The sequence below is a fragment of the Hibiscus syriacus genome, unplaced genomic scaffold (assembly GCF_006381635.1).
Source record: "Hibiscus syriacus cultivar Baekdansim isolate YM2019G1 unplaced genomic scaffold, ASM638163v2 tig00117032_pilon, whole genome shotgun sequence".
Classification (NCBI taxonomy): domain Eukaryota; kingdom Viridiplantae; phylum Streptophyta; class Magnoliopsida; order Malvales; family Malvaceae; genus Hibiscus; species Hibiscus syriacus.
This window is the reverse complement of record NW_024063532.1, coordinates 58827-203005: the sequence shown is the minus strand read 5'-3', so window position 1 is coordinate 203005 and position 144179 is coordinate 58827. Positions and strand designations below refer to the sequence as shown.

The window sequence follows — 144179 nt, the reverse complement described above, 5'->3', positions numbered from 1 at the left end:
ATACCTTGGGCTTTAACCATGTAATTTATTAACATTTCATTATTCCAAGTGTGTTTCATCCACATAAACCACATTCACATAGGTATTTTCACGTAGAACATTTTCACTTAGCACATTTTCACATAGAATATTTTCATATAAAACATATTCACATACAAATAAAATCAAAAACAGTACTTTGAAAATACACTTTATATAAAGCATAATAAAATATTGCGTAAAATAAATAAACCGTTTTCGATCGAAAACCTTCGAGGTTGGCTTATCGCAAGTCGTCCTCATATCTAATATAAAATATAAATTGCACTAACCTTTTCCTCACGTAAGTCCTAAACGAAATCATTTTAACTTTCGTTCAATCTCTTTGTTATATCACTTCGATCATTATGATTTCGATCCAAATCTACACATCAATATGTCCAAGATCAATACTAACTTTTCATTAACGAATAACCAATTAACACTTACATAAACGAAATGAAACACCTAATTTAACATTTCAGGCTAAATATTATTGATACCCCTCATACAATACTGATACTTCTCTTCTATGGTACCGATACCCACTTAAGTATTGATACGATTTTGACATTCTAGAATTTCATTTCAATTACGGTATCGATATCTTCCTCTTGGTATCGATACCTCCACATCAGTATTGATACCTCCACATCAGTATTGATACTTATTCAATCAATATCGATATTGTTCATCCGATTCATACATTTTTCCTTCAATTTACCCTTATAGTATCGGTATTGTTCTTCCAGTACCGATACTCTTACCCAGATTTCACATATTCCATTTCAAATTTTACTCAAAACTCATTTAAATCTCTTACCCTTAACTCTATTCAAGTCCTTAAACTCAATAACATTTAGCCCACACAACTTATATCCATTAATCCTCTTTTAACAACCCAAAATTCTTCTTAGAATACTTTAAACTAAAAATCATACCCATCAATCAAACATGTTCTTAATCCTTTCCAACACTTCAAACACCTTAATTAGGCCCTTAACAAGTCAAATATATCCTTAAAAATTCAAATACTAATCAATCTCATTAAATCCCTTAAAAACCCATTTTACTAATTCATCCTTAATTCACCAATCTCTTAGTTTCTATTCATCTTAAAGCATCCATAAGTTTCTCTACCACCTATGAACCAAAAACCAAATTCAAAAATGAAAGAATTAATCAACTTCACAATCCCTTACCTTAGCATGAGAGTTACGGTAGAAGGAGGAAGAATAGAAGATAAAGTGATTTTAGATTTTTCTTTTCCTTTATCTCATGTCCCACATGCTTAAATTAACTTTGAAATGAATTTTAATTCATTTTCTGCTAAAAGACCATAATGCCTTTCCATTCTTTCATCTTCGATAATAAGTCCTAGACATAAATTCTAAAATCAGTCCTTGAACTTTTCAATTTATTCAAATTAAGCCACCAAGTTTTAAATCCTTACATTTTAGTCATTGACCCGATGTTTGGGGTATAACAATTCTCCCCCTTAAGAAAATTCATCCTCGAATTTTCACTGTATAAAGAGATGAGGAAAATATCTTCTCATGTCCTCTTCACATTTCCATGTCACCTCTTGTACTTTGTGATTTCTCTATAGAACTTTAACTAATGGAATTGTCTTGTTCCTTAGTTGTTTTACCTCATATGCTAAGATCTGCACTGGTTTTTCCTCATATGTCAAGTCAGATTAAACTTCTATTTCTTTCAGTGTTATGATGTGTGAAGGATATGATCGATATCTCCTGAACATCGACACATGAAAGACATTGTGGATCTTTTTCATTTCTGGTGGCAATGCTAACTGATTTGCCACTGGTCCAACTTTCTTTAAGATCTCATAGGGTCTAATGAATATATGAATGAGTTTTCCTTTGCGTCCAAAACAGAGAATCTTCTTCCAAGGCGATACTTTGAGAAATATTTTGTCACCTACGTGGAATTCAATTTCCTTACTCTTCAAATCCGCGTAGGACTTCAGTCGATCGATAGTTATCTTAAGATTATCTTGAATAATCTTTACTTTTTCTTCGACTTCTTTGATCAGATATGGCTTCACTAAGTCTCGATCTTTTAATTCAAACTAATTCAATGGTGTTTTTAAAATTTAAACTTCAAAGCAATAATCCATAAATATATTAAAATAATAATTAGGGTTTGACTTTGGGTATAGTAAAATAATAATTTTTAACTAATAATTTAATAATTTTTATTGTTTATTAGAAAATTAACATATTAGTAATTTATCATCTTTTTTATTATTTATTAGTAAATTAGTATTTTTTTAAATGAAATATTTTTAAAGATAATTACTAAAAAATATAAAAAAAATTAACGAGTTGCTCGCGAACTTATCGAGTCGAATTGGACTTTGCTCGACTCAACTCGTTAAGATCTCGAGTCGAATTATACACTATCCGTATGCCAGAATCTACTTCAGTGACGGAGCACTTAAATACACTGAACACTTTATTTTCTCAGCTTACATCCTTAAGCTGTAAAATAAGAGAATAATAACGTGTTGAACTTCTACTTCAAAGTCTACCGGATTTGTATGATCAACTCATCATCAACTTGAAAAACAATAATGTTACTAGTCTAGTCTTCGATGACGTTGCATCTGTTGTTCTACAAGAAGAAAATCGACGCAAGAACAAGGAAGACAGACAAGTAAATCTGCAACAAGTAGAAGTATTAACAACGATGACAATGATGAGAGGGAGATCAACAGAATGTGGCCAAAGCATCAGTCACAAACATGGTAGATCGAAGTCGAGGAGCAAGAAGAATTTAAAGTGCTATAACTGTGGAAAGAAGGTCACTTGAAGAAGGATTGTTGGAGTCTAAATAAAAACTCCAATCCACAAGGCGATACCGCAAACACTTCAGATGATGAAGATGCTTTATGTTGTGAAGTGTCAACCACAGTGGAAGGCAGAAAAAGATTTGTAGATATATGGCTCATTGATTCCGGAGCAACATATCACATGACCTCAAGAAGAGAATGGTTCCATCATTATGAACCTCTCTCAGGAGGATCTATGTATAGTTACAATGATCATGCCTTAGAGATCATTGGCATGAGAACCATCAAATTGAAGATGTACAATGGAACAATTAAAGTTGTTCGAGATGTACGTCACGTGAAAGGCCTAAAGAAAAATTTATTATTCTACGGATTGTTGGATAATAATGCAAGCAATATTGAAACACGGAAAGGAATCATGAAGGTGTTCCGTGGAGCGCTTGTGGTGTTGAAAGGCGAAAAGATAGCTGCAAACTTGAACATGCTAAAGGGAGAGACTTTGCTAGAAGCAGAAGCCTCTGTTGCCTCATGTAGTTCAGATTCTGCAATGCTATGGCATCAGAAACTTGGACACATGTCAGAAACAAGGAATGAAAGTTCTTGTGGAGCAAAAACTACTTCCAGACTTAACAAATGTAACACTTCCTTTGTGTGAGCATTGCATAACAAGTAAGCAGCACCAGTTGAAATTCAACACGTCAAATTCTAGAGGCAAAAGTGTTCTAGAATTAGTTCATTCTGACGTATGACAAGCACCCGTTACATCCCTAGGTGGAGCAAAATATTTTGTCTCATTTATTGATGATTACTCCAGAAGATATTGGGTGTACCATATTAAGAAGAAATCAGATGTGTTTTCAACTTTCAAAAACTTCAAAGTGCGGGTGGAACTTGATTCTGGAAATAATATCAAGTGTTTCAGAACAGATAATGGAGGAGAATACACAAGCGAAGAATTTGATGACTTTTGCATGAAAGAAGACATCAAAAGACAGTTCACAGTGGCGAACACTCCTCAACAAAATGGAGTGGCAGAGCGGATGAACATAACCTTGTTAGAAAGAACAAAAGTAATATTGAGGGATGCATGCCTAGAAAATCATTCTGGGCAGAAGCAGTTAATACCGCCTGTTATTTGGTGAATCGAGCTCCATCAACTGCAATAGAGCTGAAGACACCAATGGATATGTGGACTGGTAAACCAGCTGATTATTCAAACCTCCATGTATTTGGAAGTATTGTGTACGTGATGTACAACTCCCAAGAAATTTCAAAGCTAGATCCAAAATCCAGGAAATGTAAATTCTTGGGGTATGCTGATGGTGTAAAGGGGTATCGTTTGTGGGATCCCACTACCTGCAAAGTGATTATTAGCAGGGATGTTATCTTTGTAGAAGATAAGCTACAAAGAAAAGAAGAAGATGGTAGCGCTGAAAAGTCAGAGACTACACAGATACATGTGGAAAAGGAGTTTGAACAAGAAGATTCTTCTGAAGTAGAACCAGCACATGATGAACAAGAACCAGAGAGTTCTGAAGCTCCAACAACTTGCCAATCATATCGTGTGAGAAGACTTCCCAATTGGCACTCAGATTATGTTATAGAAGGTAATATTACATACTACCTTTTAACAGAGGACAGTGAGCCATCAATATACCAGGAGGCAATAAACAGCTCAGATACTTCACTGTGGATGATGGCGATGCAAGAAGAAATCGAAGCCCTTCATAAAAATAATACATGGGACCTTGTGCCACTACCACAAGGAAGGAACCCAATTGGTAACAATGGGGGTCTTCAAAATTAAGCGAAATGGTAATGATCAAGTTGAGAGGTATCGTGTAATACTGGTTGTCAAAGGATATGCTCAAAAAGAAGGTATTGATTTCAATGAAATATTTTCTCCTGTGGTTCGACTAACAACAGTTCGAGTAGTTTAGCAATGTGTGCTACATTGAACTTACATCTAGAGCAACTAGATGTTAAAACAACTTTTCTTTATGGAAACCTTGAAGAAGAGATTCATATGCTCCAACCTGAAGGTTTTGAAGAAAAAGAAAAGAAGAACTTGGTTTGCAGGTTGAACAAATCTCTGTACGGTCTAAAGCAGGCGCCGAGGTGTTGGTATAAGAGATTTGATTCCTTCATTATGTGCATTGGATACAACAGACTTAATGTAGACCCTTTTGCTTATTTCAAGAGGTCTGATGATAACGATTTATTTATATTGTTGTTGTATGTGGATGACATGACCCAACAAAGATCATATTGAAGAATTGAAGGCACAACTGGCTAGGGAATTTGAAATGAAGGACTTGGGATCAACAAACAAGATTCTAGGGATGCAAATTCACCGAGACAGAAGTAATAGGAAGATTTGGCTTTCACAAAAGAATTACTTAAAGAAGATATTGTAACAATTCAGCATGCAAGATTGTAAGCCAATTTATATCCCTCTTCCTATTAACTTTAAATTATCATCCAGTATGAGTCCTAGCAGTGAAAAAGAGAGGATGGAGATGTCTCGAGTACCGTATGCATCAGCAGTGGGAAGTTTAATGTTCGCTATGATATGCACAAGACCAGACATTACACAAGCAGTGGGAGTGGTTAGTCGGTACATGGCGAATCCAGGCTAAGAGCATTGGAATACAGTAAAGAGGATCCTGAGATACATCAAAGGGACCTCAAATGTTGTGTTATGTTACGGAGGATCAAATTTACTAATCAATGGGTATGTAGATTCTGACAATGTAGGGGATTTGGATAAAAGCAAATCTACTACAAGATATGTGTTCAAAGTTGCTAGTGGAGCTGTAAGTTGGGTTTCAAAATTATAGTTAGTTGTGGCTACATCCACAATAGAGGCAGAATATGTAGCAGCTACACAAGCCAGTAAAGAAGCAATTTGGTTGAAGATGCTATTGGAGGAGCTTGGGAACAATCAAGAGTATGTCTCTTTGTTTTATGATAGTCAAAGCGCCTTGCATCTAGCAAGGAATCTAACATTTCATTCAAGGACAAAGCACATACGAGTTCAATACCATTTCATTCATGAAAAGGTGGAAGAAGGGATGGTAGATATGTAGAAGATCCATACCAAAGACAATATAGCAGATTTCATGACGAAGGCAATCAACGCTGATAAATTTAGCTGGTGTCAATCCTCTTGTGGCCTGACAAAAACATAAGCAACATGATGGTACAAGGTAGAAAGAATGGTGTGAAGATATGATTGTTCCAATCAAATCTTCAAGTGGGAGATTGTTAAAAGTTGGTAGCATTAGTCAACATAATGGGGTGGCAATTTGGCATCATTAATGGGCGGCTAAATTGGTCAAATATTGGCCACCAAATTGTTGAAAAAGTTAAATGGAATAATCATAATTTAATCATTGAACTTATGGGTATTTGTAAGATTAGTCCTTAAGATTCAACTATAAATACCCTACCTCATTTAGCTTCAAAACCATCCCAAAGCATTCTAGCTTTCTTCCAATACTAGAGAGAATTTAGAGAGTTTATTGAGAGTTGTTTTCTCATTTTTATCAAGAGATAATTATCATTGTTTTCTCCTTGGTAGATCGAGAGAAGTTGTAATTCCTATTTTCTCATAGTGAAATTCTTCTACCATTGTCTATGGTTTTTACCCTATATTATTTAGGGGTTTTCCACGTAAATTTTGTATCTCTTTTATCTTCATTTTTATTTTCTCAAATTATCAGTTGCGATTTTGCTCTATCTGATAACCGTCTTCCGTAACAGTTTATTGATTGGAGGTGGTTAAAAGGGTGGCAGTGGGATTCTGCTATGGATCTGATGTTCAGTACAAATATCTATATAAGAAATATAGTTAATGTGGCGGGGAAGCTAATATATCACCATAACTTATTAAAACCAAGCTCTCTTCTCATTCCTTTCATCACCTTTCTCACTACGCAAGGGAATACTTTGAAAATTAAGTTTGAGATCATGCACCTCTTTCATTTTCGGGTAAATTATCTACTTCGGTACCTCTTTTATTTTTATTATTTAAATAACATTCAAAGTTTAAATCTTAATGTTATCAATAGAACAAACTAGATTAAAATGATTCTTCTCATAATAATTTTTTATAATATTTATTATAAATTAATTATTTAATGAATCAAACATCAATACTTGTACTAAAATATATACTATATTTCTCATTCTTTGTTGCTTATTCGTTGCCAGTTGCGTGGAGTCATACTCTACATATATGTACACACATTTTTTTAAAATTGCCCTAATGTACATCATAAACAAGCAATGTAAATGCTAAAATGGATAATCATTAATCTACTTAATAAGTGATTTAATTAAACTAAAAAGCCTTAATTAATTTACACAAGGTATAAATCAAACGTAAGATCTGAGTGTCGAGTTTTCGAAAATTCATGATTTTCAAATTGTGAGAGTCCGAGAAATAAATTATCTCTAATTTTGACACAAAAAGGAAAATAAGTATCTTGATGGTATTAGTTTCTTAAAAGTTAACTCACGCTAATTACTGCTCTTATTTATATACTCTATGGTCAGAATGTTGGGCAATCAAGAAGGGTCACGTAAGGAGGATGGAGGCAGCAAAAATGAGAATGCTTCGATGGGCATATGGTAGGACTCTGTGGGACATGACACCAAACTATGCTATTAGGACGTCCTTAGGGGTGGTGCCTGTGTCCGAAAAATTGAGGGAGGGAAGACTACGGTGGTTTGGGCATGTTCTTAGGTGACAATCGTCGAATACGGTCAGGAGGGTAGAGTTGATTACAGTCGACGCTGCCAGAAGGAGATGACGACCAAGACGGATGTGGGAAGACTGCTTGAGATCTGACTTGAAGGATTTAGCCCTTACCGAGGACATGACCTCTGATAGTAAAGTATGGAGACTTAAGACCAGGGTAGCCGAGTAGTACGGGTCACAGTCATAAGTTATAACATCTATGTCTTCTTTTTAATACATTTGTAGTAATTTCACTGACTTCTACTTTCTTCACGTTTATGTCAGTGGAATTTATGAAGGCTTAGATTTAGGGTAGCGGAATAATGTTGCCTTAGTTTAGGTTTTAACACATTTGACTTTACTCCTTCTCGTAGCTTGCTATCGTTGACTTCTGTGTATCATTCTCTTCATGTTTCCTCTTTTTAAATTTAGTCGGTTCTTACGTTTCTGTCTATATTACAGAAATTTTTATGCAGGGATTTATTTGCAGGGATTACTTCTCATTACAGACGCGCATAAGAAGAATGTTTATTAAAAAAAGGGTCAACTATGTATTTATTTATACATGCATTGCATTTTATTTTTATTTGTAATTTTTATGACTGCCGGAGGTCTTCCACGAAAGCTGCTCTCAACCTGGCGTTAGGGGCAGCCTACTACCCTATCTCCCTCATACCCCATTGTATATGGGAATAGGGTTTCATTGTTATTGATAGTCAAACACTATATTATTTAAAGAAATTTTACCTATTTCGTCATTTTGCCCACATAATGATTTGAGCAAAAAAATTCTTCATTTATTGCATTTGATCAATTATTTGCTGAAATAGCGTGATTTCTATAGTAATAGAGTTGGTCGCCAGGTACTCCGGGCGACCTATGCAGGTCGTCATGTCGTCTATGCGCATCTAAGAAAGGTCGCTAAGCAATCCAAGGTTCATTTCCTCTCTCTTCTTCTTAACTTTCTTCCCTTATGGAAGTTGAAGCTTACTGGTTCTTTAGTTTTCCAATCCTAATCTCTCTTTTTTATTTGTTGTTTCGTTCACTAGTCAAGCCGAAGCTATGGTGCAAAACAATTTCATAATCTTTGCGATTGGTACATAACATCTATGTCTTCTTTTTAATGCATTTGTAGTAATTTCACTGACTTCTATTTTCTTCACGTTTATGTCAGTGGAATTTATGAAGGCTTAGATCTAGGGTAGCAGAATAGTGTTGCCTTAGTTTAGGTTTTAACACATTTGACTTTACTCCTTCTCGTAGCTTGCTATCGTTGACTTCTGTGTATCATTCTCTTCATGTTTCCTCTTTTTAAATTTAGTCGGATCTTACGTTTCTGTCTATATTACAGAGATTTTTATGCATGGATTACTTCTCATTACAGACGCGCATAAGAAGACTGCTTATTAAAAAAAAGGTCAACTATGTATTTATTTATACATACATTGCATTTTATTTTTATTTGTAATTTTTATGACTGTCGGAGGTCTTCCACGGAAGCTGCTTTCAACCTGGCGTTGGGGGCAGCCTACTACCCTATCTCCCCCTTACCCCATTGTATATGAGAATAGTGTTTCATTGTTGTTGATAGTCAAACACTATATTATTTAAAGAAATTTGGCCTATTTCGGCCATTTTGCCCACATAATGATTTGAGGGAAAATAATTCTTCATTTATTGCATTTGATCAATTATTTGCTGAAATAACGTGATTTCTACAGTAATAGAGTTGGTCGCCAGGTACTCCAGGCAACCTATGTAGGTCGTCATGTCGTCTATGCGCATCTAAGAAAGGTCGCCAAGCAATCCAAGGTTTATTTCCTCTCTCTTCTTCTTAACTTTCTTCCCGTATGGAAGTTGAAGCTTACTGGTTCTTCAGTTTTCTAATCCTAATCTCTCTTTTTTATCTGTTGTTTCGTTCACTAGTCAAGCCGAAGCTATGGAGCAAAATAATTTCATAATCTTTGCGATTGGTACATAACATCTATGTCTTCTTTTTAATGCATTTGTAGTAATTTCACTGACTTCTACTTTCTTCACGTTTATGTCAGTGGAATTTATGAAGGCTTAGATCTAGGGTAGCGGAATAGTGTTGTCTTAGTTTAGGTTTTAACACATTTTACTTTACTCCTTTTCGTAGCTTGCTATCGTTGACTTCTGTGTATCATTCTCTTCATGTTTCCTCTTTTTAAATTTAGTCGGATCTTACGTTTCTGTCAATATTGCAGAAATTTTTATGCAAGGATTTATTTACAGGGATTACTTCTCATTACAGACGCGCATAAGAAGACTACTTATTAAAAAAAGGGTCAACTATATATTTATTTATACATGCATTGCATTTTATTTTTATTTGTAATTTTTATGACTGCCGGAGTTCTTCCACGAAAGCTTCTCTCAACCTGGCGTTGGAGGCAACCTACTACCTTATCTCCCCCTTACCCCATTGTATATGGGAATAGTGTTTTATTGTTATTGATAGTTAAACACTATATTATTTAAAGAAATTTTGCCTATTTCGGCCATTTTGCCCACATAATGATTTGAGAAAAAAAATTCTTCATTTATTGCATTTGATCAATTATTTGCTGAAATTGCGTGATTTCTACAGTAATAGAGTTGGTCGCCAGGTACTCCGGGCAACCTATGCAGGTCGTCATGTCGTCTATGCGCAACTAAGAAAGGTCGCCAAGCAATCCAAGGTTCATTTCCTCTCTCTTCTTCTTAACTTTTTTCCCTTATGGAAGTTGAAGCTTACTGGTTCTTCAGTTTTTCAATCCTAATCTCTTTTTTACCTCTGCTCCCTTGCTGCATGGTAAACCAGAATGGCAACAGCAACTAAACCAGAATGGCAGCAATAAGCACAAACCCATTTTAGCAAATAAGCATGACGCTCGTACGGCATGGCGACCAGTCCTTTTACTTTAGAAATCACGCTATTTCAGCAAATAAATTATCAAATGTAATATTTGAAGAATTTTTTTTCTTCAAAGCATCACGAGAAGAATTTTGCCTATTTCCGATTCTTTTTAATAATATAATCTATTAAAATTGAATTTATATTATTTTTATAGAAATGTAAAATAAATTATTATTGCATCAAATGCTTATGAATATATTAGCATTATTATTCGTTGAAAGCTTTATTGTCGTATATCATCATTATTATGTGTAGATTTATTACTCAACCAACGCTTACACCTCAAGTATTCCGACTCTGATGTGGGGTTTGTATTCTACTGACGTTGACCCAATATATATATATTTCCAACTATATTAAATCCCGTCTTTGTATATCGGTTAAAATGATATTCTATATAATTGTGAATGGGAAGAAACTTGTTCAGATTTTGATATGCAAGATCGAAACCAGCTTTTACTTGATTAATTAATCAACGTATTCTTTATGATTATATATGTTGTAATGATGAAAGAATAGTGAGACCATGGTCTTACATCCAAACTTAATTAACATAAATAATAATTAAGGTGAATTTACAGCGTGCTATGTAACCATTAAACTTGAGAAGCTATCTCAATCCAAATCTTTGTGCATTTTGAAGCTGTCTCATCAATCCTAGGTAGCCAAACCTCAATTTAAAGGTCGGACGATCCATCCAAGTAAAATATATCCTTAACCTGTAAAATAAAATAATATAGAGACGCACCTAATGTATACAGTTCACAAAGCAAAACACTGTAATTGGTACCTTCTCCGATGGCACCGTCTACAAGGGAACTTTATCAAGTGGGGTTGAAATAGCCGTAACATCAACTGCAGTTGCATCTCGTCAAGGAATTTAGAAACAAGGTAAGTATTATTAATCGCTTGTCTTGCCTCTCGACATCTTCTACACCATTTCTGAATGTCAAACATTTTTCATCTTTTCAGATAGACGTTTTGTCTAAAGTGAAGCACAAGAATTTTGAATGATGGTATAAACAGCTTCTTGTCTGCTAGATTCATTCTAGATTTGTTTGTATGATAAAAACAGTTTGTTGTAGTAAGGTCTGTAACAACAAACAAAGAACTAAAGTAAAAATAAAATGGATAGACTACAACAGAACATATCAGAAGCTGATTAGAACACGTAAATAAGTAGTCAGTCTCGTTAGTTACATTTATAATATATACACACAATATTTAAATGACCCAAAGAACAAAATGCTCATCGTGTATTTCTAGTGTTCAATGCTGGCCTGCATATCTTACATAAGGCGGTCTAAAACTATCTAAAACCCAGGTTCACACAACTCCTATGCTTTTCCAATAAATACTTGACCTAGAATGTGTACTGAAAATTCCATTATTAAACCTTTAAAGCATTCTTATAACCTAAAGCTTATACTTCTTTGTATACAGATATAAAAGGCAAGGTCCAATCAAGCTCGCATTGTATAGTCGTTTGCAGAGATCAATATAAGTTCCAATGTTACCTGGCAGGTGGATCCTTTTCCTCAGTTCCTGCAGAACAGCTACCCTGTCTAAACATTCTGGATATAAACCCAAGTCGAGCATTTTGACCTTCGTTTCAGCAGCATCGCCGATATGCCCTCCTTTAATATAGCCTCTCAATAACCAGGACAAAGTTTTCCTCCTACGTAGGGAGCTTGAAACCTCAAACCTAGCAACCAACCGTGATGTTGCACTACTCTCCTTCTGGGAAGCACAAATAGCTAAAACAATGTCATCGATTGAAAGCAACCTAATGAATGGATGGGAATGCCATTTGTCAAAATTAGGACTACAATTGATAATATTCTTTTTTCGACTGATGGGGATGAGAGCAAACCAAACATGAGAATAAGATTCCAGAAAAGATTATTACTCCTGTTAATAATCTTTTCCACGAACCAAACAACCCCTAAGAAATTGCTTTCAATGCAGGGTAAAAACAAGAAACCACAACATTCAATTGTATGACTTGTGCACATAAAAATAATGTCCTGGCCAAGTATAACATAGTGATCACAGTATGGTTGAACTTCTCAACCCTATAGATGATCAAGAAAGTAATGATCCATACAGGCAACAAACAAGTACAAGAAATACTAACAAATAATTAAGCATAAACAGCAGGGACCATTATTTTCAGTATCAATCAAATTTGATTCAATAGCCTATTACATGAAAAGAACAGCAAATTCAATTTCTAACACAATCTAATATAGACGCATACAAATAATCAAAGCTTAAGATAGCATATCATCATCTTCCAAGCAAGATAGCCAGCCGGTCCACCCTTCTGTCCTTCACTATCATCCTCTTCATATGAAATTCCCCTTCTCAAAATTTCTTTCACAAATATTACAGCTCCCATCCTTTTATCCATCTCCCAATACATCGAAATCACTTTCTCAATCATTCTAAAATCAGGTTTAAACCCCACGCAATCCATGTCCACAAGTAGATCTACCACATCATCGGCATCACCCTCTCCTTCAATCAGCTTCGTGGCCCAACTACACATAATTGAAACCATGAGTTCCATTGTCTCATCATCAACCTTGTTCTCCTTTCTTAGCCATTCAAATACTTCAAGGACGCACCAAGAATCTCTGCCTTCTTAAGAAAAGTAAACTAGAACTAACTAACTCTCTTGATGACAACTTATCATTCATTTCTTCAAGAACATCAGAGGGTTCCCTCGTCATTCTCTCTAATTCTTCAATTGCCTCGAAGAAGCCTTCGCTTATTTCATCTTCATCATCACTCGTTACATACTGGTTTAATTCCACCGACGTGAAGATACTAAATTTTGGTTGCCTTTTTCTACGAACAAAGTTCGGATATCGGTGGCTGCAGACGTTAGTCGGAGTTGTTCCAAGACTGTGTTTTGAAAAGAAAGATTGATAAAATTGAGGAGCCAGAAAGCGGTGCCGATGAAAAGGCAAAGATAATTCAGTCAACGAGGTGAACCCACGAGAGATGGCCATCAGCGGGGTAGATGGGCGAATATTTTCACTATGCGAGCTTCAGTTCGCGCAAACTAAACAAAAACACAAGTCTAATATGAGTCGAACGAAGATTTACAGGTCCTAGCTGGAGTCAAAAGATTCCTCGTTTTCTTTGAATTTCCTACGATTTCTCGGCATCCAAGCAGAAACCCAAGGTAGTCCCAGTTGGAGAAACTGAAGGTAAAACGAGCCATAAAAGGGGAAACAAAGGGGTACAGAAAATAAGTCGTATTCGCTTATTTTATCTCCTGCTCGGATCACTTGTTAGGCTGATTTTGACGACCGAGAGATAAACAAACATGGGCTTATGACCATTGGACAAGATTTAGAAAACAAGTAACTTGGGCCAGTTGATATATAAAGTTTGTTGGACCCATGTTTTGTTCATTATTCATGGTCATCATGGATGCATATATGGCCATGATGTTACAATGACATGCATGGGAATGTGATGGGTAAAGAAAAGTCAAACATACTCATTCCATCATATTGGTTTGATCCGCATAAAAAGGGTTGGTGTATTCTCAAGCACCATATAATATTATGTTTAGCTGACATCCTGCCTTTCCCCCATATGATTGAAATAATGATACGAGTTGACCCTTGCTACAGTTCCACTCCTCTAAGCTTCTCAACACTTGATATGCACAGCAAACTATGATTTTTTTCCTGTCCTGATTTGATCTTCACATGCAGTTCTGGAGACCTCCGTTTGTCCCTCACCCCTAAAAACACAGCCTCTCTCCACTTTGAAGATTTTCTACAGTTTTTTCTCTTTTTTTTTTTATCAAAAACAATTTGTAATACTTTTCATTTGATCTTATCTATTGACATGCACGATCTGCAATACTGTTTTATGTATATATACATTATAGTTACTCATCATCTGCTTCCAGTTGGTTATGTTGTCTCTTCCAGTGCATGTTGGCCAATATTCCATGTGAAAGAAGAATCTCCTCCAAAATCAGCATTTTTCATGGGGTCACAGAAAAATCATAAAAAAGAAACCGTGCACAGAGAAACAATGATGGGAGCTGTGATGTCCAATTGATAAGAATGAGCATTGAATCCAATGTAGTGAGAGGACCATCATATATCATATACTACAAATTAATATCTTCTATGAGAGACTGGGAACCTTGGAAGAAGCCAAAAAAGAAATTAAAAATAAAAACTTAAATTTGTTGTTATTAGGAGCGGTCGTTGGTAAGGGACAAAACAAATCCGTGACCACCGACAGCAAGAATCAACAGCACAGTCTTCCTTAACACCCTTAACATTTATTGTTTTAGAGGGTTAATTAATTTTATCTCTCATGGCCTGGTTTTAAGTATTCCCAGTCAGGACTTCATCCATGGATGTGCATTACATGTATACACGGGTTATAATCATCCAGAGAATAAAATATGAGTCCACTATGTATATAGAACAATACATTTCCATCAAGGTTGAGTGTTAGGGTTTGTACTTTCTATTTGGATTAGTTTGGAAAACCAGTTCTACACTCTTCAACGCTATGGAACCTTCTTTATCAGACGATTGTTTGTTTTGGAGAAAGCAAGTGGAGGGATTTCTAAAACCTGTTTGACCACTTCTATTTGAATTGTATCTTTGAATTCTCTTTCAAGGCATCCATCATGCACAAGATTAATACACTAAACATGGAGGAAGAAGATGAAGCTGATATTGCAAGTAAAAAGACTAGAAACAGTTCAAGCCCAAGCAACAGCATAGTTGAAGGAGGTGAGAAGAAGGAAATTAGTTCAAGTGGGGTGCGACCCTATGTAAGATCAAGGATGCCTAGGTTGCGATGGACCCCTGAACTTCATTTTAGCTTTGTTCGAGCCGTGGACATACTTGGTGGTAAAGAGAGTAAGATCTTTGAAAATTTCTTTAATCTACTTTGTATGGGGGATTGATTTTCATACTTTTAATTAAGATATAATGAAACCCATTATCCAGTTATTTTGATATGATCCTTAGTGTAGGAGCAACTCCAAAATTGGTCTTGCAACTAATGAATATCAAGGGTCTTAGTATTGCTCATGTCAAGAGTCATTTGCAGGTATGTGTTAAAACATTAAAATTCTTTTAAAGAAGACAGTACAGAAATGTAATTATTCTAATTTCAATTTTTTTGGTTATTCAGCTTATAGATGTATCGGAGCAAGAAGCTTGATGATAAGGGTCAAGGTACAACTCTTGATCATATTAAAATAAAACCTACAATTTATATTTAGGGCTAATTAATTTCTTTAATTTATAATACTTAACGATATTATGTTTCATGGTATATATATATTGTTGAAAAGTCTTAATGCACTTTCGGTGCATGTTGAAAAAAATGAATTAAAAATGGGACATTGAAAATTAGTTGGGTTTTAGTTGAATTTGGACAATGGTAAAATCACAATTTAGTCATTATACTTTAGGATATTTACAAGATTAATCCTTAAACTTCAACTATAAATACCCTAACCTATTTAGCTTCAAAATTATCCCAAATCATTATAGCTTTCTCCCAATACTAGAGAATTTAGAGAGTTTCTTGAGAGTTGTTTTCTCATTTTTATCAAGAGAGAATTATTATTGTTTTCTCCTTGGTAGATAGAGAGAAGTTGTAATTCCTATTTTCTCATAGTGAAATTCTTCTACCGTTGCCCATGGTTTTTACCTTATATTATTTAGGGGTTTTTCACATAAAATTTGTGTCTTCTTTATCTTCATTTTTATTTTATCAAATTATCAGTTGCGATTTTGCTCTATCCGATACCCGTCTTCCGCAACAATTGGCATCAGAGCCAGATTTGAGTGTGTAATATCTACTTATTGTCTTTGTGGTTGCCAAAAAGGTGGATCCTCCAACAAAAAAAAGTAAGAAGGTATTATACATTCTTTGAAGGTTCTAGAGAACTATTCACGATAGTGAAATATTAGGAGCTATCCGTAATAGAAGCTATGACAACGAAATTTGATATTAAAAAGTTCAATGAGAGAAATTTCTCATTGTGGAAATTGAAGATGAAGGTCATCCTGATGAAAGGCAGGTAAATTTAACAGATGACAGCAAATGGAACGAGATAGAAGGGAATGCTATGACAAACCTTCATCTAGCATTAACAGATGAAGTATTGTCAAGCATTGAGGAGAAGAAGACAGCTAAGGAGATATGAGATCAAAAATTCAGGAAATTCAAATTCTTAGGGTATGCTGATGGAGTAAAGGAGTATCGCTTCTGGGATCATACTGCCTATAAAGTGATCATCAGCAGGGATGTTAAAACAACTTTTCTTCATGGAAATCTTGAAAAAGAGATTTACATGCTCCAGCTTGACGGTTTTGAAGAAGACGAAAAGAAGAACTTGGTTTGCAGGTTGAACAAATCTTTGTACGGTCTAAAGCAGGCGGCGATGTGATGGTATAAGAGATTTGATTCCTTCATTATGTGCCTTGGATACAACAGACTTAATGCAGACCCTTGTACTTATTTCAAGAGGTTTGGTGATAACGATTTTATTATATTGCTATTGTATGTGGATGACATGTTGGTTGCAGGACCCAACAAATATCATATTGAAGAATTGAAGGCACAACTGGCTAGGGAATTTGAAATGAAGGACTTGAGATCAGCAAACAAGATTCTAGGGATGCAAATTCACCGAGACATAAGTAATAAGAAGATTTGGCTTTCACAAAAGAATTACTTGAAGAAGATCTTGTCAAGATTCAACATGCAAGATTGTAAGCCAATTTCTACCCCTCTTCATATTAATTTCAAATTATCCTCCAATATGAGTACTAGCAGTGAAGAAGAGAGGATGTAGATATCTCGAGTACCGTATGCATCAGCATTGGGAAGTTTAATGTTCGTTATGATATGCACAAGACCAGACATTGCACAAGCAGTGGGAGTGGTTAGTCGGTACATGGCGAATCCAGGCAAAGAGCATTGAATACAGTAAAGAGGATCCTGAGATACATCAAAGGGACCTCAAATGTTGCATTATGTTACGGAGGATCAAATTTACTTATCAATGGGTATGTCGATTCTGACTATGCAGAGGATTTGGATAAAAACAAATCTACTACAGGATATGTGTTCAAATTTGCTGGTGGAGTTGTAAGCTGGGTTTTAAAATTGCAATCAGTTGTGGCTACATACACAATAGAGGTAGAATATGTAGCAACTACACAAGCCAGTAAAGAAGCAATTTGGTTGAAGATGGTATTGGAGGAGCTTGGGCACAATCAAGAGTATGTCTCTCTGTTTTGTGGCAGTCAAAGTGCCTTGCATTTAGCAAGGAATCCATCATTTCATTCAAGGACAAAGCATATACGAGTTCAATACCATTTCATTCGTGAAAAGGTGGAAGAAGGGACAGTAGATATGCAGAATATTCATACCAAAGACAACATAACAGATTTCATGACGAAGGCGATCAATGTTGATAAATTTACTTGGTGTCGATCCTCTTGTGGCCTGCCAGAAACGTAAGCAACATGATGGTAGAAGGTAGAAAGAATGGTGTGAAGATGTGATTATTCCAATTAAATATTCAAGTGGAAGATTGTTGAAAAGTCTTAATGCACTTTCGGTGCATGTTAAAAAAATGAATTAAAAATGGGGCACTGAAAATTAGTTGGGTTTTAGTTGAATTTGGACAATGGTAAAATCATAATTTAGTCATTGTAATTTAGGGTATTTACAAGATTAGTCCTTAAGCTTCAACTATAAATACCCTAACCTATTTAGCTTAAAAAATATCCCAAATCATTCTAGCTTTCTCCCAATACTAGAGAATTTAGAGAGTTTCTTGAGAGTTGTTTTCTCCTTTTTATCAAGAGATAATTATTATTGTTTTCTCCTTGGTAGATAGAGAGAAGTTGTAATTCCTATTTTCTCATAGTGAAATTCTTCTACCGTTGCCCGTGATTTTTACCCTATATTATTTAGGGGTTTTCCACATAAAATTTGTGTATTCTTTATCTTCATTTTTATTTTCTCAAATTATCAGTTACGATTTTATTCTATCCGATAACCGTCTTCCGCAACATATATACATGACAGTTGTAAACAACAAGCATCTTCTGGGAAGTATAAATTACCGTTCTCAAAATCCTTGGTATCAGTCCATGCTTCATGATCAAAGAGTGATTAGGTAAAGCCTATAGAGCGTAGATTGATAAAATTGCCTGACTAGTTTTACTTCGACAGAATGAGCTTTCCGTACTTTTGCAAGCTTAAAGGATAACATCATTGTCATTAACATGTAAATAGTGATATTTCATGGAGTGCATTTCCTGGAAACCGAGTGGCCGAGCCTCACTCGATTACTGGTAGCATAAACAGTATAAACGAAGCCGGTTTACTCCGTTCTGACATGAGTAAAGAACTTGGTTCAAGAGCAAGGAATGAAGTTTTCTACATGAACAACGACTCCATCTTCAATCAACAAACTGTTAGGGGAACGGAGGATTCTCAACCTGATAAATTACCTTTGCATGATAACATTGGTGATTGTGAAAGCACCCGAGCAGAAATACAACCGATGTTCATGCATCCCTCTTTTGCAAATAAATGGCTGGGAAGAGGAGCAGAAAGGCAAATTAGAACAGCCACAAGAAAAGTTGTTGATGATGAGGACCTTGATTTAAGCTTTTCAATGAGCACAAAGCTGAGACAAGAAGTTAGGAGATCAAAGACCTCCAATGAGGAAGAAGCTGCTAATAGCAATTTGTCACCTTCTTTATATTCTCCTTCAAAGATTGAAACGTATTCTTGGAATGTAAACATGGTCTCAAAGAGTAGGAACTTGAAGGAAGATGATTCTACAACGTATCTTAAACTGGTGAGAACCCTGGATCTGACTATATGAACTTGATAGAATAATAGTCAGATCATGTTGGTACTTGTACAAGAAAAAAAAATTCATAGATTGTTGTCTAGCTATTTTACATGTTAATTAAAATGCACGCGTTTCAATGGAATTTCAATTGCCTTTATCTGGAGGCCATGATTTATCTCCGGTTTTTCACTCCATTAGCAGTTACCCAGTTACTGATAACATATACCGATAACATAATAGTTTTATTTTTTATTTTTGAAAAAAGGTTATTTCATAAAATTTAGCAAGGAATTAAAAACTATATACAATACTGAAATATAAAGAAAAACAGCAATGATATAGTTATAAAAATTTATTCAAATCATAAAATAGTCCATGAGGTTTTTCATCATATAAAAGAAAACAGACATACATGCATGCAAACAGAAAACTGAGGGATTGCAGAGAAAAACGGAGGGCAATTATATGAAGCATTAGTTGATATGAAAGTTATTGCCGGGATTTAAGTTGAGGATCTCCTCAAGCTCTCTAAAGTCCGAGTTAAAGCTTTCAATCTGCAGCTGTTCCGGTCCAGATTGGTCCAGGCCCACATTTGTGACCTCTCCTCCACCGGCTTCCCAGCCAGCCACCGTCATATGCCCAGGATCTTCCTGCTGCAAGTTAAGCTCGTTCATTTTGTTGATCTCTTCCTCTATGTAATCTTTTCCATCATCAACTGCAGAACAAATATATATGACCAGGGTTTCAAAAAACGGTCGGCGACCGCGATTTCGCCTGTGATATAGTGGTTTTGTCGCTGTTCGAGTTACTCGCGACAGCTGCAATAGCGTCCGCGACGACCGCAATAGCGCCCGCGACAACCGGAATCACGGTAAATCCGAAATAACTAAAAACGCGACCGCGAATTGAAACCATGTATATAACCAATAAATTTAGTGTTCAAGATAAAATAAAAGCATCTAACACTTTTAAATTTAATGAAGTAAGACAGGAATTGAGGTAATGTGATCTTAAAATTAAAAGAAAAAAAGGCCCACAATAATCCAAAACAAGCAGGAATATAGTTATACCGCCAGACGGAGTTAATATTTCAAAATTGGAGTCAAATTAAGTTGAACGCAAACAAACAAAATCGTAGTAACCGAATTGGTCATACTTATTGGCCAGCGATGCTTTTAAGGTTTTCGTTTCGATTTTGGTCATACTTTTTGTGTTTTTTCAGTTAACCATTTTAATAATTTTATTTCAATATATTGTTTGCTAATCAGCTTTATGCATTTTTTACCGTTCAGAGAAGGATTGATCAGCATCTCCTTCGTGGGCAGTCCATGTTGCATCAAATGCAATTCCCTCAGCCTATTTAGTTCTGCTTTCCTCTCTTCGATTTCACCTGCATCCACAAAAATATAAACCAAACTCGTATTATATGCATGTAAGATTGATTCCTATACGTGCTTTAATCATTGTATTCCTTTTATCTGGAAAAAAAAATTGTTAACGAGAGTTCAAGCGCTTTACCATCTACCATAACTCTGCGGTTAGCACAAGCTGAAATACGATTCTGCAATTGCTTTTGCTCATTTATCTGCAAGAGTTGCTTTTCCTTTCGCTGTTGGATTTGAGCCGAGAGCACAATAACTTGGGTCGTTTTTTTTATCAGAAAAAATTTCATACATAGATGAAATTAATTAAGGTGGTGTTTGTTTTTGCAGAGGTAAAAAGTTTACAGTTTGCGGACCACATCTGCAGTAGAAGAGGTGAACCAAAAGTCTGCAGTCTGCAAGAAGCAGACTGTTTGTTTTTTAACGTTTGCAGACTGCTAAAATGAACTGAAATATAAATAAACTGATTTTTTAAACTTAAAAGAGTTTTGCAATACTGAGATTTAAATAATTTTAGTTTTACAATACTGAAATTTAAATAATCCATACAACTACAATAATAAATTATTTAAAATAAATCAATTCATACTAATAAATTATTTAAAATAAATCAATCCATACAACTACAATAATAAATCAATCTATATTTTAAAATAAATCAATCCATACTAATAAATTATTTAAAATAAATCAATCCATATTTTAAAATAAATCAATCCATACTAATAAATTATTTAAAATAAATCAATCCATATTTTAAAATAAATCAATCCATACTAATAAATTATTTAAAATAAATCAATCCATACAACTACAATAATAAATCAATCCATACTAATAAATTATTTAAAATAAATCAATCCATACAACTACAATAATAAATCATACATAGATGAAATTAATTAAGTGTGGAGGAAATTTAAAGAAAGATGAAGTTGTGTTTACCTGTAAAGATTCCACCGTCTTTTCCATATCATAAATATGTTGAAGCTTCCTCATTCTTGATCTTTGAGCGGAGAGTCGATTTGAAATGACCCTATACAACAAAACAGAAGAGGAAGAACAGTAAATGTTTGAACAAGCAAAAACGAAAGTTAGATATACATAGGCTAAAGCAAAGAAGAAACAAATGAAGTTACCGATTAAGCTTTCTTTGTTCCATGATTTGTTCCTTCTGGATACTCTCACTGCCCTGAACACCATTGTTCATTGCAGTGTGGCAAAGGAAATGGGGTTTGATATGTCTTATTCATTTCATCACTCATGAGAAAATTATCTAACCCCGAGAAGAAAGAGGACTTAGTTTCACAGTTGCTTGCCCCAACATTAGGATCAACACCAGCCTGATTCGATCATAAACTTGATACATTATGGGAGCCTAAACCCAAACACAAACTAAATTGATGTCATTGCTTACATCATTTAAGTAATGATGTCATTGCTTACATCAATTTAGTTAGGTGAGAGTTAGGTATTTGTTGAATTTGTAATGGTTTAAATTAATTTATTTGTGTGGTGTAGGATTGTTCTTGAGTAGTATAAATACCCCTCTCCATTTTAGTTTTAAGCATCAAGAAAAATTAAGAGCTTCTAAGTGAGTGAAGAAGCAAAGTCTTATAAGAGTGAGTTGTAGTTCTTGGTTTTGAGTTAGAGTGCTCTTGTAATATTTCTTTGAGTTTCAATAAAAGTTGTTTGTGTGAGTGTTTTATTTCCAACAAAGTGGTATCAGAGAGAGTTGGAAAGATCGAAGGTCTCGACGAGAGGAATCCGACGCCACCAGAATTTTCTCAATCTGAGTTCTAACGCACCGCCGGAAGACTGCTGCTAGAAAATCGAGTTGACTCACCGAGTTGAGCCGAGTCAGCCGAGTTGGAGCCCCTTCACCAAGTTGTCCAAGTCCCTCCCAAGGTTTTCGGATTCATTCGTGCAATCGGATTTTACAAAATCTCATTATATTGAGAGATATGGCAAATGGTATGGCACAATTCCAAGTTCCGACACTCAACAACAACAACTACGACAATTGGAGTATCAAAATGAAGACACTTCTTGGATCACAAGATGTATGGGATATCATAGAGAAATGCTATAATGAGATTGTAGATAATGTTGTTTTTGATACTCTTACACCAGATCAAAAGATAACTTTGAAGGATTCAAGAAAGAGAGACAAGAAAGCTCTCTACCTCATCTATCAAGCATTAGATGATGATGGTTTTGAAAATATTTCAAGTGCAAGCTCTAGCAAGGAAGCACGGGAGAAGCTGCAAACCTCTTACAAAGGATCTGAGCAAGTGAAGAAGGTTCGTCTCCAAACATTAAGAGATGAATTCAAATCCTTACACATGAAATCATCTGAGTCTATTTCAGATTATTTCTCAAGAGTAGTAGCTGTTTCTAATCAATTAAAAAGAAATTGTGAAAAGTTAGAAGATGTGAGGATAATAGAGAAGATACTCTGTTCGTTGGATCCCAAATTTGAGCACATCGTTGTGACGATTGAAGAAACTAAAGACTTGGAAGAAATGACGATCGAGCAACTCCAAGGATCATTGCAAGCATACGAAGAGAAGCATAAGAAGAAGCATGAGTTTACTGAGCAACTCCTCAAGCTGCAACTCAAGAATATGCATAAAAACCAACGCAATGATAGAAACCAACGTGGCCAAGGCAGAGGTAGAGGTCATGGACGAGGTGGAAGTCGAGGTCGTGGACGAGGCTAGAATTACAACAACTCCAACAACAACTATGAGAAAGGAGAAAGCTCAACACGAGGCCGTGGAAGAATCAATCCGAACTCAAGGCATGACAAATCTCAAGTTCGATGTTATAATTATCAGAAGTTTGGGCATTATGCTTCAGAATGTAGAGCTCCCAACAAAAAAATTGAGGAGAAGGCCAATTACGTGGAGGAAAAGACAGATGGCAAAGAAACTCTTCTTCTAGCATGAAAGGAAACTGATAGTGGCCAAGAAAATTCCTCGTATCTTGACAGTGGTGCAAGCAATCACATGTGTGGAAGGAAAGACATGTTCGTGGAGTTAGACGAGTCAGTAAGCGGAAATGTTTCGTTTGGAGATGATTCCACAATAGCAGTGAAAGGGAGAGGTAACATTCTTATCCGTTTGAAAGATGGGAGACATCAATTTATTTTAAATGTCTACTATGTGCCCAATATAAAAAGTAACATCTTAAGTTTAGGGCAACTGATAGAGAAAGGTTATGATATTCATATGAATAATTATAATCTTCCTATAAAAGATGATAAGAATAACTTCATTGCTAAAGTATTGATGTCAAAGAATAGAATGTTCTTGATCAACATACAAAATGATGTTGCAAAGTGCCTGAAAGCTTGCTACAAAGATGCATCATGACTTTGACATCTTCGATTTGGGCATCTCAATTTTGGAGGTATAGAGCTATTATCTAAGAAGGAGATGGTGAGGGGACTACCTCGCATCAACCATCCTGACCAGCTTTGTGAAGGGTGTCTAGTCGGGAAACAATTCAGGAAAAGCTTTCCAAAGGAGTCAGAGCCAAGAGCCAAGAAGCCACTTGAGCTCATCCATACCGATGTGTGTGGACCGATCAAGCCAAGCTCTCTCGGTAACAGTAACTATTTCCTTATCTTCATTGATGATTTTTCAAGAAAAACCTGGGTATATTTCTTGAAACAGAAGTCAGAAGTTTTGAATTCTTCAAGAAGTTCAAAGCAACAGTGGAGAGAGAAAGCGGTAGAAAGATCAAAGCCATGAGATCTGATCGAGGTGGAGAATTTACTTCCAGGGAGTTTCAAGAGTTCTGTGAAGCAAATGGAATTCATCGACCAATAACAGTTCCTAGATCCCCCCAGCAAAATGGTGTAGCAGAAAGAAAGAACAGAAAAATCCTCGACATGGCACAAAGCATGCTCAAAAGCAAGAAACTACCCAAAGAATTTTGGGCGGAAGCAGTAGCGTGTGCAATCTACTTGACAAACCGATCTCCAACAAGAAGTGTATGGGGAAAGACACCGCAAGAAGCATGAAGTGGAAGAAAGCCTGGCATTTCCCACTTGAGAACCTTTGGAAGTATAGCCCATGTTCACGTACCATATGAGAGAAGAACGAAGCTTGATGATAAAAGCGAGAGTTTTATCTTCATCGACTATGATGCTAATTCGAAGGGCTACAAGTTGTACAATCCAAACAATAAGAAGTTTGTGATTAGTCGAGATGTGGTCTTCAACGAAGAATGAGAATGGGATTTTAACTCTTATACAGATGACTTCAATTTCTTTCCTCAGTTTGAAGAATATGAGCATACAATTAGGGAACAACTAGATGAATCTCAACAAGAGCTTGCAACTCCACCCACTTCACCAACATCAACCACTCAAGGAGACTCATCACCTTCATCATTGTCAAGTGGGAGTCAAAGTGAAAGAGTTGTGCAACGCACAAGAAGCCTTAGAGATCTATATGAGGTAACTGAACGACAAGATAATATTATATTATTTTGTCTGTTTGCCGATTGTGAACCAGTGAGCTTTCAAGAAGCGGCACAAGAAAAGAAATGGAGAGATGGGATGGATGAAGAAATCAAGGCCATTGAGAAGAATGACACATGGGAACTTACCTCACTTCCCAAGGGACATAAGGCGATAGGTGTCAAATGGGTGTACAAAACAAAGCAAAACGGCAAAGGAGAGATTGAAAGGCACAAGGCAAGGCTAGTTGCTAAAGGCTATAGTCAAAAGGCTGGAATTGACTATGATGAGGTATTTGCTCCTGTTGCTCGATTGGAGACTATCAGACTAATCATTTCTTTGGCAGCTCAAAACAAGTGGAAGATACAACAGATGGATGTAAAGTTCACATTCCTAAATGGAGTTCTTGAAGAGGAAGTTTACATTCATCAACCATCAGGCTATGAAGTCAAAGGGCACGAAGACAATGTGTTGAAGTTGAAGAAGGCTCTTTACGGGCTAAAAAAGCACCAAGGGCATGAAATAGCTGAATCAATAAGTACTTCCAAGAGAATGGCTTCAACAAATGTCCCTACGAGCATGCTCTATATATCAAGATCAAAGATGAAGATATTTTGATAGTGTGCCTCTACGTGGACGATTTGATCTTCACCAGAAGCAACCCAAGCATGTTTAATGAATTCAAGGATGTGATGATGAAAGAATTCGAGATGACAAACATGGGGCTCATGGCGTACTACCTTGACATTGAAGTTAAGAAATAAAAGGATGGAATTTTCATTTCACAGGAAAGCTATGCAAAGAAGATACTGAAGAAGTTCAAGATGGAGAACTGTAAGCCAATAAGCACACCGGTAGAATACGGGATCAAGATGACCAAACATGAAGAAGGCGAAAGTGTAGATCCAACATTCTTCAAAAGTTTGATAGGAAGTCTACGCTATCTAACTTGCACGAGACCCGATATTCTTCACATAGTTGGATTGGTTAGTCGCTACATAGAATCTCCAACAACCACCCATTTTAAAGCCGCAAAGAGAATTCTTCGCTATCTGAAAGGTACAATTGACTTTGGCTTGTTCTATTCAGTTTCTAATGATTACAAGCTTATTGGATATAGCGACAGTGATTGGGGTGGAGACATAGATAATCAAAGGAGCACTACTGGATTCGTATTTTTCATGGGAGATATTACGTTCATATGGATGTCAAAGAAACAACCGATTGTCACATTGTCCACTTGTGAAGCGGAATATGTTGCTGCTACCTCATGTGTTTGTCATGCAATTTGGCTTAGAAATCTATTGAAGGAGATAGGTTTGATACAAAAAGAGCCTACCAAGGTTTGTGTCGACAACAAATCAGCCATTGCCTTATCAAAGAATCCAGTATTCCATGATCAAAGCAAGCACATCGACATTCTCTACCACTATATAAGGGAGTGTGTTGCAAGAAACGATGTGGAAGTTGAATACGTGAAGTCACAAGCCGATATTTTTACCAAGCCACTGAAAAGTGAAGACTTCATAAGATTAAGGAACTTACTAGGGGTCATAAGATCAAGTTTAAAGGGGGTGTTGGATCATAAACTTGATCCATTATGGGAGCCTAAACCCAAACCCAAACTAAATTGATGTCATTGCTTACATCATTTAAGTAATGATGTCATTGCTTACATCAATTTAGTTAGGTGAGAGTTAGGTATTTGTTGAATTTGTAATGGTTTAAATTAGTTTATTTGTGTGGTGTAGGATTGTTCGAGTAGTATAAATACCCTCCCCATTTTAGTTTTAAGCATCAAGAAAAATTAAGAGCTTCTAAGTGAGTGAAGAAACAAAGTCTTATAAGAGTGAGTTGTAGTTCTTGATTTTGAGTGAGAGTGCTCTTGTAATATTTCTTTGAGTTTCAATAAAAGTTGTTTGTGTGAGTGTTTTATTTCCAACATTGTCCCACATAATTAGATGTTGTAGGGGATATAGGAAGATTTGATGGAGACATGAGGGTGAAAGGGTTGGCATGGCACCAACACTGGTGGCAGCAACGGGATATTCAGGCCAAGTTGAGGTAGCAGATGGTATTTCCTGCATAATATTTTTGTTCTCCCCGTCCATGCTTTCAAGTGCTAATGTTGCTATCAACCTACAAACATCATGCAAAACAAACAAGCATTATTAGCAAGAAATCGAAATCTTACAAAAGATTTACTTTCAACTCAACTAACCTTATAAAGATTTGAGTTACTGTGAATAAAAGGCTTCCATGGCCTATGTATTATACACAAAAACACTGCACATTACCATATATGAAGCAATGCTGCTCCTACCGTTATTTGCCATTTGGTGGACAGATTTAGAAGAAACTGAAGCTAAAAACGCCTAATCTTATTCAAAAATACAAAATTACCCACACAAAACATAGTGCAAGATTACCGTATAAGTTGGATAATCTAGTAAATTCAGGTAGCTTGCAGAAGCTAGCCATTGATACTCATGAACTTCACATTTTCCATCTCACATCACAGTCATCCTTATCACTAAGAAGGGTAAATAGTACCGTTTTAATTTAATGATGATTAAAGCATACTCCTATTAGGGTAAAAACATATATCTGTCCCTATAATTTCAATGCATAGAAAGACACAAAACTGTTGTAACTGAATTCAGACCAAGTTTGGAACCCTAATAATTCAAGCAATTATTTATCTAAATCATGCCACCTGTACTGCCTTATTAGCTCTACTTCTTGATGTATATATATCTATCTATATATATATATATATATATATATCAAGGCATATACTGCTAATGAGTATGCTTGAATTAATACTTGAAGTTATATCCTCAATGTTAATGAGATTTTTATTTAATGATATGGGATAGTATTTAAAAGTTTAAGGTTTTAAATTAAAGTTTAATTAATGACACGAAATATATTTGAATTTATCATGGATAGTTTCAAGTTATAAGTTGAAAAAAATATGAATAGAGTTTAAATCTTTATCATTGAGATACCAATAAGGGACCTTAACTACTGGTCCCTTGTACCATTGGTTTTAAGCGACTTTCTAACTATAATTCGATCAAATATTATTTCTTTAAATACTAAAAATAATTGAAAATGCGGTTTTTAATGATCGATTAAAATAATAATTTTTAACGACCCTGACTAAAGGATATATACCTTAGTGATTAAGGAAAATAACAGTTTAAACCGGCAATTAAAATATCATTATAAATTTTATTAAATAATCGATCCCACCGATGAGGGCCCTTAACTATCGGTCCCTTGTGCCGTTAGCTTTCAACGACTTTCTAACTGTAACTCAATCAAAATAGTATTTTGTTAAATATTAAAAATAATTGAAAATATGATTCTAAATGACCGAAAATAATAGTAACTTTTAACGACCATGATTAAAAGACATGTAATTTAGTGAAAAGAAAATTATATTTTTAACGGTCAATTAAAATATTATTATAATTCTTTTTAAATAGTTGATCCCACCATTAAGGGTTAACTATTAGTTCCTTGTACCGTTAGGCTTAAGTGATTTTCTAACTGTAACTCGGTCAAAATATTATCTCTTTAAATATTAAAAATAAGGGTAAAATAGAGTAATGGTCATTGAACTTTTCTAAAATTTTCATTTAAGTCCCCTAACTTTTAAAACTTATAATACAGTCTCCCAACATTTAGTATGTTTGCAATATGGTCCCCAACAATCGTCAGGGACCATATTGCAAACGGATTAAATGTTGGGGGATCATATTGCAAACGGACTAAATATTGAGGGATTGTATTGCAAGTTTTAAAAGTTAGGAGATCTAAATGAAAGCTTTAGAAAAGTTCAGTGACCATTACTATGCTTTACCCTTTATTTTATGTAGAAATATAAATAAAGTATGTCATACAATAGAGTAACATTCACTAAATTTTTTTATTTTCATCTATTAATATTGTAAATCCTTGAATAAAAGTATCAGTGTGAAACAAAATAATTTAAGTAGAAAAAAACAATTTAAATGGAAAAATACATATCATAACTTCTGAATTCTCTCCTTACATTATCATTTTCTTTCCAAATTCAGAAAGAAAAAGAAAGAGAAAACATTTCCACATATAACTAGCTCAAAAGTGCAGGAGCATGTGTTTTAATGTCACATTCTATCTTGCAGTTTAGCTTAAGCTACCCAATCCTCGAGTAAAATTTACATACTAGAATATATATAGGCCTATATTACAAATAAGTATATAAAGTATACTTTTTTATCTAAGTATTTAAAATATTTTTGGTCAAAATAAGTACCTTAAGTATTTAATTTTTTTTCATCTAAATTATAAAAAAATTAATTAAAGATCTTTAGGAATAAGATGAAAAAAATTAAATACTTTAGGTACCTATTTTGATAATAAAAGATAAGTTAAAATATTTATTTTGATCAAGAAATATTTTTAAGTACTCAAATGAAAAAGATGATATACTTTATTTACTTATTTTTTATGTAAGTCATATACCATGACAGAGCACCCAAAGGAAATACAAAGATGGCAGGAGGAGCTACACACACTTGAAGAAACCTTGGTAAGCGAAACTTTGTATACGAATAGGCCTTATTTTTCAGAGTGGAAGGCCAAAATATTGGTGTTCTATTTTGGGATTCTGAACACTATACTATGCTATCAATCTGTTAAGAGTACCAAAACCTCATTTTCATTGATACCTTATGCCAAAGCAAGCTGAAGAGGAGTTTTACCTTCTCCATCTACAACATGTGGGTCTGCTTCCTGCAATTTTAGGACCACTCAGTTTCATTCATAGCACCGAGGAAGATAACAAGTAGGGTTGTTAAAAAAACTGTAATTTTAATCGGTATAACCTATATATTTAACAGGTTAATTAACTGAACCGTTAATGTTAAACGGTTTCGATTATCCGAACTGCTAAAAAATGATGGTTAACAATTAAGGTTACAGTTATGAATTTTGATAAATGGTTAACCATTAATAAATTAAATTTATAATTATATTGAGAGATGTAAATAATGATACTGGTGTAAGTATGTGTTAATTGCTATAATTTTTTGGAGATGTATTTAAATATGTGTTTAGTGTTACACTTTTTGTGGTATGAATTATGAAACTTTAAAACATTCATGTTGTGTTATTTTTTATAGGGTTGTTCACTTTTTGATAGGCACCCCGGACTTGACACTTGGAGGATTGACACATTTCGTATAGTATATTTTGTTGTAATATTTTCATTTTCAGACTTGCCTTTATTTTGGGTGACATGTGCCTATATTTTGAAATACTTGTTTTATTACGTATTTTATTTTATTTTATTAATGTTCGATAAATTTAATATTGGTCATTTGGTATTTTGCATATATTTGCGAAATTATATTTTTAATACTGTTTTTGGTTATTATATGGTTTTAAAATATTTAAAAATATTTTGAAATTTTTTATTGTAATCCGTTAGATTTAATCATATCGTATAGGTTAAGTCTAGGGTTTACATTGATAATGACATCCATTTTTCTCATTTATATATATATATATATATAATTGCTTATATATTTTGCATATCATCGTGGAATCAAAGAAAATGGTGGACCGTGCATTAGAGCCGAATTTAAATTAGGGTAAAGTGTAGTAACGGTCATTGAACTTTTCTAAAGCTTTCATTTAGGTCTACCAACTTTTAAAACTTGTAATACAATCCCCCAAAATTTAGTCCGTTTACAATATGGTCCCCAAACAGTTACGTCGAGGACCATATTACAAACGGACTAAATGTTGGGGGACCATATTATAAACAGACTAAATGTTGAGGGACTGTATTATAAGTTTTAAAAGTTAGGAGACCTAAATGAAAGTTTTAGAAAAGTTCAGTGACCATTACTATACTTTACCCTAAAATAATTGAAGATGTTATTCTAAATGATTTATAAAATATTAAAAAACATACACTTTAGTGATTAAGAAAAATGACAATTTTAATCTCCAACTAAAATATCATTATAAATTTATTTAAATAATTGACCTCGATCAAATGAAACATTCATTAATTAGAGGATTACATATATTGCATCAAGCAATAATTGTGGATCATTACAATTAGTCGTACATGAGTAATGACGTTGAGATCTATAAGAAGACTTGTCTTGTATGTCAACAAGACAATATGAAGATAAAGCATCCGTCGAGTTCCTTTATCAATAATGTTATGATCATAAGAGAGTGTATCTATGAATTTTAGTGTTGGTTTGTCAAAAAGATTGAAAGTTATCAATTAACAGATACTACCTTATACTTACTCTAAATTAATAAAAAAATAGTGTTGGTTTATCAAAAGTTGACGGATTTACTAGTATTATGGTGGTGATTGACATGTTTTTTAGTTCGAGACCTTCATTCCAACAACTAAGGTGACATTTGGTTCGCTGAAATCCCTTGGAATTAGGGGGAATTGGAATCCAATTCCACCACTTTCCCATGTTTGGTTCAAGTTTTCAAAGAGGGAATTGGAATCCAATTTCATCAAGGGAGAGAAAGTAAATTTCATCCATAACATGATGAAATTGAAATACTTTAGAGGAGGGAATGTGAAATTTGACCATACTACACTCATCAATCTTTTGGTATTCTGGTCGGATTTTTTTTTAAAAAATCGGGTTCGGGTCAGGTTTAGGGTGAAAAATACCCGACCCGACCCAAAAATATATATAATTTTACCTTATATATTTAGGAATAATTACAATAATACCCCTCTATATATAATTTTTTTAAAATAAGTCACTGTTTTATTGAATAAAAATAATTTTTTTATTATTTCGGGTTGGGTCGGGTTTCTAATTCATATATTCGTGTCGGGTCGGGTGAAACTTTATTTTGGTCGGGTCGAGTCGCGGACGGAGGTTCCCTTGTTCTAGGGTCGGGTCAGGTGGACCAAAAACCCGACCCGACCATCCCTAATTGGGATGATTTTAACTTATGATGTTTATTAGTATGATTTTTATAATATATTGAAATGAATAATCAATCTGTTGAGTTGATCGATTGACGGAATCGGCCAAGAGGGGGGTGAATTGGCAATTAAAAATTTGGTGGAAGCTTTTGCAGAAAATTGAAAGTAATTGCACAACGATTTAGAGTGGTTCGACTTTCTCAACCAAAGTCTATGTCCACTACCTTAGCTATCCACACTAAGGATTTTCCACAAATTCACTAATTTGTCTTTCTTTTGAGGAAAAAGAGTAACGTTACAAACCCTCAAGAATTATACCCCAAATTCTTGAGAACACTCTATCCCAAAGAGAACAATATAAATTTGCAAACTTACAAGGAAATCCTCACAAGGTAGATTGTTTGTACAATTCTAGAACAAAGAAAAGAACACTCAAGAATGAATACAATTGAGTACAAGTAGTGTTCTTGAAAGCAAAATGAATATTGAATGAAAAATAGGCTTGAAATGCTCAAACTTGAGGTTTGATGCTTTCTCTTTGATTCTCTCTTGATTCTAGTTTCTTGTTGTTGATCAATGGCTTCTAAGCTTGTTTAAATACACCTTCAAATGATTCTAAACGTTGGGGATGATTAGTGGAGTCAATAGAGTCGTTTAAGTGTGAAAACAATTAATGAAAGTTGATGGGAACGTCTGTGCATCGATGCATGCCCTAGGTGCATCAGTGTAAAATTCAAATATTTTGACCGTTGGACTCTCAGTGCATCGGTGCACTAAGAGTGTATCGATGCATAAAATGCATTCGATGTTTTGAAAAAGCCTGAGTGCATCGATGCATGGTCTTGTGCATCGATGCATCATATGCACTGAGTGCATTGATGCATAAAATGCATTCGATGTTCAAGAAATTAATTGATGCATCGATGCATGGATTGGTGCATCGGTGCATGCCCTTGAAAAATTGATTTTAGGCTTGTTTTTGGTTCAAAATACTTTGTGAAAATTTGTTTAAAAATAGTTTAAGTATAAAACACAAATTTACACATTTAGTAAGGTTTAAAATTGATCTTGAAAGACTTGGAGTAATAGCTTGATATTCGAGTAATTAAATCGAATATACTTTTAGAAAATCATTTGCAAAATCTTAAAATTCATTTAACTTAATTTGTTATATCTAAACATCAAAATGTATTTAACAATCTCCCCCTTTTTGATATAACAAAACACTTGAGTAATTTTAAGATTTTCTTTGAAAAACTATTTTGAAAATCAAGTTTGAAATTACTCCCCCTTACTATAACATTTCTCCCCCTTTAAAACATTTTACACTTCTCCCCCTTTTTGTTAAATCAAAAAGACTCTAAAATAACTTTACACAAGGTTTTGAAAAACTTAGTCAATTTATATTTAGAAACTTAAAGATTAAGCTGCTAAGATCAAAGATCAAAAGAGAGATTAGCCATTAGTTTCATAATCAATATTCATAATAAAATGTGAAATGGCATAATTGGTCATAATGCAACTAATATGTAAATGATGCAAGAATTAAACCAAACCAAATATTTATAATAAGTTCAAACAACCAATCATTCAACTCCAAAAATAGCAAAATATTGAAACTCCATCTGACGAGCTTCCAAAGTGTCTAAGCGTTGATTTACTGCTTCGTGAATAGCAGTCAAGTGGGATTCGATGGAAGCATACCGTAATCAAATGTCTCCAAAAACGAACAAAAATATGGAGGCATTTGATATTCTTGTGGAGCTGGTTCTGGTGTAGGCTCGTCATCGGGTACGTGATCATCGATGTCTTGCATAAGCTGTTGAAATTCAGGATCATCGTCAGAAACTGGAGCCGGAGGAGGAGGAGGAGGAGCACAAGAGGAGCTAGGAGCAGCTCGTGAGGAACTAGCTCCCGGAGTTTGCTTACCGGGTCTAAAAATCCATTGACCGGTTACCTCGTCTTGTTTCCAATCCTCTTTCTTCAAGGATGTGAGATTGATTGGGGTTTGGAGAGGAATAGGATTGTCAAGAGAGACATCCAAAACGAGTTTAATAAAGAGATTGCTAAGAAGAAAACCATAAACTAATGTTTCAACATGTTTGGATGGGATAATGTTTACGGTATCGACTAGCACACTAAAGATAATATGTGGAAGATTTATTTTGATCTTATTCTTAATACAATACATCCACCATAAATCCCTAGCATGAAGAGTGGAATACCTACCCACTGATGGTCGAAACCACCATGAGATCATTAAATGAAGAAAACGATCGTGATGAGATCAAAGGGTACTAACACTAGCGTTTGGGAGATATGGATAATCCACAGTTTCTTTTTCGTCATAGACATCATCGTCATCTAACCCAAATTTTGAAGCTATAGTTGCGGAATCAATAAGAATATATTGTCCTAAAAGGTAGGATCTAATTCCTATAGTTCCACATTGAGTTTCGTTTTGAATATTGACCGCATTAGAATAGAAAATGCAGACTAATTGATGAAAGACGACAGGTCTAAGAGAGAACAGTTTATCAAACTTCCATGTTCTAAGAATCGGGAGGTATTCAAATTTAAAGTCTATCATGGCTTGTAGAGATGGAATATGTTCTTCCCTAATTCTATAAGATTGGAAAGAATCCATGTACATATGGTACAATTCTTCTCTCCGACGTTCAGGCATATTAAAGCAAGATCCTAATAGGCTATTAGGAGGTTGAGGAATGGGATTAGGAGGTTGGTTTGAACGAGAACGACTTGACGAAGTTCTAGGGCGTTTAGGATTATACATGGTTTAGGAATTGGAATAAGAAATATAACATGCAAATTGAAACATATGTATGCAATTTAATCAATCCCAAAACTCAATTGAGTCTGCAATAATCAAGGTTCTCTAAAACAATCCTAATGGGCAAAGTTTTGAAAACTATTTGAAAATATCATTAGAAATATTGCAATACATATAGTTTTCATAAAAACAATATAATGAAGTCAAAAACATCAATGATTTTCGAAAATAATTTTTTTAATTTCGAATTTCAAAGAAAATTTTGAAAAATTATGTGTTTTTGATGAAATTTGTTATAAAATCTAGTTTAGAATCATCACATAACCAATGCCCGATATAATGTTCATCCAAGAACTAATCAAAACTATCCCTAAGATCAAAAATTAATAAAATAGAGTTTTTAGAAAAGTTTACCTTGAAATTTCGGATTGAGAGGGATGTAATGATGTTTTGCACGAATTAATGATTGAAGCAGGATTATAAGTTAAAAGCTTGAAGATTCTGACCAAAAACGATGATTTTGGAGCAAGAAATGAGATTTTTAAAGAGAGAGATATGAACGGTGGGTGTATGTTTAGTTTTAGGGTTTTGAAAATAAAGGGAAAAAAAGGCATATAAACCCACAAACCCGACGGATACATCGATGCATGACCCTGTGCATCGATGCACATTCAAGGCATGCATCAGTGCATCAACATGATGAATCGATGCACATTCAAAGGGATGCATCGATGCACTGTTAAGTGCATCGATGCATGAATCACAGAAATGTCAAAAATTCGTTTTAAACGCTTAAAATGCTAAATTAATTAGATTTAGTGGTATTGGCAACTCATATATTGAAGATTAATCATGTTCAATCAATCAAATTAATCCTTTAAATTTCATTTGAACATAAAATTAACTTTCATCAAGCAACATAAACTCCCCCTAACTAATAGCAATGAATGTAATCAAAAATTACTATTATATGCATTTTTCATTTATTCTTAAAAGTGCTAAAATTATTTTAAACACTAAGTGAAGATAGGTCAGTTAAACCTAATTCTCTCCTAAGTGTCCAAAATCTTTCTTTGTCTAAAGGTTTTGTAAAGATATTCTCTAATTGGTGCAAAGTATCAAAAAATTCTAGAACTACATCTTCCTTAGCTACATGGTCTCTAATGAAGTGATGTCTAATTTCAATATGCTTAGTTCTAGAGTGTTGGATGGGATTTTTAGTGAGACAAATAGCACTAGTATTGTCACACTTGATAGGAATGGTGCCTACTTCAATTCTATAATCAAAAAGTTGTTGCTTCATCCATAAAACTTGTGCACAACAACTACCGGCTGAAATATATTCCGCTTCAGTGGTAGATAACGCGACACAATTTTGTTTCTTTGAAAACCAAAAAATTAGCATATTTCCAAGGAAATGGCAAGTACCGGATGTGCTTTTCCTATCTAATTTGCATCCTCCATAGTCCGCATCAGAAAAGGCATGCAAGCTAAAGCTAGAGTCTCTAGGATACCAAAGTCCTAAACTAGGAGTGTCCTTAAGGTATCTAAAGATTCTCTTTACAGCTAGTAAATGTGATTCCTTAGGGCATGATTGAAATCTAGCACATAAGCAAACACTAAACATAATGTCCGGTCTACTTGCAGTTAGATAAAGTAAAAATCCAATCATTGACCTATATAATTTAACATCTACACATTTACGTCCTTCATCTAAGTCTAGCTTTGTTGAAGAGCTCATTGGAGTGTCATGAGGTTTGCCATTTTCTAGTCCAAACTTCTTGAGCATATCTTTGACGTACTTAGTTTGATTGATGAAGATGCCATCTTTTCTTTGCTTGATTTGGAGTCCCAAGAAAAATGAGTGTTCCCCTATCATGCTCATCTCAAACTCACTTTGCATTAGCTTAGAAAATTCTTGGCAAAGAACATCATTAGTAGAATCAAATATTATATCATCAACATAAATTTAAAATACTAATAAATCTTTACCTTTATGCTTTAAAAACAATGTAGTGTCAACCTTCCATTTTTAAAAACCTTTTTCAATTAAAAAGTTTGACAATCTTTCATACCAAGTTCTAGGAGCTTGTTTTAAACCATAAAGCGCTTTTGTCAATTTAAGAACATGATCCAAAAATTTTGAATCTTCAAAACCTGGAGGTTGTTCCACATACACTTCTTCTTTTATAAAACCATTTAAAAATGCACTTTTAACATCCATTTGTTATAATTTAAATTCATGAAAACATGCAAATGCTAATAACATTCTAATTGCTTCCATCCTAGCTACGGGAGCGTATGTTTCATCAAAGTCTATGCCCTCTTCTTGAGTATACCCTTGAGAAACAAGTCTAGCCTTGTTTCTCACTATATTACCACTCTCATCAAGCTTATTCCTAAATACCCATCTAGTACCTACAGTAGATTTATTACTCGGCCTTTCAACTAATGTCCATACTTTACTTCTCTCAAGTTGATTTAACTCTTCTTGCATAACCATAATCCAATGTTCATCAGTTAATGCTTCTTTAATATTCTTAGGCTCTATGCATGAGATAAATGCAACATAATTACAAATATTTCTAAGAGAAGATCGAGTTGTTACCCCTTTGGATGGATCACCTATAATCTCACCATCCTTGACATAGTTGTATTCCCTTGGGTAAGAGACTTCCCTTTCTTCAATGGTTGGATTCTCGAGAGGATCATGAGTTTCCTCATTTTTTGTTTCTTCCTTTGATGATGGTTCTCCAACGTCATGTCTAACGTCATTTGTATTTATAACACCTACATCATCATTCACACAAGAATTCTTCCTTGGAAGGAGGTTATCATCGAAAACAACATGTATAAACTCTTCTACAACCAAAATTCTTTTATTAAATACTCGATAAGCTTTAGAATTTAAGGAATAACCCAGAAAAATTCATTTATCACTTTTCGCATCAAATTTGTCAAGATTGTCTTTACCGTTGTTTAAAACAAAACACTTACATCCAAAAGGATGAAAATAACTAATATTAGGCTTTTTATTTTTGAAAAGTTCATATGGAGTTTTCTTTAAAATATGTCTAATCATTACTCGATTAATAACATAACAAGCGGTATTTGTGGCTTCCGCCCAAAAATATTTTGGCAAATTGTTTTCACAAAGCATAGTTCTAGCCATTTCTTCTAAAGTTCGATTTTTCCTCTCAACAACTTCATTTTGTTGAGGGGTTCTAGGTGCTGAAAAATTATGGCTAATACCATTAGAATTACAAAAATCAGTAAATCCAAGATTTTCAAATTCAGTTCCATGATCACTCCTCACACTAGTTATAGAGTAACCTTTTTTTTTGGATTACTTTTGAAAATGTGATGAATTTTTCTAATGCTTCATCTTTAGTAATTAAGAATAGAACCCAAGTGTATCTAGAATAGTCATCTACCAAGACAAATGCATATTGTTTTCCACCTAAGCTAGTAGTCCTAGTTGGCCCAAAAAGATCTATATGGATCAATTGTAATACTCTACTAGTTGATACATCATTAATGGATTTAAAAGAAACTCGCTTTTGTTTTCCTTTAGCACAAGCATCACAAATTTTATCATTATCAAATTTTAGTTTAGGCAACCCTCGAACTAAATCACATTGAATTAGTCATTGCAAAACACTCATACTAGCATGTCCTAGTCTCCTATGCCATAACCAACTATCATGCTCATCCTTAGCAACTAGGTATAAATTAGTCACATTAATAGAATCTAAATGCACCATGTAAATGTTTTCTATTCTATGACCAACAAGCATAATCCGATTAGATGCAATGTCAATAACTTTACAACCATTAGTTTCAAACATGACATTGAATCCTTTATCACAAAATTGACTAATACTCAAAAGATTATGCTTTAATCCATTCACATATAAAACATTTTTAATTTGTATGGAAGAGGTATTACCTATTGTACATATACCTTCAATGTGACCTTTTGAATTATCACCAAAAGTCACTTCTCCTCCATTTTTAGCGTTAAGCTCTATGAACCAGTTTTTGTCCCTGGTCATATGTCTCGAGCATCCACTATCAAGGTACCATGAATTTGAATTTGTTTCCCGTGCCTTGTAGCAATGCTCATTTCCCTACAAACATAGATTGATTTTTGATTTTTGGTACCCAAATTCTTTTGGGTCCATATTCATTAGTTTCCAAAATCCTAGTCCCCTTAGGTATCCATTTGTGTAGGATATCTTTATCTTTAGCAGTAATGAGTTCTTTAGGAACCCACATACTTCTAACAATTTTCCATTAGAGGTTCTTTGGGGACCTCTATGATTGTAGTTTTTAAAACCTTTTCTAACAAAGTTAGATTTTGAATTTTCTTCTTTTTCAAAACGTTTTGTTCCAACTTTATCAAAAGAAGTTTTAAGATCATCAATTTTCTTTTGATGATCATCATTGACCTTTGAAAGTAAATTTTGCAAATCCAAAATTTTCTTTTCAATCTCTTCTAGTTTGATTTGCAAATCTTTGATTTTACTTTCAAGATCGTTGTTGGTTTTGGATATGAGTTTATTTTCATTTTTCAATTTTGAAACATCATTTTTATATTTTAAAAACAATTTCTCATAATCCTAAGCCAACCCATTATATTCCTCTAATAGCTCATCATAGGATAAATCATCAAAATCAGATGAGTTAGAGGTTACCTTAGAATCTTCCCCAAATGCCATCAAGCACAAGTTTGCTACTTCTTATTCCTCTTCATCGGAACCTTCTTCATCGCTCCATATAGCCACATGAGCCTTGTGCTTATTCTTTGATTGACCCTTTCTCTTCAATTATGGGCAATCATATTTAACATACCCCGGCTTTTTGCATTCATAGCAAATGATCGGGGTCTTTCTCTTTTGGTTCATTTTTGAGGCCTTCATTTCGTTTGAATTTTCTTCCTCAGTAAGGTCTCATCATTTTTCTGAACCGTTTGGCAAACAATGACATTTCCTCGTCATCATCATCTTCATTCGAATCACTCTCATCTTTTGTGGATTTGAGAGCAACTCCAATATTTTTCTTCTTCTCATTCTCCTTTGGTGTCTCGTCAATCTTATCGAGGTCCACCTCATCTTCAAGCATCATTTCATGAATGAGGAGGGAACCAATTAGTTCTTCAAGAGTTAAGGACGTTAGGTCCTTAGACTCAATGATTGTTGTCTTCTTTGATTGCCATGATTTTGGAAAGGAGTAAACTAACTTCCTCACAAGCTTTTCATTTGAAATGATCTCTTCATATGATTTGAGACCATTGACAATCGTTGAGAATCTATCTGTCATAGCTTTGATATCTTCATTTGGTTTCATCCTGAAATTTTCATAGCTATGCGTTAGAATACTAATTTTAGATTTTTTTTTAACTCATTGGTACCTTCATGAGTGACTTGAAGCTTGTCTCATATTTCTTTGGCGGTTGTACAAGATGAAACTCTTCCGTATTCATCTGGTCCAAGAGCACAAAATATGATATGAATGACTTTAGAGTTGAGCTAGAACAATCTTGTCTCTCCTTCACTCCACATTCTTGGATGAGTAAGAGGCTTGATATATCTGTCTTCTACAACATTGCATGCTCCCATGTCACTTGCTTGAATGAAGTACATCATCTTATATTTCCAATAGATATAGTTAGCCCCCATTGAAGAAAGAAGGCTTGTTGACGGGCATCGAAACGAGACCGGAGTCGAAGTTTGAAGTGGAGGCCATTGATGACTTTGATTATCGATGTAACTCTTCCCGAATCGACTCAAGAGGCGATTAAACCTTCAAATGAGTTAGACTCTGATACCAATTGTTGAGTTAATCGATTGACGGAATTGGCAATTAAAAATTTGGTGGAAGCTTTTGCAGAAAATTGAAAGTAATTGCACATCGATTTAGAGTGGTTCGACTTTCTCAACTAAAGTCTACGTCCACTATCTTAGCTATCCACACTAAGGATTTTTCACAAATTCACTAATTTGTCTTTCTTTTGAGGACAAAGAGTAACCTTACAAACCCTCAAGAATTATACCCCAAATTCTTGAGAACACTCTCTCCCAAAGAGAACAATACAAATTTGCAAACTTACAAGGAAATCCTCACAAGGTAGATTGTTTGCACAATTCTAGAATAAAGAAAAGAAAACTCAAGAATGAATACAATTGAGTACAAGTAGTGTTCTTGAAAGCAAAATGAATATTGAATGAAAAATAGGCTTGAAATGCTCAAAATTGAGGTTTGATGCTTTCTCTTTGATTCTCTCTTGATTCTAGTTTCTTGTTGTTGATCAATGGCTTCTAAGCTTGTTTAAATACACCTTCAAATGATTCTAAACGTTGGGGATGATTAGTGGAGTCAATAGAGCCGTTTAAGTGTGAAAACAATTAATGAAAGTGGATGGGAGCGTCTGTGCATCGATGCATGCCCTAGGTGCATCAGTGTAAAATTCAAATATTTTGACCATTGGACTCTCAGTGCATCGGTGCACTAAGAGTGTATCGATGCATAAAATGCATTCGATGTTTTGAAAAAGCCTGAGTGCATCGATGCATGGTCTTGTGCATCGATGCATCAAATGCACTGAGTTCATCGATGCATCAAATGCACTGAGTGCATCGATGCATCAAATGCACTGAGTGCATCGATGCATGGTATGTGCATCGATGCATAAAATGCATTCGATGTTCAAGAAATTAATTGATGCATCGATGCATGGATTGATGCATCGGTGCATGCCCTTGAAAATTTGATTTTAGGCTTTATTTTGGTTCAAAATACTTTGTAAAAATTTGTTTAAAAATAGTTTAAGTATAAAACACAAATTTACACATTTAGTAAGATTTAAAATTGATCTTGAAAGACTTGGAGTAATAGCTTGATATTCGAGTAATTAAATTGAATATACTTTTAGAAAATCATTTGCAAAATCTTAAAATTCATTTAACTTAATTTGTTATATCGAAATATCAAAATATATTTAACACAATCAATCAAATGAAAATTTAATATTTTTTAAAAATTTTATAATATATTGTTACATGTAAGTTATAAAACAAACTAAAATTAAGTAAAAAAAAAGAAGGATAATTCTGTCATTTTACATTACTGAAATCAAATTCATCTGACATGTCTGCGAACCAAATAAAATATGGAATTGGATTCCAATTCAATTTCCTGCCAACCGAACATGTTTTAGATTTAGATTTCAATTCCTTCAGATTCCAATTCCTTCACAGATTCTAATTCTCTTAAAAACATTCCAACGAACCAAACGCCTCTTAAGTGTCCAATCTAGGAAGAAGCTCGTGTTTTTCTCAAACACGTGATAAAATATTGGGCAGTATCAAAGACAATTGTAAACAATCGGATTAGTCAGTTGACGGCCATGTTTTAGACTAAAATGTTTAAGTTGATAGGATCAAACTTAAACTTTTCCTCTAACGTGCATCCGTAGACAAGGGATAAATGGAACGAGTAAATGCTTTGTTAAAGCAAAAATCATAATCCATTTGAGATAGTGACTAGACAACAATCACTTACACCTGAAACTGTTGTAGCCAATTACGAGGGGCCTAATCTAGTAGCTTACAAGTTTCCACAGACTTGACAGGATCAACATGACTTAGTCATGGCTTGTCTACACAATGTAAGTAAGCTATATATTAAAAAGTAAATGTGGGTTGAAACTAGAAAGATATAGAGTTTTAAGTTGATGATTTAGGGGTTGTTTGTTTGTCTCTTAATAGAATCATTTAGTGTTGAATGTTGAACCTTTCAGCATTCAGTGCGTTTGTTTCGCACCTCTGAATGATTCAGTGTTGACTGATTTAGTAAAACAGTGCCGAATGATTCAGCACAGAAGTATATTTTAAATGATTCAGAGCCATTATCAAACAGTATGTCATATTTTGAGTTAATTCATACAGAGTCTCTGAATCATTCAGCATTTGAATAATTTAGCATTTGAATCATTCAACATTTAATCATTCTGAAGTAAACAAACAGCCCTTTAGTCTTTGTCAAACTACACTTGGTCATGCAATATTTGAACATAAAGGTACCGAAATTCAAAAAAATAAAGATTTATTATGTATTTAATTTAAAAAAATTAGAAGGAACAAAAATCTAATTTTACTTAAATCTAACCTAATAAAGACCTAAAATGCTTTTAAACAAAAATTTGGGGGGGGGGGATAAGAGCCCTTATGACTTTCTATATATATCCGCACCTGCGTATGAGCAAGCACAATGGGCTTATACAACAGTACGAGAGGTTGTTTAAAGTTTTAAAATGTGTAAGCACAATGGCCTACAAACTTGAGTTACCACCAAAACCCAAGATTCACCTATGTTCCATGTTAATATGCTCAATACTTTTTATTAGGATAAGGAGGATTTGAATTGATGCAAGTCACAACAAGCACCGATGGAAGTGAAAAAAAAAATCATAAGATAGGCAAGTTTGAGACATCTAGACGGATCGAGTTTTTCAACAACAGAGTTTCATGTCGAGACACGTATTTTGTTCCATGGAAATAACTTCTCGATAGCAAGGTCAGTTGAAAACCATATGAGGCATTGTGGCAGTTCATGGACCATACACAAAGATCCATAACCAAAGCACATATAGCAGTCGAAGAAGCTCTTTGCAACTTATTGGGCTTAATAAAGCCACCAAAATTGGCCCAATACGATTCTGGATCACCTATTCCCTTGGACAAATGTGAACATAAGATTCATGGTAAGTGAGCTTTAATCCTAACTATTAATTTTATGGTATAATTCATTTTTGATCATTTAATGTAGGGGACTCAAGTACAGGCCCGGCCCTGAGGGTAGGCGAGGGGGGCGACCGCCTAGGGCCCAGATTTGGAGGGGTCTATTCTTATGATATAACATACATGTGTTTCACACACTTATGATTTATCATTTTAACGAGCTTATGATTTATCATGCTTGTTTCTGACATTTCAACGGGATTCAACGGAGGGGGCCCAGGTTAGGAGGCCCAAGTTATTTTCCAATTTTCATTGATTTTCCAATCTGTTTCTGAATACGGCATGCTTCTGTCCGCTCCACTATACACTAGGGGCCGTTATATTTTATACCATGCTTGCACCCTTTTTTTAGGGCCCTTATATTTTATTTTGTCTAGGGCCCTTAAAATGTTAGGACCGGCCCTGCTCAAGTATAAGAACTTCACATGTATCATATATCCATCTATTAAGAAATCAAAATATTTACTCAAAAGTTGTATCATGTGCATTTTCTCTGCTTCTTTTATTTTGTTTATGCTCTTTTAAACATTATCTAGTGTTTTGAAGAATTTTTATTATCACTTTTTTAAAGTTGACTTGAACTTTTAACTCGATTTTCATTGTCTAAAGTCATGTAGATCGTTAGATAAAGTCCTAGTCTCATAACACTTTACGGTCCATGTGTTCCATCTATTTCAATTAAAAATAATAAACACTTTAAAAGTAGTCAAAACGATAGTTCAAAGGTTTTTACCATCCACGGATCCACCAAAGCTTTGTGGGATTCTTTCAGTGCTTTTGCTCAATTCTTTGCAATAATTGCTTGTCTTTCTATAGATAAACTTACAAGGAAAGCACAACAATTAGTGTCTAATTTATTTCCACAAATTTTTTCATAGACATATGAAATTAATTAGATATGAAATTGAAGAGAGATGAAATTCTATTTACTTAGTAAAAATTTTATTTATTTATTTTTGAAAGAAGTCACTAATTTTATTTGAAATAGTAAACATCCCAAATTACAATAAATATTTACAATCATAATCATAAATTAAGTACATAATTAGGACAATTTCCTATAATCATTGAAACAAAACTAGCAACTTAAGACCACTTAAGGACCGTACAAGGAAAGATTAAAATCTAACTAAGAAAACTCGAACAAAGATAGATACAAACAAATCTAATTGCATCGGCAAACGAACCAAAAAAGGGGATCAAACTCCTAAACGACCACCGACAAACAATAAATCAGAATCGAGCGACGTGAAAAGCTATCCACGAACACATAACAGGTATCCAAATCCAATCCGAGAGTCCAAAGCATGGAAGATCAACAATATAACAGATAAGCGTCATCTTAATCAATCGTGACGATGTCTAATCAACCCTTAAAAAATATAAGTGAAAACAACAACCAAACAGTCGAAAAACATGCTAAAAGGTAAAAGAAAATATGTCATAAAGGCAGAAAAAAACGTGTCTTACAGACAAACTTTTTGAAAATAAGAAATAAGAAAAAAATAGAAGGATAATAAAGAATATCGACATAACCAACATTAAAATTAATGTCGCCACCTATCAACAAAGACAAAAAAATAGATGAACGACTTACCAATAAGAGAAAATCATAAACATGTCGAGAATAGTCCATTTGAAATGATTCTACACAACGGAATAAAAGAAAGAATTAATAAATGGTTGAACGAACTGAAAAGAAGGGGAAAACTGTACATAGATTAAAATAGAAAACAAAATAAAGTTATTGTTTAATTTTTCTCTAGTTCATGATTTGTTCACAAAATAGATAAATTAAAATGTATATAAGATAATGTTATGGTTGTATTCACATAATAGATAGATCAAAATGTATACAAAATTTAGTGAACGATGAAAATAATTATTTTAAGGATCTATTAAATTATATCATAGATTTTGTATAAATCAAATATTAACATTATTTATTGGTAAAATAATATATTATTGTTCATCATCAATGATAATAATAACAATTTTAATGACCGGTTAAAATATCCTTAATGATTTATATATTGAATCTGATTTCATTTAAGCATGGTTAATACTTAACATATTTTTATTATATATAAATAATTATTATCATATTATTACCGATTAAATTTTAACTTAATTATCATCATCAATGTTACAATATCCATAATAATATAATTTTTGAATAAATTCAAATAAACAATATCTTTTAATTGATGAGTCGTTAGAACAATTAAGATATTATATGACAGGATATTACCTTTATGTCCTTCTGTAACCAATATACTGCATTAACCTGGATTGTGGAATTCCTTGCTAGTCCTTATTCGGAAAAAAATTATATTATATTATTTTTACTTATATTATATTTTTTATTATTGTAAATGTTTAAGGTTATAAACATTATTATTTTTAGTATATATTCTGTCACAATCGTTAAAAAAATATTTTCTAACACATGTTGCATTTCTAAAATTTTGAAAATTGATTTTTTTAAATAAAATTTTCTAAAATAAAAAAACCTCCTTAAATCTCTAATTCCATTCCAATATTGATATTAGGGAACTTTTTGGTTGACCGAAGTCATTCTCGAAGAGTGCAACAGCGAAGGGAAAAGCAATGGAAAGTTCTTCAGTCGACGAGTTTTTTAGTTGATTTTATCGACGTCGTTGATAGTTTTCCTGAAGAGACATACAAAGTGAATGATAGCGAGATACAATGGGAAACTTCTTGTCGCATTATTCTAACGGTCACCATTATCATTTCGCCATCAAAACTCACCTATCAATCGTCATATTTCACTACCGATCACCCTTTTACCGTCAATCAAATAGGAAATTAGAGTTTAAAGATTTGTGAATTATGGTATTATAAATTATGGGGTATTATGTATAAAATAGAAAAGTTTAGGGTAATAATTTTTATTAAGAATTTTGAACATATACCACACCTTGTAATCATCTCATACTATTAAAGAACTTATTTAATTTTCACCGAAAACATAATCTTTAATAAAATACATTAATATTTAATTAAGTGAAAGACTGAGTCCAACGGCTAGTACACTAACACTCCATAATATTGTCTGGGGTTTAAGATGATGGTGCTTGTGAACTTGCACAGGCTGCTTGCTAGGGTATCCATCAAAAGGTGGCTGGAAACTGGAATTGGTAGTAGAATAAGATGAATCTGGAGGCAGATAATTAGGTCTAGGGCCTAAAAACGATGAATTTTATGGAGGAAATTTTACAATTTGATAAGGACCTCTAGAAGGTGGGATAAGTGTTATCGGGAAGAGACACAACTGATGGATCACTAAATTACGTAGGCGGCTTCACCCTGCCTGATGAGAAATGCATCGTAGACTCGTAGTTTCGGGAGCAACCGCTGGACTAGGTCTAAGATTTTAGAATATTAAAAATTTATTCAATTATTTTGAATCAAGATTAAAGCGATATAATATATAAATTTGAGAGATCATATATTATATCACATCATCATTTTATTAAGTCCACAATCAAATCTAATAACGGATAATTAAAATATAAACGAAATGTTACATTCAAATATATATATATATATATATATATAACGAAATGTAATGTTAAGTATTATTTTATTAAAAAAAATAATTGAATGATTAAAATAAAAATACGGTAACAAAATTAGCCTTATGCACGTGAGACTAATATAAGCCGTAAAGAGAAGTCATTCATCGTATATATAATCGTAATTTACTAAAATCATTCTCTACATTCTTAATCAAGCCTTTACTGTGACGTGAATATGAGGGCAATTTCTGCTTGCTAGTAGCCGTCATGTTCAATTCTTATCCACTAATATTCAGATTCGCCTTCTGTTTTGTTTGTGGTAAATTATGGTATTGGGAAGTCGTAATTGGTTTAAAATTTTGCTCAGATGAGCTCGCTGTCCTTTCTGTGTTATTGTCTGCAATTCATATTATCGATTATAAATATTTGTCTACCAGAAGATACTGATTAATAAGACAGACAAGGGAAAATAAACGAAGAGAAAATCACAGCCACAAGTTAAGCAATTTTGTTGAAAGCTAGTCAAGGGGTGGTTTCAATTCAATCTTAGAAAATAAGCAAAACACTTTGTTACAAAGAAAATCTGTGGTTGATTCCATTGGAATGTTGGTGTTGGTGTTCCTCTTCCGCTTCATCGTCATCCAATCTGCTCCGTATAAATGTCAGGGTTATCTGAAGCTTCTTCTACCCAGTCTAAGGCGAGGAAGGAACACGATGAATGCGAAGAAGAGAACAAAAATAAAGACGAGAGCTAGTAACCAAATCTGGCCATGCAGAGCAAAGTGGGTGTCGCGCGACAAACTCAACTCAGCCGGTGGTTGTAAACTTGAAGGCTCCATTGATGGTGAAATCCAAACCTTGCTTGACTCCATCGTTCATCGTATGAACCAATTACTACAAGAATGAATGAAGATGAGAAAGAAAACCAAAACAATCTATCAAACAAAGAAAATGTGGAAAAGTTTAACAATATGGGCTTTTATTACCCTTAAAATGAATACAAGAGACCTTGCAAAATGAATAAAAGAATGGTAGTTGGGTGGGAATGGGTCGGGTTTTTGGTCCACCTGACTCGATCCGAGAACAAGGGAGCCTCCACCCGAGACCAGACCTGACCCGAATATATGACTTAGAAATCCGACCCGACCCAAAATAATAAAAAAATTATTTTTATTCAATAAAAACAGTGACTTAATTGAAAAAAATTATATATAGAGAGGTATTATTGTAATTATTCCTAAATATATAATGTAAAATTATATAATTTTTAGGTCGAGTCGAGTATTTTTCACCAAATATCGAACCCGACTCAAACATGAGATTTAAAAAAAATCAGATTCGTTCGGGTCGGAACCCGTCGGGTCTGGATTAAGCGCCATCCCTAGCTTTTAATGGCCCACCAAACACAATTTCTTTCTTCACTCGGCTCACTTCCTCATTGAGCTGTCCCTGTACATTATCTTAAGATTGACGGCTGTGATTGGACAGATCTCCTTGACGTGGATGCCCACAAAGGTATCAAGATGCACTGAATTCTCACCTTTCTCCTTTATCTCTAGTCGGCTGTGATTATAACAGCGTAAACTATAAGGATGATACCTTTTGTTTAGGTCTGTTCTGTTTTAGTCATTAGTTTTAAAAAAGTTTCAATTTGGTCACTTATATTTACGGGTTATAATATTTTGATCATTAGGACGTTAACTTTTGTTAGATTATTGACGTGGCACGTTAACAAGAATTGTTAATTTCTAATTTGACTCATGAATACACAGTAAATGGTGCTTTTATACATTGGTGTTTTATACTTGGGGTAAAATTAGATGTTTTTGACGGCACGATTGATTATTATATTCTCATATATAAAATAACTTTTTTAAGTTGTAATTAATGGAGTGTGCATTTCGTTGTGGAAGAGGGTTCCCAAAAAGCTAAGCCAACAAGCAAAATGAGCAGAAACAAATAATATTAGCCTTGAAGAATCGTCGATGATTCTTTATGCATATCCTGCTTCACCTTCCATCTTGATTACAGATTCCTAGAGAAGAAAACTAGACTAAGACACCTGTCGTAAAAACATGCCGCAGCCGAAAGATAAAGAGTCCATTTCTCTGCACTTCAATAGCAGAGCTATTTACAAAAACCAAAGCAAAATGAAGTGTACTAATAGTACATTACCATGTGATAGATGTTCAGTTGAGCTTAATCAAATACTTCCCATTCTTGAGTTATTATTGTAGAGGATGGTAAGGGGGCTTGGGATCCTATTCCTAGCCCAGACTCAAATGCCTCCCATTTGCTACTCACTGCCATCGCATTGCAACTACTGCTGAAAGGATTGGAGTTTCTAGCCTTCAATTTGTCTAGGTTGTCCACTATTCCTTGCACTCGACGAACCTGTGCCAAAATCCATTGTTTTCTAGTAGGTGATTCGAGCTGAAAAATGGTTGAAAAGAAATCAGATTCATCAATGACAACCTCCTCTTTGTTCAATATTTTAATCAACAAAATCTACTTTTTTTCCTTCTTATCTTTCTTACTATCAGGTTGGATCCAGTACAAGGAGGTAGACACGTGACATAACTAACCAACTGTTTCCATTTCCGAGCCAAATGGGGTCTCATTTTTCATCTTCTTCTCGATGGCACAAAAGAACCAAAGCACAATTATTTGTACCAAAAGGATTTATGATTACAGCAAAGAAAAAAACTTTTGATCATACATGTGTCTCAGTAGGAAGTAAGCATAACCGGATAATGACTAACCTCAACCCGCCTCTGGACTTTGGCTTCTCCATCAGCCTCAATTGAATCTAATTGGAGCAATTGTACCATAAGCAACTCGGTCAAGACAAGGAATTCGTTTTCTGCGATCTTGGTGCCTGCACCAACACTTGCCTCCAAAGCAATAACCTACAAAAGTTTGATCAGTGGGTTGAAAAGTGTTGACGTTTGTAACATGAAAAACTAAAATCCAATCCCTCTTTTCAGTGGATGCTAACCTTCTCAGAGAGTTTATCAACCTCTGATCTAACCTTAGCAGCCTCTTCACAGGCTTTTAGAACGGTTTGGTTTCTATTCATCTCCTCGAGCTTCCTCTCTTTGGTAGCTGGGTCCTCTAAAAGTACCACCTTTGACATGTCTTTAACTCCTACCATATGCAAACATTCTTCATCATCCTTTTCTTTCCCTTGGAACAATAGTCTCTGCTCCTTGGGCTCCAAACCGGTTTCTTGTGCAACAACTATTTTCAGATCCCCTTCAATTTGAGCCAAACTATAAGAAGAGGAAATATAGAAAAACACACACACATGAAGGCAGAGCAGTAACTTTGTGCAAATGTCAAGGCCAACAAGCTTATGTGTGGAAACAAAGATGAAAGAATCAAATTTTCCTCGAGTTAACATACCATTTTGGTCAAACACTGAAAATGGAAATCAAATGTTGCTAAAAAGAGAAAAAGCAACATTCAAACTGCTGGTATTGATGCCCTTTTCGAAACAAAAACCACTGTGCTAATCTTCCACAAAACCTCAACAAAGACAGTCATGAAGCAAGAAAAATATACAGAAATGATTACCAAAAGTAGATTGAGCAGGCAGAGCTATATCATGGTGGTAAGAACCATGAGAAACTTTGATCTTGATCATAGGAGCAGAAGAAGCGTCCCCCATGTTCCTCTTTTGAACAAGCATGCCCCCAGGCCTAAGCTCCCACTCTATCTCCCCTTTAACCCCATTGTTCACCACTACCCTTTTTGAAGATGATAATCTTCTCATAGTCAGAAAATGAACTCTCTGTAAAAAAGAAAATTAGAAAAGGTGGAGTTGGTTGACAGAGAGCTATTAGTCTGAGCCAATTGCGGTAGCTAAGGCTTAACTAAAGAGGATTGAGTAAGCAAACAAAAATTGTTTGAGACGAAGACCCTCCAACATAACCTTTTTATAAGGTGTTATTGGTAGGCCAGCTTCAAGCTAGTGTGTCTGTCTTGTTTACTGTGTTTTTCTCCCTATTTACGTGTAGAAATCATGATTTTTGATGAAGGAAACCAAGAGTATGACAGGATCGTGATGTTGGCAAAATCCCAAAGCAGATGGAGCCTAAATGTGCCAGGTGGAGGGTCCATAGGATGAGAATTATAGGATCAAACAATAAAGTATACATCACATGATGTTACTGATGAGACAGGAGGGTCCAATGCTTTAACTTCAGAATAGGGCTAGTTGAAGCCTTCTGCTTTGCAGTTGAGGATATTTCTTCACAGAATTTATGGAATTCCAACATAGAATATGGTGGATGTAATGACTCCACTCCCAAATATATCCATCTAAAGATAGATATAAATGCACACATTCACCGGATACAAAGAATGATAAAAGATCCATTCCACTCCTTTGGGTATATACAAAAAATATAATTAATAAATAATTAATGAAAAATTTCTCCGACCTCTATATATTATATCAACTAATTATTTTGATTCAGTACATAATACAACAAGCAGTATACAAAAAAAACCAACACATACCGAATCGAACTCGATAATATGCGGGTGCATAACCGTGACAACTGACAAGGCAGCAAACTCACATCAAGAGAGTTACGGACAAACGGGACAGAACTGAGACCTAGGACTATCAAGCTTAAATCACACAAAGGGCATGACTTATTCCTGTTGAACCATAGATCCATGAAGCCACGGTTTATGTGCGAGCATGATAAGCGAGGAACCCCTTGATTGACCTGGGAAACTAGAAAGGATATTGGACAATGAAAAGTTACAACGTAAAACTGTCATGTTCTGTCTAAATGCAACCAGATCCCAACATTTCGAGCATAATAAGAGACCATCTTCTTGGAACTAGCATTGTGAGCAAACCTATCAGTTTCCGTCTTAAATGCAACTTCTGTTTTCTGTATTATCATTAAACTCTCATTCAACAAAACAATCGAGCAATCAAGTGAAATGGTGTTACGTAGCACCATTTCATATTGTCAAAACTGGAACTCTCTTTTGACCCATAAATGCTTGACGAAGCCAATGATACCTATCTCGGTAATGCTCGAGGGAGAAGCAAAGCTGCCTTATAGCTTCTCGCTTTTGTTCTGCTCCCTCCAGTATTTTGATTCTTTGCCTCTCAATAACATCCTCTAGTTCCTCAGCTTTTGATTGCAGTTCCTCCACCAATTTATATGCTCCTTCAGCACTAGCAGCTACCTTCACGTGTTCCACATTTAATTCGCGGAGATGCTTGTCCATTTGATCAATCTGTTTATCCCTAGTACTAATATCTGCTTTGAGAGATACAATTTTAGTTTCAAGGTCATCCCTCTCTGCTTTTAAAGTCGCAAGCTTTTCATTCAAAACTTTAACGCAATCACTTCTCTCAGCAACCTCCAGTCTTAAATACTCAATTTCACCACGAAGCCTCTCCTCTGATTCTCTTTTTTCATACACGGCTTTTCTGATGTCCTCCTCCAACGACCGGCCACGTGCTTCCCAATCCCTGAGCTGTTCTTCCAAACAAATTCGTCCCTCCAACAATTTTGATATTTCAGCTTTGATATGAGCTTTTTCGGGAAAAATCTTCTGCTCGGCATCAGATACAGCTATTTTTAAATCACGGATCTCATGATCCCTGTCTAATAAACTATTCTTTAACATAGCAATTCTATCCTGCAGCTTGGAGACCTCTCTTTTCTCTGTATTCAGTTTGGATTTCCATGTGACTATATCTCTTTGGGCCGAATCAAGCTGACCCTGTAACTTTTGAATTTTTTCATGAGATTGCTTCTTTTCCAGTTTCAAACTAGCAATTTCTTTCTCGGAACCCTGGAGCATTTCTTTAGTTATACTTAATTCTTCCACCAGTGCCTGCATCTTTCCAGCTGCATGGTTATTATCTTTCTCCCACATACCATTCTTATTTTCAAGATCCAATACCGGATTTACTTCAACCTCCTCTGTTTTGACACTTTCTTCTTCTGATGATTCTGAGTCAGCTACCTCTAGTGGTTTATATTTTTGGAGCTTGATCCTCAACCGGGTGACTTTTTCTTCGGTGAGATGTATTTTTCTGTTAGCAATTTCAAGCTTTTCCTCGTACTCCCTAATTCCAGAAAGAAGTTCAGGATTATTATGTTTTACCCCTCTTAATGAACCATCTGTACTTTCTTCCTCTAGCATCCGTAGCTTCTGTTTCACTTCATGGAGCTCCATCTCCAACTCAACCATTTTCCTGCTCACCCCTTGATCACTTCCATTTCCTGATAAAACTGAGTAATTATTGACTGAGGAAGCATCAGATTCGGTTTCAGAATCTGTTCGAGTAGAGAACTCGTCCTCTTCTTTCTGGTACACATCAGAGTCATTCCCACCAGAACCAAGGAAGACACTAAAACCAGCAGCTCGTGGACCAGATTTACGATGACTCGGCCTTTGGTTCGAGGATGGCCAAATAGAGGGTAGATCAGAGGCAATGTCAGAGATGTCGGAACCCTGAGATTGGAGATCTGATGGAATATTCTTCCTCAATTCTCCTGTCAGGTTGTCATAACGCTCTGCCAAAGAGCGATACATGCGGTATAATTCCTCAACGTGGGACATAAGTTCTGGCCTCCTCTGATAATACATCTCAGCTTTTTTAGCAAATGAATCTCCATCGTCTTCAATCAGCTTCAGCATCTGTTTGATGCGACGATCCATTTCTGTAGTCAACAATCTTAATGTTATTTTCTTGTTCGACATTTCCAGAAGTTTATTGATTTCAGAAACAAAATTCTTTATAAGATGCAGAAGAGATGCCTAGTCCCCTCAAAAAAGCTAGACATGTAGGATTGGTAATATATACAACACCAGAATTACACCTTACTTGCAAATGATTTCCAAAAGTGAGGACCATGCAGCACCTTACTTGGAACTTACCCTCAAGATTTTCTGCTAGCCACCTTGAATTCTTGGGGCTGATGTGGCTATCCCACCACCATGAATGTGACTTTCTGGATTCTAGTCTCTTCATACTTTTAGTTAATTGACCCTAAAATGAGAAGAAAACAAAGTTAAGAAACATATAATATCTTCACTGCACAATTGATAATGTTATTTTTCGGAAGTTATTAAAAAAAAACTCTAGAAAATTTCTCTACATCGGAAAAAATGCTGCTTCTGCTATAACTGTGGTATATTTTTGATAAACAATGAAATAATGGATAAGTGGATATTGAAATTGAGCCAGGATTATTAGCCTAAAAGCATATGAAAATTATACACAAACTGCAAGAAAATTCAGAAGTGGAAAAAGCTTGCTATGAAACAAAGGGTAAAAGATAATGAAAGAACAGATAAATTTCTTACTGCAGAATTTGCCATCTTGGAAGTTGGAGATGGATCAGGTATAAGAAAAGTGGGTTCAGAGAAACAGTGATAATCAGTATTCAACCTACATAACAATATAATTGGTACTTGGACATAAAAATATAAGGGTCACCATACTTGAACAATATCAGTAGAGTATATTTACACAACAGGTAAAATGATTTGTTCCATTCAATAAATATCAAAGTGAACATGGGAGAAGGTGAGACCACGCGCATTATTAGGGTGAGCCGAGTTGTCGACGGACTTGAAAGACGAAAATTAAGAGTATTAATCATTCCATTATTTGTCCAACTTTGAGAACACGACATCCAGCTGTGTTTCGATGCATTCCGTCATTCTAGGACTAATTTACTCGCGAAAAAACAAAAAGCTTTAGTTGCAAAATAAAGACGAAGTTTTTTGGAACGGAGATGGATAACCAGAAGAAACGGTTTCACCCAAAATGCAATTGATTTGGTGCTGTTAATCAAACAAGTCGGTAGAGAAGGGCAGAACATGTGGTAGATATCATTTGACAAATCTCTAAAATGGATGCGATCTCAATTCCTAGAACCCATTCCAACTCCGTAATTGAATAGTCGAGAAGAAAAGGAAAAATACAAGTAGCGTCAAAAGAAGAAGATCTGCGCTAAAAAAGGAAACCACTTGCACAGAAAAGGGGAAGAGCCTTTGGACCAATCTCTTTTATGCTTTTGTTGCTTAATTTGCCACGGAACAAACAGAAAAAAGATATAGAGAGACGGAGCATGCAACAAAGTCAACAAACTCGCATATTTCTTCTTACCTCAATTTTATTATTATTGATTATTACCCTTTTTCAGCCAAATAAAATTACAAAACAATTATTCAAAAATTAGAGTTTTTTTAATACTAGTAGAGTAATGGCCCGATTAATTGGAAGGATGGAAGGGAACATTTTCCATTTGTATGATTGATGTTATAATAATGAAGAGATTTATGAGAGATCAATTCAAAAACTGATGGCGGACGGCGGGGATACTTTTTTCATTCAACGCCGTCGTGAAACTGCAATGAAAGGGTCAATGCCGCTGGCAACAGACATGGAAACATTATTTGCTTCTGAATCTGAAACATGTTTTATTCCGTCTTTGAAATGGATAAATAGCAGTTAAATCCATTCGATTATAGTATAAAAACCCATATTTTTTATATTTGAATTTTGGTAAATCATCGAGGACCCAACCCTTTCATTTCCGTTGATCTGTGATTTGTATTATATTTGGTCTTACTATACCTAAAATTGCAGGGCTCATCTCTACTCCTGTTAGAGTATTTTGAAACCTTAATTTGTGATGGATGTGTAGGCCTTCCTGAAATAGCTTTTATCAGTCTGTATGCAACCTAGAAATTAAAACATACGCCGCAAATTAAGGCCAAGAAAGTGATAAATAGTGTGAGATGCAAGGGAAGCTGATCCGTTTAAAATCCACAAATACACAATTAAAAGCATGGTGCTCGAAGATATAAATGGAGGGTCGTGAAATATATTTTATTTTTTAAAAGTAAAAGTCACAGCACCTCATGAGCATCACACATTTCTTGTAACATTGATTATCTTCTTCTATTGTCTGTAAATTTAAAACTTGCCTTTTTACTTTTTTTCCTCTTGTTTTAGATTTTTTCCCCAGGGATTAACCATTCCAGTTTACTTTTCAATAATTTTATTTCAGACTTCATTTTAGAAAAATGTTATGTGGTCCGAACATAAAAATCATGTATAATGGTCCATCAAAATTTAAAAAATTATAATTTAGACCCTTAAAGTTTTAAAAGAATTTAATTTGACCCCTCAATTTTTTTTAGAAATTCAGATTAAATTTTAAATTTCTTGAATGTTCTTAATTAAACCCCCTCTCATAATTTTTAAAAATTCTCATTATACCCCTCAAAAATTTAAAAATTTTAGTTAGACCCTAATTTTTTGGGGAAAAAAGTAAACTAAACACTTCAAAAAAAATTAAAACTTTTAATTTAAACCTATGCATTTTTAAAAATTTTAAGTTGGCCTCCCTTGATTACGATACATTCACATACATATGGTATATTCAGTTTTATCTTATGTTAGCTTATCACTAATACATATTACTAGATGATTATTTTTAAGTCTCAATCATTAAAGGGAGTATTGTTCACCCTTGAAGTCTTAGGTTTGAGCATATGCATCTATACGGTGTGTGTGGGTTGACATTTGACAACTGTTAACAAAGATTTATGAACAAATATTACTTTGTAACCACTTCAGACTATTTTAAAAAAAATTGTTGATAGAATGGAAATTGTTGGGATTTTGCGGAAGCTCGAATCGACAACCGAAAGAGTTCGCCATGAGGGGTCGGGACGGTTCTTGTGTTTAGGGAGTAAGGAGATTGAAAGATAGAAAATTTGCACATCGATTTATAGTGGTTCGACTCCTCAACCAAGTCTACATCCACTAACTTAGCTCTTCACCAAGGATTTTCCAACAAATTCACTAGTTTGTTTTTTCTTTTGAGGACAAAGAGATAACATTTACAACTCCCTAGTTTTTCACGGGTTAAACTAGAAACTTTCCCTAGCATTTACACGGGCTTAGCTAGAACTTTTCTCATTTACAAAGGATAAGAAACGTAAACAAGAAAACCTCTCTAAGGTAGGTGTTTACAAGATTGAGCTTACAATAACAAAATATTTACAAGAAAAAGATGAAATAAGAATGAAAAACTCTTCTCTTGTGTTTGATTGCTTGGATAGTTGTTCTCTTACTTCTTCAAGTGTCCTTAGCTTGTATTTATAGCTTGAAATGAGTTAGAAGTCGTATATAGCAGTTGGGGATGTTTTGGAGCCGTTTGTGGATGATTTTTTTGCAAAAATAGGCTGCCCATAACAGGGGGTATCGGTACCTCTTCAAAGGGTATCAATACTACATTTGTTAAATTCAAATTAAATTAGCCGTTGTAGCTAGGGGGTATGGATACCCTTGCAGGGGGTATTGGTACTCGGGTATGGATACCCATAGGGGTATCAGTACCCTTTTTGCATTCTATGTTTGAGCAGTCATAGGGGTATGGATACCCAGGCAGGGGGTATTGGTACCCAGGGTATGGATACCCTTTTATAGGGGTATCGGTACCTCTTAGTATTTTTGCTCAAATATGAATTTAATGGACTTTGAATTATTTTTGAAACCTTTTGAAAACTTTGAATAAATTCAATTCAAGTCCAAGAACATTTTGCCTTAAAATTTGTTATATCAAAACATATTTCAACAATCTCCCCCTTTTTGATATAACAAAACATTTGAAAAATCGTTTTAGGCAAAACTCCCCCTTAATAAAATGTTTAATGAAAAAAATACCAATTGTTACAAATTGTTGGAAAATATATGAAAATGTTAAGCTCCCCTTTTTCATTAAGAAATTGAATTTTTCAAATCATACTTCTCCCCTTTTTTGTTATATAAAAAATAATTCAATCTTTGAAGTTCTAAAATAACATTGGAGAGTAAGTGATAAATTTGACATTTAAAATTTATTTGAAAAATCAAAAGCTCCCCCTCAATTAATGCATTTCAAACAAAATTTAGCTTTAAGAACTTGACACTTAAGCAAAATTGAATTTCAACAAATAATAACAAACATGTTAGTAGCACATGAAATTCAATATATCCAAGTCTAAAATACTTTATGCAATATCAATTGTTGAAATTAAGTGCATATGGATAAAGCTTTTCCAAAAATGTTATGCATTTGAAAATTTTGATATCAATTGTTAGAGAGATTATCTTTTGCATTTTAAATCACATGCATAAACATTTAATTTTAGGTCAAAAATTTAAAATTTATAAAATCAAAATATTTGAAAAGTTGATATCAATTGTTAGAAATATATCATTTGCATTAAAACCAATTTTGACCAAAATACATTATGATGAAATAAAAAATATGAAAAATTATTAAAACTTTAAAATGTTCTTCATACATGAGATTAAAAACAATACGTAATTATTTAAACTCAAAACTCATGCATGCTTAAACTTAAATGAGCAACAAATTAATCAAAAACAAAAGCTTTAAGCTTAGAGGTTACCCATTCCTTTTTCATGTGTGGCTAGAGCATATGAATATCTTCACTTTTATCACCATTGCTCCTACACACCTACAAGAGACATTTATTTTGATTTTGGTATCCAAATTACTTTGGATCCTTGGACGTCAGTTTCAATGCCCCTTGTTCTTTTCGGAACCCATACTTGCCTAATTTTAAAACGTTTTCCTTTCTTCAAAGAAAAAGTATGCTCCGAATGACCATGATAATGGCATGTGAGCATTTTGTCTTTTTTAAACATAATAGGTTGTTTTTAGAAATTAATTTTTTTCTTTTGTTAAGCTTTCAAGCTTAACTCCTAACTTAAATTTTTTCTTTTCTAAATCATTTATTTTGACTTTTGAAAGCTCTAAATCATTTTTCAAAATTTCATTTTGATTTTCAAAATCAACTCTAGCTTTCAAAATCGATTTATTTTCAATTTTTGAGTTTTGAAATTAATTTCGTATATTTGGAATTCATGGTCTCAAATCCCAAATATAACCTATTATAAGCATCTTGTAACTCATCAAAAGTAAATGAATTAAATTCATTTGAGTTAGAAGATACCTCGAATTCTTCTTGAGTGGCCATGAGGCATAGGTTGACTACTTCATCTTCATCATTGGAATCATCTTCATCGCTCCAAGATGCAACAAAGGCTTTCTTCCCCTTTTTCTTTAGAAGATGATATTCATACTTGACATGCCCCTTTTTTTGACAATTAAAGCACACCAGGGGACTCTTCTTCTTGTTCATCATCGTCTTCATCCACCTCATCACTTGAATCTTGATAGCTTTCATTGGTGGATTTGAAGGCAATGCCTTCATCATTCTTCTTCTTGTTTTTATTCTCTTCATATTTTTCCTCTTCCTTCAACATCATCTCATGAGTGAGAAGGGAACCAATTAGCTCGTCGAGAGTGATAGACTTTAGGTCTCTAGCTTCGATGATGGCGGTCTTCTTCAGTTGTCACGAACTTGTAAGAGAGTAGATCATCTTCCTTACAAACTTCTCATTAGGGATTATTTCTCAAAATCCCCTGAAACCGTTGACAATCATAGAAAATCTATCCGTCATAACTTTGATGTCTTCATCGGATTTCATCTTGAAATTCTTGTAGCTATGGTTGAGAAGACTTTTCTTTGATTCTCTCACTTCGTCGGTTCCTTCATGAGTGACTTAGAGCTTATCCCAAATCTCTTTAGCAATAGAACAATATGATATTCTTCCATATTCATTTAGGCCTAAGGCACACAAGAGAACATGTATAGCCTTAGAATTAAGTTGGAACTTTTTCTGCTCTTCTTTGCTCCAATCGTCGTACTTGCCGGGTTGAGAGGAGTAAATGTTCATGATTGAGTTCCAAGCTCCTAGATCATAGGCTTGAATAAAGTGCATCATCTTATTCTTCCAATGAGCATAATTTGCTCCATAAAAGAAGGGTGGCTTGTTGAGCAGTCTCGAATCCATAATAGGTATATCTTCAAGGTAATAAACACCGGAGGTTGAAGCAATTTCTTTGTCGGTTGCATCGGGAATTGATAGAGCTTCTTCGAGGATCGTCTCAAGGATGTTAAGCCTTCTAACGAGTTAGGCTATGATACCAATTGTTAGGATTTTGCGGAAGCTCGAATCGACAACCGAAAGAGTTCTCCAAGAGGGGTCGAGACGGTTCTTGTGTTTAGGGAGTAAGGAGATTGAAAAATAGAAAATTTGCACAACGATTTATAGTGGTTCGACTTCTTAACCAAGTCTACATCCACTACCTTAGCTCATCACAAAGGATTTTCCAACAAATTCACTAATTTGTTCTTTCTTTTGAGGACAAAGAGATAACCTTTACAACTCCCTAGTTTTCCACAAGTTAAACTATAACCTTTCCCTAACTTTTACACGGACTTAGCTAGAACCTTTCTTCTTTACAAAGGATAAGAAACGTAAACAAAAAAACCTCTCTAAGGTAGTTGTTTACAAGATTGAACTCACAAGAACAAAATATTTACAAGAGAAATATGAAATAAGAATGAAAAACTCTTCTCTTGTGTTTGATTGCTTGGATAGTTGTTCTCTTACTTATTCAAGTGTCCTTAGCTTGTATTTATAGCTTGAAATGAGTTAGAAGTCGTATATAGCCGTTGGAGATGTTTTAGAGCAGTTGGGGATGTTTTGGAACCGTTTGTGGATGATTTTTCTGCAAAAATAGGCTGCCCATAACAGGGGGTATCAATACCCCTTCAAAGGATATCGGTACTACCTTTGTTAAATTCAAATTAAACTAGCCGTTGTAGCCAGGGGATATGGATACCGTTGCAGGGGGTATCGGTACCCAGGTATGGATACCCATAGGGGTATCGGTACCCTTTTTGCATTCTGTGTTTGAGCAGTCATAGGGGTATGGATACCCAGGTAGGGGGTATCGGTACCCAGGGTATGAATACCCATTTATAGGGGTATCGGTACCTCTTAGTATTTTTGCTCAAATATGAATTTAATGGACTTTGAATTATTTTTGAAACCTTTTGAAAACTTTGAATAAAATCAATTCAAGTCCAAAAATATTTTGCCTTAAAATTTGTTATATCGAAACATATTTCAACAGAAATAAAATTAAAAGGAGAACAAATTAAGGATATATGAAAATAATAAAATATTCCTATTATTAGATAGAATAATAAAAGAAATAAAATAAAGGCTTAATATAAAAATAAGTGTCCAAACTATACCAAAAGTTAACTTTAGCTGCCTAAAGAATATTTTGTTAAAAATATGTGTCTAAGATTTATAATTATTATTTTTTTATTTAAATAAAAAATTAAAATTTTATAAAAGTAACACGTGTCATTTAACGACTAAATCTAACGGCGTTACAGTCCAAACACCTAAAAGTGTAACGTTAGAAATGTTAGGCACATATTTTTAACAAAAAATTCTTTAGGCACCAAAAGTTAACTTTCGTTATACTTTGGACACTTTGTTTGCATTAAACCTAAAATAAAATTATATTTTCTTTTTCCTTTATTACTTGATAAAACTGAAAATTGAGAATAACAAATTTAAATTTTTAAAAATATATACTTTAAACTAACTCAAATACTTCTTATATTTTGCTTCTAAACTCATAGATTTATTTTTACACATGAGAATGGAAAATAATATTTTTATTTTATTTTTTCAAATTTATTTCTTATCAAAATACACTAAAAAATAAAAATATTAATAGGAGAGTTATAGAATGAGTGTGATGTGATAAAAAATCAATAGCATCTTAAGGAGCAAATCAAAATAAAAATAAAATAGATAATTGATATGAATATTCAAAAGATAAATTATAACACTCATTTTGCACGAACTAAGGGATTTTAGTGGTAAAATAATTATTGTTATTCCTTGAGGTCCAAGAAATTTAGTACCACAAATGTTTGAGGTATGAACATTCAATATTAAATGATTAAGAGTTATCTTTAAATATATACTACATTGTACTTACTATATATATATATATAACTCTCATTTTGAAACAATCTCAATGGTACAAAGTTGAGTCATTCTTCTCTGGAATAAGATAACAACCTTTCCATAAGATTTTTGCCTATAGAAATTCAACTAATCCACAATTACATTCTGAATTTTATTAACAGTCACCGTGCAAGATGATTTGATGAGATAAAGATTGAATAATCTATTGACAAGATTTTTCCATGACAAATAACAAACAAGGTTTGTGATTCATTAATTTAACCTCCATCAGTCTTCCGACTTCTTTTTGGGATCACATATTTGTTCCGTTTCTAATGTTTATATATACATAGATTTACAATTCCATTTTGCCATGTTAGGATATGTGAAACAAGTGGGGGGAACAAGTAACAAAATAATTATATATATAAGCCAATGAAAGAATGGATTGAAGAATCTGAAGGTTCAAATACCGAAAACATGAATAATAAACTCGATGGATTTTTCCGTCATAGATCTTGGGGAACACCCAATGATTAAAAGTTTTCTACTAGAGTATGTCCAGCCTCTTATTGTACTTCAAAACGGAACTTGTAGAAACAATTACCCAGAAATATACAAATGTTAGTATTCATATTGTTTCCTTATATTAGCTCTCAAACTTATAGATAACATAGAAGAAGTTGATATTAAGATCTTACAAATTGCAATCGTACATCCCACTTCAAGTCAATTTCATAGATGGCCCAAAGGTAAAGGCAAAGGCATTTTGCTTCCACAGATGCGTCATGCATTCCCAGTGCTTGTCATTCGACTTGCCTTTACTCAATCCCCTTCGGTTTGGCTGCCAAGTCTACGAAGATATGCTAAGTGCCTCATCTACTGCCCTACATGCAGAAACGATTATACCCAGGATAATTGCTTTAATTTTAACATTTTTTTGTTTAGGTGATGGTGGGGTAGACATGCACAGAAGCCGGATTTTAATCTAATCCGGATCGGATAAAAATCGATCCGGTTTTTTTCCATAGACAAAAAACCTGTTTATAAAATAATCGGTTCGGATTCTAACCGGTTTGGAGGGCCGGATATCCTAATCGGTGTAACCGGTTTCGGTTTGAAAAAAATCGGTTTTTTTTAAAACCGATTATAATATTATTAAAATTACATCGTCATCAATTGCAACAAAGTTTACGATAATTGAAATACTTAAATACTTTCAAGTTCGATAAATTCAAATACTTAAAAACTTCCAAGTTCGATAATTGAAATAAAGTTTAAAAATAAACTACATTGCCATCTCTTCTTCATCATCTTCGCTTTCTTCGTTTGGAGGTGATATTTCAAGTTCGACTTCTTCAATGTGTAAGTTTGCTTCCAAATCGGCATCAATTGCATCTTCTAGGATGGTGATATGTTGCTTCCGAGCCGCTCCATCCAAATAATCCTTCAAACAAATGCATATTTCCACAGACTCGGGACTTAGTCTTGATCTCCGTTGCGATATAACCCTGCCACTAACAGAAAAAGTGGATTCCGAAGCTACCGTAGAAGCTTGGACGGTTAGTAAATCACGGGCTATGGCGGCTAGAATCGGAAATTGTGCTTCATTTTCTTTCCACCAAACCAAAATATCCAAACTTTCAAACTCTTCAAATGTCATTTTTTATAGAAAATCGCATGACATGTAATTTTCCAACTCACTACTTGGGGTGGTAGTACGTGATCGTTTGGATTGGGAATTTCCAAGAGTGTTAAAAAGATTCAAATTTATGTTACTTGGATGTCTACTAGATGATTCCACATTCGTTCTCATTTAATCGTGTATTACACTACTTGATCCATATTTAGTTAAATAAATTGCAAACATGTCTCGAAAACATTTGTTAAAATAATTTATTTGGTTTTGGACAAAGTTGGGTTCATCATCGGTTAGATTAAAAGCAAACGTAATTTGTTCAATTAGTGTTTCAACCCCGCCAACATTTAACGTTGGGTTTAAAGCGGCGGCACAAGTAAAAATTGGGGGAATCTCCTTAAAATATTTTAAAAGTTTTTCCTTCATTGCAAAGCCAATTTCTTGAAAAACTTCATTTCAAATTCAAAGTCATTTAGTCGGGTAGCCAACAAAAATATTTGATTAAGAACCAACGGGCTAGTAGGGTAATAAACACCGGATAAAAAAGTAGTTGCATTTTTAAAAACCCCAAGCAAATCGGTTATTTTGGCTATAGTTTCCCAACTCGAATCCGGATAAATGTTTGGGACATGACCCCTCTCGAAAAGCCGATCGTGAAATGTTTGAAATGTTTCCCTTTGCCTTAAGGCGGTATGCATCATCATCCAAGTTGAGTTCCAACGAGTTGGACAATCCAAATTAGGACCCAAAGCTTTTTATTAACCGACTTACAAAATCGTTTATAATCATTTAGTCTTTTGTTGTTGTTACAAAGAATCGATTTTATCATTGTTTTAAATTCTAATCTAATCGGCTCAATAACCTCCAAACCGGCTTGCACGGATAAATTAATTATGTGTGCAACGCAACGGGTATGAAAAAACGCACCGTCTAAAATCGGTAAAAGTAATATTTTCAATTTTGGAACCGCGTTTGTATTATTCGATGTATTATCAAAGGATATAGAAAAAACTTTATTTTCTAATTTATAAAGACAAATTACCCTTTTTAAAAGTGTAAATAAATTAGCACCGGTATGCGGCTCACCGAATAATTCAAACGCGATTGTTCTTTTCATCATTTGCTAATTATCTTGATCTAACCAATGTGCCGTAACGGCTAAAAAATTTTTCTGGTATTATGAGATGAACTCCAAACGTCACATGTAAGTGACACACCATAACAGTGTTCTTGGAATCCTAAAATCATTTTTCCCTCGCCGTACGCCACATTTTTATAGCATCTCTTCTAAGGGTAGTACGACTTACTTGAGTATAACGTGGTTGCATTAGTTGTTGAATTGTTGCCGTGAAATCTTCATCATCAAAGTGGTCGAACGGCAATGCTTTTGTAATCACGAACTTTGTAAACGCTTTTCGTAATTTTTCGTTGTCGTAAACAAAAACACCACCTCACGGTGTAAGATTTGATTGACTTGGATCCGATCTTGAGCGAAGTGCCTTGCATGATTATGTCAAATAGTTCTTCAACGTTGTGTTTCCTTCCGGTGCAAGTAACTTTAGACAAAGTTTACAACGCGCCCTCCTCGAGCCATTTGACATCTCACATAAATCGTAGTGATCCCAAATATCTTTGTTTCGAGTGTGTTCGATCACTCTCACAACTTCAAGGTTTCCCCCGACGGAAGATTCAGCCGTGTTACTCATGATGAACAAAAAATTACAAAAATAAGATTTGAGAGATGTTTTGGTGTTGTGTAATAAGATTTGAGAAAGTTGTAATCAACCAAATATATCCCCAACCTATTTATACATGTTTAGGGTGGTAAAATGGTAATTTTTTAAAGAAAAAACGGTCAAAAACGGTCACAAACCCCCCCCCCAACGGCTAGTTTTTTAAACCCAGACCGGTTTTTTTTTTCGGATAAAAACCAGTTTTTTTTTTCAAACCGGTTTTTTATCTGGTAAAAAAACCGGTTTAAAAAAATCCGATACGGTTAAAAAAAACCGGTTTTTCCCAAATCCGGTTTCGGATATTTTTTTCGCAAAATCAGATATTCGGATTTTTTGTGCACCCCTACCCTAAACATGTATAAATAGGTTGGGAATGTATTTGGTTGATTACAACTTTCTCAAATCTTATTACACAACACCTAAACATCTCTCAAATCTTATTTTTGTAATTTTTTGTTCATCATGAGTAACACGGCTGAATCTTCCGTCGGGGGAAACCTTGAAGTTGTGAGAGTGATCGAACACACTCGAAACAAAGATATTTGGGATCACTACGATTTATGTGAGATGTCAAATGGCTCGAGGAGGGCGCGTTGTAAACTTTGTCTAAAGTTGCTTGCATCGGAAGGAAACACAACGTTGAAGAACCATTTGACAAAATCATGCAAGGCACTTCGCTCAAAATCGGATCCTAGTCAATCGAATCTTACACCGCAAGGTGGTGATTTTGTTTACGACAACGAAAAATTACGAGAAGCGTTTACAAAGTTCGTGATTACAAAAGCACTGTCGTTCGACCACTTTGATGATGAAGATTTCACGACAACAATTCAACAACTAATCAACCACGTTATACTCAAGTAAGTTGTACTACCCTTAGAAGAGATGCTATAAAAATGTGGCGTACGGCGAGGGAAAAAATGATTTTAGGATTCCAAGAACACTGTTATGGTGTATCGCTTACATGTGACGTTTGGAGTTCCCCTCATAATACCAGAAATTCTTTTTTAGCCGTTACGTCACATTGGTTAGATCAAGATAATTGGCAAATGATGAAAAGAACAATCGCGTTTGAATTATTCGGTGAGCCGCATACCGATGCTAATTTATTTACACTTTTAAAAAGGGTAATTTGTCTTTATAAATTAGAAAATAAAGTTTTTTCTATATCCTTTGATAATGCATCGAATAATACAAACGTGGTTCCAAGATTGAAAATATTACTTTCACCGATTTTAGACGGTGCGTTTTTTCATACCCGTTGCGTTGCACACATAATTAATTTATCCGTGCAAGCCGGTTTGGAGGTTATTGAGCCGATTAGATTAGAATTTAAAACAATGATAAAATAGGTTCTTTGTAACAACAACAAAAGACTAAATGATTATAAACGATTTTGTAAGTCCGTTAATAAAAAAGCTTTGGGTCCTAATTTGGATTGTCCAACTCGTTGGAACTCAACTTGGATGATGATGCATACTGCCTTAAGGCAAAGGGAAACATTGCAAACATTTCACGATCGGTTTTTCGAGAGGGGTCATGTCCCAAACATATATCCGGATTCGAGTTGGGAAACTATAGCCAAAATAACCGATTTGCTTGGGGTTTTTAAAAATGCAACAACTTTTTTATCCGGTGTTTATTATCTTACTAGCCCGTTGGTTCTTAATCAAATATTTTTGTTGGCTACCCGACTAAATGACTTTGAATTTGAAACCGAAGTTTTTCAAAAAATTGGCTTTGCAATGAAGGGAAAACTTTTAAAATATTTTAAGGAGATTCCCCCCATTTTTACTTGTGCCGCCGCTTTAAACCCAACGTTAAATGTTGGCGGGGTTGAAACACTAATTGAACAAATTGCGTTTGCTTTTAATCTAATCGATGATGAACCTAACTTTGTCCAAAACCAAATAAATTATTTTAACAAATGTTTTCGAGACATGTTTGCAATTTATTTAACTAAATACAGATCAAATAGTGTAATACATGATCAAATGAGAATGAATGCGGAATCATCTAGTAGACGTCCAAGTAACATAAATTTGAATCTTTTTAACACTCTTGTAAATTCCCAATCCAAATGATCACGTACTACCACCCAAGTAGCGAGTTGGGAAATTACATGTCATGCGAGTTTTTATAAAAAATGACATTTGAAGAGTTTGAAAGTTTGGATATTTTAGGTTGGTGGAAAGAAAAGGAAGCACAATTTCCGATTCTAGCCGCCATGGCCCGTGATTTACTAACCGTCCAAGTTTCTACGGTAGCTTCGGAATCCGCTTTTTCTGTTAATGGCAGGGTTATATCTCAACGGAGATCAAGACTAAGTCCCGAGTCGGTGGAAGTATGCATTTGTTTAAAAGATTATTTGGATGGAGCGGCTCGTAAGCAACATATCACCACCCTAGAAAATGCAATTGATGCCGATTTGGAAACAAACTTACACATTGAAGAAGTCGAACTTGGAATATCTCATCCAAACGAAGAAGGCGAAGATGATGAAGAAGAGATGGCAATGTAGTTTATTTTTAAACTTTATTTCAATTATCGTAAACTTTGTTTCAGTTATCGAACTTGAAGTTTTTAAGTATTTGAATTTATCGAACTTGGAAGTTTTTAAGTATTTGAATTTATCAAACTTGGAAGTATTTAAGTATTTCAATTATCGTAAACTTTGTTGCAATTGATGACGATGTAATTTTAATAATATTAAAATCGATTTTTTTATAACCGGTTTTTTTAAAAAACCGGTTTTTTTAAAACCGAAACCGGTTACACCGGTTAGGATATCCGGCCCTCCAAACCGATTAGAAACCGAACCGGTTATTTTATAAACCGGTTTTTTTTCTATGGGAAAAAACCGGATCGGATAAAAATCGATCCGGATCGGATTGAAATCCGACTTCTGTGCAACCCTAGTTTAGGGTGGTAAAATGGTAATTTTTTTAAGAAAAAACGGTCAAAAACAATCACAAAACCCCCCAACGGCTATATTAACGACTAATTTTTTAAACCCAAACCGGTTAAAATAACCGGTTAAAAAAATTCGATCCGGTTTAAAAAAACCGATTTTTCCAAATCCGATTTCGGATATTTTTTTTTTTTTTGCATAAAATTGGATATTCAAATTTTTTATACACCTCTAATGGATTTTTTTTTCCTTTATGCAGTCATTTGTTAATACCGTAGAAATATAATAGCTATCAGAATTATATTTCCTTCTCATCTAAACTTCCAAATATTGAGATACAGAGATACAAAATATAAAAAAAAAATCCAATAAAAGTACTTTTAAAAAAACTTGTCTATAACAATAGCTCATTCAATGCATGGACTGAGCAGCAATTGAACTTTGACGCGCTGATATTTCTAACCAGGAAAATCCAGTTGCATGAGCCCTCCACACTATCCAAATTCCAAACGCAACTCTAACCATGCAAACATGACTCAGGGTTTGACCAACCCTCAACACACACCCAAACGTAAGGCCACAAAGGACCACGACCATTCAACCAATATGTTTTCACTCCCAAGAATACGCTAGACATGCGTAGAATCAGATGATTGAGAAATCTCTCCATATTCGCCAAAAGCCTACAGCATGGAAAACAAACCCAGCCGGATCCTTTTAGGTAGAGGAAGTAGCCTCCCCGTCTTTCTTCTCACTATCTGCTTTAATTGTATTATCAATTTCTGTTTCCTTCTCTTCCTTTGTAGCAACAGCCTTCTCCTCTCCAACTTTATCTTCAGCTTTCTTTTCTTCAACGCTCAACCTCTCAAGTGACTTGGCAGCTGCAGATGCATCTTCATTTTCCTCTTTCGATTTTTGTGATTCAGCCACTTCTTGGAAGATTTCCATAAAGGTTTTGCAATCTATTTTAAGGGGAAAAAAAGGAAAATCATTAAAAACCAAAAAGCTTAATTCCCTCAAAACAAAACTTCATAATAAAACCAAAAAGAAGCCATATCACAAAGAAAACAAGCCATGATAACCAATCTCAATCCATCTCTGTTTCCGCTACCTGCTACTGATATTTTGTAACACTTACCCCGGAAAAGAAATAATAAAAGCCACTCAAAACAGTTCCATTTTCATGGAATATCAAGTTCTCTAGATTCATGGCTAAAAGACTTTTAGATTCAACTCAGGATTCAATCATATCCATTAGAGCAAGAGTTCACAAGTAACAACAGTTAATTTTAAATTATTCAAATGGATATCCTAGAGTACAAATCTTATTTAAATGGCATGTGTCCTCAACGTAAAATTCAATATAACCTCATCGAAGTAACATCTCAATGATTCTCCAAACAATATCAAACCCAATAAAACCACAATGGTTAAAACGCAAAAATGCTTCCAATTTCCATAAAAATAAACATGCGCTACTGGGAAAAACATTTGAAATTCACAGCAAGTTTTAAGGAAACAGGACTATAGTATCACTCAAATTGAAGTATGAAAGTTGTTTGCCAGTTCGTGCTATGAATTAGTAAAACACTAAAATTATATCATTTTAAAGCAAATGAGACTGATACCAACTCATACAGATCGAACAAAAACTAAAATTTCAGTTACTCTGAGTTCACAAGAAGCAACAGTTAATTTTAAATTATTCAATTGGATATCCTAGAGTACAAATCTTATTTAAATGGCATGGGTCCTCAATACAAAATTCATTATAACCTTATCGGAGTAACATCTCAATGATTCTCCAAACAATATCAACCCCAATAAAACCACAATGGTTAACACACAAAAATGTTTCCAATTTCCATATAAATAAACATGCGCTACTGGGGAAAACATTTGAAATTCACAGCAATTTTTAAGGAAACACGACTATAGTATCTCTCAAATTGAAGTATGAAAGTTGTTTTCCAGTTCATGCTATGAATTAGTAAAACACTAAAACTATATCATTTTAAAGCAAATGAGACTGATACCAACTCATACAGATAGAACAAAAACTAAAATTTCAGTTACTCTGAATTTAATTTTTGAACCTTTTAATTGTGCTCAACCAAGCTTTCAAACATTCATCAAGATAAGAATACTTGACTAAAATGCAAGTCACGAACTACTTGAAGAAAATACCAATGTCCCACTAGTCCACTCTATGAAATTCTGTTCACTTACTACAAACCCTGATGTGCAGATCCATATCGTAGATTAAATCAGTTGAAATAACATGATTTCAATTTCGTTTAGCAAAGTAGCAAAGTGATTTAGAACAAAATATACTTACTTTCCACTGATGCAAAACGAATACAGAAAAGTTCATCTTTCAATTCACCATCCGAAAAGTCAGAAGCGTGCCATAAGCAGGATTTATCATTCCCAGCGTGCTCCTGAACTGTCATCGTCGGCAACACTGCAAAATTATGGGGGGGGGGGAATCAGAAAACGGAAAAAAAATAAAAAACATAACTGAGGAAGAGATAAAGAAAAAGAAGATACCTAGATGATTGGCGCAGATCTTGAGAGTCTTAGATTGCCTCATAACAAGGCGAACTTTCCCCGTCTCTTTGTGTTTCAACAGCTTCACAGTACCAGCGCCTCTCTCTTTCCATTGATTCCCTTCTTTATCAAAACGATACAGCTTCGATTTCCTAGTAAATATAATTAAAGATATTCATATAATTAGGATCTCTAGATAAATCAACGAATATTCGAATCGGAAATATAAATAAACGGAAAAAATACTTACAGATCAAGGATGGCATCTTCGTTTTCCTCGCCGGTGCTAACAGCCACTTCCTCAAGCTTGACAATAGGGGCGACTTGAGCCCCGGTATCTTCATCCTCGGCAGCGGGCGCATCTTCGTCTTCTCTGTGCTCGTGATCGGGTTCTTTGCTTGCCATAACTACTTTTTAGAGAGAGGGGAGCGTGTTTGTTTCTTTCAATTAAGAATAAGAAAATGAATATATCAGGCTGTTAGGGTTTTTATAAAGGGGGGAGAGAGAGAGTAAGAAATGTTTATTTTGAACTGTTGCAGCCCGGAAGGCGGCGTGAGGTTTACGCAGAATGTAAAGAAGTAAGGTAGCGTCGCTAGAATGTTTCTGGAAATTAGAATCGGTTAATGAATTAGAATACGAAGGAATTAGAATCTAAATTTGAAACTTGTTTGGTTTGTAGTAAATTATAATTTTATATTTTATTTGATTCATATACATGTCAGATGAATTTGATTTTAGTAATGTAAAATAACAAAATTACCCTTATTATTTTTTTATTTAATTTTAGTTTGTTTTATAACTTACATGTATCAATATATTATAAAAATTTAAAAAATATTAAATTTTTATTTTATTGATTGATTATTCATTTCAATAAATTATAAAAATCATATTAATGAACATCATAAGTTAAAATTATCCCAATTAGGGATGGTCTTGGGTCGGGTTGGGTTAGGTTTTTGGTCCACCCGACCCGACCCAAGAATAAGGGAACCTCCACTTGAGACTCGATCCGACCAAAATAAATTTTCACCCGACCCGACCCGAATATATAAATTAGAAACCCGACCCAAAATAATAAAAAAAATATTTTTATTCAATAAAAACAGTGACTTAATTGAAAAAAATTATATATAGAGGGGTATTATTGTAATTATTCCTGAATATATAAGGTAAAATTATATATTTTTTTTTGGGTCGGGTCGGGTATTTTTCACCCTAAACTCAACTCGACCCGACCCGAATATCAAACTTAAAAACCCCGACCTGAACCCGATTGTTTTTTAAAAAAACCCGACCCGATCTTGAATTTTTTTTAAAAAAACCCGACCCCGACCCAAACCCGAAATTTTTTTTAAAAAATCCGACCCGAATACCAAAAGATTGATGAGGGTAGTATGATCAAATTTCACATTCCCTCCTCCAAATGATTTTAATTCCATCATATTATAGATGAAATTTACTTTCTCTCCCTTAATAAAATTGGATTTTAATTCCCCCTAATTACAAGTGATTTCAGATAACCAAAAAGTCACCTAAGGGTTTTTCCTGGGCAATAATGTTGGGAATAGCAAGGTTATTTTAGACTTTGTATCTAGCCCGTTTAAAACAAAAAAAAGGGAAAGAAAACTTAGCTTAAGATAGATGATGTAAATTAACCACGCAAAAGGCCAACATGGTGAGTGGTGACGGAACTACTATTGAACAATTGATCTTGCCATAGTAGTATGATTTGGTTCTGAGTTCCCTTTTTTCATGCTTTAATGGCTTAGTCATTGGAATCAGGTCTACCAACAGAATGTAGAGGAGAGAAGCTGTGGATGATGGGGACATATATAATGTGGGAAACATACAAGGGGCTCAATGATGTCTGATTCAATTGACCTAAATCCGCTATTGGACGAACCAGATATTATTACACCTTGATTCAGTCCTTCCACAGTGCAATCATTAGCGAGACTGGCCAGTCGCCGACCGAGGTGAGTCAGATGGAAGCACCTTCTTTTCCAGGTACCACATTAAGAAACGGTTTCTTCTGGTGTTTTACAGTCCCCCTAACCCTTCATTCAATTGAGTTGGAGGCGTTGCCTTGGCCATTCTCAAACTACTATATCACAGCATGCAAATCTCTTCCTATTATGTCTCCCTTGCATGCCCGAATGTTGCTATTATGGAAGTTGCTTTGGAAATTCACATGTCCGGGACTGCACTTCAAGATAGGAACGAACAGTAGAGTCAACTTTTAAGTAATGGTAAGAAGGTTCAGTGGCAGCTACAACCTTTAGCCCCTGATACCCTATACTTGTGTAAGGAGTGCTTTACTTAGTCCTGTCTGTTAATTGTGTGTTTCCCATACTAGGTTCTAGATTAGCTAAATTTGTTGCTTGTAAATTGTAATAGCGTTATTAACACAGTGCTATTGCATCTTTACTATCTAATTCAATAATAAGACTGCGTACCCAAGTTAAACGTAATACCTTCACAATTCCCAGGTTAAATGTAATCCATCGTACACTCCCCATAACTCTATATCAAAAACCGAGCAAATTCCTACGGCTTTTGGTAAAACCCGTGACCCACTATCCATTAACATCACGTAATACTCCACCACACACTGTCAATCCCGAGCCTGTTTTCCTGGCTCCGTCTAACTTAAACCAACCAACAGATAGCTGCTTTAATTAAACATAATAGGATTTTTCCATTATGCAATAATTTCTTAATACCGTAGAAAAAAATAGGTGTTTTTGTTAAAGCTATCACAACTGAATTATAGCCAATTCTGGCATACCAAATTCTTTTTCACCCAAACACAAAATTCAAAATATTACCCCCACCCACACAAAAAAAAATCTATAACAAGAATTCTTTCAATGCATGGGCTGAGCAGCAAAAGAACTTTGACACTAAAATACTAATACTACCAGGAAACCCTAGTCCAATGAAATCACCTTGACACTAAAAACCCAAACGCAACTATAACCATGCAAATGTGACCGACATATGACTCGGGGTTTAACCAACACTCGACAACCACCCAAGCCCAAGTATACAAAAGACCTCGATCATTCCAACCCATAAACTCCCATTTAGTTTCACCTGCAGGAATATGCCAGACATGGCCAGGGAGGTGACAACAGGCGTCTAATTTCACCACATTCGTCAAAAGCCTATGGCATGGAAAACAAAACCCAACCTCCTTTCAGGTAGAGGAAGCTGGCTCCCCATCTTTCTTCTCATTATCTGGTTTTCCTGTATTCTCAACTTCGGTTTCCTTTTCTTCCTTCGTAGCAACAGCCTCTCCAGCTTTTTCCTCAGCTTTCTTTTCTTTAACACTCAACTTCTCAAGCGACTCCGCAGCAGCAGATGCATCTTTGTTTTCATCTATAGATTTTTGTGATTCAGCAACCTCTTGGAACATTTCCATGAAGGCTTTGCAATCTAATTTTAAGACAAAAGTAAAATCAGTATAAAGCAAACGGCTTTATTCCCTCAAAGCAAAACGGTCATTGCAATAAAATTGAAAAAGAAGCCAGATCTCAAAGAACCCATCATCAGCCTTCTATAACAACAATCTAAACTCATTTATATTAACTCTAATTGATATTCTCTGAGCACTTGTTCCTCGAAGGAACAATAAAGGCAACTTTCACAATTCCAATCAAACATTTTTCTTTGTAAATCGAACTCTAAAGCATTGTTATTACATCGATAAAAGAGACAAATCATATATATAACTGATTTTATCATGTCTAAAAGACTTATAAGATCAGCTCAAGTATTCAATCATGCATGATTAAGACGAGTCACAGGCAACAATAGTTAATTTTAAATATCTTCAATTGGACATCCTAGAGTACATATCTAAATGCTATTTGTCATCAATAAAAAAGTTAAATGTAACCTTATACAATCTTATTTGTTTTCAAAGAATGTAAATATCAAACCCAAGAAAAACACTATGGTTAACATGTGAAAATGCTTCCAATTTCCTTCTAAGTCTGAGCAGTGGAAATTTCAAGTTCCCCGATTTAAGTAAACAGGTCTGGAATAGTACTCAACACTCAAGTGTGAGACTTGTTTGCAACTTCATGATATACATTAGTAAAATACAATCAATTTTTACCAGACAATTATTTGAAACTAATACCAGCTCAGACAACGAAAAACAAATTAAAACTTCAATTCCTATTAATTTAATTTTGAAAGAACAAGTAAACAAAATGCCAATCAATAACTACTTGAAGAAAATACCACTGCACAACTAGTCCATTCTATGAAATTCTGTGGACTTAAAATGCCCCGATGTGCAGATCCAGATTGTAGTTTAAACTTTAAAAAAGAATCGAAACAACATTCATTCAATTCATTTAGCATGCTAGAGACTAGAGAAGTGATTTAGAGTAAAATATACTTACTTTCCACGGATGCAAAGCGAATGCAGAAAAGTTCGTCTTTCAATTCACCATCTGCAAAGTCAGCAGCATGCCATAAGCACGATTTATCATTCCCAGCATGTTCCTGAACCGTCATCGTCGGCAACACTGCACAATTTTTTTTGGCATACAAATTATGAAATTCAGAAATAAGAATAAAAAACAGAAAGGGAATTGAGGAAGAGAAGATACCCAGATGATTGGCACAGATCTTGAGAATCTTAGATTGCCTCATAACAAGACGAACTTTTCCAGTCTCTTTGTGCTTCAACAGCTTCACAGTACCAGCGCCTCTCTCTTTCCATTGATTCCCTTCTTTATCAAATCGATACAGCTTCGACTTCCTGGTAAATAAAATTATGTGTATGCATATCATTCGGATCTCTAGAAAAATCTACGAATATTCGAATCGAGAATACAAACAAAAGAAAAGCACTGACAGATCGAGGATGGCATCTTCGTTTTCCTCTCCGGTGCTGACATCGACTTCCTCTAGCTTGACAATAGGGGCGACTTGAGCTCCGGTATCTTCATCATCGGCGGCGGGCGTTTCTTCGTCTTCTCTGTGCTCGTGATCGGGCTCTTTGCTTGCCATAACTGCTTTAAAAAAAAGGCACAGATAGGGCGGTTTAGGGTTTTTTGTAATATATAAAAAGGCAAGTACGGGAGAGTGAGACTGAGAGAAAGGAAGTGTTTGTTTTTAACTGTTGCAGTAGCCTGGAAGGCGGCGTCAGATTTACGCTGAATGTAAAATAGGTTAGTTCTGCGGTGCGGCGCCTAAAAAACGGTTAATATACGGCGTGATCGGTTAAACAAGTGACCGGTTAAAATTTATACAGGTTATGTTATATTATTTAACCGGAAATATTATAAAGTACAATAATATACTAGGTAGCGCTTATATAATGTAATAGATAGCGCTTATATTTACCTATTTTATAAGTAAACCGGTATATTTATACCGATAGTATTACAAATTTACCTATTATATTATATTATATTGAAAGTGTTCATACTTTTTATAAAAAGGATCGATACTTCTTTTAAAGTTATGTAATTTATGTTTCAATTTTTTTTAATAGTGTTTCATGTTTTCCACCTACAATATTAATTTAATAATTTCATTTTCACAAAAAATTATTTGATTTTTTGATATTTTATAAAATATTATTTAGAATTTTTAATTTAATAATAATATATATCGTAACGTAAAAAATAAATTATTAGACGCTTATAATTACTAAATTAATATCTTAAAACTCACTCAAAAGATAACCTTAAATTAATGTTTTCCACAGTGAAAAAAGTATGGACACTTTTATAAAAAGGATAGACACTTTACAATATAACCACTACCTATTACATAATATAAACGATACCTATTACATTATATAAGCGCTACCTATTACATCATATTTTTACCTATTATATTGAAAGTGTCCATACTTTTTATAAAAATGATCAATACTTCTTTTAAAGTTATGTAATTTATGTTTCAATTTTTTTTAATAGTGTTTCATGTTTTCCACCTACAATATTAATTTAATAATTTCATTTGCACAAAAAATTATTTGATTATTTGATATTTTATAAAATATTATTTAGAATTTTTAATTTAATAATAATATATATCGTAACGTAAAAAATAAATCATTAGACGCCTATAATTACTAAATTAATATCTTAAAACTCACTCAAAAGATAACCTTAAATTAATGTTTTCCACAGTGAAAAAAGTATGGACACTTTTATAAAAAGGATAGACACTTTACAATATAACCGCTACCTATTACATTATATAAACGATACCCATTACATTATATAAGCGCTACCTATTACATCATATTTTTACCTATTATATTGAAAGTGTCCATACTTTTTATAAAAAGGATCGATACTTCTTTTAAAGTTATGTAATTTATGTTTCAATTTTTTTTAATAGTGTTTCATGTTTTCCACCTACAATATTAATTTAATAATTTCATTTGCACAAAAAATTATTTGATTTTTTGATATTTTATAAAATATTATTTAGAATTTTTAATTTAATAATAATATATATCGTAACGTAAAAAATAAATCATTAGACGCCTATAATTACTAAATTAATATCTTAAAACTCACTCAAAAGATAACCTTAAATTAATGTTTTCCACAATGAAAAAAGTATGGACACTTTTATAAAAAGGATAGACACTTTACAATATAACCACTACCTATTACATTATATAAATGATACCCATTACATTATATAAGCGCTACCTATTACATCATATTTTTACCTATTATATTGAAAGTGTCCATACTTTTTATAAAAATGATCGATACTTATTTTAAAGTTATGTAATTTATGTTTCAAATTTTTTTAATAGTGTTTCATGTTTTCCACCTACAATATTAATTTAATAATTTCATTTGCACAAAAAATTATTTGATTATTTGATATTTTATAAAATATTATTTAGAATTTTTAATTTAACAACATTAACCAAAGATAATAATAAATATGTAATATATATGTTTATTGTTTTTAATTTAATAATAATATATACAACATCAAACACATTCCAAGCTATAAATTACAAGCTAAGGACACTTGAAGAAGCTAGAGAACAACTATCCAAGCAATCAAAAACGAGAAAATCCCAACATGATAACAACTGAACATATCATATCAATGTTCAAACTCAAGTTGTAGATTTTGATTTCCTTTTGCTTGGCATCATATGAGATTTGAATTTTGATTTCCTTTTGCTTGGCACCATATGAGCTTTGGATTTTGATGAGCATCGGAAGTATTTCGGACTTATGATTTGGGTGGTACTCAGAAGCATTTCGGACTTATGATTTTAGTTGCTATTTGTTTACCACCCAGATCATACGCCCGAAACGTTTCTGACGCTTTAAAGTTGACCAAAAAATACAATGGTCGGGATTTCCCTCGCGTTTAAACGTTGGAAAAAAACAATGGAAATTAGGAATAATCAATGTTATCATGCATATTGGCTTGGGCTAATATTTATAGTGGAGCCGAAGTATATATTGAAATTCAAACTCAAATTGAAATTTAAATTCAAACTCCAATTACATATGAAATGAATTTGAAATGCAATGTTAAATTGAACATGAAAATTGCATAATTGATTCATACTGTTCAAGTAACATGCTTTATGAACCATCAAGCTAAAAGACAATATTGATTGAGTTCAAAGCTGAGTTGTGAGTTGATGGAGTTGTCACACTTGTCACATGGTTGGAATAAAGTAATTTGATTTAATAATTTTATTTGCACAAAAAATTATTTGATTGTTTTGATATTTTATAAAATAATATTTAAATTTTTTATTTAATAATAATATATATCGTAACGTAAAAAATAAATCATTAGACGCCTATAATTACTAAATTAATATCTTAAAACTCACTCAAAAGATAACCTTAAATTAATGTTTTCCACAGTGAAAAAAGTATGGACACTTTTATAAAAAGGATAGATACTTTACAATATAACCACTACCTATTACATTATATAAACGATACCTATTACATTATATAAGCGCTACCTATTACATCATATGTTTACCTATTATATTGAAAGTGTCCATACTTTTTATAAAAAGGATCGATACTTTTTTTAAAAGTTATGTAATTTATGTTTCAATTTTTTAACAGTGTTTCATGTTTTCCACCTACAATATTAATTTAATAATTTCATTTACACAAAAAATTATTTGATTGTTTTGATATTTTATAAAATAATATTTATAATTTAAATTTAACAACATTAACCAAAGATAATAATAAATATGTAATATATATGTTTATATACCGTAACGTAAAAAATAAATCATTAGACGCCTATAATTACTAAATTAATATCTTAAAACTCACTCAAAAGATGTATATACCTAAATATGTAGTTAACAAACATACCTAAATATGTAGTTATTGTACATACCTAAATTTAATGATAATATATACTTGTAGTTATTGTACATACCTAAATATGTACTGTGAATTTAATGTTGTACCCACCCTTTAACTACCACTACCAATGCCACATCATAGTGAAAGCAGCACGACTGAAACATGTTCAAAATGAACCTTTGCTTACATCTCCATCAACTCCTGGAGCACTGAACTTGCACAACAAAATTTTTGCCATGGATAATACTGATGTAGACAATGTTAAGCCAACCGAGGAATGCCATGAAGTACATAATGTTGATGAATCTGACAGATTGGTTGGTCAGCTCTTCTGTTCACGTGATCAAGCTTGGCACTTTTACAAGGGATTCGCACGGGAACATGGGTTTAGTGCACGTAAGGGAACAACACGGCTTGACGTGGAAGGGAATGTGAAGACACAAGAATTTTGTTGTTCCAAAGAAGGGTTTCGAGTATCAAAAGTCAATACTGTTGATCGTCAACGTGCTCATACGCCAGTCACAAGAACAGGATGTAAGGCTAGAGTCGTAGTTACAGCAACAAATACAAACGATCAGTGGGTTATAAGTAAGTCTGATCAGAAACATAATCATGCATTGTGCACATCTGCTATGACACCATTTATGCGTTCTAATAGAGCTGTAAGTAAGGCTGATATCGATGAGGCAACAACATTGAAAGAGGTCGGTGTTGGCACGTCACAAGTAATGAACTATTTAACGCAGCAGGCAGGGGGCTATCATAATGTTGGATTTACACATAAAGACCTCTACAATGCACTTCAAAGAGGTAAAGCAAAGGAAATCGTCGATGGGGATGTGAATGCGCTTATTGCCTACTTTGATTATAAGAAACATGATGATCCCGGGTTTTTTATGACATACTCGGTAGACGAATCGGGGGCATTGTATAATCTTATTTGGTCGGATTCTACATCGAGATCGGATTACACATGCTTCGGTGATGTAATTGCGTTCGACACAACGTACAAAGATAATTTGTATGGTCGACCAATTATGCCTATTGTTGGTGTCAATCATCACCATAACACAATTGTGTTTTCCACTGCCATAATCGCTGACGAGACGTCTCAATCTTTCGAGTGGGTGCTACAGAATTTTTTAGAAGCCATGATGAATAAATCACCTATTTCCGTTGTAACCGATGGGGATAGGGCAATGCAGAGGGCTATCAAATCTGTTATCCCTTATGCTAAGCACAGATTATGTTCTTGGCATCTTTCTCACAATGCACAAGCTAACATTGGTGACCCAAAGTTTACAGCAGCATTCTCAAAATGCATGGCTTCCTGGTGGACAACCAAGGAATTTGATATTCAATGGCGTTCGATTGTTTCAGAATTCAACGTCCAAAAGCATCCATGGGTGATTGAGAAGGGAAATACACGACACTTATGGGCACAAGCATATCTAACCGGTCATTTCTTTGCCAATATTCGCTCAACACAAAGGTGCGAGTCTATGAATGCTTCACTAGCTATTGCACTGAAACACAAGAAGACATATTTAGATGTTGTTCGTGCAATTGAAGATGGAATTAGTAGAATGCGTATGAACGAGTTGAAAGCGGATTACTTAAGTTCCCATACGAAGCCCTTCCAGATCACAAAACTGGTCGACCTTGAAAGCCATGCCGCTGCGATTTTTACCCGCGAATCTTTTCGTGTGTTCCAAGATGAACTTATACGGGAGACATTGTACCGGATTGAGGCAGAGATTAAGTCCTTATCAGATGAATGTATCAGATGAATGTCAACATTATATTTTGTCAAAGTACGCAGAAAAAAATAGGAAATTTGAAATTAGTTTTGATTCTCGTACGAAAACTCTAATTTGCTCCTGCAAAAAATTCGAGACCGTTGGACTTCCGTGTCGCCATCAACTTCACATTTTGAAGCAATTGGACTACACATATTTGCCCGGGACTTTGATTCAAAGTAGGTGGACTAATGATGCGAAGGCTTCTGCACCCAGCTATGTTGATTTGAATGTGTCTCCAGAAGTGATGCAAATGGCAAGGTTCGCTGCTCTACGTTCAACGTCAAGTAGGTTATGCTACATTGCATCAAAGACAGACGAGTCTTTCAAAACCGCAAGAGATGAGATGAAAAAACTAATAGAAGAATTAGAAAACTCGTTTGGTTTGAATCATTCAGTCAACCAGAGCATTGTAGTAAACAATGTTCGTGACCCTCAACGAAAACAACGCAAGCGAAAAGAAGTGCCGAAGAACAAGGTCGAGAAGAAAATTAGGCGATGTGGGTACTGCAACGGTGAGGGGCATAACAAACTAACATGTCCTCAAGTCAAGCTCAGTTTGAGTACAAGCACACAGCCTACATCAACTGATTTTTTCGAAGACGGAATGGAATGACAACGATCTCCATATAATATATCGTAAGTATCAACATGACTCCTATTGTATGTACATATAAATATTTTGAATGAAGGAAGAAAAACCGCGTTACTTAAAATTACCGACACTTTTTTAAATGGTATCGACACATTTTTCTTCCAATCTGGACATAAAGTACCGACACAATATTATAAAGTGTCGATATAGGTTGTAGACCTATTCGCTCATAAAACCGGTATATTTATACCGGTTATATTACAAAATTATCTATTACATTATAAATCTGGGTTCCGATGTGTAAATGTCGATACTTTTTTAAATCGTATCGACACATTTTTCTTCCAATATGGACATAAAGTACCGACACAATATTAAAAAGTGTCGATATAGGTTGTAGACCTATTCGCGCATAAAACCGATATATTTATACCGGTTATATTACAAAATTATCTATTACATTATAATTATGGGTTCCGATGTGTAAATGTCGACACTTTTTAACAATGTATCGACACATTTTTCTTCCAATCTGGACATAAAGTACCGACACAAGATTAAAAAGTGTCGATATAGGTTGTAGACCTATTCGCGCATAAAACCGGTATATTTATACCGATAGCATTGCAAATTTACCTATTTTATTATAATATGTTGAAAGTGTCCATACTTTTTATAAAAAGGATCGATACTTTTTTTAAAGATATGTAATTTATGTTTCAATTTTTTTTAAGTATGTTTCATGTTTTCCACCTACAATATTAATTTAATAATTTCATTTGCACAAAAAATTAGTTGATTGTTTTGATATTTTATAAAATAATATTAAGAATTTTTAATTTAATAATAATATATACCGTAACGTAAAAAATAAATCATTAGACACCTATAATTACTAAATTAATATCTTAAAACTCACTCAAAAGATAACCTTAAATTAATGTTTTCCACAGTGGAAAAAGTATAGACACTTTTATAAAAATGATAGATACTTTACAATATATTAAAAAAGTATAGACACTCAAATGTATATGTACACATAGAAGCAAATATAGAATAATTAATGAAAATATACACACAATATAATCACACAAAAATATAAATACATAAGAATGTTCAAATAATGTACCAACAAACAAAATTAATCCGATGAAAAAGAGTTGTTTCTAACGAAGTCCGGAACATTAGAGGCCTTCAACAAATTTTCCAAATACTCTCGTATGTTTCCGCCTTTTTCTGAGGACATACATAAATAATTTCAATTATCAAACTAATGAGGTGCAATTTTACTAACAATAAATTAAATTCGCATAAGCATGAATAAATTTGTGTCATACCTAGAGCTTTGTCGTTCGAATGGGAAGCAGCGTCAAAGGTATGTGGACATATGTAATTGTATTTCTATATAAACACATAAGATGTTAAAATAATCAATGTCTGAACACCTGTTCAACTGGAAAAACATATTGCATAAATGCAACTTACCGGATTATAAATCATTTTTTCCGCTGAATCATCGACCAAAAGTGTATTTAGCTCGTTAAAATCTGGACACGCGTTCCAAACATCATTGAGATCTTTACAGTAGGTAACAGAATCGTATGTTTTGCATTTTTTTTGATCCTGTTCACAAACAGTCGAACATAAATATGTAGGAATCATAGACAACGAAAAGTCAGCAAACTGTAATGACATTCATCTTACCCACACGAATAGAAAATGCTCGTAAAATACAGGTAGTTTCTCAAGTACACGGTCGACGTTATGCCTGAGATTGTAATCAAGTTTGAATGTTAACATTCAAATGTATATTAACGATTTTGACTACAGTAATTCAATTGCCTCGAACATGTTCTAACCTCATCTTTGAAGACCAAAGGGCAACAACAAAATTGTCGACACAAAATTGCATAAATTCAAATAATCCTCTTCTGAGGACAACATCTACAACATGAAGAAAATGAGATTAAAGTTCTACGCTTATATGTTAAAATAATGGATACAAAAGAATAGAATTAAAACCTGCCGACAGTCTTGGGATGTAGGCAAGGACACCATTGAGACAAAAAATTAAAAGTTTTCTTGAAGGCGGCGTTGCAGACATGATATACTTGTTTGGATCATCATCTTCATCATCATCATCATCATCGTCATCATCTTCATCGCCAGCTTCATCGTCATCATCATCGTCATCTTCATCGTCAGCTTCATCTTCTGCGACCGCTTGGTTGTCCATATCTGTTAAAAGAAAATAAAATAAAGTTCAGAACGTGTAAATGTTAAGAAACATAGATAATGAATTACCTAACTCGTTTGATGTCGTTGACGTAATTTGTTACGCAACATGGAGACTTCACGTTGCAATGATGAAATATCGGATCGCATTCCACTCACAAGGGAATCAATATGCTCCCGAAAATTGACCATGTATTAAATATGAGTTTTGCAATGTTTGGAGCCGTTTTGGATTTATACTTTGCTATCCACCAATAATCGTTGTCTCGAAGCGTTGAATGTTTTCCCCCACTAGGCCGGATATACCATGTGAGCATTTTGTGAAACACTCTCGACTCTACATCGAGGTGAATTGGGCTATTTCTAGTAACCCGTTTAATTGTAGACCAATCTACACCATTTTCATCTGAATCCCCTGTATTCGCTACACCTAAACCCTCCGCAATAGTTTCTGGAGATATATATATATCCTTCCCCATGACATGTGTATTAATTCCTATTATATTAGTCTTATTAGGCTCGTGCTGTAAGGAAGCGTTGTTGTAGAAGACTCTAACTAGGTTGGGATAATATCTTGGTTCTACACCAAGGAATTCAAGCCAACCCCAAGATGTAAATGTGGATTTAAAACTAAATGCATATTTATCATCAAACAAGAAACCCAGGTCAATGACACGTTCGGGACGAATCTTCCTTACTTTAAAACTCGTCTGCCATCTTTGTTTCTCCATGTCGGATCTAAAGTTCAGAGTTTCGAAGGACCTGATTTCCTCAGAAGAATCGTTTGTTACAGAAGGAGGTGGTTGAGAAGAACTGGGTTGAGAAGAGCTTTGAGAAAGACCTCGCTTCTGACGCTGACGTTTTGGAGCCATTTTGGTTGGATGCTACCCCTATTACAATGGAACACAAACACATTCAGGAAAAAAACTCCAATATAGAAATCAATCAAACCCATAAAATATCGATAAATTTACCTGAATATCTGATCGTCACTTATGATAACGGTAGAAGAAAGAGGAAGATCTGCCTGATTGCCTTTATGTTTAGGGTTTCTCGATTAAGAGTACTATATATCGTAAACGGTGGAAAAACACTTGATATTTAAATTAGTATCGACACAAACTATAACGTGTCGACACATTATTTAGACATATTCTCTCATAAAATCGGTATACTTGTACCGATTAGATTGAAAAATTACATATTACATTATACTTTTGGGTTCGATGATTTTGGGATCGACACTTTTTATATATGGATCGACACTTTATGGGTGCACCCTGTTTTCCATTCATTCTGGAAAAAAATATCGACACAAACTATATTAGTGTCGACACATTATTTATACATATTATCTCATAAAACCGGTATAATTGTACCGGTTAGATTGAAAAATTACATATTACATTATACTTTTGGTTTTCGATGATTTTGGGATCGACACTTTTTATATATGGATCGACACTTTATGGGTGCACCCTGTTTTCCATTCATTCTGGAAAAAAAATATCGATACAAACTATATTAGTGTCGACACATTATTTAGACATATTATCTCATAAAACCGGTATAATTGTATCGGTTAGATTGAAAAATTACATATTACATTATACTTTTGGGTTCGATGATTTTGGGATCGACACTTTTTATATATGGATCGACACTTTATGGGTGCACCCTGTTTTCCATTCATTCTGGAAAAAAATATCGACACAAACTATATTAGTGTCGACACATTATTTATACATATTATCTCATAAAACCAGTATAATTGTACCGGTTAGATTGAAAAATTACATATTACATTATACTTTTGGGTTCGATGATTTTGGGATCGACACTTTTTATATATGGATCGACACTTTATGGGTGCACCCTGTTTTCCATTCATTCTGGAAAAAAAATATCGACACAAACTATATTAGTGTCGACACATTATTTATACATATTATCTCATAAAACCGGTATAATTGTACCGGTTAGATTGAAAAATTACATATTACATTATACTTTTGGGTTCGATGATTTTGGGATCGACACTTTTTATATATGGATCGACACTTTATGGGTGCACCCTGTTTTCCATTCATTCTGGAAAAAAAATATCGACACAAACTATATTAGTGTCGACACATTATTTAGACATATTCTCTCATAAAACTGGTATAATTGCACCGGTTAGATTGAAAAATTACATATTACATTATACTTTTGGGTTCGATGATTTTGGGATCGACACTTTTTATATATGGATCGTCACTTTATGGGTGCACCCTGTTTTCCATTCATTCTGGAAAAAAAATATCGACACAAACTATATTAGTGTTGACACATTATTTAGACATATTCTCTCATAAAACCGGTAGACTTGTACCGGTTAGATTGAAAAATTACATATTACATTATACTTTTGGTTTTCGATGTTTTTGGGATTGACACTTTTTATATATGGATCGACACTTTATGGGTGCACCCTGTTGGCCATATTGTAAATTTGCCTTTTACTTCAAAGTATCAACATGACCCTTAATGTGTATAAGAAACATGTACAACAACATACTGCTAACTTTTCTCATCTCATTCATAATTATATTCACATACAAAAATATAAATCGTATACAAAATTATAAATCTTATACAAAATTAACCCTACATTTACATCATTGCATCCTTTTGTTATTCTTATGTAATATTGCAGCTTTTGTTATCTCCTGTCTTTGTTCATTTTGATTGTGGCTTACGAGATCGTTTAATATTCGCGATCGATCACAGTCTCCAACAACCTATATTCAAATTGTCAGAACGTTAAGTATTGTCAACTACAGTATTCAATCTACGACTTTTAACAATTTTACCACAAACGATTTTTTCTATCCACTTACAAAATCACCAGTTGCCCCTGTAGAACCGATCGATTCCATCCACATCATCACATACATGCCGCAATCATGTCTGTTACAAAATTTGAAAACCACACATGTCAATTATGATGAATACTGCATAAATTAAGCTTTCTATTTGTGATAACATCTCATACCCATTCAATTGCTTATTCTTCTTATGCTCCACAAATTTGAAATTTTTCAAGGGATACTTTCCTAGAGATCCACAGGACTCAACCCAAATGCGTTTCTTATTATAAGAATCTAATATTTTAATCTGCATTAAAATAGAAGAAGTTATGCACCAAAAAAATTATGCATTATAATTTACATAATGTCCTTTCATACATACATACATACCAATCTCTTAGCATCCTTCACTCTCTGTTTAGCTGCTTCAGTTGTAAACATACTATCATATATTGTTACAACACGATCTACCATATCCAACACCAACAGATACCAATGTGAATTATGGTAGTTTATTGTGATCATGATCTGCAACAAATTTCACACCCAATTTGACAAAATTCAACATTCTATATCCGAAAACATCATTTGCAATTGGTATGGTGTCTTACCTTCTCACAGTCGGTGAATTTCACATAGTTATCCAATATGACACCCCAGAAGGTAGAAATACTCTCAACACTTTCTTTGTTGTTGGCATCCAACGCCTGTTGTTGTAATTACGCAACAAACATTATTAATTTACCGTCTATAACACTACTTTTCAATATTTATTAATTTAACTCACCACTAAGAGGTATGGAAGGTAACCAATCCTCCGGAGTGACTTTTGAGAATCGTAGCATATGGTCCAGGCGAGCAAATCGATAACCTAACAAAATTAATTACACAATCAGAACATATTCAATAAGTTTTAACATTTTCTACTTTCTACTTACCACATCGCCAACCCATTCCGTAGGCTTCAACGTTGCAACGTCGTATACAGTAGCGAATTGATTTCCCATTGAGATTACAGAATATCTGTATGAATCATTAGGATTAATATGTTGTCATGAAATATTTAAATATCACTCACAAAACAATATATTTCACTTACCCCGATTCTAACTCGCTATTCCATAAATAATCACAAATTGCAGCTTCGATGTCATCAATTCCGCTTGGAATATCCGCTTTTTCAACCTACAATTTTGCATACGAATTTTTGTCACAACAACATAATAAAAATCAAATTAAGTATTCTTTTATTAAACTTACCTTCTGCTTCTTCTTCTGGGGTGCAGGACATTCCGAATCCAAAACTGCTGCTATAACACTCTCCGGTGTATAAATGACATCGACTTCCTTCCTCTTCATTTCTTCCATCTCTTCTTCTTCCTCCTCCCTCTTTTCTTCTTCATATTTTTTCAGTTCATCGTACTTTTTTTCTACATAGCTCTTCATCTCTTTTATTTCACCCTTCAATTGAGCTCCTTCATCCGAGTATTTATCAACCACCCCCTTCACCCCCGTAAGTTCACTCCTCAAATCCACAACCTCCTTCACCACTCCCTCAAATTTTTCTCCCGTCACCATCTTAATATCACCCCTTAACACCCCAACTTCTTTCACCACTTCACCCCTCAACACCTCTACTTCTTTCACCACTCCATCTATTTTTCCTTCCACTACCCCCTTATGCCTCTCAAGTGTATCTTCGACTCTCTCGAGTTTCTCTACGACTCGATCAAGTTTCTCTTCGACTCTTGATTGTCTTTTCATGATTTCAAATTGGATTTTTTTGATATCAGCCAATTCAGACATCAAAATGTCGAAGTTACTATGTTTTCCCTCACCGTCGTCCCACTCACCGTCATCCCCCAATACAACCATCCCTCCTTTCTTCTCCTCTGCCTCCACTGCCTCCTCTACATCCTTGCCAATAACCTTCAAAATTAAATTACAATATTAAGACATTGATTATATTCTTAATATTATTTAATTACATTTATTACCATTTCTTGCTTCTTCCCTCTATCCAACTTCAACTTCACCATCACTCTAACCACCTCTTCCTTCCCCCATGCACGGATGTGTGCCACTCCGGTTCTTTCATAAGCCGGCACTGCCTCACAGCCCGACCAAAAATCGAACAGTGCAACCTGCATTTATAATAAAATTTATATTTTTATATAAAAACACAAAAAAGTGATTCAACTCATTTACCTCTAAGATTGCTATGCACCCTTTGAGGTATCTCTGGCTGCCCTTTTTAAAGGTGATTATTGATTCAATCAATCTCGAATGGATATATTCAGCCCAATTGAATTCACCCTTCAAGCCTTCATCGCAAATGAACTTCATATATTCCTTGTTCGTTGACGTATCACCCGTTGGACAAAGAAATATCCCGACAAGGTACAATAGAACTCGGGCCTTCAGCTCATCCCCCCAGTAAGATCCACTTTTGATATCCTCTTCAACTTCAGCATATGTCACCTTATGATTCAAACCATATTTGGAGGCAAGTGCTTTCCAGTTCTTACTCCTACAGACTTCTATAACACTTTTGCCTTTGTTTTGTACCCCCAAGACGGCTGCAGCAGTCGATACCCCCAGAGGGAATGAATAATCACCATACTTAGCCATACATTGACTGACGTCAAATTGTGCCATCAAGGATCGACACAATTCCCTCCGAATAGGTCGATCCCTTACTCCGATCAACGATCCAAAACCTATTTCTCCCAGCACATTCAACTGACCCTTCTCCTTAAGGTGTTTAATTAATAAATTCACCCTTTTAATGCTGCATCTTGTCGACACTTCCTACATTTTTTAACAATATATAATGTTATAGTTCTTATATATTTTGTATCAACGTATTTACAAGTTTAATGAATACCTTATTTTCATGTGCTTTCCTCCGTTCTTTGTATTCTTTACTATCATTCCTTGACTGTGTGATGTAAGGTTCCTTTTCAGCATCACTCATTGAATTCCATTTGGACCTCACATCTTTTTTCACCTAATATTAAACATAAACGTTTCTTAATCAATACATTAACACTAAATACTAATACTACTCAATGTCAATTTCATTTTACATACCGAACCGCTCTGTGTGCCATCTCCCTTCATCCTTTTGCATTCGGCCATACTGTTAACATTTAAAATTTGTAATCAATTTAAAGTTTATCGATACTTTAATCCAATTACCATTTCAACAATAATAACAAAAAGACATTGATACTTACTAGAAGTACATATATCCACCCTTTGGTTGCTTTCGAGTCTCGGCCTCAATTTCAAAGTCATCTGCTCCACCAACAATTTTCCAACCCATTGACTCCATTTTTCCTTCATATATCAGTTTACGCAAATCAAATTATTTTGTTACATACACTTTATTCAATATACAAATATAGATAACTACTCTTGTGGTAAAACGGTTTTCTTCAAAAGAATTTGAATGGCCACACCAAAATGTGTCGGCACATTTATACAACCTATAATATCATTTTCTACCTATAATATTTAATAAAAGTATCGACATTTATATTTTTCCTTGAATATCTATTTCTACCTGCAATCGGTCCCAAATGCTTCCTTACTCCAAAACCCCAAACAACACATAAAAAACCCTATCGCGATTACTGTAATAATAAAAAATTAGGGTTTCGACAACATACTTTTCGATTCGACTGCAGCAACAAACAAACAAACTTCGCTTTAGAAACGCCTTCTGAAATGCAGCAACAATTACGCTTCGATTTCAAAAACTCGTCCGTTCTATATTTTTTCAGAGGATATTTAGCTATGGCCTTTATATTTTCATCGGATATGTTATTTATATTTAATCGATACAAATACAAAAGTGTCGATACTTTTATGTCAGGTGTCGATACTTTCGAAAGGATAATTACCTATTTCTTTGAAAGTGTCGATAATTTATTACACGTACTTACGAAAGTATCGACACTTTCAATATATCCGGTATCATTTTACCGGTTTTATCATTTTGATACCGGTTTTATCATATTTTTACCTGTTATATCGTTGTGGATCGATATATTTTTTTAAAGTATCGACACATTATAGGCGCTATAACTGCTTCTCTTTTAAATTCACAAAGTGTCGATCCTTATATAAAGTATCGACACTTTTAATATATCCGGTAACGTTTTACCGGTTTTATCATTTTGTTACCGGTTTTATCATATTTTTACCTGGTATATCGTTTTGGATCGATACATTTTTTAAAAGTATCGACACTTTATAGGATTTAAAACTGCTTCTCTTTTAAATTCACGAAGTGTCGATCCTTATATTAAAGTACCGACACTTTAAATGTATCCGGTAGCGCTTGACCGGTTTTGTCATAGTTTTACCTGTTATATCGTTTTGGATCGACACATTTTTAATTTGGATCGACACGAACCGGTAGCACAATTTTTTAGTATTTCTTCATGACTTAGACATACTTTTATAAGTATGGACACTTTTATAAAAATGATATATACTTTTTTTAAAGTTATGTAATTTATGTTTCAATTTTTTTAATAGTGTTTCATGTTTTCCACCTACAATATTAATTTAATAATTTAATTTACACAAAATATTATTTGATTGTTTTGATATTTTATAAAATATTATTTAGAATTTAAATTTAACAATATTAACCAAATATAATAATAAAAATGTTTTCAACAGTGAAATAAGTATGGACACTTTTATAAAAATGATATATACTTTTTTGAAAGTTATGTAATTTATGTTTCAATTTTTTTAATAGTGTTTCATGTTTTCCACCTACAATATTAATTTAATAATTTCATTTACACAAAAAATTATTTGATTGTTTTGATATTTTATAAAATATTATTTAGATTTTAAATTTAACAATATTAACTAAAGATAATAATAAATATATTTTCACAGTGAAATAAGTATGAACACTTTTATAAAAAGGACAGATAATTTACAATATAACAGGTAAAAATATGACAAAACCAGATTCATTATGACAAAACCGGTAAAATTTACTTGATATGTTAAAAGTATGGACACTTTTATAAAAATGATAGATACTTACCGATAACCAAAGTTTACCGGTTACCAAATTTTTTAATAGTTTTTCATATTTTCTACCTAAAACATTATTAGTTGTCAACATAATAGGTACCGCTAAACCGAATTTATTAAATACATTTTAATGTATCCGGTAATGCTGTATATTAGCCGTATATTAACCCGCCTTTCCTGAGACATTCCCGTAAAATAGTAGGGGTTTTTTTCGACAATAATTAGAGAACGGAGGGTGTTTGGGTGGTGGGGGCTAGAGGAAAAAAAATGTTTTTGAGAAGTAATTTTAAAATTTAATTGTATAATATTATTTTTTAAAATGATATGGAGAAAATAAATTATTATTTTAAATAAAATGTTTATGCATTAATTAAATAATTTCGGTGGTAAATAAATTATTGTTAGTTCTTTAGATTTTAGGTTTGAGTACTATAATGTCAGTAGTGTGAGTTTTCAATATTACATGATTAAGAGTTATTTTTGAACTCATAATATCTTATTCACCTTAGATTAATAAAAAAATATAATTTTTATTTTATAAGTTAAAAATATATATAAATTTAAATTCTCTAACCTAATATAATTAAAATGTATAAACTTTTTTATAAACTTAAATTAAAATAGAATTATAAAAATATTTTATTTTATGAAAATATTTAAATTTAAAATGAGTTTTATCTAAATAAAATTAAATGATGAGATGAAAATTTTAAAATAATTTAAAATATATCTTAACTTAAATTTAAGTTTTAACTTGATGAAAGTTATATCTTTAACATAAATTTAAGTTTTAACTTGATGAAAGTTATATCTTAAAATAAATATATTGTAAGCTAACAAAATGAAATTTAAAAATATAATTTTGACTGTAAAAATAGTTTTCAAATGAAAATTTTTTAATTTTTAACATTTGATTTCAAAAGTTAATTTGGCGCTAAAATCATTTTCCAAAAATAATACTAAGTGGGCATAAGATTGAAAGCAGTGTAATTGTTGGGTTTTTTTTTTGTGTTATTATTATTATTATTATTGTATATTAATTTGGGGTTAGTACAATTGATATCTATTCAAAGATAACTCTTAATCATTTGACATTGAATGTTCATACTTTAGATATTCCTCGTGCTAGAACTCGAGATCTCAAAGAATACCAACAATTTCTTTACCAACGAAATCGTTTGGCTCGTTCTTTTGTGTTATTAATTTTAATTTTGTTTAATCACTAAACTGTAAAAAATTACAAGTATATCGCTAAGCTCTTTAAATTTGATTTTTAGTCATTACTCTATTAAGTCTTAAACGATTTGGTAGCGTAATGTTTCATTTTGGTAATATAAAATCTAAAAATACCAACAATAAGTGATTTAGTGGGATGACACACTAAATTTCTTTAAGTAAAGTCAGGGTTTAAATCATGCATTTGTGAATGGAGTAAACTGAATTGAGAGGAATTGCATTTACCTCTCTGCAATACCTAATCCTGATCAGTCAATTTATAAATCGAAAACTAATGGTTATATAAAAAAAAATCAAAAAATGAAATTTTTGAAAGAATATGTGACATTTGCAATTTTCATTTTTCTAAAAGAATCTTCAAAAAATTTCTTCTTTCATCTTGTTTTATAATTGTTTGAACTGTTCTTCTTTTATTATTTTAGATATTATCAAACTCGTTTTATCATTCTTTTTCATTCTATTAATTTATTGTCTTCTTTTAACTTTATTTAACACCCACAAAACTTCAATACATATTCCTATTTTTTGTTTCCAACCTTTTACAAATTTAATAAACATGTGAAAATCTAAAAAAAAAATTAAGTAGATGAACAACACACAAAAAAATCTACAGTAAAAGTACTTGTCGATAATTTTATCTGAATCGTGGAAATCGTGGAACTCGTCCAATAACTCAATAGATCTTATTCAGTTGTGAATTTAAAGAATTCGGGCTCTCTAAATGTTGTATACCACTGTTTTAGGATTTTCACATGAATAATGATTAAATTTATAAGTTTTCTCTTTCAATATGAATGTGTTAGGGTACTTGTCATAAAAATAAATCCATTTATACTGTCACGGGGCTAGATATCTGCTAGTTGATTCATGCGGTATTTAGACGATTTCCAAGTCGAAATGGCGCCTAAGTCAGCCTTAACCACGTCCTTGTGAGTCTCAGACTCACTAAGCGACGAACAAACCCGCCAAGGTTAGGCAACTATGCGAAAGCAAAACTCAATTGGGGCTAATCCAAGCCACCTGGGTTGAACGGATATCAAGTTAGGCAACAATGCGGAAGCAAAACACCACTGAGTTAATCCAAGCCTCCAAGGTTGAACGGATCTTAGAAGCACAAGCACTGTGGGGACTTTCTAAGTCACCAGGACTTGAATCACTTTTGTAACTTCAAAAGAACTCGGAAATAAACAACTCTCAAGGTTATCTTAGCCCTCACGTTAGGCAACACAAGCCACAAAGGCTTCAACACAAAGGGGAACAAGCCGAAAATGCCAGGAAGCTAGAAACGAATAACTCAGAGAGAGTAAGAGTAAATGTCTGAGTTTTATTACTCTGAAAGAATGGAATTGATGAAATGATAACAAATGAGGGGATGAGCTCTCTATTTATAGTTGAGGCCCTCAAAATCCAACGGTCTAGATCAAAGTACATCGACGACCTAGATTAATTCTGATCAAAATCCAAGGAACATGCCAGATCTGATGGTTCTTGGCAAGCCCAACACTCTGTATTATTATCCTACAAAAATTTGCGCGCACATGTCTCAGTCCGAATCCATGAGCCTTGACAAATCTACCCCCATCGAACATGTAACACCCTCGTCGCTTCTCTCGGACGCCTCGAAATTGATCATTCACGGACTCGTAAGCATTTTCCAAGAATTGAGCCAATTCATCTGCCCAACAAGCCCAAGTTTGCACAATAGAACCACTCTTGTGAACATTTGCGCTAATATACATGGACCCAAAAGTTTAGTCCGTGACATTCTCTCCCACTTGATCTATAGACGCCCTCATCGCTAGGTGAGAACACTTGGTTTTGATCACCTTGGACGCTTTAACAAAGCACCTTGGCTTGCTCGCCTTGGTTTAGACTTTGAATTCTTGTTGTTGTTACACCAATAACTTGTTCTGACACCACTTGTGGCGGGGGTACAGCTCTGATACTACATAGCATCATCAATTTATATTCCCTATATATTCACTAAAAGTGATATTCTTCTCCTTTCTCAAAAGAGATTTGAAGACAAGAAGAAATTTGTAGCTGAGATTTTCATAAACATAACACATTGCATGCATTTTTTATTTTGACAGATATTAATGAAGTTAGAGCGCTGCAAACAAAGAACATGAATACATAATGCAACCCAACAAAGACCCCCAAGTTGCTTTTTCCACTAAAGACTGCGGTATTTCTAGGAATACGAGTGATATAGAAATATATATATATATATATATATATATATATATATAAGAAATTGGCGATTTGGTATTTTTCTCATTTGATATTTGTAGGTCAGATTTGATGAAGGGGTCATTTAGGTAGGTGATGACTAAAGACAAAATATGATTCTGTCTTCGATGCCAACTTAGTGGGGGAAATATCACACAAGTCTGACTTCACATCAAGTTCATCCCAGTTGCACATCAAGAATGAAATTTGTGTGCAAAGAAAAATTCGGAGTGATTTATTTGAGAACCAACTCACCAAAGGTCTCAATTCTGTTCCTTTCATCCTTCGGTGATCAGAGGTGTGAGCTTCAGCAGCACCATCCCTGCTCCCAACTGCGCGGCAGTCACCAGCATTTGATACAACAGGGTTTCCATTTTGGAACAAAACTGTCACACCAGCATGTGATACCGGTGACATCTTCCTTAAGAAGCTCGGCTTCTGTTTTTGAATAACCTGTTTTGACAGCTTCCTTTACATTGGTTTCATTTCTTCTCCTAACAACTTCATCTAAAATGTTCTCTAATTTCTGGGTCACAAATTCAGCAGCCTTAACATTTCCACGTCTATTTATCTGTCTGTCTATTCAGCGTCCTTGCTTATCTCATTATCTCAAACTTTCTTATACTAACGGAACATTAACACTGATCAAATAAAATAAACAAACGTGACAATTTTGACCTTCTTCCTTATAGAGAACTATTCTACTCCCTCCCCCACTCTAAAAAGACAGCATTTTTTGTTTTAATTCTCATAAATCCACCTAAAACCTAATTTTCTTGGCAAAAATTATAAAGTCTTAATATTTTAATATCAACCAATTAAACAAAACATGATTTAGACAGAAGAGCCGGAAACTATAAATTTACTGTTTGGAATCCCTGAGTTTAACAGAAGCTGCAAACCTGAGTTTGATGGACCTGGGTTTTTCTTTTCATTTTCTAATTGGGCTTGAGAGGCTCAAATCTTGAACAATGATACCCACCAGAACAATCTTGCTAGAACTAAGAGACAAAAGACATTCAGCCCACATTATTGTTAAAAGAAAAAAAAATTGTGTTTTTAAGTTTATTTGGAGTTAGACCTCGACATGATGGGTGTAAGTGGAAGCATGTCTAGTCGGTAATTTTTGCATTTAATTAAATTTCAAGGTCTCATTAACAACTTGATTACTTGTTTAACAAGTATTAGCGAATGGAAAAATGTTGGAAATGGAAAACCCATCATGATTTTTGCTTTTAAGATGAAACGACAACAAACAAGTTCAAGTGGGAGCAGCTGGATAAAAGAAAGAAGCTTTAAGCCTTAAAGGACATTAAATATAGAAGATTTGGAGAAACATAAGACGTACGCTACATAAATAACAAATACTAATAGTAGTGATGCTTCCCTCCACAAAAATATAATTATGATCATACAACATTTACGCAAGCAGCAGATCCTGATTCGATTTTGTGGGATCCACTAATCCGACAAGCAAGCGCCCTCTTAAACCTTCTGGCTGTTGGCCACACCCGATCATTGTGCTTCAGCATCTAATTTTAAACTAATTTATCAAGTCTCAAACACTCCCACGCTTACTAGTACTAAATTTTCACATGCCACTGCAAGTTCTTGGAGATATCAAATTCAAAGCTCCCTTTCACATCCTGGAGCAAAAACCAATCTCAGGGGAGAAAAAAAAGAAGGGCAAAAAATCTTCACCGGAAAACAAAGCTCTCTTTGACTCTCTCCAAAGAGTTCAACTAGGAATTTGGATAATTGCTTCACTGAAACAATTGACAACCCTATGTACAAAAATGCTGAAATCAGTCACCATTCCCTGATAGTCTGATTTTCACCCTGACTAACCTATATTGAGTTTAGAAATGGTAAATTTTAATGGAATTAGTAAATACCATTTTAGACTAGTCTTGGTTTGTGGTGGTAGTCAATGAAGAACTAATCGTTGGCATTTGGTTTCTGGAGGAGAATCAGAGGCATCATAAAGACCCCTTTTCCTGATTACTTTACCACAGGTGTTTAGAGTGTTGCAGGCGTTAATGCTGATCAAGGAGTCTTGGTGGAGGAGTTGTGGGGGTGGTGGAGGTGAAGGAATGGTCACCGGTGGGATCTCAAAGGACTCGAGTGGTGGTGGTGGGTGTCTCCATTGAGGCAGTGACCCTGCTAAAAGAAGGGTTTGCAGGAGAGGACCAGCTTTCATCACTGCTTGTAAAAGCTTTCCCTTTTCGGGCAATGGCTTATCAGGCACTAGCTCTACGGTTGTTTCTGCCATGGATTGACATTGTGGTGCTGGTGGTAGTTGTGGTTGTTGAACAGGAGATGAAACAATGCTCCCCTCACAGTCAGAGGAGGAGAACCCATTGTTGGAGTCAATTCCTCTTCTGCGTTCATCCTCAACGCCAGAAACTCCAGAGAGAGGAGCAACTTGCTGCTGCTGCTGCTGAAGTAGGAGTTTCTCAAGGAAAAGTTTCCGACATTTCTCCTGTGCTTCATCTCTCTCTCTCATTGCCTTGCTTAGCAACTCTTCGAGTTGAATTAGCTGGTCATCTCTCTTTCTCAGCTCCCCCTGAGCTGCCATCCTAGTCTCTTCCAGCTCCAGAGTAGTATAAAAAAGAGAATACCTAAGCTCTTCCAGTGTCTGCATAATTACAACACCAAATTCGCACTTTAGCCAAGAACTCAATATTAAAGAAAAAAAGGCTCCATTTTACATAATCAAACCTAAGAAAAACAGGACCAGCAAGAATGTGTGTTGTTTACCTTCCCTTGACAGAAGTAAGCCCAGCTAAAAAGAGGACCTTTCTGACTGTCCATGTGCTCAGAGATGGAAACCTCAGAAGAACTGAACTGAACTGAGAATAAGAGAGAGGAATAGAAGATAAATTAATATGGGGCTTATGAGTGGTTTCTACCAAGTCTTATAAGGAGCAGCAACAGCAACTGTTGTTTTCTATTTTCTCTCTTTTCACGTTGCTCTTTCTTTTTCATATTTTAAATATAAATGGGGTTAGACAAAAGCAGAAAATACCAAAAGCCTCTCGATAGCTCGCTCAATTCTAATATCATTCCATGGTTGGTTAGTGTTTGGAACTCATTCCAGTGCATGACTGTGAGCTAGCCTGAAGAATCATGCATCGCATCAATTGCGGGAACTGACTACTTGCCATTTTCAACTTTAACCAATAACCACACCTCTGATCTTTTGGTACTATGATTATTTGCATGTCGCTTTACTTCTTTAATCTTTTAGCCACCTTACCTAGATGAATTTACCGGGGGGGGGGGGGAGGAATTCACTTGAATTTGTTTCCTTAAAAGAAAAGTATGAAAGCAATAGTCAAAGTTCACATCTTTGCTTTTGAACCCTTATTTGACAAATCAGTTTGAGAGAGTGGGAGTTTCTGTCTCTGTTTTGGGTCTTATGCCTTCCTGAAACAAGACAAGCAAATAAAATGGCTTGAGATTATACCATTGCATTGAAAAATGCAAATTTGAACACATACATCTTCCTTCACATGAAGTATAGATATATAGTAGATTTTAGACACAGATTTCCAAGTAAAATAGTATAGATATTTAGTAGTTTAGACACAGATTTCCAAGTAAAATATGTAGCATTAAGTTTCCATTTTACCAACCCTTGATAGATTAAACAAATTCGGTTATCAAACAGATTTCTTAATTAAATTCATTTTCTTTATAATGTTAGAATTTAAATATAATTTTATTTTTAAAAAAATCCATCTTCTCATCCCGTTAATCTCATTGATAATCGATATAGTTTCAATATCTGTAACATAACGCAAATAGTTTAATCCAAAAGTTGACCTAAAAAATTTATAACATGTTAACATTATAAACTCAACCTGAGGTGAGAAGCTGTTGGATATAATTGAATTTTAGAGTTAAAATAAAGATGTCATAGTCCCTTGTTTAACAATATTTTGCAATCATACTATATGACAAATTCAGAGGACTTAGTTCCTAGAATCTTGAACAAGACAAGGTTTGGTTTCGGTCAGTCTGACTCTGGGTATTTTTTTTGACCCGGAACGAAATAAAAGAAATGAATACCTATTTATGTTCTTTATTTTTTGGCCAGGACGAAATAAAAAAAAATGGACCCATAATTATGCAAAATCTTGTAATTCTAAATTAATAGACACTATGAAAAATATTATAGACCCTGAACGGGCGCCCCTCTTACCCCGGCCCAGGGCTTGCACTGGTTTCAGTCATATGTCTATAAAATTATTATGTTTACTGTTTAGTACAAAGACGTGGTAAAATAAATTTAGGTATCATCCTTTAACTTAACTTTGGAAACTGGAAAAAGGATTTTTGTTTTATTGGCCTATACAATTAATTATCTGCCTCTTCTGTTTTTTTTTTTTTTTTGTTATTCTCTTTCGATGGTGGAATAATTTATTGGCATGTGCTCTGAGCTGGTACTAAAGAATAATGTTTATGCACAATAAAATGAAGAAATTGTTTATCATATTATTATGTTGAAGTTCTTATCCGAAGATTGGGAATGGATTTTTTTTTCTTTTGCTAAATTTAGGAGACAAAAACCAGCATGCCTTTATTGACAAACAAAGAGAGATTATGGGAATGAAAGGATTGAATTTTACAACTCCATGGAACTCGTTTGTTGACTTAAAGAATGTTTGCATGTGCAATTTTTTTTTTTCTTTTGGAATATATCACATTTAGAAGCCTATAAATGTAGAAAATTTGCATACCGTGTGTGTCTTTGTCCCTCACTCATCATGTTCATATGTTTCAATGGTCTATAAAGGGAGTTGGTAACCAAACTTTGTCACCAATATTTTCCCAGGAAAGCTACTGGACTCAAGTTTGAACCAGAAAAGTCCTCATTGGTGTAAAGTGGAAAGCCTTCCATTTGACTAATTCATGACCCTTTTGCAACCAAACAAATGTAATCAATTCATTGTTTTATAAAATAAAAAACAAACCCTAAACCTATGTATACGATGAGCTAGTATTTGAATGTCTTAAATCATGCAATCTAAACTAAAAAAGAAAAAAGAGAGTAATTAATTGGTAAGGGTATGAAGTAGGAGAGGAGGAGTGGTGAAAAAAATATCAAGGGATTAAAATCCAAATGGAAGGGAATAAAATGAGAGGCGCAGCTGCCTTTATGTCCCATCTAATGATACAAAGGTGAGTGATTTATCTTTATCTATGGCCATTATTGGATTATGAGAATCAACCTGCATATGTGGGCTTGCCTTAGGAAACGGCAAACTCAAGCATCAGACACACCTTTCCAACCCTTGTTTTGACAGTGAAACACTGTGTTTTTGCCATCATCATTCTTATTACCTTTTTTTTTTTTTTGCTTACTGATTCTGTTCTCCAGAATCACAATTTTGGCCCTTTCCCACTCTATCAACTCTATTATGATTACTATATAGTGTTTTACATTGGCCAGATATATACTCTGCACATACTTCAAATCATGTATCATTAAATACGTGGATGGTTCAAAAGAGTCGACTATGAATAGTTATTTTTAAAAAATTAATTTTTTTATATTTATTTTTATTTTATAAAAATTTATAAATTTATTTACTTAAATATAAAATTTAAATATTATGCCTACTAAAAATATAATCAATAAAGTTGACTCCATGTCCATGGCGTACGTAAAGTAAGTGCAAATTGAATATTTAATGTTCCAGCAGTTTAACTGCTAACCGTATCCATTTGGGTGTGTCTAACGAAGAATGATTCGATAAAATTATTTAACATTTTTCAATGGACACTATGCTTTATTTTCTTTTACAGCCTCGTCCGAAAAGTAAGTTAACCCATGATTTTAACCTCTTTGTAAGGTAAGCAACAATCCTATTATTTCTTTAATGTTGGAACTTGATTTCCATCTATCCTCAACAATGTGTAGTGGGTTTCTAGATGGAAATCAAATAGCGTTGAAAATTTGCATAAAATGTATCATTTGCTCGTGGCATGTTATGAGATAACAATAATCATCATGATAGTAATTTTAATTATTGTTTTAATAAACCGAATATATTTGAAGATATGGCTTGCATAAAGCCTACCCCTTTAGTTTCTCTTCCCATGATATGTAGAAAAAGTGTTGCCGAGGAGACAATATTTATCATCATTGGATCACCTTTACCAACAACATTATTTTCGTACAGTTTACTTACCATAAAACAAACATGGGTTTATACAATCAATTCCACAATTCAGTGGAGACCGTCTTTGCGAAAACATTTGGTCTGCCATATTAGAGTTTCATTGTCAATAGTTGCCATGAAAATATCATATTCTAAAATCAAAATATATAATTTATTCTTTTATATTATATAATTGCAAAACAAAGAAACGTGAAGCAAGGTTACTATAAAGCTGTAATGAACCCACCAAGATTCAAAAGTAAAACCGAGTAGGTGGGGGGTTTAACGAATTCCTTTTAGGACAGTTTAAGGAATCATTTCTACTTAAAGTTGTTAATACATACGCTATTGCTTTGACCATCACTTTGTTAACCATCTTATAAGTAACAAAAGTTTGCTCAGGTGTTCTTTTGAGCCCCTTTATTCGTAACTAAAATTTCAATGTCTCATAAAAATTAATTATCATAGAAAATTTAATATAAATTTAATATATTAATTAATTTCAAAGAATTATAAATTAAAACATGATTTAGCAAAATGTCTTGTTTTTTTTTTATTTTTGAATAAGTGTGATAATCAAATTACTTTTTTTACATAATTATCGTATTCAATCAATTTAGATGATATATTGTGAAGACTTCTCTTAATATAATTTATTTTATTTGCGACACTAAAATTAAAATGATCAACTATTGTTTAAAGAGTATAAATGATAATTAATATAACAAGTAAATTATTGATTTGCGTAGGCTGATGTTGGGGCTCAACCACCAAATCCGGTTACTAAATCTTTGTTCCTGCAAAAGCTGTATATACCAGATTTAGTTCCCACAAAAAGATATAGAGAATTTATATTACGTGATTCATTTTGAAGATCTGAATGGGATAGCAACTAAGATTTAACATATTATAATATATATTTGCCAATCAAATCAATTTGATAGTATACGATTGTAGCAACAAAATGGAAATGGGATATAAAAACCCAAATACATATTTTTAACGACGACAACAACAAAGGAGAAGGTTTTCATTGCATGGAATGTGGGTGGGATGTTAATATTAAAATTGCTTAAACTAAAAAAAAAAGTCCTTCAATGTACTTTTTTTTCTTTGAATACTTAAAAGTATTTTTTTTCCAAAATAAATTTAAACATTTTTAGATGTAAAGTATCTGAATTATTTTTTTGATAAAAATAAATATATTACTATTTAAGTGTTTAAATGATTTTTCATTAAAACAAATCATTTAAACAATTAAAGCAAAATAACATAATTCAGAATTTTTTTAACTTTAATCTTATTAAAATTCAGTGAATAGTTCAAACCAAACAATCGTAGTGGTAAAAAATTATTATTCTTCCTTGAGATATCAATTTCAAATACTGTAAATGTTAAGAGTGCGATTATTTAATGTTATATCATTGAGATTTGTTTTTAAACAATTACTACTTATACTTATCTTATTTTAATAAAAAAATTCAATAAATAAAATAAAATAGGATTGAGATGGACGATGAAGAGTGGGGTCACAACGGCTGCTACCTGTCGAGTGGAAATCATGGTTGCCAACCCTTCTTGATTAAGCCGTGTGGGGTCCAATTCCATTAGCCAAAAAAGAAAATTGAAATAAAAAACGTAATATATAGAGAGATTGCATTCCCTTTAGTCATTAGGTGGGTCGTCAATTCCGTCTCAAATCATATCATTGCTTTAGATCTTGGGAATCCCAAGCAAAAGCTAAAACGACCCAAGTTTAAATTTAATAATTCTTAAATATTTTTGTCTCAAATTAATAGACTTTGAATGTTAATATATATATATAAGGTGTATTAAAAATTATTTTTTGAATAAAAATATTAGTTATAATATTAAATGATTTTTATTTGAATTATACGACGATTTCTAAATATTTGTGTGAACTACAAAATAATTTTTATATCACCGGACTTGGTTCTTCTGAACTACATCGTCGCAAAGGGAAATCGTCTTGTAGTCAATATGTTTTCAAAAATCGTCGTATAATCCTGATGATATTATAGGTTATTATAACAATCACCACATATCCTGATATAATTTTTGTTGTACCTTATTCAAATTTAAGACAAAAACTAGATCAAGACATTAGTGACTTTACATTTTAACAATAGATCATATTGCATATACGTATAGATCACAAATTCAATTCGAGTCGAATGTAGGGAAAAAATTATTTTCGAACATAAATTGCGTATCTAAATTAATATAAAAATTCAAAATAAGAAAGTTCAATTGTCACACGATCGATAAAAAGATGAAAATATGTTTAAAAAAATAAAAATAAAATAAGTGCTATAAAATATAATTATTGAAAATTTTAAAACAAAAAATATAAATAGTCGAGTGTCAACAATATAACCGATGTTGTAGTCTTACCAACAAAGGAAAGTCTAATGAGTGGCATCCTATTTTTAGGCTAAAAACGGTGACTTCAAGACGTAACCGAAAATATGAAAAAAAAAATCATAACATTTTAAATTGAACCTAACATAAATGTTACCTTTTCTCGAACATTAACATTTTCCTTTTCTAACCGAAAATGTAAGTAAAAAGATAATTTCCAATTACATTTCAAAATCACTATTTTTTTAATCTTAAATTAAGTTCTTACACGTCAAAAGTGTAATATTAAAATATTTTGAGTACACTTCAGTAATTGATAAACCATGAGGAGTGAAAACAAATTCGTACTCTATATTGAATTTCTAAAACTTACCCTATATTTTATTTCATTATCTTTATTAAAAACAAGTCCGAACGGCCCGGTGATATAACGCGGTTTGGGTCTCAAAAGTCTAATAAACCGACGTCTTATTTAGTTTGAAAGTTGTCTTTTAAAAGTAGCCTTAAAATAATCACAAGAAACAGAATTTTGCCAAGTGACATCTTTCCAGTAATCGAAGATTAATTTAATTTTCACGGTTATATCATGTGAACGGTAACTCTGGGGGATCATACATTTGATTAAAAAGAAAAATAAATACCATCAGATTAGCATGAGTGTTGGTCCCACACGGTTTTGTTAGATAACGAAGAATTTGGTGACATATGAACTGCCCACTGATTGTCTGCTTATGATAATTTTAGTAAAATAAATTAGGAATTTACCATGCTCCACGTTCACATATTACTGTGATTTTATCGTTTCTGAATGTAAACTTGAGATGTGAATAGTATATGTACATGGCAGAATATGGTGTTATTTGATCGGAATTCATTTGAATGGGTTATTAGATATGGAAGCAAAAATTCTAAATAGGAAAGATTAAGGTAAAACCGAAATAGCCAAATTTCACTACAACGTGATAATAGATAATGCAATTCATTGGACCCACATCAATTTGAGATGTCACGTCGGGTCATCAAACCAAAGCCCAATGGACAATGGGAGATCCAAAGCCCCTCGTTTACCAAATAAAGAAGTTCGCCTGGGCCTGGGTTGGATGTTTCTCTCACGCACGTGCAAGTGCGACAACATCAACAAAAGAACCACCAACATTAAATCAAATCCTGTATTCACTTCATTTTAGAGTAAGATGATTATTACCTGAATTATCGATATAGAAGTGAGATAATTACCTGATCCGATCAAAATGAAATCTTTAAAAATGGGAAAGACAAATCAGAACGTCGTCTGGGTACGCACGTGCAAGAACAACACCACGTCGCGTTAAATCAAACCACAAGCTAATTCTATTCATCTGATATCGAGATCCCCCCTTCAATTAGCTGGTTCCAGGTGGCAAGAAAATGCAAGATTTTCTTTTCCATTTTTTCCCTTGTCTTGTTTATTGTACAATCATTCAGCGGTTAGATAAGCTGCAAAGATACATGACAACGTTAAAGTTCTACAGACAATGAAGAAATCAGAAATATGAACTAGCGGCTGGGAATGATTGATGTTCATTCAATCTTTTCTGCTCATTTTGATATTAATCGGAATTTCTTTGTATGATTGCACTTTCTCAACTGCTTTGCGTGATGGTAGTGACCTTTCAATTGAACATCTTTTTTCAGCTTTTGGGTTACAGGTTTCTTCCATTGAGACTAATGAAGTTGGACCATCTCCAAGCGGATAACTGGGCACAAAGTTGAGATCATCAATCTCAAATAGATTCTCTGCTCTTGCTTCTGCCTCTTTGGATTTAACCCTACCAGATTGCCGTCTCAAACAACGTCTACAATGAAGAAAAAAACACGTTATGATTTTATGAGAAAATCATGCACTGGTTCAACTCTGATAATGACAAAGAGATTGATTAGCACCCGAACTACGTATATTTATGATATACTATTATAGCTGACCCTTTATTTTCATCCCTCTCTTTATCTCCACCTCTTCGGCTTGTAGTTAAAAGGCCCAGAGCTGCAAGGAAGCTAACAAATCCAATGTCAACAGATTTAGAGGCGATAAAATGTTTAAAACTAAAAATGGAAGTTCATCTGAGAATGTTAAAAGATAACCTTGGCTTCTAGCATTACGTCTTATGTTAGCATTAGTCGTGCATTCATCGGCAGCCTGCTCTACACCATGTGTGCTTGTGTTTTGGAAGTTGATATCCGCTTTTCCCTGCTCCCATTATACATAAAAAGGAGAAGATGGATTTCTTTAGGGACCAAAATGGATCAAGTGAGAGAATTAACTTGAAAGCAGAGATATGACAGATGTTTTTCTAGTTGAAAGTCTCTTAATCAATCACAGGCATATGTATTGAATGTGTATGATCAATGTTGACCTCTTTTCCGGGGTTTTTGGCTTTAAGTAGAGCATCCTTGCATACAAGGTCCTGTTGCAGAGCTTTCACCTTTTCTCTCCCCTATATTAAGCTCCTGGACAATCAGAAAAGCAAATCAATATTAATAATAACAACTAAACAATTTAGGAATGGAATCATACATGGAAAAATAAAATAAAAACCAACACACCGCTAACAATTGACTATTTGACTGTGCAAGGTTCCGATTCTGTACCTGTAATTTTTGCATACAACTTCTCAGATTCTGCAACTCAGTTCCACTTAATAATCTTACTGTTCAATGAAAATGAAGGAAAATAAAAATCCATTGATTTTGGTTAATTTATTTTTAAAATTTGAGCTTTGAAATGGTACGTCAAAAATATATTATTACAGTTACGTTTTTTAAAAAAAAATTAATGACAAAAGATAAACAAAAACAAAATAAAAATGATCATTAAACCATTGATTTTGTGCCACTGTTGAAATATACAAAGGTTCATAAAACAGAGACCTTTGTTTCTGTTTAAGACCCCTTTTTAAAAGGGATTAGTTGGTTTAACGAAGATGGGTAAAGGAGTAGGCTTCGTTTTGTTTTGCTACCTTCTTGCACAATCTTATAATTTAGTATAAACTATATGTTTAGTACTTAAATTGTTATTTTTATTCTATTTTGGTATCTAAATTTTCATTTTTTTTCAAAATCATATCTAACGTTTACTTTTTGTTTTGTTTTGGTATTTTGCCTTAAAAACTTAACGGGACTGTTGTACGTTATATTTTTTTATGGGTAAATTACATCACTCATATATTATTAAAATAATAATAAAAATATCATGTCATAAAAATATTAATAAAATAAACTAGAGTGATTAAAACATGAGTAAGTTGAAAGTCGAGTAGTTAAATTGAATTTTTTTAAATTTCAGTGAGCAAAATAGGAGTGAGAATATAGTTGAGTGTTGAATGATGTAATTTACCTATAAAAATATCACATGAGTTTCGTTAAGTTTTTAAAAGGTGGGATATAAAAATGAAACATAAACTAAAATTTAAGTATGATTTCGAAAGAAAATAAAGTTTAGATACCAAAATAGAACAAGAAAAATAATTTAGGTATAAAACGTGTAGTTTACCCTATAACTTATTTGGTTTACCGGTTTGAGAAGGGAAAAAAATGCCAGAATGGGCCACGGGTGAATTGATAACTTGGTTGTTTCATTTAAATTTTCAAGCACTCACAGTCGTGAGCACATGGAAACATATGCTACTAGATTTTGTCCCCTACCACCAATAATTGAGCACTCTCTTTTGTCAGTTCCCAACACGACCGTAAACATTGGGCCTAGCATGTGCTTGGACAGCTCACACTTCAAAGCTCTCGTAGGGTCGGTGCTCATAAAAATATTTCCTATCCAATGGGGACCGATGGCTTCATAACGTTTAGGGCAGGGAGCCGCTATTTCAAGCATTTCGAGGGATTCAATTCGTTAAGAGATCTTCTTTTGGGCAAAGGAATATGATCCAAATTAACAGTAGAGAGAGTCCTCCATGTTTCCACCTTCTTTTAACATTAATTGGGATGGTAACTATAATTTGCCTTGTGTTTGAAAACAAAAGAAGAAGAAAAATTAGTACCAAGTAGTAATTCATCCTTTACTTTCAAAAGTGTGATCCGAAAGCAAAGGAGATGCAGTTATTTTAAGGACCTTTTATCCTAATTAAAAGTATCCGGAAAGTTGTTTTTACCAACGTAATTTAAATCAAGATAATGATACGCTTTAAAAGGCTCCATAATCACACACTTGATGAAATGAAACTGGTACTATATTATGTGACTATGACTTCAACAATTATCAATTATTAATTGATTTTTTTTGGGGTGGTGGGGGCTCAAAGTATACTCTAGGTGGGATCCCAAAGTAGTTACTTGATTTGTATTTGGAATCCTCAGATTTCTATTTGAAAGTGATTGCTACCCACCATCATGGGGGTTTACTCATTGAAATATAGGAACTGCTTTGCTTATTCCTATTAATCTCGATAAATATTAAATTTGATTGAATTAACAATAGGAGTCGATTATAAAACTAAGGTGAAAATATATTATTCAGATCCTTATTATATTTCCAACAACCGTATGCCAAGTTAGTAGAGTGTAAGAAGCATCAATAATTTTAAACATATAGCGGCGTTTACATAGGAAACGCCAATAATTTTAAACATATAGCGGCGTTTACAGCGGTGTTTAAAAATATAGGAACTGCTTTGCTTATTCCTATTAAATTGTTCTACAGCGGTGTTTTTAGCGGCGTTTTAAGAGTAAATGCCAATAATTTTAAACATATAGCGGCGTTTACATAGCAAACGCCACAAAATGGTAACTTTAGCAGCGTTTTTATAAAAATGCCGCAATAGGATCATCAATAGTGGCGTTTTTTCAACAAACGCCGCAAAAGAGTAGTACTTTAGTGCCGTTTTTATACAAACGCCGCTAAAGACTCGTAATTTAGTGGCATTTTTATACAAACGCCGCTATAGAATTGTACTTTAGTGGCGTTTTTATACAAACGCCGTTATACACATGTACTATAATGGCGTTTGTGTTTACAAACGTCGTTAAAGACTCATAATTTAGTGGCGTTTTTATACAAACGCCGCTAAAGACTCATAATTTAGTGGCGTTTTTATACAAACGCCGCTAAAGACTCATACTAAATGAAGTGTTACATCTATTGTTTTGGCCATTTGGAACTCATTAACACCTTAAAAATATTTATATATATAATGTAGTCTTAAACGAGCAAGTTAATATTATGATATGCTAATATTTTAAATATCTATAATTAATTTTAAATAACTAAAAAATATCTATAATTAATTTTAAATAACCCTATTTTCTTATTGTTGTTTAGCCCAAAGCCTGAATAGCTTCTTCAGGGCATATTAGAGGCTGGAAATGTAACGGGCTCTATAACGGTCCACTTAAAAGCAGCTCACTCATTCCCAATCCGATTTTAAGTTCAAGCGAAATTTCTTCAAGAGACGAGCAAAGCAACGCGAAAAAGAAATTGAAACTTGCAAAAAAAAAAAAAAACACAGGGAAAATGACGATGTTTCACTTTTTCAACTGTGCGATACTCTCACCTTCGGTCCTCACGCCGTTTACTACTCCGCCACTCCTTTGTACGTTTTGCCTCCATTTTTACTCGATCCTTTACCTAGTTTTAATGTAATTTGTGATATATTTCTTTTTTATAATATCTGTAATTTTTTAAATTTCCATGGAAGTGAACTATGCTTTGAACTTAAACTTCGATATGTGTTGAAACTAGGAAAAAGAAAATATAGATGGAAAAAAATATTTCTCTTCTTTTAAGAACAGATATATCCGCATTAGTTCTAAAAAGGCAAAAGCCTTTGCCTCTGCCGCCCTAGATCCAATTTATCATTTTCGTTCTTACCATATTTTTCGCATCAATTTAACCTCGAAGATGCTCAATTGCATCATTCTATACCCTATACCTCATTGAAAACCTAAATTAAGAGTTTTAAGTTAGAGAGTAGGGTTTAGGATTTAGAGGTTATGGGATTATGGTTAAGGGTTTAGAGTTATCAATTTTGTTAACAGATTTTGATTAAAATATTCGAAAGCTACAAGTTACAGTAATTAGGTATAGTGAAAAAATGCATTATTATGTAGTTGATTTTTGAGAAATTTAGTTAGTTAAATTTGTTGAAGGAAATTGTTCTTTTCTACTAAATCATAATGATGTTTGTATACAAATCAGTCTAATTAATAATGAATTATGTTTGTTTATGCAGATCGGAGTATGATACTCTTGGTAACTCTGTTAAAGCTGCCCTTGTTTATCTTGGAACAGCTTTGGTGAAAGTCAGTACAACTTGTAACTATCAGCGTTGGTGTTTATGCCAAGTGTTTTCAATAGTTAATTTATGTTGTTTATTTTTCTATCCTGGCAGCTTGTTTTCCTTGCAACATTTTTGCAGGTACTGAGAACGATGGCTTTGATCCATACCAGGTATTTTTTTCTTGTTCTGGGATTGGAATCTACATGGAGGAATGCATATATTGCTCTAATTGTAAATGGTTTCCCATTTTTGTTGTAGTTTGTGGCGTTTGATTTTATGATGTTATTAGTTAGAATTGAATATTAAAACTTTTACTACTTTCTTAACTGCAATTGCATAAGAGTCTGTTAGAGATATGGATTGTAATACTGTCACAGGTCCATTTGAACAGTATATACATTTTAAACTCATGGAGAAATTTGTTACTTGTGCATTTTTCAGGAATTTTTGAAAGCATTTATTGGTTTTATAGATGTCGCTGGACTTTATTTTGTCTTAACACAGTTGACACACAGGAATATCTCTCAAAATCATAAATTTCAAGCTGTTGGACTTGGTGAGTTAGATTTTGTCTCTAGTTTTTGAAGTTGAAATTCAGTTTTGCACCCTTCTTAATACAATCCCCTCCAAATAAAAATTAGATAAAAGAAAGAGCACCATCTTGCATTTGTGGGTTTGACCCTTAAGGATGTCACCGTTCATCGGATAATCTAAACAATTGATGAGTGAATTACTATGACTAAGGGCATGACCTTTATAGAAAATAATATTGTGATATTAATAAAATGTTCAGATGGATCAGTCCAAGAAGCTTCAGAATTCAGATCACTCATTGTAACACCGTTTTTAAGTATTCATGGATTAATACCTTAATTTCTGTTATTGATGAATATTTAGTGCTAGCTTCAGAATTCAGATCACTCTAATAATTTGATACTTTTCTAGGAGCTGCGAAGCTCAAACTCATATATAATATATTTTCTTTGTTATCTCTTTGTTTTCTGTATATGTACAGTCCTTATGGGTTTGAAGTAATGGTATAATTCTTCGTTTTAAGGAATTCAGAAGAATCAAGCAATGAGGGAACATGCTTGTTAGCACAGTGTTCAGGGACTTAGAGGACTTGTCTTGAGACCAAATATTCTTGCTTGTTGTAGTACAATGGTTCTACCCTTATTTATATTTTTCTACTGTTTTTAGCAGTGCTAATTTGACATTTCTTATTCATTCACTTGCCCCTTTTTTGCAATAGGAACTTGATGATAATGTCAAGTTAAAGCTCTCTCCATTTTGCCATGTTCCGGTAATGAAACATGAATTCTATTTGTCTGCTTCTCTTCCATCTCCTAAATCAGTAACTACTGTTATTAAGAAATATGACTTCTTTCTAGGCCGAAAATACTGTCACTCTCTATGACGTTCCAAATATTTGGCACATTCCTTTACTACTAAGAGTAAGTAGTTCACTTTTTGAGTTCTTTTTATCGTCTAAAATTCTTATAGTACAAAGTTATAACTGGAAATATATGTTCCTTGATTCATTTGTTTATTTTACTGATCATGAATAGGATCAAAAGGCACATGAAGCAATCTTGAAATGATTGAACCTACTAGGGTTTTCCCTATGAACTTTGAGGGACTTAGACATGCATGCTTTCTTGATCCAAAATTATAAGATTTCATTGCTTATCCCTCTTTTGTATTTCCTTAACTTTTCTAAGAATACAAACTTGCTCAGATTCTTGGGGTAAGAATTCTAACTTCTAAAAGTAAGATGGCAACCAATACATTATTAAATTTTTTCTTTACGATGACATTTTTTACATTCTTATGTAGAATATATTTTAGTTTTCATGGTTCCTGACTTCCTGTTTTTGTTGTTTGTTGCAACATCTTTTTTCAGTTCTCAATCACTCACATGTATGTTATGAATGCAAGTTCTGCTGGTTGTTTCCTTCTCTTCTTAGTCTCATCTAAATTATTGTAATTGCAGTAATCTTGAAGAACAAACTTCAACAAAAAGCGACTTCTTCAATAGACTGGCACAGCGTTTCCCATTTGTTTTTAATCTATTGAGGAGAGATCATTCACTGTCAAATGATACTTTCAAATAAGATGTCAAGACGATGAATATGACAAATTCCAATAAAGTGGGAAACAAAGTAGCTTTAGAAGGCATATCTGGAGGTTATGATGATGACGCTAGTGAAATTGAGGATGTATCGAACAACAAATCCATGTATATCTACACTTTGAGGTTCAGTTGTAACTCATTTGTACTTTAATGTCTTTTAAGGTTCTCTCTCCATAAAAAAAAACTTTAATTTATTTTGTTGTTAAGAATTTTTCTTTATGTTTTTTGTCTTAATTAAAATGTATGGTTGTTGTTAATTAGATAAAACTATATATAAATTTAGGTGATGTATAGCAGAAATGAAATATGCAAAATCAATTAATATTAGCTAAATAAAGGTAATTAGCGGCTTAAATCCAAAAACGCCGCTATATGTTTGACATTGCGGCGTTTGTGTTCAAAAACGCCGTTATAGGTCTGACATTTTGCGGCGTTTGTGTCCAAAAACGCCACTATAGGTCTGACCTTTTACGGCGTTTGTTCTAAAAACGCCAGTATATGTCTTATCTTTTGTGGCGTTTGTATCCAAAAACGCTGTTATAGATCTGACTTTTTGCGGCGTTTTTTCTAGAAACGCCGCTATATATCATAACTTTTTGCGGCGTTTATTCCAAAAACGCCGCTATAGATATCGACCTTTTGCGGCGTTTGTTCAAAAAACGCCGTAATAGATATTGACCTATTGCGGCGTTTTTTGTTCTCAAACGCCGCTAACTTTAGCGGCGCTGGTAATACCGGCGCTTCTTGCGGCGTTTTTCCTTTCGCCGCAAATACTTTTAGCGGCGCTTAAAAACGCCGCTATAAGACTAAAAAAACGCCGCTAAAACTCTATTTTGCTGTAGTTTATATATATCAAAACAAGATTTTAAGAAGCATGAAGCTGAACATAATTAAAAACCTGGGTCAAATACAGGGGGGGAGTACATTACACATTGTGATCAAGGAAAAAAAAAAGAACAACTGATAGTATATCACTATATCAGTTCATCCATTAAAAAAAACATGAAAAGGAAAGAAAGGCGGCTGCCGGACTCAATTTGGAGTGTGGTGATTGGGCATCGGCCAGCAATAGATAAAAAAGAGATGATATTATCCTCATTAGCCCTTACTGTGAGCGTATAGGGAACGAATGTTCCACATTAAGAATTCCAGTCTCAAAACATTTTGGGTCCCTCCCCACCCCCCAACAACACCTTTTATTTAGAGTTTATACACACGTGTTCTTAAATAGTAGATGGTAAGATGTCGTATGAGAAACGCACTCAAGGCCAATCAAGATGCGGATTAGGGGAAGATATTGTTTTGGACACTCAACTTATAATATAAATCAAATTTACCCACATCATGACTATTTAAAAGCACTACTTACCGTGTACGAGACTTCTAAAATCAAAGCCCCCCCCCCCCCCCCAGTCTGCTTGTGGAGGATGTGTTTGGTCGTGGATCACGATCACTTCTTACAAATGTTACGACTTTTTTTTCCAAAAAAAGGTAAACAGGTTATTAACACCTTAAAAATAAATATTTTTCCTACAAAAACACATATAGATAGATAGATAGGTAGATAGATAGATAGATAGATAGATATATAGATAGATAGATAAATAGATAGTAATAAACGTATATGCACATATTTTACATAATACAACCATTAATCTTATTCACTGTTTTTTAGACTGTACAAAGTCAACAATTTATTCTCTTCTTACGTCTAATCAAATCGAACAAGGACCAATTCCCACCACCCTCACTTCTTAATCTGTGTAAAAATGTTCGGTTCGTTATGTAATTATCAAAGTAGTGATTGGTTCAGAGTAAGAGAAATTTTTAAACTTAGTTAATGGTATCTGGCATGCTGCTGCATGTTATGTCAAATATATATATGTATATTCTTGTATGATAGGGTAGGATGGAACATTATATTAACAATTGGTTAAGGTTTAGCCTCACGCGGTGTGGTAGGTAAGATGTCACAAATTCTACATTCTCATTTGTAATAGTTGAAGCTTAAAGTTGTAGTATTTTGAAAGCTTTGCGGTTTTCTAATTCTGATTCAAGCGTCTATCAGTAGTTCCAGCGGTTCTCTGTTTTTAAAAGATCCGATCATATTAAGAATATGATCCTATAATTAGTAATTGACAACCGTATATAATTTATATAATTGTTACTTGTTAGAATCAAGTTGATCAAATAATGGAATTGAAAATTTATAATTCAGTCAGTTGAATACAAATTGGCATGAACCATTAAAAAAAATCCGATTAAAGCCAAATAAGAAAAAGAATTCCATCTTCAACGTGGCAGTGCCAACTATGGCCATACTGAATTAGGAAAATAGAAACCAAACAACTAGAGGTTTTATGGCGTTTCCCCCTATATATCACCTTTTACTTTATATTTTCACCATTCAAATTATTTTATTTTTGATCTAACACCCTTTGCAGTAATGAGCGTCCCATGCAACGCGCTTTACGTTGATCTGGCGTCACGTGGGGTATAGCGCGGGACAGAGACCGCGCTTTACCTTTAAATCTGACACGCGTCAGTAAGACGCGCCCCCTACGACGCGCCTTAGGTTTAATTACCCACCTACCCCAATCGTTCACACCCCACTCCTCCCTATAAATACCCACTTTCACAATCATTTTCATCACACCAAATCCTCTCAACTTCTCTCAAATACTCTTATATTCTATTTTAACTATTTAAGGTATATTTTATTATATTTAATATTTTGTTTTTAATTTATTTAAGTATTTAAATTTTTTAATATTTTATTTAATTAATTTTTTACAGATATAAAATGGAAGGAGGTCTAATTTGCTTTGATGAAAATCATATATCGCGACATTTTGCTGATACGGTAATATTTAACGTTTTAATATAATTCAAATTTTTAGTAATAATTTATTTATTTATTTAATGCATGATTATTAGTTTAAAAATTAATTTTTGTAATTATTTAATTTTAAGAGAGAGACCGTGTATTTATTAGGAACCTTAAGTTAGTGATACCTAGCCATGTCTTGCCGTATTTAGTAGAGGTTGGATTCGGTTACATAGGTAGATATGATGGTCACTGTAAGATAGAACTAGACCTTATTTCTGCCTTAGTGAAGCGGTGGAGGCCGGAGACCCACACATTCCATCTTCCGTGCGGAGAGTGCACGATTACACTTGAGGATGTTTCTATGCACCTGGGGCTTCCGATGGATGGAGATGTGATATCGGGGATGACGCATGGTTCATGGACTGCTTTGTGCCGGGACTATCTAGGACGTGTCCCGGAAAGTTTTAACGGTGTTCGAATACCGTTAAATTGGTTATATGCCAATTTTCGGGAGTTGAGCGAGGATGTCTCTGATGATGAAGTTAAAATGTATGCACGAACATGCATATTGCAGCTGATAGGAGGGTTGCTGATGCCGGACAAATCGCGCAACCAAATTCACTGTATGTGGTTGCGACATCTTGGCGACTTTCGTCTGGCCGGATCACTCAATTGGGGCTCGACAGTTTTGGCTTTCATGTACAGAGAGATGTGTCGAGCCACTGACTACAAGAAGAATGCTATCGACGGATGTCTCCTACTGCTGCAGTCTTGGGCATGGTATCGATTGCCCTTTTTATGTCCTATTGTCAAAAACCCATTCGTATTTCCGCTACTCTTGAGGTAATTATAAATCTGATTTCGTATATTAATCATTTTATACAGTGTATAATAAATTTTGTTTTCCTTGAATAGGTGGTTTACTGATAGGAAAAATCATTAGGAACTACCTGATGATTTAGAAAAAAAATTAGGGTGCTAATCGATCAAAAGGTTGACACACAGGTATGTCTTTTAATGTTTAAAAATCGATTTTAGATTATAGTTGTATAATTAGATTATTATTTTGATAAAAATTATATATATTTATTTTAGTTTGAATATGTGTCATATTCTAATGATGATGTGAGGATTGTGATCCCACCTGAGTTGAGGGGCCCATTAGATGTTTGGATGGCGATGATCCCTTTGATCTGTTATGTTATCATCGAGTGGCACTCCACTGATCGCGTGCTCCGACAATTTGGTTGTTTTCAGCCGATTCCGGAAGCACCTCGCAATATGGACGAGTTGCATAGCACAGATAGACGCGACAAGACCGATACAGATTGGCTGGTGAGGCATCACGAGTGGGTCGTGCTGTGGGAGGATCGACATCGGCACCATCATCGCTTCTTCTTTGCTTGAAAACTTCATGCCTAAAGATAACTCACCATTATTTATTGATGAGTAATATCCATAGTTACCGAGATGAGACATATCCGTAAATTCTGACCCGTACATTGCACTATAATAAGCTTCGTACATATGTACTGGAGGGTCAGCTTGTGCCACATTTGAGGGAACTTTATCTACATCATTATCGGAGTTGAATTGAGGTGATTCTGGGTGAATGAATAGTCCAGTCTCAACACCATCCGCACCAGGCTCACGAAGCGGTTCTTCTGGTGGAGATGATGGTCCCTCCATGCTCTCCACATTTAGGTCGAAGAACCTACTACTTGCTCATCTTCCCCTTGAACTAGAAGGTATATCGACATTGAGATCGAAAAAGCTCGTAGTGGAATGCCTTCCCCTGGAGCTTGAAGCCATCGTGTCAAATGGAAACTGCACAAATTATTGCATCGATGACATCTCCATATTAAGATCAAAGAAAATTGCAGATGAATGTCTTCCCCTTGAACTGGACGCGATGTTGCCATACGGATTGTTCATGGACCCACCTCAGTACATATCGTAAGAAGTTGCGGATGAATGTCTCTTCATTGAAGTTGATGTGATGGCACCATAATGCGGATTTTCCATTATGGCGTTAAAATCATTACACATTATTGTAGTCGTGCTGTCAACTTGATCTACTTGTTCAGTCAACCCATAGTGAGAGCTTAATGACTGACCCCGAACAACACGCACTTGAACAAACTTTGCATGCATCTCAATATCGGCGTCTGGATAATTACTTTGAGAATCCGCTATCATTTCAACATCATTATTGTTCGATAGTTCGAACGCTGTATAAGTTAATGACAACAATGATGTTGGAAATCTATACTGCAATGACGACATCCTTCTACTACTTCTAACATGAACATTCCTCGAAATATTCATTATCAGCTCCTCAAGAGTTATGTTTCTCTTGAATGATATTTTAATACGCTCATTTAATACGAAAACAACGTCGGTTTCATTTTCTCGAATTTCTCCATAATAATAAACAATAGCTGAAAGTCGCTCCATTCTTAGAGTTTAAAAGTGCGACAATATTATATTTGCAAAAAAATAACTAAAACAAACATGATTAAATAAATAATATATGAACTAAAATATAACACAATAAATTTTTTACTCGTGAACGTAAATAATTTAAATAATATAATTTTATATTATTATCTGCACCGCAAAAATATTTCGACGTATGCTCCCGCTTTCCAATTTTACAAACACATAAATTAATTGAAAACAATTAGTATAATATTTTTTTTTCAAATAATTATATATAATTATAACAAAATAATATAACAAAATTACCTTATAACGAAAGATCGAACGAACTTCTTAATCAAATATAAGAAGATTGTCAGGTATTATTTACTGGTTGAAAGGATTGTTGGTGAGAGAGTTTACGGGGAGATAATTATTTATAGCCGATAGATGATGCTTTAAAGTTGAGAAGTTCGGGTAAATTATGCAAGGCGCGATATCTGCACAACGCCTTATATTATGTATGTATAATAATTGAGCATGTGATAATCGAAAAGCACGACCTTACCCCACGTGGTACTATATTAACGTAAAACGCACTACAAAGACGCATCATATTATAAAGGATATTATATCAAAAAAAATTATCCGAAAGATGTATGACAGAAAAATATGTAATATATCAGGAAAAACGCCAGGTTTTATTCTCTTATCGCCATCATTAAAATGCTTATCGGTTAAACAAGACTATCCTTGTAATTTACCAAAAAACTTGCCCAACATGCTACCTCCAATATAGTTCACCAAGGTTATTCATGTCATTAAACATGTCAAAATCCACACGGGACCGAAAATAGACCATAGAAACCGAGACCTGACCATGTTCCATTCTTCTTCACCGCCTTGTGACTTCCCTGCACTGCGTTCTCTCTCTCTTAAAGTTTCTGTTTTTCCACCTCTCTGAAGTTTTCCACTGAGTTTTCTTATTTATTAAGGTAAGCAGTCGAATTTGTTCAATAGTTTTTGGGTGCAAAAACGAAGTGTGAACCACCCACTCTCCATCTATCTTTTAATCAGTAAATCTTAATTTCTATCCACACTTCAACATCAAAACCAGACACCAAGAACGCCATCTCAACTGCTTTAGTTTTGGACCAACCTAGGCCCTTCAATCTCTCTCCGCTAAAACATCTTCTGTTTATTATTTTCTGGTGCTGTATTTTTATTAAATCAAATTAGATGATGGCTTCAGAAATGCAGAAACCCACCAAGAAAAACAGAGGATTCTACATTAAGATGAGGATATTACACAGAGGCCGACAACTAGAAAAAAGCCTCTTTTTCAAATATTATCAATGGATTCTTTGGTTTTCTTTTACTCTCTATTTCCTCACCTCTTTCTTCATCCCTAACAAGCCAATACCTTTGTCAAAAACCCATGTCTATGGTTCCAAATTCTCCTTAGTTTCTCGTGTTCTGTTTGAATCTGTCAATAAAACTAGTCAACAATCCAACCTCAAGAACCCAGGTTTTTTCTCCCTTCCTCTTTCACCATGCTTGTCCATTTTTCTTTTGAAAATCGATGTTTTTAATGTGTTGTTTTCTCTCTGGCAGCGACTTTAAAAGACTTAAAGATATACATCTACGAGTTACCATCAGAATACAATGAAAACTGGCTTTCCAACAAGCGATGCAGCAACCAATTGTTTGCCTCGGAGGTGGCCATTCATAGAGCCTTGTTGAACGCCTACGAATTTAGAACATTCGACCCTGATGAAGCCGATTTCTTTTTCGTCCCTGTTTATGTCTCCTGCAACTTCAGTATTGTTAATGGTTTCCCAGACATCGGCCACGCACATTCTCTTTTATTCTCCGCCATCCAGTATGTCTCCTCTAACTATCCTTTCTGGAACAACTCCAATGGTTCAGATCACATCTTCGTTGCTTCCCATGATTATGGAGCCTGCTTCCACGCCATGGTAAGCAAAAAATAGTCTCCCACAAAAAAGAAGTCTTTAATAGTATCCTTAATCCACTTTTTTTTTTATTAAAATTTGATTTATTTTTTTAGGAGGATAGAGCTATTGATAATGGGATTCCAGAGTTTTTGAAGAACTCGATAATATTGCAAACATTCGGGGTTAATTACAAGCATCCTTGTCAGGATGTTGAAAATGTTCTCATTCCGCCTTATATCTCGCCGGAAAGCATAGGGAAGACTCTGGAGAAGGCTCCGTTGACTGGGAATCGGGACATCATGGTCTTTTTCAGGGGTAAAATGGAAGTCCACCCTAAAAACGTTAGTGGGAACTTTTATAGCAAGTAAGTTCCAAAATTGAACTTCATTGCATGCTAAAATTACGTGTTTATTCATGTTTCTAATGTTGTTTGTTTGGTTTTATTTTAGGAGGGTGAGGACGGAAATTTGGCGGAGGTATAAAGGAGATAAGAGGTTTTACTTGCGAAGGCATAGATTTGCCGGTTACCAGTCAGAAATTTTACGGTCTGTGTTTTGCTTATGTCCACTTGGATGGGCTCCCTGGAGTCCAAGACTTGTTGAGTCCGTGGCTTTGGGTTGCGTCCCGGTGATCATAGCAGACGATATCAGGTTGCCGTTTCCCTCCGTCGTGAAGTGGGCGGAGATTTCCCTCACGGTGGCAGAAAGGGACGTCGGGAAGCTGGGTCATATCCTGGAACACGTGGCGGCGACCAATTTGTCAACCATTCAGAAGAACTTGTGGGACCCGACAGTCAAGAGGGCCTTACTGTTCAATGACTACATGCAAGAAGGAGATGCCACATGGCAGGTTTTAATTTCTCTTTATAATAAACTAGACAGATCGTATAGGAGGTCGAGAGTTTGTAGCCAATAGGAAGAAAACACGTCGGATGAGTTGCCGGCTATGGAGGTAAATATGGCAACATGGGATGTGGGTGCATGGTGTTTATAATGGAGGACAGCTTGGATCGCCAGTGTCATTTAATCAGAGGCGGATGGAATTTATTTTAGAGGGTGGGTCGGTGGACCCACATAAAAAAGCTTGCGAATTTTTTTGTTCCTTTTCGAGATTTTTTTTGCCGCAATGTAAATGGAGAGAAACAAAACTTTTTGGTTAATGACACAGATGGGATAGTTTTAGGACAAGACAACCTGTATGAGCATTCACTTAACATTTTTAAAGTGATTGGAATTTGGATCCATGTTCAATTGTTTGAGATGCTGTAATCCTGTAAAGTTTAGAAATGGTAAAAAAAAGTGTATATAACTTGAATAGGATATGGAAACATGAGTGAGAAAAATAACTTTTGTTATTGGGGTAAAGGGTGCAAAAGTGGAGAAGAGAGAGAAATAAAATGGGCTGGTATTGAACAGGTAAAAATGTCAGAGTGCCTTAAATAAGTGTTTTTTTTAAAAAAATCATCGATAATCGGTATATTTATCAATATAACATCGATCAGATTATATTTTTTTGATCTAACACCCGTAACAGTAAAGTGCACTCTCTGTCTCGCGTTATATGTTGATTTGGCGTCACGTGGGGTATAACGTGCCCCCTGTACCGCGATATTCGTTGACATAGCTTACACGTGAGAATAGCGCGACCCCTGATCCGCGTTGTACGCCATGTAGGGGTATAGCGCTGTCCCTGCTCAGCGCTATACCTAGGTACGAATTATATTTAGCGCGGATCCTGGTCCGCGCTATGTATTTATCTGAATAATTACATATAGCGCGGTATAGGTACCGAACCTTATATGGTTATAAATATCCTTCGCTCCCGTTAAGTTTCTCACATCTCCTCACATCTCTCTCGTCTAACTTATAAATTAATACAACAATTCCGTCAACGCGTAATAATTCTAGTAATTTTCTCATATTTGATTTAGAAGTTCGTGCGATTTTTCGTTATAATTTTTTTATTATACTTATTGTTTATTATGATTATTTGAAAAAAAAATATTATACTAATTATTTTCAATTAATTTTTGTGTTTGTAAAATTGAAAAGCAGGAGCATACGTCAAAATAGTTTTGCGGTACATGTAATAATATAAAATTATATTATTTAAATTATTTACGTTGATGTGTAAAAAATTTATTGTGTTATATTTTCGTTCATATATAATTTATTTAATCATGTTTGCTTCAGTTTTCTTTGCAGATATAATATTTTCGTACTTTTAAACTTAAAAAATTGCACGGCTTTCAGTTATTATTTATTATGATGGTGAAATTTGAGAAGATGAAACCGACGTTGTTTTCGTATCAAAAGAGTGTGTTAAAATATCATTCAAGAGAAACATAACTCTTGAGGAGCTGATAACAAAGATTTCGAGGAAGATTCATGTTGGAAGTAGTAGAAGAATGTCGTCATTGCAGTACAAATTTCCAACATCATTGTTGCCATTAACTTATACAGCGTTTGAACTTTCGAACAATGATGATGTTCAAATGATGGTTGAAGCTCAAAGTAATTATTCAGACACCGCTATTGAGATGTATGCACATTTTGTTCAAGTGCGTGCTGTTCGGGGTCAATCTTTAAGCTCCCACTATGGGCTGGCAGAACAAGTTGATCAAGTTGAAAGCTCGACTACAGTAATGTGTAATGATTTTAATGTCATAATGGGGAGACATTCATCTGCAACTCCTTATGATATGTACCGAGGTGGGTCCACGAACAATCCGTATGGTAACACCGCGTCTAGTTCAAGGGGAAGACATTCATCTGCAAATTTCTTTGACCATATGGAGATGCCATCGACGCAACCATCTGTGCAGTTTCCATTTGACACGATGGCTTCAAGCTCTAGGGGGAGGCATTCGATTGCGAGCTTTTTCGATCTCAATGTCGATATGCCTTCCAGTTCAAGGGGAAGGCGTGCAAGTAGTAGGTTCTTCGACCTAAATGTGGAGAGCATGGAGGAACCATCATCTCCACCAGAAGAACCGCTTCGTGATCCTGGTGCGGATGGTGCTGAGACTAGACTATTCATTCACCCAGAATCACCGCAATTCAACTCCGATGATGATGAAGTTCCAGGAAATGTGGCACAAACTGACCCTCCTGCACACATGTATGAAGCTGATTATGGTGCAATGCACGGGCCAGAATTTGCGGATATGCCTCATCTCGGTGACTATGGATATTACTCATCAATAAATAATTGTGAGTTATATTTAGGCATGGAGTTTTCAAGCAAAGAAGAAGCGGTGATGGCTATAAAAAATTATAATATCCGTAATTCTGTTCAGTCCAGAGTCAATCGATCGATGACCGAAAAATATGTATGCTATTGTGCCCGATGCGAAAATGGATGCAATTGGATGGTTCGCGTATCGAAAATGAAGAGGAAAAACAACATATGGGAACTAACAGTATACAACGGTCCTCACATATGTTGTGCTGGAGGGGTCAACCAAGATCATCCCAACTTGGACTCTGAAATGATATGCCAAGCCATTATGCCCATGGTAAAAACAAGCTCTCATATAGCTGTTGCAGTGTTGATTTCAACTATACAATCGTAGTATGAGTATACTGTCTCCTATAAAAAAGCTTGGTTGGCAAAACAAAATGCCATTGTCAAACTTCATGGCGAATGAGATGCATCTTACAACGAACTTCCAGGTTGGTTTAGGCTGGTGCGGACGTTGAATCCTGGGACAATTGTGGAATTCAAAACCTCCTATGCATACCATAATGATCGAGTTCTTTGCGATCAAAGCCAATTCTACAGGTTTTTTTGGAGTTACCCACAGTGCGTTAATGCTGCCAAATACTGCAATCCTGTGGTCCAGATCGATGGGACTTTCTTGTATGGAAAATACAAGCAAGTTTTATTATTGGCAGTTGTCCAATATGGAAATCGCAACATTCTTCCAGTTGCTTTTGCTCTTGTCGAATGAGAAGATACATATTCTTGGGCTTTTTTCCTCCGAAATTTACGTGCAGATGTTATCACGAGGGAAAACATCTGTGTCATTTCAGATCGCGGAGCTGGGATCAAAGCATCAATGGAGTCTTTGAGTCTAATGTGGCAATCACCCTTTGTCCAACATAGGTATTATGTCCGATGCATTGCTGTGAACTATCATGGAACGTACAAGAAGAATTATGAGAGTCAATTAATTGTGCGCATGGGTAAGTGAAACTGATATAGTTTGTTTTCTTTCAATCGTTTTAATTTTGCAAAGAAAACAAGTTAGTAAGTTATACATTTTTTGATTAGGTTACGAACTACTTCCTCGAACGTTTAAATCAATGCTTCAAGATTTGCGGGCGAAGAACGAGGAAAGATACGATTACATCAGCCTCATCGATAAAGAAATATGGACGAACGCATATGATTGTGGATATCGATATGGACACACGACAACCAACTTGCCAGAGACAATCAATTCAACTTTAAAGGGTGCACGTCACTTACCAGTAGCGGCTTTGGTAAAGACTATATATTTTCGTTTGGGGGCGCTTTTTGCGAAGCTCGGGGGACAAGCTCAAACCTGGATGCAAGGCAGTCATGTCTATCACCCTAGATTAGTTGCAGATCTATAGAAAAAAATTGCTACATCAAATGGAATGTCTGTAACAAGCTTCTCTAGAAGGCATGAAATGTTTCGTGTCACAGAGTTGCCGCGACCTCTTCAAGGGATTGAAGCTGTGTCGTTAAGAATAAATCTAAGGGACAGAACGTGCGACTGCAAGTTTTTTCAAGCTCTGAAGTATCCATGCTCTCATATGATAGCAACATGCTCGCATACACGTCAAGACTATAACCATTTTGTGGATCTCGTATACCTATTATCTGAAGTTTTTAAGGTATACAAATTTGAGTTTCCCCCCATAGGTAATGACAAAGACCCTGATAAGGTTCAAGATTGGCTTCCGATTGTACCAAATTTGAGTTTATTGAGAGAGCGTGGTCATCCAAAATCCAATCGAATTCATTGCGATATGGATATTCGAGAAAGATCTAGACAAGACAGAAGATGTGAGCATTGTAGAAACCCAGGACACACTAGAAAAACATGTCCACTTCTGTTGCCATCAAGTAACAATTAAAGAGGAAATGATGTATTTGTTTATCAAATAATAATTCTTGTACTTTGATTTGCATTTACTTCAAGTTAATGTCATTCGATAATAGCTTATGAAGATTAAAAAAACGAACACAATCATTAAATTTTATCAAACTAATAACAATTTGGTATTTGAATATAATTTTAAATACAACAAACTTACAATAAGAATTAAATGGTAAATGATAACCAAATTACAATAACTGATATTAAATGGTAATAAACAAAATTAACTGAAATACATTAAAAAAAGTCCAACAAATTTAACAAAATAAAGTAAATACAAATATAATAAAAAAATCTATCGATGCCTGCGATGTGAATGTGTTTCGCAGGGCGGTGACTGTCGGTCTCGAGGAGGATTTCTTCGTATCACTGGTTCTGACTTCTCGCTGTCATCATCATTACCATCATCGTCGTCGTCGTCGTCCTGAGTAGGTACATTAGGTTGATGAGGAGCTGATGATGATGAAGCACCTCCATATAATAAGGACCCTGGAGGTGTATGACTGACTATCCCACCGACCTGCAAAAACTAGGAAAACTCATAAAACCCAGACATCGCTGAGTGTGAAAACTGTACAGAAGGTGTCTGTACTGCGGCCATGGGTGATGAGGTTGAACTCGCCAGATATCCAGCATATGAACCCCAAGTAGGATCTGCAAACATAGACCCATAATAGCCTCCAAGATGGGTCATCTGTGACGGCGGCGGCGGCGGGGTCATAAAACCAGGTGAAGGCGGCAGCGGCGACATTTGGTAATGGAAAGGCGGCGGCATCATAAATGGCTGCGGTGGTTGCAGTGAAGGTCCTACTGGTGCAGTTGAGGATGAACCGGAAGCACCTGCTCTTCGCCCACGAGTCGGGGGACGATGGAGCTGTGTCGGTGAACGTCTATGTCGATATCGCGGAAAGATCTGCCCTCGTGCATCATCGGAAAGCAGAAACGGTTTCCTGTTACTGTTGAACCACTCATAATAACCGTCAGCAATACTCAAGAGGTCAAGTAAAATGGGCTCTCTATGGGGAAGACGCCGATGTCTGTCCTCCCAAAATACAACCCACTCATGATGCCTCACCAGCCAATCTGTATATGGCTTGCTGCGTCTATCTAAGCTATGCAACTCGTCCATATTGTGAGTTGCTTCCGGAATTGGTTGAAAACAACCAAACTGCCGTAGCACGCGATTAGTAGAGTGCCGCTCGATGGTCGCATAATAGATCAGATGGACCATCGCCATCCAAACATCTGATAGGCCCCTCAACTCAGGTGGGATCACCGCCCTCACATCATCAGTACAATATGGCACCCATTCAAACTAAAACAAATATTATATAATTTTTTATCAAAATAATAATCTAATTATATAACTATAATCTAAAATCGATTTTTAAACATTAAAATTCATACCTATGTGTCAGCCTTCTGATCGATTTACACCCTAATTTTTTTCTAAATCATCAGGTAGCTCCTGATGATTTTTTCTATCAGTAGACCACTTATTCAAGAAAAAAAATTATTATACGCTGTATAAAATTATTAATATACAAAATCAGTTTTATAATTACCTCAGAAGTAGTGAAAATATGAATAGGTTCTTCACAACGGGACATAAAAAGGGCAATCGATACCATGCCCAAGACTGCAACAGTAGGAGACATCCGTCGATAGCATTACGCCTGTAGTCAGGTGCTCCACACATCTCCCTGTACATCAAAACCAAAACCGCCGAGCCCCAACTGAATGATCCGGCCAGACGAAAGTCGTTAAGATGTCGCAACCACATGCAGTGAAATAGGTTGCGCGATTTGTCCGACATCAGCAACCCTCCTATCAACTGCAGTATGCATGCCCGTGCATACATCTTAACTTCATCCTCAGAGGCGTCTGCGCTCAACTCCCAAAAATTGGCATATAACCAATTTAACGGTATCATACCTCCGATAAAACTTTCCGGGACACGTCCTAGATTATTCCGACACAAAGTAGTCCATGAACCCTGCGAGATCCCTGATATCACATCTACATCCACCGGAAGCCCTAGGTGCATAGCAACATCCTCAAGTGTAATCGTGCACTCTTCGCACGGAAGATGGAATGTGTGGGTCTCCGGCCTCCACCGCTCTACTAAGGCAGAAATAAGGTCTGGTTCTATCTTACAGTGACCGTGATATCTACCTATATAACCAAATCCAGCCTCTACTAAATACAGCAAGACACGGCTAGGTATCACTAACTTAAGATTCATAATAAAAGGATCTAATACACGGTCCTTCTCCTAAAATTAAATAATTACACAAATTAATTCTTAATCTAATAATCATGCATTAAATAAATCAACAAATTATTACAAATAATTTAAATTAAATTAAAACATTAAAATGTTATCGTATCAGCAAAGTGTCGAGATATATGATTTCCATCCAAACGATGTAGACCGCCTTCCATTATATATCTGCAAAAAAATTATATTAGTAAAATATTAATTAAAGTAAAATGCTTAAATAAATTAAATACATAATATTAAAAATATTATAAAATATACCTTAAATAGAGAGAGTATTTGAGAGAATTTGAGAGAATATGGTGTGATGAAAGTAATAGAGGATGAGAGTATTTATAGGGAGGATTGGGGAGTAATTAAAGGTATAGCGCATCCCCTGTACCGCGCTATACCTCACGTGTCAGATAAAAAAATATAGCGCGGATCAGGGGTCGCGCTATACCCACGTGTAAGCCATGTCAGCATATAGCGCGGTACAGGGGGCGCATTGTACCCCACGTGGTACCAAATCAGCATATAGCGCGGGACATAGAGCGCACTTTACTGCTACGGGTATTAGATCAAAAAAATATAATCTGACCGGTATTAGATCGATAAATATACCGATCACCGGTGATTTTTCGAAAAAAACGCCCATTAAAGAAGGGATGAGCACTGGCTGTGAAAGCAGCGGGAGGGGCCTTTAAATGCAATACGTGGTTACGACTGGCGAGATATTAATAAAAACAAACAAAACCATTGCGGGGATAAGTGGGGTCAAGGCCAACCACACAGTGTTAGCAGGTAATGGCTTTTGAGTTTCGGATTTCTTTGCTTCCTTTTTGTGTCAGCAGCAAGCGCTCCTTCTACAGGTTTCTTTCACTGTATTATTGGTCCTTTGGATTGGATTAGATTGAATGATGAACCTCAAAACTTAAAAAGCTTCACTTCCCTCCCATATTTTATATTACGCAAGGGCACTTCTGGTGCCAAAAATATAATGAGGCTTATAACATTGGAATGCAATTCCTATTTGGCAATTGAAGAATGAAAAAGATTCTTCTTTGCGTATTATTTTGTCTAAATATACTCTTGTTTTCAGATAGCACGTTGTTACTTGTTAGTGTAAAGAGTATGGAACTTCAACGCGTCCATGTGCAATTGTTGGAAAAGAACGAGTACTTGTGTGTGGGGTTGGGGGGTGTTGAACTCCAACCTGGTGGATTTTCTGTTGGATTTAACCCATTACAGATCGCTCTACCAACTGAGCTAAGGTCGGTTCAGATGCTACATAAGAAGACTAAGGCAGCCACTAGCAATCATTCATGAATCGCATGCTGGATTCAACTTCAAATGCCATAAAGAGAACAATCTGACCGAAACTACACACTATTCGTTTATGTGATGTAGTTGAAAAAAAAACAAGTCGTATTGGACTGAACTCATTCTGATCTAAACTAATCATCTTCAAAACCATAACAATACTTTCATCTTTTTTCCATAAAAGATTCCCCCTCTCCTATATTTGTAGTTACGAAAGATCTAGATATAGGAAATTCTGAAGTTTCATTTCATAGAAAATAAAGAATTGTGTTTTATTTTCAAAAAAGCCAAATGTCTAAAATTTAATCGCTTGATGGTATATTAACTATATGTTGCGGAAGACGGCTATCGGATAGAGCAAGATCGCAACTGATAATTTGAGAAAATAAAAATAAAGATAAAGAAGACACAAAATTTACGTGAAAAACTCCTAAATAATATAAGGTAAAAACCACGGGCAATGGTAGAAGAATTTCACTATGAGAAAATAGGAATTACAACTTCTCTTTATCTACCAAGGAGAAAACAATAATAATTCTCTCTTGATAAAAAGTAGAAATCAACTCTCAAGAAAACTCTCTAAATTCTCTAGTATTGGGAGAAAACTAGAATGATTTGGGATGATTTTGAAGCTAAATGAGCTATGGTATTTATAGTTGAATCTTAAAGACTAATTTGTAAATACCCTAAATTACAATGACTAAAATTTAGGATTTTACCATTTGTTTTCAACAAAATCTACATCTTTCAGTGCCCTTTTTTAATTCATTTCCTTCTTTTTGTTTTCTCATGCACTTTCGATGCACGTGCCTCAATTTTCAACAATCTCCCACTTGAAGATTTGATTTGAACAATCATATCTTCACACCATTCTTTCTACCTTGTACCTTCATATTGCTTACATTTCTGATAGGCCACAAGAGGATCGACACCAAGTAAATTTATCAGCATTGATCGCCTTCGTCATGAAATCTGCTATGTTGTCTTTGGTATGGATCTTCTGCATATCTACCGTCCCTTCTTCAACCAAATTGCTTCTTTACTGGCTTGTGTAGCTGCTACATATTCTGCCTCTATTGTGGACGTAGCCACAACTGATTGCAATTTTGAAACCCAACTTATAGCTCCACCAACAACTTTGAACACATATCCTGTTGTAGATTTGCTTTTATCCAAATCCCCTGTATAGTCAGAATCTACATACCCATTGATTAGTAAGTTTGATCATCCGTAACATAATGCAATATTTGAAGTCCCTTTGATGTATCTCAGGATCCTCTTTACTGTATTCCAATGCTCTTTGCCTAGATTCGCCATGTACCGACTAACCACTCCCACTGCTTGTGCAATGTCTGTTCTTATGCATATCATAGTGAACATTAAACTTCCCACTACCGATGCATACGGTACTCGAGATATCTTCATCCTCTCTTGTTCACTGCTAGGACTCATACTGGAGGATAATTTGAAGTTAATAGGAAGAGGGGTAGAAATTGACTTACAATCTTGCATGTTGAATCTTGACAAAATCTTCTTCAAGTAATTCTTTTGTGAAAGCCAAATCTTCCTATTACTTATGTCTCGATGAATTTGCATCCCTAGAATCTTATTTGTTGATCCCAAGTCCTTCATTTCAAATTCCCTAGCCAGTTGTGCCTTCAATTCTTCAATATGATCTTTGTTGGGTCCTACAACCAACATGTCATCCACATACAACAATAATATAACAAAATCATTATCACCAAACCTCTTGAAATAAGCACAAGGGTCTACATTAAGTCTGTTGTATCCAAGACACATAATGAATTAATCAAATCTCTTATACTAAACACCTCGACGCATGCTTTAGACCGTACAGAGATTTGTTCAACCTGCAAACCAAGTTCTTTTTTTCTTTTTCTTCAAAACCTTCAGGCTGGAGCATATAAATCTCTTCTTCAAGATTTCCATAAAGAAAAACTATTTTAACATCTAGCTGCTCTAGATGTAAATTCAATGTAGCACACATTGCCAAGACTAATTGAATTGTTGTAGTCGAACCACAAGAGAAAATATTTCATTGAAATTAATACCTTCTTTTTGAGCATATCCTTTGACCACCAGTATTGCACGACACTACTTAATCGTCACCATTTCGCTTGATTTTGAAGACCCATTTGTTACCAATTGGCTTCCTTCCTTGTGGTAGTGGCACAAGGTCCCATGTATTATTTTTATGAAGGGCTTCAATTTCTTCTTGCATCTCCATCATCCATAGTGAAGCATCTGAGCTGTTTATTGCCTCCAGAAATGTTGATGACTCACCGTCATCTGTTAAAAGGCAATATGCAATATTTCCTTCTATAACATAATATGAGTGCCAATTGGGATGTCTTCTCACACGATCTGATTGACGAGTTATTGGAGCTTCAGAACTCTCTGGTTCTTGTTCATCATATGCTGGTTCTGCTTCAGAAGAATCTACTTGTTCAACCTCTTTTTCCACATGTATTTGTGTAATCTCTGACTTTTCAACGCTATTATCGTCTTTTTTTCTTTGTAGTTTATCTCCTACAAAGATAACATCCCTGCTGATGATCACTTTGCGAACAGTGGGATCCCACAAGCGATACCCCTTTACACCACCAGTATAACCCAATAATTTGCATTTCCTGGATTTTGGATCCAGCTTCGAAATTTCTTGGGAGTTATACATCACGTGCACAATACTTCCAAATACGTGGAGGTTTGAATAATCAGTTGGTTTACCAGTCCACATCTCCATTGCTGTCTTCAGCTCTATTGCAGTTGATGGAGCTCGATTCACCAAATAACAGGCGGTATTGACTACTTCTGCCCAGAATGATTTTTTCTAGGCATGCATCCCCCAACATTGCTCTTGTTCTTTATAACAAGGTTCGGTTCATCTGCTCTGCCACTCTATTTTGTTGAGGAGTGTTTGCCACTGTGAACTGTTTTTTGATGCATTCTTTCCTGTAAAAGTCATCAAATTCTTCACTTGTGTATTCTCCTCCATTATCTGTTCTGAAATACTTGATCTTATTTCCAGAATCAAGTTCCACCCATGCTTTGAAGTTTTTGAAAGTTGAAAACACGTCTGACTTTTTCTTAATAGGGTACACCCAACATCTCCTAGAGTAGTCATCAATAAATGAGACAAAATATTTTGCTCCACCTAGGAATGTAACTGGTGCTTGCCATACGTCAGGGTGAACCAATTCTAGAACACTTTTGCCTCTAGAATTTGATGTGTTGAATTTCAACTGATGATGCTTAATTGTTATGCAATGCTCACACAAAGTAAGTGATATATTTGTTAAGCTTGGAAGTAGCTTTTGCTCCACAAGGACTTTCATTCCTTGTTATGACATGTGTCAAAGTTTCTAATACCATAGCATTGCAGAATCTGAACTACATGAGGAAACAGAGGCTTCTGCTTCTAGCAAAGTCTCTCTCTTCAGCATGTACAAGTTTGCTGCTATCTTTTCGCCTTTCAGTATCACAAGCGCTCCACGGAACACCTTCATGATTCCTTTCCGTGTTTCAATCTTGCTTGCATTATTATCCAACAATCCGTAGGATAATAAATTTTTCTTCAGGCCTTTCACATGTCGCACATCTCGAACAACTTTAATTGTTCCATTATACATCTTCAATTTGATGGTTCCTACGCCAACGATCTCTAAGGCATGATCATTGCAACTATACATAGATCCTCCTTAAACAGGTTTATAATGATGGAATCATTCTCTTCTTGAGGTCATGTGATATGTTATTCCCGAATCAATGAGCCATATATCTGCAAATCTCTTTCTGCCTTCCACGGTGGTTGATGCTTCATAGCATAGAACATCTCTATCATCTGAAGTGTTTGCGGTATTGCCTTGTGGATTGAAGTTTTTATTTAGACTTAAACAATCCTTCTTCAAGTAACCATTCTTTCCACAGTTGTAACACTTTAAATTCTTTTTGCTTATTGACTTCGATCTACCATGTTTGCGACTACTACTTTGGCCACGTTCTATTGATCTCCCTCTCATCGTTGTTAATGCTTCTGCTTGTTGAAGATTTACTTGTATGTCTTCCTTGTTCTTGTACCAATTTTCTTCTTGTAGAACAACAGCTGCAACGTCATCGAAGACTAGACTGGTGACAATACTGTTTGTTAAGTTGATGATGAGTTGATCATACAAATCAGGTAGACTTTGAAGTATAAGTTCAGTCCGTTCTTGTTCTCCTATTGTACATCTTAAGGATGTAACCTGAGAAAATAAAGTGTTCAATGTGTTTAAGTGCTCCTTCGCTGAAGTAGATTCTGGCATACGGAGAGTGTACAATTTCCTCTTAAGGAAAATTTTATTGTGCAAGGATGTAGCCTCGTACAATTTGGTGAGATGATCCCATATCTCCTTAGTTGTCTTCTTCTCATCGATGCTTGACAATACTTCATCTGCTAATGCTAGATGAAAGTTTGCTATAGCATTCTCATCCATCTCGATCCATTTGTTGTCATATGTGAAATCTACTGCCTTTCACTAATAGCTGCTAGACAACCGTCTTTCCTCAGGATGGTATTTATCTTCAATTTCTACAATGAGAAATTTCTCCCATTGAATTTTTCAATATCAAATTTTGTTGCCATAGCTTTTATTACGGATAGCTCACACTATTTCACTTTCGTGAATAGTTCTCTAGAACCTTCAAAGAATGGGTAATACCTTCTTACTTTCTTATGTTGGAGAATCCACCTTTTGGTGGCAATCACAAAGACAATAAGCATATATTATACACTCAAATCTGGCTCTGATACCAATTGTTGCGGAAGACGGCTATCGGATAGAGCAAAATCGCAACTGATAATTTGAGAAAATAAAAATAAAGATAAAGAAGACACAAAATTTACGTGAAAAACTCCTAAATAATATAAGGTAAAAACCACGGGCAACGGTAGAAGAATTTCACTATGAGAAAATAAAAATTACAACTTATCTCGATCTACCAAGGAAAAAACAATGATAATTCTATCTTGATAAAAAGGAGAAAACTCTCTAAATTCTCTAGTATTGAGATAAAGCTAGAATGATTTGGGATGGTTTTGAAGCTAAATGAGCTAGGGTATTTATAGTTGAAGCTTAAGGACTAATTTGTAAATACTCTAAATTACAATAACTAAAATTTAGGATTTTACCATTTTTTTTTCAACAAAATCTGCACCTTTCGGTGCCCCTTTTTAATTCATTTCCTTTTTTGTTTTCTCATGCACTTTCGGTATATGTGCCTCAATTTTCAACACTATATTCACAATGATATTTAATAATAGGCTTGCTTCTGAAAGAAAAGAAAAGCATTTGTTTTTCTACTTCATTCTCAAATTCTCTAACATACATTCGTTTCTAATCATCCAATTCAACAAACGATGCCAACATCCACAATAATACAATACAATACAAATTAATAACACGCGCAGACAATCAAATCTTAAGAGGGCTTTGGACGCTCAACCACTCTTGCGCCTGTTCCCCTACATTTAACAATTTATCGTAATCTTATTTAGCACTCTGGCGTCCGAGTATGACCCCTCCTAAGGTCATGGCAATAGTCATACACCAAATAGTTCGTTTGTACCCAATTCATGGCCATCACTTGTTGACTAAGGCTGCCAGAACCCGTTGCAGAGGCTGGGCTATTTGTAGTGCAACCACCTAGTTTGAAGTTTGAATACCTACCAACAAAGGGTTGGTAGCTATAATCAACCTTGTATCTTCCATTCTCAGTTGCCCAAGACCATGCGTCCCATATTGATCCGTACACCCACATAGGTCTCGTCAGAAATGTGACATCACTCTTCTTTTCATACATCCTAATGGACACATCATCTACGAAAAGTCTGTTCATTGAATAATAAAATTATTTAAACTTGCAAGTTTAAAAAATTCAATCTCAAATTTTAGTGACAATATTATGTGGGTTACTTTACTGGGATATATTTTTTGTTAGGGGAGCTTACAAAATGTGCACATCGCTTTCCATAATAATACAAATGCCTAAGCAACATTAACAAAAATAATAACCCATCATAATAAGTTATGAACAAATTATCAATCCATCTGATTCACATAATTTAGAAAGATCAGTTTTGCTTCTAAAACTACGAACATAACAAGTTAGATCACACTTACATAATCTAGTAGGTGTCCATAGAATTGCATAGTTATAAAAGTATTGTGTAGTATCAAACCATAGATGAAATTTTATTTCCCTCTCAATTAAATTCCCATCCCCACTTCCTCTGACGTACACATTAGTTTACAGAGTATATGATTTATCCGGGGATGTTCTAAGGAACTCGATGTCAATTTCATCATGGTTTCCAAGGGGATCTTCACTGTTTGAAAGCTGCCAATTTTTCGATTTGTAAAACATCAAATTTAATTAGTTAAGCGATTTTTTCTCTCAATAAATTTGTGTGTTAATGTTAATCTTAATTAATTCTTGCATAGAAAGATGTAATGACTCCTACTGTATAACAGGGTTGGAGCTTCATGGCAGCACCGAAGTAACCAGACTGATATGGCTGAAGTAACTTGAAACCACTTCTTATTTTCACCACGAATGCAAAAGAATAAGCACATAGTGTTGGATCATAAACTTGATCAATTATGGGAGCCTAAACACAAACCCAAACTAAATTGATGTCATTGCTTACATCATTTAAGTAAAGATGTCATTGCTTACATCATTTAAGTAATGATGTCATTGCTTACATCAATTTAGTTAGGTGAGAGTTAGGTATTTGTAGACTTTAATAGTTTAAATTAGTTTATTTGTGTGGTGTAGAATTGTTCTTGAGTAGTATAAATACCCCTCCCCATTTTAGTTTTAATCATCAAGAAAAATTAAGAGCTTCTAAGTGAGTGAAGAAGCAAAGTCTTATAAGAGTGAGTTGTAGTTCTTGTTTTTGAGTGAGAGTGCTCTTGTAATATTTGTTTGAGTTTCAATAAAAGTTGTTTGTGTGAGTGTTTTATTTCCAACAAAGTGGCATCAGAGAGAGTTGGAAAGATCGAAGATCTCGACGAGAGGAATCCGCCGCCGCCAGAAGTTTCTCAATTTGAGTTCTGACGCACCGCCACGCACCGCCGGAAGACTGCTGCTAGAAAATCGAGTTGACTCACCGAGTTGAGCCGAGTCAGCCGAGTTAAAGCCCCTTGACCGAGTTGTCCAAGTCCCTCCCAAGGTTTTTTTCGGCGTTCCGGATTCATCCGTGCAATCGGATTTTACAAAATCTCATTATATTGAGAGATATGGCAAATGGTATGGCACCATTCCAAGTTCCGACACTCAACAACAACAACTACGACAATTGGAGTATCAAAATGAAGGCACTTCTTAGATCACAAGATGTGTGGGATATCATAGAGAAAGGCTATAACGAGATTGTGGATGATGTTGTTTTTTGCTACACTTACACCAGATCGAAAGACAACTTTGAAGGATTCAAGAAAGAGAGAAAAAAAGGCTCTCTACCTCATCTGTCAAGCATTAAATGATGATGGTTTTGAAAAGATTTCAAGTGCAAGCTCTATCAAGGAAGCATGGGAGAAGGTGCAAACCTCTTACAAAGGATCCGAGCAAGTAAAGAAGGTTCGTCTCCAAACATTAAGAGGTGAATTCGAATCCTTACACATGAAAGCATCTGAGTCTATTTCAGATTATTTCTCAAGAGTAGTAGCTGTTTCTAATCAATTAAAAAGAAATGGTGAAAAGTTAGAAGATGTGAGGATAATAGAGAAGATACTCCGTTCGTTGGATCCCAAATTTGAGCACATTGTCGTGACGATTGAAGAAACTAAAGACTTGGAAGAAATGACGATCGAGCAACTCCAAGGATCATTGCAAGCATACGAAGAGAAGAATAAGAATAAGCATGAGTTTACTGAGCAACTCCTCAAGCTGTAACTCAAGGATATGCACGAAAGCCAACGCAATAATAGAAACCAACGTGGCCAAGGCAGAGGTAGAGGCCATGGACGAGGTGGAAGTCGAGGTCGTGGACGAGGCTGGAATTACAACAATAACAATTCCAACACAACTATGAGAAATGAGAAAGCTCAACACGAGGCCATGGAAGAATCAATCCAAACTCAAAGTATGACAAATCTCAAATTCGATGTTATAATTGTCAAAAATTTGGGCATTATGCTTCAGAATGTAGAGCTCCCAACAACAAAATTGAGGAGAAGGCCAATTACGTGGAGGAAAAGATAGATGGAAAAGAAACTCTTCTTCTAGCACGAAAGGAAACTGATGGTGGCCAAGCAAATTCCTGGTATCTTGAAGTGGTGCAAGCAATCACATGTGTGGAAGGAAAGACATGTTTGTGGAGTTAGACGAGTCAGTAAGCGGAAATGTTTCATTTGGAGATGATTTCACAATAGCAGTGAAAGGGAGAGGTAACATTCTTATCCGTTTGAAAGATGGGAGACATCAATTTATTTCAAATGTCTACTATGTGCCCAATATGAAAAGTAACATTTTAAGTTTAGGGCAACTGGTAGAGAAAGGTTATGATATTCATATGAATAATTATAATCTTTCTATAAAAGATGATAAGAATAACTTCATTGCTAAAGTGCCGATGTCAAAGAATAGAATGTTCTTGATCAACATACAAAATGATGTTGCAAAGTGCCTGAAAGCTTGCTACAAAGATGCATCATGGATTTGGCATCTTCGATTTAGGCATCTCAATTTTGGAGGTCTAGAGCTGTTATCTAAGAAGGAGATGGTGAAAGGACTACCTCGCATCAACCATCCTGACCAGTTCTGTTAAGGGTGTCTAGTCGGGAAACAATTCAGGAAAAGCTTTCCAAAGGAGTCAGAGACAAGAGCCAAGAAGCCACTCGAGCTCATCCATACTGATGTGTGTGGACCAATCAATCCGATCTCTCAGAACAGAACAATCCTCGACATCAGAACATGCTCAAAGCAAGAACTCAAGAATTTTGGGCGGAAGCAGTAGCGTGTGCAGTCTACTTGACAAACCGATCTCCAACAAGAAGTGTATGGGGAAAGACACCACAAGAAGCATGGAGTGGAAGAAAGCCTGGCATTTCTCACTTGAGAACCTTTGGAAGTATAGCCCATGTTCACGTACCAGATGAGAGAATAACGAAGCTGATGATAAAAGCGTGAGTTTTATCTTCATCGGCTATGATGCTAATTCGAAGGGCTACAAGTTGTACAATCCAAACAATAAGAAGTTTGTGATTAGTCGAGATGTGGTCTTTAACGAAGAAGATGAATGGGATTTTAACTCTCATACAGATGACTTCAATTTCTTTCCTTAGTTTGAAGAAGATGAGCAGACAATGAGGGAACAACTAGATGAATCTCAACAAGAGCTTGCAACTCCACCCACTTCACCAACATCAACCACTCAAGGAGACTCATCACCTTCGTCATCGTCAAGTGGGAGTCAAAGTGAAAGAGTTGTACAACGCACAAGAAGCCTTAGAGATCTCTATGAGGTAACTGAACGACAAGATATTCTTATATTATTTTGTCTATTTGCCGATTGTGAACCAGTGAGCTTTCAAGAAGCGGTACAAGAAAAGAAATGGAGAGATGCGATGGATGAAGAAATCAAGGTCATCGAGAAGAATGACACATGGTAACTTACCTCACTTCCCAAGGGACATAATGCGATAGGTGTCAAATGGGTGTACAAAACAAAGCAAAATGCCAAAGAAGAGATTGAAAGGCACAAGGCGAGACTAGTTGCTAAAGGCTATAGTCAAAAGGCTAGAATTGACTATGATGAGGTATTTGCTCCTGTTGCTCGATTGGAGACTATCAGACTAATCATTTCTTTGGCAGCTCAAAACAAGTGGAAGATACAACAGATGGATGTAAAGTCTGCCTTCCTAAATGGAGTTCTTGAAGAGGAAGTTTACATTCAGCAACCATCAGGCTATGAAGTCAAAGGGCACGAAGACAAGGTGTTGGTGTTGAAGAAGGCTCTTTACGGGCTAAAACAAGCACCAAGGGCATGGAATAGTCGAATCGACAAGTACTTCCAAGAGAATGGCTTCAACAAATGTCCCTACGAGCATGCTCTATATATCAAGATCAAAGATGAAGATATTTTGATCGTGTGCCTCTACGTGGACAATTTGATCTTCATCAGAAGTAACCCAAGCATGTTTAATGAATTCAAGGATGTGACGATGAAAGAATTCGAGATGACAGACATGGGGCTCATGGCGTATTACCTTGGTATTGAAGTTAAGCAACAAAAGGATGGATTTTTCATTTCACAGGAAAGCTATGCAAAGGAGATACTGAAGAAGTTCAAGATGGAGAACTGTAAGCCAATAAGCACACCGGCAGAATACGGGATCAAGATGACCAAACATGAAGAAGGCGAAAGTGTAGATCCAACATTCTTCAAAAGTTTGATAGGAAGTCTACGCTATCTAACTTGCACGAGACCCGATATTCTTCATGCAGTTGGATTGGTTAGTCGCTACATGGAATCTCCAACAACCACCCATTTTAAAGCCGCAAAGAGAATTCTTCGCTATCTGAAAGGTACAATTGACTTTGGCTTGTTCTATTCAGTTTTTAATTATTACAAGCTTGTTGGATATAACGACAGTGATTGGGGTGGAGACATAGATAATCGAAGGAGCACTACTTGATTCGTATTTTTTATGGGAGATATTGCGTTCACATGGATGTCAAAGAATCAACCGATTGTCACATTGTCCACTTGTGAAGCGGAATATGTTGCTGCTACCTCATGTGTTTGTCATGCAATTTGGCTTAGAAATCTATTGAAGGAGATAGGTTTGATACAAGAAGAGCCTACCCAAGGTTTTGTGTCGATAACAGCCATTGCCTTATTAAAGAATCCAGTATTCCATGATCGAAACAAGCACATCGACATTCGCTACCACTATATATGGGAGTGTGTTGCAAGAAACGATGTGGAAGTTGAATGCGTGAAGTCACAAGATCAAGTTACCGATATTTTTACCAAGCCACTGAAAAGTGAAGACTTCATAAGATTAAGGAACCTACTAGGGGTCACGAGATCAAGTTTAAGGGGGGGTGTTGGATCATAAACTTGATCCATTATGGGAGCCTAAACCCAAACCCAAACTAAATTGATGTCATTGCTTACATCATTTAAGTAAAGATGTCATTGCTTACATCATTTAAGTAATGATGTCATTGCTTACATCAATTTAGTTAGGTGAGAGTTAGGTATTTGTAGACTTTAATGGTTTAAATTAGTTTATTTGTGTGGTGTAAGATTGTTCTTGAGTAGTATAAATACCCCTCCCCATTTTAGTTTTAAGCATCAAGAAAAATTAAGAGCTTCTAAGTGAGTGAAGAAGCAAAGTCTTATAAGAGTGAGTTGTAGTTCTTGTTTTTGAGTGAGAGTGCTCTTGTAATATTTGTTTGAGTTTCAATAAATGTTGTCTGTGTGAGTGTTTTATTTCCAACACATAGTTCTGTTGAGTGATCATCTCCAGGACCAGGAGAAGAACTTCCATGATAACAAAGAAAGTGAAGAAAAACAAAGGGATGTGGCTATTGCAAAAACCTGAGCTTTTATCAAGCCATATTGTTAGTGAACCCTGGTCTAGTCTCTGATGCTGAGGACCCCATTGGTTTCTAAACCCTTGGTTAAAGGTCACAGGAGTAACCCTCGAGCTGGGGGAGTATCCAGGGGAAGGTGGACCCTGTGCATTGCTTGAGAAAAACATGGAAAAGCAAGAAAGATATAGAAAAATGAAGCCAGAAAGGGGAGACAGAAAAGAAAAGACACCGAGTACCAAGCCATAATGTAGATTGGGACCTGGACTTGAAGGTTTTGAAATTAGGTTTGTATATGAAAGAATTTGACTATAATGTTGGTATAAATAAGGAGATTGAAGGACCCAACATGCAGGTAACGTGGCAAGTTGGTTGATGGGAAAGTTATACATGGTGAAAAATGAACATGAAAAAACTGACGATGATTACGAGAAATTAAGACATATTGTTGATCTTGTGATATTTATATATATGGCTTTTCTAGGAAATTTTGCTGCTTTTGTTTTCTCACATTGAAAGTAAACAATTGTAAAAGAGGGATGTTTGTATATCAGTTTGCGATAAGCTAAGTGTTTAAACCGTGGCTAGTAACTGAGCTACTAGCTTATTTTATTACGTTTAATATATAGGAATAGGAATATTACGTCTTTGATGCAAAATTTAAAGGGTTGGACATATTTCATCCAACTCTCAATCCGCGACAACCTTACATATTTTTCCACCATTAGTCGAATATGTGGGCTAATACTTTAAATAGTCTTGGCTTCAACCTTCCATTGGCAATACGATTGACTAGCGGCCTCTCTATTTTCTATCACACGTCGGTTGATCGAAAAGTCGTTAGATATTTGCACTCTAATGTCCATACAGACACTATCAATGAGGAAAACAATTTAATATATTGAAACCCCCCCCCCCCTAATTACTTCTATATCATCTGTATTTTTAGGGTTACTGAAGAAGAACTCAAGGGTGTGCCATGCAAGTCTAGGGTATATATCCGGAGTTCGAAGTAGCTAAATTAAACGACTTAAAAGTAGCTAAACAAAAACCAATCAAGCCACCTACTTAAAACTCAAGTCTCTTGGCATCCGGTTATTGTTTGATTTTTGTTCAAACATAATCTGGTGTTTTTTAAACTTCTATATAGGTCCTTGCCTCTGCTATATACCGATTCTTTTAGTTTTTACATATGCTTGGATATACTATATATTGCAAATTAAGGGGTAATTGCCAATGGAAAAGATATATAAATATATAATTTTCTAGGAATCAATAATTTGCCACGTCTTATTGAACAAACATAATGATAAATTGCCATATCTTTTACTGTACATCATTCAAAATGAAAATGAAAGTAACATGCACTCAGGAAAATTTCAACATAAACATTTACGCATTGTACTGAAAACGTTACGAACTGTTTTTAACTGATATGTATAATTTTCGGTACGTATATGAGAGTGCCTATTTTGTAGACTATAATACCATGAAGAAGTTGACAAAGCTGTCTAGTTGGAGTGAATGCATGGTACCTCTTCCATCACCGACAAGACAAGAGGCTATTTTAAACAAATCCAAACCTTTGAAATTTATGTATGCTGAACAAATCCTGCGCCTTGTTCTGGAATGGGTTTGGCTTTAAGAAAATGTTTCAATGTCTGACCAGTTATTGCTGAAAGAGAAAAAGGATACGCATGGATTCACAACATAATGTACATATTTTTAGTTATGTCTGACCAGTTAGTTTTCTTTATCTTGAGAAACTGTTAAAAAATAAAATAAAGACATGGAAAATAGATAAATATATATTTTTTTAGGGTAAAGTAAACAAATGGTCTTTCGACTATAGGATTATATTCTGTTGAGTCTCCCGATTATTAAAAGTTACAAAATGGTCCCCATCTATAGGGAGTTGATTTGTTGAGTCCATCGACTATTAAAAGTTACAAAATGATCAATCGACTATTCATTATGTTTCAAACTCATCATTTTCCGTTAAAAATTTAACGACAGTCTGAGCTGGACGTTAACATTTTGACTGAGATATGATAAAATATGATCTCATAATTTTAAACGATTATCATATCTCAGTCAACATGTTAACATTCAACTCAGACGACCATTAATTTTTTAACAAAAAAGGACGAGTTTGAAATATAATTAATAGTCAAATGATCATTTTATAACATTTAATAGTTGAGGGACTCAACAAAGAAACTCCCTACAGTCAAGGGTGTAATTTTTAATAGTCAAGTGACTCAAAAAATTATTATCCTATAGTTGAGTGACCATTTGTGTACATTACCCAATATTTTTAAGAAACTGTTGAATTTAAAGGAACTTAAAAGGGAGAAAAGTGCAAATCTATCTATGAAAAAGTCAACCCTACCGTAATTTTAGTGCACGACTTTGGCTTTGAGCCGTCCGGTAATCATGGCGGAAAACCACCGGAGGAAGGGGTGGATTCGGAATCCTTGGTCGTTCTTGAACGTCCGGGACCTCCCCTTGCAGAGGACGCAGAGAGAGCCATGAAGAAAACTCGAAATATTGTCTCCATGAGTGGGAATATTCAGGTTCAAACTTCGATGCTTGTTGATTCCATTATGGAGGACTGTCCTGAGAATGGATCAGAACAGCTGATTAACCTAGATCCCGTTGGCTCTGTTGAATTGAAGACCGGAGATATTGATGGAAAAGGTATTAGTGATATGAGGGGTGGTTTGGAACATGGGAATAACCCTAATTCGATAGGGATCAAATCTGATATGCCTTCCTTTTGTGATATGGTGAAAGGAAATACACTGGAAACAAATCACGGAAACTTGATTAATGACTTGGATGTAGAAGTCAGCCTGGAAGACGTCATCGTTGACACAAATGGCCAATTCCCTGAAATAAGATTTTGAGGGCGTGTTCACGATGCCATTGATGCTAAGCTAGCAAACTCAGTGATTGTTAGATTGCTTGGTAACACAATTGGTTACAAAGCCCTCATGAACAGAATCAAATCCCTTTGGAATCAACGGGGTGAAATCAATTTAATTGACCTTGACAACGAATACTACCTTGTCCGTTTTGCTATTGAGGATGATTATAATAATGTGTTATTGGGAGGGCCTTGGGTAATCTATGGCAGTTATCTTACTGTCCAACCATGGAATAGATCATTCTCTACTGTGGCCAACCATCCGATAAAGATTATGGTTTGGGTACTTTTTCCTGGTCTACCCTATCGGTACTATACGAAAAGTTTATTTCGGTGCATTGCTGGCATTACTGGAAATGTGGTTCGTATTGATTATAATACTGAAGACGGGAAAAGAGGGCGGTTTGCGAGACTTGCTGTTGTTGTGGATTTGGACAAACCTATAGTTTCTGGAATCATAATAGATGGACAACACCAAACCGTGGAATATGAAGGTCTTCCATTAATCTGCTATGCTTGTGGGAAGTATGAACATACTTGTGAACAATATGGTGGGATTACTAGTACCGATTCCGGTGATATGAAAGGTAATCAAGTCAGTATCACAGAGGAAAACCCCTATGGGCCTTGGATGCAAGTAGCCAATAAGAAAAAAAGGAACAATGCAAGTCGGATAAGCGCGAACGAGGAGACTTCAAAGCAGAAGGCTGGGCAGAATCTTGGTTCGCGTTATACAATTCTTGAGAAACTCAAAGATGTGGAGTGTGGACATGGGGAGCGAGAATACTGTGGGAGAGAAGGAAGCTGAGATTCCATCGAGTATTGTTAAAGAGAATGTAATGGTTAACCTTCAGGCAGAATCAAGTAAACAAGGGGGTGTTAGACAGATTAGGAAAGCAGTAGTTGAGACTTGAGATTCCGGGCAGTGACTCGGTGAACCAACTTAATCCGGTCAGTAATGCAATAGTTGCTTCGAGAGGAAAAGTGGTTCTTGTTCTATCGTCCTTTAGCAAAGATAAACATACTGCTGTCCAGATGATCAGCAGTGACAAGAATCAAGTCCCTAGGGATCACAATATTCGTATCTTACAAAAGACAGCTAGAGACTCGAATCAGAATGTTACAAACAAAGGACTATCTACTGTTAAGGGCCTGTCACGGAAGGGATTGAAGACGAAGAAGAAGGATGATGTGACACCAATCAAGCCTCTTCTTGCTGATTGGATATCGGTAATGAATCATGATTGGATAAAGCGCATGGAGCAGCTTTGTCTTCAACTCTAGGGGAGCAGCAACCTGATGAA

The 144179-nt window shown here is 34.7% G+C and overlaps 8 protein-coding genes, 2 long non-coding RNA genes and 1 pseudogene across 11 annotated transcripts; 3 read left to right on the top strand and 8 right to left on the bottom strand.

The window, feature by feature from the left end:
- Positions 1-11933: 11933 nt before the first annotated feature.
- On the bottom strand, positions 11934-13733 carry LOC120196288 (pentatricopeptide repeat-containing protein At2g30100, chloroplastic-like). The gene is given in 2 exon segments (XM_039198123.1): positions 11934-13169; positions 13171-13733. Coding segments are annotated over 2 exon segments (750 nt in total). The 5' UTR covers positions 13515-13733; the 3' UTR covers positions 11934-12763.
- Positions 13734-49251: 35518 nt separating this feature from the next.
- On the bottom strand, positions 49252-51176 carry LOC120196309 (BAG family molecular chaperone regulator 4-like). 2 transcript variants are annotated; one of them, XM_039198139.1, is made up of 4 exons: positions 50915-51176; positions 50337-50593; positions 50101-50247; positions 49252-49771 (listed from the first exon to the last, which is right to left on the bottom strand). In XM_039198139.1, exons 1-4 carry the CDS (start codon positions 51111-51113, stop codon positions 49538-49540), a joined length of 837 nt encoding a protein of 278 aa, XP_039054070.1. In that variant the 5' UTR covers positions 51114-51176; the 3' UTR covers positions 49252-49537. The 2 variants fall into 2 exon arrangements, with proteins under 2 accessions (XP_039054070.1, XP_039054071.1); XM_039198140.1 differs by having other exon boundaries at positions 49538-49732; positions 50915-51141.
- Positions 51177-51764: 588 nt separating this feature from the next.
- On the bottom strand, positions 51765-54845 carry LOC120196233 (protein NETWORKED 4A-like). The gene is made up of 3 exons (XM_039198078.1): positions 54689-54845; positions 54260-54371; positions 51765-54042 (listed from the first exon to the last, which is right to left on the bottom strand). The coding sequence occupies exons 1-3, from the start codon at positions 54701-54703 to the stop codon at positions 52322-52324; spliced, it is 1848 nt and encodes a 615-aa protein (XP_039054009.1). The 5' UTR covers positions 54704-54845; the 3' UTR covers positions 51765-52321.
- A 14125-nt stretch (positions 54846-68970) lies between these two features.
- Positions 68971-71509, bottom strand: LOC120196339 (ran-binding protein 1 homolog a-like). Its single transcript, XM_039198160.1, has 4 exons — positions 71339-71509; positions 71089-71240; positions 70877-71002; positions 68971-69500 (listed from the first exon to the last, which is right to left on the bottom strand). The coding sequence occupies exons 1-4, from the start codon at positions 71491-71493 to the stop codon at positions 69256-69258; spliced, it is 678 nt and encodes a 225-aa protein (XP_039054091.1). The 5' UTR covers positions 71494-71509; the 3' UTR covers positions 68971-69255.
- A 2553-nt stretch (positions 71510-74062) lies between these two features.
- On the bottom strand, positions 74063-76184 carry LOC120196340 (ran-binding protein 1 homolog c-like). Its single transcript, XM_039198161.1, has 4 exons — positions 75965-76184; positions 75717-75868; positions 75507-75632; positions 74063-74529 (listed from the first exon to the last, which is right to left on the bottom strand). The coding sequence occupies exons 1-4, from the start codon at positions 76117-76119 to the stop codon at positions 74291-74293; spliced, it is 672 nt and encodes a 223-aa protein (XP_039054092.1). The 5' UTR covers positions 76120-76184; the 3' UTR covers positions 74063-74290.
- A 20615-nt stretch (positions 76185-96799) lies between these two features.
- Positions 96800-98339, bottom strand: LOC120196297 (actin cytoskeleton-regulatory complex protein PAN1-like). The gene is made up of 2 exons (XM_039198130.1): positions 98228-98339; positions 96800-98105 (listed from the first exon to the last, which is right to left on the bottom strand). Exons 1-2 carry the CDS (start codon positions 98279-98281, stop codon positions 97395-97397), a joined length of 765 nt encoding a protein of 254 aa, XP_039054061.1. The 5' UTR covers positions 98282-98339; the 3' UTR covers positions 96800-97394.
- A 7180-nt stretch (positions 98340-105519) lies between these two features.
- LOC120196291 lies at positions 105520-106729 on the bottom strand. Its single transcript, XR_005523154.1, has 5 exons — positions 106603-106729; positions 106413-106506; positions 106141-106246; positions 105943-106042; positions 105520-105854 (listed from the first exon to the last, which is right to left on the bottom strand). It is a non-coding gene; the product is annotated as an uncharacterized LOC120196291 (long non-coding RNA).
- A 4543-nt stretch (positions 106730-111272) lies between these two features.
- On the top strand, positions 111273-112553 carry LOC120196313. Its single transcript, XR_005523159.1, has 4 exons — positions 111273-111449; positions 111538-111588; positions 111677-111739; positions 112279-112553. It is a non-coding gene; the product is annotated as an uncharacterized LOC120196313 (long non-coding RNA).
- Positions 112554-118623: 6070 nt separating this feature from the next.
- Positions 118624-120825, top strand: LOC120196240 (probable glucuronoxylan glucuronosyltransferase IRX7). Its single transcript, XM_039198084.1, has 4 exons — positions 118624-119198; positions 119285-119649; positions 119742-119992; positions 120078-120825. Exons 1-4 carry the CDS (start codon positions 118910-118912, stop codon positions 120541-120543), a joined length of 1371 nt encoding a protein of 456 aa, XP_039054015.1. The 5' UTR covers positions 118624-118909; the 3' UTR covers positions 120544-120825.
- Positions 120826-133732: 12907 nt separating this feature from the next.
- Positions 133733-140297, bottom strand: LOC120196281 (annotated as a pseudogene).
- Positions 140298-142942: 2645 nt separating this feature from the next.
- LOC120196354 lies at positions 142943-143683 on the top strand. The gene has a single exon (XM_039198181.1). It carries the CDS (start codon positions 142943-142945, stop codon positions 143681-143683), a length of 741 nt encoding a protein of 246 aa, XP_039054112.1.
- Positions 143684-144179: the final 496 nt, after the last annotated feature.

What these genes read in the sequence shown, in the direction of transcription:
- LOC120196233 (XM_039198078.1), bottom strand. An exon ending in GCTAGCAGAAAATCTTGAGG is followed by an intron (nt 54,043 to 54,259) that starts GTAAGTTCCAAG and finishes TGTTGACTACAG; the next exon opens with AAATGGATCGTCGCATCAAA.
- LOC120196339 (XM_039198160.1), bottom strand. Translation starts at nt 71,493, where the DNA reads ATGGCAAGCAAAGAACCCGATCACGAGCACAGAGAAGACGAAGATGCG. An exon ending in GATCTGCGCCAATCATCTAG is followed by an intron (nt 71,003 to 71,088) that starts GTATCTTCTTTT and finishes ATAATTTTGCAG; the next exon opens with TGTTGCCGACGATGACAGTT. An exon ending in TCGTTTTGCATCAGTGGAAA is followed by an intron (nt 69,501 to 70,876) that starts GTAAGTATATTT and finishes CCCTTAAAATAG; the next exon opens with ATTGCAAAACCTTTATGGAA.
- LOC120196240 (XM_039198084.1), top strand. Translation starts at nt 118,910, where the DNA reads ATGATGGCTTCAGAAATGCAGAAACCCACCAAGAAAAACAGAGGATTC. An exon ending in ATCCAACCTCAAGAACCCAG is followed by an intron (nt 119,199 to 119,284) that starts GTTTTTTCTCCC and finishes TCTCTCTGGCAG; the next exon opens with CGACTTTAAAAGACTTAAAG. An exon ending in GAGCCTGCTTCCACGCCATG is followed by an intron (nt 119,650 to 119,741) that starts GTAAGCAAAAAA and finishes TTATTTTTTTAG; the next exon opens with GAGGATAGAGCTATTGATAA.
- LOC120196354 (XM_039198181.1), top strand. Translation starts at nt 142,943, where the DNA reads ATGAACAGAATCAAATCCCTTTGGAATCAACGGGGTGAAATCAATTTA.
- LOC120196297 (XM_039198130.1), bottom strand. Translation starts at nt 98,281, where the DNA reads ATGGACAGTCAGAAAGGTCCTCTTTTTAGCTGGGCTTACTTCTGTCAA. An exon ending in CTTACTTCTGTCAAGGGAAG is followed by an intron (nt 98,106 to 98,227) that starts GTAAACAACACA and finishes GTAATTATGCAG; the next exon opens with ACACTGGAAGAGCTTAGGTA.
- LOC120196309 (XM_039198139.1), bottom strand. Translation starts at nt 51,113, where the DNA reads ATGAGAAGATTATCATCTTCAAAAAGGGTAGTGGTGAACAATGGGGTT. An exon ending in TTGATAAACTCTCTGAGAAG is followed by an intron (nt 50,248 to 50,336) that starts GTTAGCATCCAC and finishes AAACTTTTGTAG; the next exon opens with GTTATTGCTTTGGAGGCAAG. An exon ending in AAGTCCAGAGGCGGGTTGAG is followed by an intron (nt 49,772 to 50,100) that starts GTTAGTCATTAT and finishes ACCATTTTTCAG; the next exon opens with CTCGAATCACCTACTAGAAA.
- LOC120196340 (XM_039198161.1), bottom strand. Translation starts at nt 76,119, where the DNA reads ATGGCAAGCAAAGAGCCCGATCACGAGCACAGAGAAGACGAAGAAACG. An exon ending in GATCTGTGCCAATCATCTGG is followed by an intron (nt 75,633 to 75,716) that starts GTATCTTCTCTT and finishes AAAATTGTGCAG; the next exon opens with TGTTGCCGACGATGACGGTT. An exon ending in TCGCTTTGCATCCGTGGAAA is followed by an intron (nt 74,530 to 75,506) that starts GTAAGTATATTT and finishes TCTTAAAATTAG; the next exon opens with ATTGCAAAGCCTTCATGGAA.